The sequence below is a fragment of the Pholis gunnellus genome (genome assembly GCF_910591455.1).
Source record: "Pholis gunnellus genome assembly, chromosome: 14".
NCBI lineage: Eukaryota > Metazoa > Chordata > Actinopteri > Perciformes > Pholidae > Pholis > Pholis gunnellus.
The window spans coordinates 5,293,734-5,437,912 of NC_136541.1; the positions used below are offsets into that span (position 1 = coordinate 5,293,734).

General features: G+C 41.6%; 7 protein-coding genes across 11 annotated transcripts; 5 read left to right on the forward strand and 2 right to left on the reverse strand.

The window, feature by feature from the left end:
* Positions 1-7,733: 7,733 nt before the first annotated feature.
* On the reverse strand, positions 7,734-24,616 carry ccdc178 (coiled-coil domain containing 178; the record flags this gene model as incomplete). The annotated part of the gene is given in 20 exon segments (XM_079172937.1): positions 7,734-7,912; positions 7,915-7,960; positions 8,997-9,131; positions 12,143-12,292; positions 14,900-15,059; positions 15,644-15,789; positions 16,000-16,113; positions 16,248-16,376; positions 16,744-16,806; positions 16,925-17,108; positions 17,221-17,357; positions 17,602-17,697; positions 17,788-17,941; positions 19,693-19,835; positions 20,553-20,773; positions 20,881-21,084; positions 21,529-21,608; positions 21,702-21,760; positions 21,865-22,001; positions 24,559-24,616. Coding segments are annotated over 20 exon segments (2,595 nt in total).
* A 1,406-nt stretch (positions 24,617-26,022) lies between these two features.
* Positions 26,023-44,761, forward strand: dtna (dystrobrevin, alpha). Of its 2 annotated transcripts, none has more exons than XM_079173163.1 (23): positions 26,023-26,174; positions 30,129-30,196; positions 30,692-30,772; positions 30,865-31,078; positions 31,434-31,519; positions 32,019-32,173; positions 32,273-32,378; positions 32,843-33,009; positions 33,228-33,352; positions 34,377-34,460; positions 34,708-34,776; positions 37,123-37,218; positions 38,217-38,295; positions 38,640-38,734; positions 40,131-40,244; positions 40,451-40,547; positions 41,590-41,613; positions 42,186-42,345; positions 42,428-42,517; positions 42,603-42,702; positions 43,081-43,192; positions 43,312-43,350; positions 43,570-44,761. In XM_079173163.1, the coding sequence occupies exons 2-22, from the start codon at positions 30,130-30,132 to the stop codon at positions 43,327-43,329; spliced, it is 2,139 nt and encodes a 712-aa protein (XP_079029289.1). In that variant the 5' UTR covers positions 26,023-26,174; position 30,129; the 3' UTR covers positions 43,330-43,350; positions 43,570-44,761. The 2 variants fall into 2 exon arrangements, with proteins under 2 accessions (XP_079029289.1, XP_079029288.1); XM_079173162.1 differs by lacking the exon at positions 26,023-26,174 and adding an exon at positions 27,613-27,740.
* A 1,437-nt stretch (positions 44,762-46,198) lies between these two features.
* Positions 46,199-57,741, forward strand: mapre2 (microtubule-associated protein, RP/EB family, member 2). Of its 4 annotated transcripts, none has more exons than XM_079172817.1 (7): positions 46,199-46,252; positions 50,963-52,354; positions 52,964-53,109; positions 53,214-53,430; positions 53,702-53,850; positions 55,002-55,160; positions 56,343-57,741. In XM_079172817.1, the coding sequence occupies exons 2-7, from the start codon at positions 52,234-52,236 to the stop codon at positions 56,439-56,441; spliced, it is 891 nt and encodes a 296-aa protein (XP_079028943.1). In that variant the 5' UTR covers positions 46,199-46,252; positions 50,963-52,233; the 3' UTR covers positions 56,442-57,741. The 4 variants fall into 4 exon arrangements, with proteins under 4 accessions (XP_079028943.1, XP_079028944.1, XP_079028941.1 ...); XM_079172818.1 differs by having other exon boundaries at positions 46,221-46,252; positions 52,227-52,354; XM_079172815.1 differs by lacking the exon at positions 46,199-46,252 and adding an exon at positions 50,206-50,481 and having other exon boundaries at positions 52,227-52,354.
* A 973-nt stretch (positions 57,742-58,714) lies between these two features.
* Positions 58,715-86,374, forward strand: spidr (scaffold protein involved in DNA repair). Its single transcript, XM_079172867.1, has 20 exons — positions 58,715-58,852; positions 58,995-59,141; positions 59,253-59,307; positions 59,537-59,701; positions 60,508-60,650; positions 63,397-63,626; positions 64,301-64,404; positions 65,666-65,885; positions 70,202-70,406; positions 71,322-71,557; positions 77,331-77,489; positions 79,812-79,899; positions 80,187-80,327; positions 80,434-80,496; positions 80,988-81,180; positions 82,574-82,756; positions 83,930-84,023; positions 84,115-84,226; positions 85,218-85,274; positions 85,837-86,374. Exons 1-20 carry the CDS (start codon positions 58,838-58,840, stop codon positions 85,954-85,956), a joined length of 2,730 nt encoding a protein of 909 aa, XP_079028993.1. The 5' UTR covers positions 58,715-58,837; the 3' UTR covers positions 85,957-86,374.
* A 106-nt stretch (positions 86,375-86,480) lies between these two features.
* cebpd (CCAAT enhancer binding protein delta) lies at positions 86,481-87,921 on the reverse strand. Its single transcript, XM_079173738.1, has one exon. The coding sequence runs from the start codon at positions 87,742-87,744 to the stop codon at positions 86,806-86,808; it is 939 nt and encodes a 312-aa protein (XP_079029864.1). The 5' UTR covers positions 87,745-87,921; the 3' UTR covers positions 86,481-86,805.
* Positions 87,922-90,528: 2,607 nt separating this feature from the next.
* On the forward strand, positions 90,529-99,411 carry mcm4 (minichromosome maintenance complex component 4). Its single transcript, XM_079173485.1, has 17 exons — positions 90,529-90,561; positions 91,707-91,784; positions 91,911-92,069; positions 92,203-92,366; positions 92,462-92,563; positions 92,660-92,755; positions 93,505-93,600; positions 93,883-94,021; positions 94,177-94,397; positions 94,544-94,664; positions 95,296-95,555; positions 96,433-96,798; positions 96,889-97,016; positions 97,145-97,352; positions 97,468-97,696; positions 97,969-98,102; positions 98,233-99,411. Exons 2-17 carry the CDS (start codon positions 91,721-91,723, stop codon positions 98,326-98,328), a joined length of 2,583 nt encoding a protein of 860 aa, XP_079029611.1. The 5' UTR covers positions 90,529-90,561; positions 91,707-91,720; the 3' UTR covers positions 98,329-99,411.
* A 776-nt stretch (positions 99,412-100,187) lies between these two features.
* ube2v2 (ubiquitin-conjugating enzyme E2 variant 2) lies at positions 100,188-105,299 on the forward strand. Its single transcript, XM_079172962.1, has 4 exons — positions 100,188-100,241; positions 103,950-104,098; positions 104,187-104,312; positions 104,440-105,299. The coding sequence occupies exons 1-4, from the start codon at positions 100,226-100,228 to the stop codon at positions 104,584-104,586; spliced, it is 438 nt and encodes a 145-aa protein (XP_079029088.1). The 5' UTR covers positions 100,188-100,225; the 3' UTR covers positions 104,587-105,299.
* The last annotated feature ends 38,880 nt before the right edge of the window (positions 105,300-144,179 follow it).

Consider the following 144,179-nt stretch of genomic DNA (forward strand, 5'->3'; position numbering starts at 1 on the left):
ACAGTAGTTCACTGTATTTCACTTCAGAGTCGCATACTGTTATCGTTACCAGCGCTCAGTTGGCACTACATTACCCAAGTCTCGAGCGAGCTATTCTAACGCAATAAAATGACCATTTTCAACTCTTTCAGCTCTTTGTAGCAACTCAGTCTCCTGAGGCCACTGGTCTTCAGATTGCAGGGCGTTTATGGTTGTAAGTTGTTGCAGTGTGCAGAGGGAGGGAGGGAGGGAGGGAGGGAGGGGGGGGGGGGGGGGGGGGTCATCAGATAAGAGAAGAATTTCTAGACTAATTAAACCCTTTGAGACAAAGAATCACACCACAGTGATTTACAACTCTCTGTACCAGTTAACCCGACTCATATTTATCTGTCATATTACTCCGATACCATATCTACCTCTATGGGTAAGAAGTCTTCTTTTTGTCCTCAGCATTATGGATACAAGAGGGCAAGACAAAAGAGTAAATAACAACAGTTACATGAGATTGTCCAATACTGTTCACTCAAAGAGACAAATGCTAAAAAAAAAAAAAAAAAGGTACAGAAAGATCCCAGCTTCTTCGTACAGTTTAATGGTATAATAAGCTCCTTCATTTACCCTCAGCTACAACACAACTTCCTGTGTAATGCTCACAATAAAACATGGTTTCTCATTGTTTATAACATGGAAACGTAAACCTTAACAACACAAACTGCCGACATTTTTTTAAATCGCTAAAACTGAACATTTAATCTAATCAGTGCAATGAAACAAAACAAAAGGAGAAGCTCCAAAGTTGTGAATAGCAAAGTCTACCAGGCATAATTCCTTTTGCTGGCTGCTGCAGAGGGGTATGCTAAGATAGAAAGTATTATTTTCCTAAATGGAAGGTGTCAGATGGTCACGGAAATGTGATCGGCTGTTCAAGATCACTGCTTCCCATCTGCAATTTGTGACGTGTGAAAGATTCAGCCCAAATGTGCTCACCAAGCGTAAATCCTCAGCACTTTCTCTTATCGTGGAAAAGCAAGATAACCAGCTGTTTACAGATCAGAGAACATATCATATTAATATCATGGAGAGGGTGATATCATCTTGTTTGTAAAATATTTTGTTAACTAAGTGTGGTGTGGTATGGCAACCTATAAAGTGAGAGTTGTAATTCATGTGTTAGTGAAAGGTTGTCTTCTGATAAAAAAAAAATAAAAAATGAAACACTAAAAAACAGAAAATGCAGCATGCAGCCTCTTTAGAAAGACTGTAGTGAGACAAAATGAATGCAAACTGCAGGTTACAGTAAATACTGAATTATAAAGCCTTTCGCAGTAACATTTGAATTAAAGACTCTGCTTCAATTCCAGTTAACTCAACACAAATAGGCTTCTTTTGATTCCACATCCGCCTTATTGTATTATTATATTATTGTATATTCTTATATGATCTTTCACAGTTCACAGTTATGTGTTTAATGATATTATAATGTGATATGGACACATCTACTATACAGTATTTTCAGGGATTTTGATTGTGAGTCCCTGTTTCAGAGTCCCAGTAAACTGTAACTTAAACTGTCTGTGTGGCAGAGGTTGTTCCAATTTGTCATCTCCCGAGAGTAGCCTTGACACAAAAGGAACAAATGAGTTCACTCGCAGCATTAGTTTAATCTACAGAGGTGAGGAGAAAGTGAAAGGGTCAGCTAAAGTGCAACATTTCCTCTCAGCAGCTTCACTTCATCGTGATGAATTTGGACATTTCAACGGATGCAGACACGTATTTACTTGATTATGTGACTTTTTCTTCCTATATTGTGATACCGGGACTGATTAGCGCGTGCCTGTCATCTCAGATCAAAGTTAGTCAGAGATGATTCATAAAATGTCCACGGTGTAATAAATTGGAAGCACTTATATTTGCCATTCAGGGAGAATGGGAGGCCTGCTGTTTTAAACCCCCAGATCCCCACACATGGCGTAGCCACCACAGACACGGCTCAGAGAGTCAGCCGGCAGCCGGGAGGTGAGCAGAAAGGAACAGGCGGTGTCCTCTTCAGAGTGAGCACAGGATCGTGTGTGTGTGTGTGTGTGTGTGTGTGTGTGTCTGTACAGTTTGTGTGTGTGTGGCATTTCTCAAATGACAAAAGGATACCAGTTGTGCAGTTCAGGTGGGAGGAGACATGGAGGTGGTGTGGAGACTCACCTGAGGGAGAGTCCTGGCTGTCGGGACCGGGGCTGCAGTGGCGACCCGGACATGTCTGAGGCCCCGCAAGTGGCCACCGTGCTGTGGAGGAGGGTTTTTATGGGGGGGGGCTGGTGAGGGAGAGGGGGCTGCTGTTGCGCAGTTTCCCCAGCGTGATGCATCTACCTTCAGGGTGGCAGCAGGCGTGGAGTGGGGTGCGATGGAGCGAGCACGGGCTCAGTGGCGCGGTCACCTGGGGACGCTGAAGCCACTGTAGCAGGACTGATAGTTATTCCTTGGGAGAATTGCAAGATGAGCCCCATTGTATTAGCAGCCCCCTTCTACTGAAACTGTATCAATGTTCTCAAGCCTTTAAAGAAACAAGTTGGGGTGCAAAATATCTGACACTTACCTGGAAAGCACATGCAGCATGCTTTAAAGTTTTGTGTAACAGAATAAATATAATGTTGAAGGACCATGTATAATAATGTAACGTATAATAATAAAATGCAATAATAAACAAGGGTTCTCTAATTCAGCACTATACTCGTAGCTGTATGTTTCCCTGTGAATCTGAATTGCTGTTGTCTGAGTTAAACTTCAGTAAATTCCTTTGGCAACGGGAAGCCAGCAAATTATTCCATACTGATTTGAAAATTCTCAGACATTAAGCTTTCTCATTTCCGAGCCATACTTTTGTGTTGCAACCGTTTGAGTCATATGTTTAGAAATTCTCTGTGTCTAATATGGTCAGCACTCCCAATTATTCACTCCACTGACAAGTGAAACAAATGGGACCAACCAGTGCATTCTGTATTATCTACACCCCTTGGATTCCCTGACAATAATTAATACAATGGCAAGCTGCTGTTAGCAGCCCCGACGACATGAGCTCGACAACATAAGCTCTCCTTTTCCAACAGCTTTTTGAGAGGAAATTACATCCAGCGCTGAGGTCACATACATCGTGGCCACTAGCAGCCGGGTCATATCACGCTACTGTCTGAGAGCCGAGATCAGAAAAAGGTCCTATTGTAGGGCGCCGTTAACATCAGCAGGCTATTACTCACATCATTACACCATGAATGTAAGGTGCACGGAATATGTCCGGAATCATATGAATGTAGGACTGACGATAAAGATATACAGTACACCACCTTTAACAGCAATACGTATGTATCAGGGGAGTTCATTAATATGACACATGATCTTACCCAAGCAGCAGTGCTGACCGCTGCTACAGTACGGTCACACTCCGTTATGTAGTGACTTCATTGGCTCATAATACATATTAACGGAATCAAAACGTTGCTAATACATCACATAAAGAGCATGTACTGCATGTGCGCAGTATTGGTAATGTAGGTGTATGTTTTTGCAATTGAAAAAAATCATTAGTCTGATGATAAAACAAAATGAAATAAAGGAACTTTTTTTTTTTTTATATGTCCTTTTTAAAGAGTTGTCATGTAATCATAAGAACTCCTCTTATTTTAGCCTACGAGGATATTAAAAGGTTTTTTTTAATTATAGAGGAGCACATTCTCCTAACATCCATTAAAGGAATGCCATGCTAATTTTAAATCCTCGCAGCAGGCATTGGCATCAACAGAAGAAAAGTGGATGAGTTTCTCTTTAACAGCTGTAATTTGTGTTTTCCAATCACCATGCTGATTTCTGCTCATTATACTCCGGTTTCACACCGGTAAGTGAGCAAAGTTTGGATTGATTGACTCTAATTAACTAAAAAATGTTCCAAGCCACGGATTTATTATCATGCTAGCTAGCCACAAATGTCAGAGACTTTCACAAATTATTATCCTGTTAAGATAAATATCTTTGAAATCAAATGAGTGTGGCAACACAAGGAACATGTATTGTTATACTGATGAATTTGTTTGGCATGTTTTCGGCAGAGTTCCACATTAAAGACTCACCTGGGCAAACACACTGTTCCAGTGTATTGTTCAGCTGCACAGTATGACTGAATGACAGATGCTGTAGTTGCCTAAACTTTAAAGGAACACACTCCCTAATAACCCGCTGTACTGTATAAACACTGAAGGGAATGAACAGCAGACATGGTTTTAAAGTAGTTAGTCGAAATAAAACATTCTCCGTAAGATATTAAGATATGAAGTAGTGCAGATCTGCCTGGTCTACTCTACGTTGACAGAAGACCTATTTCCTCTTGTGTGCTCCAGAACTTGGCAGCATCTCCCTCATTGATATTTTAGACACAGTAGCACCTCTCAACACTCACATTCTTTCCTTGACTCCATCAGCTCCATGGCTCAACTCTCCACTTGCTCACGAACAGGAAGGGTTTTGAGTGGACACCTCAGGTTTTCTTTTTCCTGATTTTGAAAAGATCTCAAAACACAACTTTGGTTAGCTTGAGAAGACAGAACGTTGCTCTGATTCACTCGGCTTCACGTCAACGATCAGAAGCGATCGCTGGAGTGAATCCAGGCGAAACGGGCCCATCGTCTGCATGGTGGCGCCTGGGCTGAAATTGAGAATCATGCTGCCTGTAAATCAGATTTTGCCAACATGTCTCTTGCAAAATCTGCGTTTATACAAAACTGCCCAAAAAAAAAATGTATCCCAGAATACAACAACACAGTGAGGCTTGTGCTGTATAGTTCGTCCTCATCATACTGAAAAAGGCATCTAACATAGAAGAAAATACATCTCAGCTGTCAAGTAGCCCCATCAGTATTTCCACAGTCCACCCTCTTTAGAGTAGCAGCATTTAGGTGTGTGCACTTTGAGGCACGGCGGCAGATAAATGTGATGGCATCTAGTTGTGGCTCACTTTCATTTATTTGGGGGATTGATTAGATGCAAAGAGAGTAGACAAATGTGTTGGGGCGGCACTTTCATTTAAGATATTGCCATATCGTCAGCAAGGATTATGAGACGAACTGAACATTTTTCTCCTCAAGGTGCTTTTGGAGATCTAGTGGCACCAAGCGAGTCGTCTATATGAGATTCCACATCAATGTCATTGAGCATGCTGTTCTGTATGTTTAAAATGATATTGTGTATTTAAGTTAAAAGCTACAGAAGAAAACTTTATTAAAAATCAGAATTCAATTTTTGCAGGTAAAAGAGACGACATGTATGAACGTGTGAAAGTATTTCAAAATGTTCCAGTTTGACTCAATAATAATAATAATCATCGATTTGAGGTGAAACGCTATGGCCATGTTAAGACACTATAGACCGGTGTGCGTTGCAGTCAATTATGTCTCTCTAAGGTTGTTGTGTTCACACTGCCCCCTTCTGTCCCCACGAGTAAGAGAGGCATCCAGCGTATCAAGAAAACAACAGCATCTCTATCAACCAGACACAGACACAAGGAGAGGGCAACACTATTTCTAAAGGAGCCGTCTAAGAGCACCGACCTTGAGAAAATCCACAGCATGTGTGCTCTTTCTAGAAAGATATGACCATTATTATTTCTATTTTTTTTATGTAAATTAACAATATGTAATGAGTCAGACTATTCTTTATGCAGAAACATTCATAACTTTTAAAGTCCGCTGTATGTGGAGCAGGCGGCAGTGTTGTGTACCATTAGTATGTCATTGTTGAAACATGATGAAACAAAACACTATTTTCTATACGCGCTAAATGTGATTGGGTTAAGATTCCAAATTGAAAACAGCGTTTCCCCAGGGTTCTTTAGAAAGCCAGTGGATAGTGCGCACACAACATCCTTTCGTGCACACTATTTACCCCTGGATTGCTTCAGGCTAATGTCTCAATAATTTTCACTCCTTTCTCAGGTCCTTCCCACAAAGGACTTAACTAATGATCCATGGACAAAATGAAGCATTTAAATTTATTCATTAATCATTCATCTCCAGCTCATTGAAAATGCTAAACTTCCACAAAATTAAGATTGAATATTGAAAAGTGATTGAGGGAGACAGCTCTCAGAGAGTGAGGAGAGTGGAGGAGCGCGGAGGGAGCGTTAACAAAAACAGGGTCTTTTTAAGAGGCAGTGGTCTTCACACGGACACGGTCAAGGTGGCCACGGTGTGCTAAGTGCTAGTTAAGGTCACAGGGTTTCACTAGTTGTAATTAGATCTTGGAATCTGGAGAAGCGTAGAATTTCTGTCAACACTGCCTGTAATTATTCTCTTTTCCAATTAATGGTGACATAGATTAATTATCTGATGAGGCAAAGCCAATTGCAATCATTCACCCAGCTAAAATTAGATCAGTCCTGACAGCAGCATGAAAGTCACCTGTTTCATTGTTATGGATTCGCTGCAAGTAAAGAGGGGGGGGAATAGTGAAGCGTGCTAGGGTAAGTAAGTAAGTTGTCTGGTACAGGTGAATGTCCAATTACACTGCTATTTGAACTGAAGGCATCTACTCATTCGATCCTGGACTGGCTTGTTTGTTCACTCCGGCATCATCAGTGGTAGTAGAGTCATCTGTCAAGGATTGCAGGAACGCAGAGATGAGCTGACTTTCTGCTGACAACTCCTCCTGTTTGAATAACATAATAAATGGAAACAAGCTAATTAAGAAAGGCAATAACACAAACTGCTCGCTCTATCTGCATCCCACACACACACAGCTGATGGTGAGTCTACATTCGTGGAAGTAAAGTTACCATCTCGTTCTTATTTTTGTGAGGAAGGAGAACAAGAGGCTCCTGGTGAACCACGTCCAGGTTCAGTGCTCTTCTGTTTTAAAAACCTCAGCATCCAGTTTTTCTATTAAACTGCCTGGCACTGTCAACCAGCTTGGGAATCTGAACCGGCCTAGCCATGCAGAAATTCTCTGACTAACAATTATATCAGAAACAGGATCTTGGATTACAGTCCCCGGGGACTGGGGCAGTGGGCGTCTGCTCCAATCATTACTGGCCATTCAACAAGGCTCTGCACTGCTCTCCGCTGTTAGCCATTGTCAATTATGCCATCCCTAGTGTAAACTCGCAGAACACAAAGCTGAACTGCCAGTTCTGGCAGGAGTGTAACAGGATGACAGCCCGCCCCCCCCCCCCCCCCCTCCCTCCCGCCCCCTCCTCACAACTCCCACCACCGCCCGCCTCCCTCCCCACCCACTCCCACTCGCCCACCCTAGGGTTCCTAGGCCTTCCTCCCCTCAAGCTACTTTTGAACAAACTGCCATTTGGCTTCTGATTCAAGCACGCCTTAGCCGTGAAAGCGCTAACCTGACCCCTCTTACGTTCTGCTTGTGGGGTTAAGTGGACATGATGGATTAGTATAGGCCTCGTCGGGATTCAGCCTGGTTTAACTCCAGTCACAACCGGTATCAGTTCCTTTGATTTCTTCATTTCTTTCTCACAAAGTGCGTTGATAATGTATCATGCAATCGTGAATCTCTGTGTTTAGTAATGACATACTAAAATTCAACGTGTAATATGCATACTGTCTTTGTGATAGGCTCACATTAAAAGGTCTTAATATTTAAGCAATTATGCATATTGTGTGTTTATGCCTAATCGTTTTTTTTTTTTCTTTCTCTCTTCTCATATAGGTTGTACTTTTTGGAGGATAGACGCTGAGCTGGACTGCTCATGAGGAGCCTGTTTAAAGTGAGTGTTGCCTGCTCTGATGGACCCTGCGCTGAGCTGTGACGGGTGACGGTGTGGTGCGCTTGAATACACCAGCTCTTTTGTCCTTCACACTCTGCGGCTCTCTGATAGCTCCTCCCCCCTGTGCCCCACTCCCCTCCCTGCCTTGAGCTGTGATCTGCTGGGGCCTTTTGAGGCTGGGCCACTGAGACATGGCTGCTCCCTGTAATGTCTGGACCAGACCCATCAGAAAAACATGTCAGCAGCAGCAGGAGGAGGAGGAGGAACAGAGAAGGAAACCACTTAATAGTTATTTCCACTAGGTACTCCCCTGGAAAACGTCTAATCAAATCTGAGCATATTTGGACTCCAGCATATCTGATGAATTTTGGTGAAAAAAACTAAATAGGGATTTTCTTTTCAGCAACAACAACAGATTGCAACTGACAAAAATGGCCACTTAGGGGTCTGTGATGCCCTACGGAAGAAGCAAAAAGGGTGGAAGTAGTTCCATGGTATGGTTGCGTGCCACCTGGCTCTGCGGTAATGCTGGACAGGACATTTCATAAAGATTCATCACTGTCCCTCTGTCCGCTTTGCCCTCATCTCACATCACAGCACAGATTAGACACCGATTATCCTCTAATTGAAGATCCTTGCTTCTCAACCTTGTAAGAATATGTTGCTACTCTTCTGCAAGACGGACCGAAGGTTACTCTGCTCACAAAGAAGAAGCTGCTGATATCCTCCATGCGTTGTAATGAACTCACTCTGAATTAGCCGCAAAGTCAGAATAACACCCCTGCTAAACAGGAAACGGGCTCAAATGTTAATGCGATGTGACCAAACACAAAGTGCTGTGTGTATATAGAGTTATCTAGAGAGGCAGCCTCAGACACGGGGTCACTGCATAGGCACTGTAGCAGACACATCATCCATCACATCAGCCTGTGATCTGATGACTGAATGTATAGAATGTAATGTAACAGTGGCGCGGCGTCTTTAACTCCACCACAGCAGTGAGGCACAAAGCCTCGGTGGATGTTTGCCTGGCTGCCCTCGCTTGGCAAAGAAGACACAAGGCAACTGACTAGCCGGATGAGGCTCAAACAATGCCATGCATAACATGGAGTTACTGTAGTATGCAAAAGAATACGCTTCCCTCTGGTGGAATACCTAGACTTTGGATACAAAGTTGAATAGAAGGATTTACCATTTAAATGAATGGCGACGGTTTGTGCTGCTTTCCCGCCTGTTTTACATGTATATGTACAAATACCTGGGCTGTTTTTATTTTCTGGTCGGTCTCTTGAGAGAGAGCCTGGCACCGGTCCAGTTCAGCCTGGTTGTAGAGGCTGCGTTGTTTGAAGTATTTCACCAAAGCTCTGTGCATCCTCTTCTGCAACAAAGAGAGCTAGGGGGGGAGAAGGCAGAGAAAAGGAATTGGTAAGGCAGGAGAGGAAATTAATGGCAGTGTTCAAGAAGAATGATGGAGGGGAATAGAGAAAGCAGTCAATAGCCCATTCTGCAGTACACGGGCCTGACAGGAATTTCACAGTCTCTTGGTTTCTCTGCCCACTCGTGTGCACTCATCAGAATCCAGTCACATCTGGCTGCCAGGATGGGGGGTTAATTTTCTCTAAATGCTTCAGCAGTTTTGTTCTAGCCGAGGCAAACTCTGTGACTGCAAAGCTGATGAGTAAAATATTTCTACTTCACCCAGTTTAACTTTATACCAATCCCCTCAAGACATATTTTACACATACACACAGAGTCATGAACCCCCCACTGAAACCAGAAATTATTCCTAGTCTCTTGGAAAGACATGCTGCTTGCTTTATTATTTGAACACAGTTTCAAGCAAAGAGGTTTAAATTCTGATAGATGCCATTGCTTTTCTTCCCCCTCCATCTCTCTACTCTTGCTACAAAGCTTATCATTGCTTGGCAATGTGTTCCCCAGTGCATTGAAAACTAAAGCGAATTAGCTCAGTCATCAGCTCCTGAAGGAAAGACAATAACAAGAATGCTCTTTATGGTGTTCCCTGTTAAAAGCCAAGAGCTGAGAGCCTCTACATGAGCAAAGCAATGCTTACACGTACAAATCAAGAGGATTTCTATAAGCGTATAAGTGCTATCGGATGCTAATTAATCATTCATTTTTCATTTACAAATGAGAATTTTGCTTATTTTAATGTATTTACATTTGTTGAATTCTGATGGAGAAATATCCTAATGTTTTGCTAAATTCTCTCTTTTAAAAGAAAAACTTGTTTATAATATGTGATAAACTAGCTGACGTGTGTCTTGATTGGACAATTAATGAACAGGACACACTTCTTCCACTACAAACATACAAAGCCTTCACAAACCACAAAACATGCAACACTTGTGTGCTTGAATGAAACCGTTTAGTTGAGTAAAAATATCTGTATCTGAAATAGAAGCATTATTAAAGATGCAATCTGCATTTTTTTAAATGATACATTTTTTATATCTCATCTGTTATAATGATGATTGTTGTGTTGCATCTGACGTTGGTGACAATTGTAATAAACATAGAATAAATAACACACTACCATCAGTGGTGGACAAAGAGTCGAGATCCTTTACTGAAGTAAAAGTAGTACAATAGAAGTATTATTGACAAAGGATACTTAAAGTATCAAAAGTAAAAGTACTTTTGCAGAAAATGGCCCTGTGATTATTATATATATTATAATATTGGATTAAATGTAAGCAGCATTTTACTGTGGTGGAGCTAATTTGAACTACTTTATAAAAGGGTAGTTTCACCTTTAACATGAAAGAAGTACAACTACCTCAGATTTGTACATAAGTACAGTACTTCCTTATCCTCAAGATAACGTAACACGATTGACACGAGATGCTGCACATTAGTGTCAACCTGTGAAGAGTTAATAGTGTCAGCTTTAAAAGGTAGAACTATAACCTGCATTTAAAATGTGAATATTAACTATGGGTTATGTTGTGTTGGCTTAGAAAACTTTAAATCACAGCTATGAGTCCACTATGTTTTTCTAGTTTTAGACGCAAAAGCACACTGCAAGGAAATGCATGTATACTAGTAGAAACCTAACTGTACTTCATGCCAGTTTCTATTTAAGGTGTATATTGTATCTTAAATGAATAGTACGGGTGGGTTTTAAACTTGTCATTTGAATTATATGTCAGGAATGTCTGGTGTCAGGATTATCTTTCAAAGATACTTAAGAGAGACTCATTGTGTCCCTCACTTGAATATAATGAAAGAGATTATAGGCTCTACAAACACACAAATGTGAGACACACACACACACACACACACACTCTAATGCTCTGATCTCTCAAATGATCCTGACAATGTTAAATGCATTTACCTTGTTGCCTCCAGTGACAAACAAATGGTAATCACATTGTGTAATATATGTACTAACTGGGACATAAAATTCAAGCATTATAAGGATAATTGTAAATTTGAAAGAGGGGTGCTTGAATGTTCCTGTATAAATCAGATTAAATGTGATCTACATTTGAGAAACATTGTTGATTATAAGCTTGTTATAAAAAACTAAATTCAGGCATAAAACACTAGCCGAGAGGCTGTCGTTACAGAAGTGTGGAGTTGAAACAAACAAAAATGGTGAAGGCTGAATCCGGAGTAAAAGAAAATCAGGCTTTGATCATGAGCGTGGAAAATCCTGTCCACAGGATTTTATTTTTGCATGCATTTTTCACTTGATAACATTCATGCAGTTAGATGAGGAATTGCTCAAGTAGAGGTATTAGTCATTTTTGGAACAAATAACATGATTTTTTTCCCTTGCAGGAGCAGTGTGGCTTCTTCCTGTTGTTATGCTTGTCATGTGTAATTCTACTCCGGTTAAATAGTGTCAGAAACTATATAAATTAAACAGTGAAATGCTGCAGAGTTGTCTGCATCAACTAGTCAAGACCTCTCGTGCTTTTTTAGCGCTGAAGGCACATTCATTGTCTGATCCTAACCTGTGCTGTTGATCCCTAACCAATGGTGTGTGTGACTGTGGTGAGCAAAGGCAAATTTGTAATAAGAAACCGTTTCACCTCTGGCCGCTTTAGAAAAACTATAATCAAGAAAATGTGGAAGGTATAATATTTACATGTACCATCAACCTCTCTCTTTACTCCCCTTGGTGGCAAAACTACATAGCTATCATTACATTATGTCACATCCATCATCCTCCTCCACTCAAGTTATCTCATCATTATTAGATTGCTGCAGACACCTCCTCAACTGGGTGCCAAACTAAAACCCTCTGAGATATACGGCGCATGCAAAGAAGAGCTATCTGGTGCAAAGGAGAAGAGCATGGAAAAGAAGACAAGACAGCAGGGCCAGAAGAGAGGGGTGACAGTGAGCATAACAAAAAAGATATATAGACCGTACCTGTGTGTAAAAATGAAAAGATTTATGTGCGTGGTTTTTCTCGCTCAGTGCAGACACTGCCTCTTGTTTGGCCTCCATGAGGATCTTCTTAAGACCTTCGTACTCGGTTGCCAGCCGTTCGTTCTCCTTCAGTGCAATTCTTAGTGCGACCTACACAAACACATGAAAACAAAATGTTCAGGTAAGATGGTAAAGGTAAATAATGTGTTTACCGTTAAAGTTTAAGTTTATTAGCACAAAGGGAAGTGACAAGAAAAAAAGCAACAAAGGAAAGAAACCCTTAAGGCCTGTAGTAAAAGCTCCCCACTAGGTTTTACAGTGTATTTTAATACTGTTTGTTACTTTAACGTACAGAGAAATAAAAGAAAGACAAAAGAATATGTTGGTAGAAGTAGGAATAATAGTAACAAACATTTACACATAACACACATTCTGAGCACAATATCTATGGCACAGATTTTTTTTTATATCAAACTTAAATACTGGTGGCTATTATGAATAACCACCAAGACACAAGCAGGCACAGTGACATACATACTCTTCATTATCAGTGCTTATGCACTGATAGAACTTTTTGTCTCAAAATCCTGATTCTGATCAATTCAAAGCATCTGTCAATAGCTACTACTGATCCAATGCGTTGGAAAAGAAACCATATTTAATGCAATACCAGATCCAATTAATAAGGTCACAATCGGCCCTAAAAAACTATCTGGTGTGTCTGATCAATGCATCCCGAACTGTCACCAATATACTAAAAAAAGTAACAAGGATTGAATACAGGAGCCTCTCACACTTAAATAGAAATTTGGCAATGAGAGCAATCAGAATTAACAAATGGATTTGTGTTAGTATGATGATCATTTTATCAATATGTTTGTAGCAGAACACAGCTACACTGGCAGAAGAACAACTGCTGAGGCAACATTATGTTCATTAGAGATGTAAAATACATAATGAATGATCACGTAGATCAATGTTTTCATGACATGTACAACTGAAGAGTCAATATACAGTACCGAGCTTACTGTACAGTAACACACGCTGACCTCTAAGAAGATACTTTAGCTGTAAGATGTGTGTGTGTGTGTAAAATACAATACACGCCTTTTTTAAATTTATGCCGTTAATTAAGGCAATACAAGTACAATGGACGCTTTTCTGGGAAATCAAGCAAATAAATCACAGTGAGTTTGTGTCTCTCTGCATGTCCTCTTTTCCTTTGAACAATGTATGTGGCTGGTGAATACCTCAAGTCTACCTGCAGACATAATGAAGTGTGTCTCTGCAGTAAAACAGAACAGCACTAAAGTGATGAGTTTAACCCAGCAGAAAGAGGGGCTGTAAACATGACAAATGCCTGCTATTGATTTCAGGTTTAATTACTCCATGCAGCACTGACAAAGCCCATCTGATGCTGTTGTGAAGTGTAAATGGAACAAATTACACTTCATTGCCCATAAGAAACTGATAGCGTCGGCAGTTTGCATTGTTTACTTTGTGCTCGCCAAACGACGAGCCCTGATCAAATCAAGACACAGGTGCATGTATGGAAGACGCAACACTTTCAGATACTGTATGGGGTGAACTTATTTCCCCTTGATATCCCCTCTATGGGTATCTTAGAAATAACTACCTTGTATTTAATATAGCCACATGACCTGTATTCTATAGGAAAGAGGAGCTGTGACCCGCAGCAGCTTATGAGAGTATAGTACGAGGTCAGCAGTTTCAGAAGAAATCTCTTCGGTAAGAAATATCTAAAACAGTCTAACCATTCTGCTTCATGCACTGTGGTTTCTGAATGCACACTCTGCTTATTATGTTATGCTAATGCAGACATTATGTGTGCTTTATATTGGTCTCAATGATTAAAGTGACCAATTTCCTTCGCTCTTCAGGCTCTGATCTTTGTATTTGGTGAGGAGTATTGTTGTTCATCTTATTTCGTCAAGTGAAGAGACTAAACCCTTTTTTTTGCATGGCTAACTTTTATCTGGCTAATGGGAGTTGTGTCTATGAGGAAGACTTCTAATTCTTAAATTGTCTCACGCCAACAACTTCTTTAAAGTTGCTGCACTTGGATGCATGGCGGCTTAAGCTCCATTGCCTTTTCTTGTTTTGAACTAATGCATTCTTGATCACCGTTTAATGAAACTATATACCACATGGCGATTTCACATTAGATAAGCCATGTGAAACCCCCATCAGCAAAGAGGCTCTGGCTGGGGCTGATAATCCTGCAGATGAAAACCTTACAATAAATAGGGGTTTCTCTTACAAAGGAGTGTTCAAACACATGCCATTCTGTGCAGAGTGTCCCTACGTTCTTTCAAGAGCCTATTTCTGACACTGCTATATAAAAAAAAGCCCAGATCATATGCTTATTTGATATTGTGAACAATATGCTTGCATTGAAATTGCGATGGAAAATGTTGGCCTACAGGTAACAAAATAGGAGCAGCATCTCACCACGACACGCATCATCAAATTTGTCCAGACAAAAGACTATAACAACAGTGAGTTGTCATTTGTGGGAAAAGCACTTAAACAAGATTGACCATGGCTTGTAATTTTAATTGCACACAGCTCTTTTCTCTGCATCTTAAGGGAAGTATTGTGACAAGCAATGTGCTGACACTAATCCACAAACAAATAAACAATGAGATGGTTTTTTTCTTCAGCTTGTCTCACAGTATTTGACACAAAACAGAGTCGTGTATTTACAGAAAGTAATACTGAACAACATTGTGCTACCTTGTTGTCTTCCATTTCCTTCTTTCTCGCTGTAACGTGAGCAGTGTGAGTCTGCATGGATCGCTGTGTTCGTTGTTGGCAGTTATTAATATCAGACTGCAAGGTGCTCATTACGAGAGCAGCTGACTTGTTTTTGAATTCCACCACATCAAAAACGCTTCTGGAAGGTGAAATCAAAACACAAAAGGAGACTATTATTATTCTAAAATTAGTTTTGAATATCATGCACACATGATCACTGCATCAGTGGGGGAGCCTGTAGATTTATACTCAAAGCCAGGCATTTAATTAAGAAATACTTAACGTTATATATTATCACATATACTAAACATTTTTAGAGAAGAGGTTGATAATGAATGCCTTGTCTTTCAAAAAGGCTGATATTAAAGTATTGAGTATTCCCCAACAATAATATCCCATTTTTATTATAGGGGAGGCAGCTCTGTTCGTGTAGCACATTTCATATGCTGGGGCAAGTCAAAGTGCTTTACAGAACACTGAACATACAGTAAAGACAAAAGATTAACAATAAAAAGTACAGACAAGATATACAAAAGATAAGGACAAAACCTCACAAACCAGTTAAAATGAAGGCTATTTAAAAGCTAAGCTAAAAAAACATTTGAGTAGGAAGTGTTATAAAGAAAAGCTTTTAGCTTTAACTTAAGACAGCCAGTAGGCCAGGCACAGATGTCCCAATTAGGAACTATTATTTTGAGTGTTTGCTGTGTGTTACTAACTTACTCAAGTTCTGCTATGACTCCTGACATGATTTTGACTATTTCTTCCATTTTATCTGAAGCGTCCCGGTATTCTTCGTTCTTCTTCGTAAGGTGACTGATGCTGCCCAGGGTGTCGTCATATCTCTTGAACACGGCAGCGTTTAAATCCTGTAAACAAATAGTTGCATTTATGTTGAAACCGTATTTCCTTCAAAGTGTTTAGAGAGACAGAGACAGAGAGAGATTATTTTGTTCAACAAAAGAATGACATGATAAATAGCCGGGACTAGCTTTGTGCTCAATGAGCTTTACAGAGTAAAGCTGACTTAGCGACTGTTCTTTGACTCTTTATGCCACCATTTACTGTTCTTTTCTTACCTGAGCAGCTTTCAGGTGGTCACACTGGAGTTCTTTCTCTTTCTCAACGTTGACTAATGTGTTCCTGTGTTCAATCTGAGTCTTTTCCAAATGTTCTGTCAATTTATTGATTTTCTATACAAACAAAAGATTAGTCACAAATGCAGATGATTTATACTTTTTTTGTACATTCTGTTATAAATTGTTGCTTTTTATTAATGTACAATTATCCTCAGACTGAGATTATAATTACTAAACTGTATTGTTACCATAACGTGCGTCTCCAGTTCTTTTGTTGCTGTGGATGCATCTTCAAATTCTTTCTGAAGTTCCATGTTAGTCAGCTCTGAGCTCCTTTGATGTTGATACAGTACTTCCTTTGTATTTGCACACTGACCCTGATGCGATAGAAAAGACAAAGCAGAATGTCATTATCCGAGAGGCTTCAAACATTTACAGGAGGTAAAAGCAGTAACAGGAAATGTAAAGGGTGTGGGAATGTATAAAATGATGCAATTGAATACAGCCAGGCATTTAAAACTATCTTTATGGAACGTATAATGTTCAATTTTTATTGAGACTGTGCTTTGTGAAGCTTCACCTCTTCATATCTTTCATCATATACAATCAAAGTGTTCCACGGAAAAATGAAAAAGTCTGCAAAAATACAGGGATATATTTTGAAGATTTCAATTTAAATGTCCTTTGTTTGTGGCACAATTTTGTGATTGCATTTTTCTTCTCTGAAGAGCGTCCTGAATTTACCTTCAGCAGTTCCAGGGCGGTCATCTGACCTGTCAGAACTTTCCTCAGGTTTTCAATCTCATTCTGTAGAGCATAGAGAGAGACCCACATAACACCGAAGAAGACATTTGCTATCTCACATTTCCCTACAAACAGTGACCCGTGCAGTATACCTAGAAGATGTACATATGTTGTCACTGACCCTGGCCCTCTGTTCTTCCTTGAAGGTGAGCTGCTCCTGCTCTTCCAGTTTAGTCTGGATGACACTGTGCTGAGCTACAACCCGGGTCACTTCCTCCTTGGCCTTTTCCCACTCCTCGTCATTGTCAATGATTTTGTGGAGCATCTGCTTCCTCTCCTCCTGCATCTGCTTCACTGCCTCCTCGCTAACAAAAATCACACAGAAAAGCAATGGTAAACTCACAAACACTGTATATATAGTAATACCAAATAGGTGATGTTACATGTTCCTGCATTGTTTTGGCTTTGATATTGTACCTCTCTGAAGTTTTCATCTTGTAGTCTTCCACATTCTGTTCATGCTCCATGTTTTCTGTATGAAGAGCTGCAAAAGCATTACGTTTTGAAAGGAGCTGCTGTTCTGTGCAGGAAACCTCTGCTTCCCCGTGACGTCTCTGCGGATAACATAACATACAGTGTGCCACTGAGTGGATGCACGTATCCAAAACGCCTAACAGAGTCATGACTTCAAACATTATTAGCATGCATAGCTCCAGTGAGAGCCCAATCGTCGTCTGGCAGTTATGTGCCGCGCTCTACCCCAATGAACTATCAAGACACACATAGGTAGACAAAGCAGCACCGATGTTATGAAGAAATGTGTTTACATGATTTAAACACTTTTGTGACCATACTTACAGTTTTCTCAATGTTTTCTTGCAGCGCAATTACTTCATCTTTTAATTTCTTATTCTTTCGCATTTCATCCTCAATTTGAAGTTTGAATTGCAGAGTCTGTAATAAAGGAGACAAACATGAACTACTTTTGTAAACTGTTGAAAGCTACCTTTTTTTAGAAACAATATAATAGACAATATCCTTTACACGGTCTTTTTCAGTTTTCTCGAGCTCCATCATTTCAGAGAAACGTTGTGTTGTGGCTGCACACTTTTCTTCTGTAAGTGCAATCGTCTTTTCAGCATTCGTTATTACTGCGCATAGACCTTCCTCGAGCATCTTCAACTGGTGTGAATGTCCCCTGGAGAGGAAAAACACTTTGGTCTTAAAGTTGGTGGATTAAAGGCAGTTTTTGAAATCCAGAGTTCACTTAGGGTTGGGAATCACACATTATTATATATAATACATTATAATACAAGTTAAGCGATGGTATCACAACACAAGCGACTCATGATACTCGCTATATTGCGAAAGAATCATCTACAAACCAGGATGATAACTGGGTAACAATAAACTGAACAGGACAGACAAAACAAATGCATTTTACAAAAAAGGGACAGACTAGACTCTACTGTATATGCTGAGGAGACCCGGGTCATTTGGAGTGCAAGGAGCACTGGTGGCATCAGCCATCTTCTATGGAGTGGTCTGCTGAGGTAACAGCATCTCAACTGCTGATAGGAAGAGACTTTACAAACTGGTTAAGGGGGCTAGCTCGGTCCTGGGATCCCCCCTCAGTCCAGTGGAAGTGGTGGAGAAAGGAGAATAATGGCTAAACTATCATTTTCTGATAGAAAACATGTCCCAGCCCATGCAGGACACTCTTACAGCACTGGGCAGCTCCTTCAGGGACAGACTGCTTCAGCTGCTGCATGAGAAGGAGAGATACCGCAGCTCCTTCCTCCCGGCTGCTGTCAGACTGCTCAATCAACACTGCTCCCAATAGAGTGCACATACCAAAAACTGGCAAATTATTCAATCATGTGCAATATCAATATCAACGTATACCACTGTACAATATCAATATTCTGGGTACTATCAATATTCTGTGCAGTTTCAACATTCTATATTTCCTTTTTCGTATGTGCAATAATGTGAACTCAACCATTCAGGCCGTCTGTGGTTATATATATATTTTTTTACTCTTTACTTATTTATTATATGTTTACTGTTTGATTACTTATTTATTACACTCGTTTTAGCTTCTACTGATGCATCTTGTTGTTGCACTCTCCTTTTTACTCATGTCAAACTGCAGATTTCCCCGCCGTGGGACGAGGAAAGGATTATCTTAACTGAATAGGAAAATATACCCTTAATTAAGGTGTTGTTAAGGAATCAAACCTGTATTGATTGTTTCCCTTCAGAGAGTTTAAATCATCCATGACCTGGTTTTGACTTCAAAGAATCAGCATCAAAGAAGAAATATAAAAAGCCATTCATTTTCTATATCAAATTTGTATATTGAAATCATTTTTTAAAGTTTGTTAAATGAACGGTTCGGCCCGTTACAGCGAGGCTCGTCATCTGGTAATGCAGCATCAAGCAGAAGTATTGTTGCTATGGATACGTGCAGTTTAATATACCTTGCACACTGATTTATAGCAGCGGTTGACCGTGTCTTTGTTTGAGGGGTCCTTTATATGATTTTAGCAGACTCCTGACAGCCGCACTGAAACAAGTGTTCTCAGTGGCATAATCCGACATACAGAAATGCTTTAAGTAGCAATTACAAATGAAATGTTTAAGGACTGCGTGGTTATAAAAAAGTATGCAAAAGGGATAAATGCATTTGACTTCAGTTGTTTTCTGTAACTTGCTTTGTACTTTGACAGTGTACAGTGAATAAAACCTTCAAGAAATCACAGAATAAAAGCATTTGGAAACAACAAATCCACAAGAACAGATGGACAGAGGCCACTACCTTACACCTACTTGGTGTATACACTTTGTATACTCTCATTATGCATTAAACCTGTTTTATGACAGATGTCTCCTGTCTCAGCTGTACTACTTTGATGGTGTCTGTTTTCGCTGCAGTGAGATACTCACAATTTGTCATCCAGCTGATTCTTTGTCACCAACAGTAAAGAATCCAGTGACGTCTTTTCATTGTAGGCGTCCAGCTCCATCTTTTTTTTCTCCTTCTCAACCAGGAGGAGATCCATTTGTGTTTTGGGGTATTCTTCATCAGCCTGAAAAAAAGAAGGGGGGAGATCATGGTACTTATTTTCACAACAATTTCATCAAGGTTATGATATTAAAGACAATATATCAATATATATGAATCCCAAACTGCACCTATAAGCCAACAGTGAGTTGTTGTTACAACATTTCTTTGCTTAGCTTTGGCAAATATCTATTAAATTAAAGATAAACAATTGAATATCAAAGCCCAGGGTTACAGCCAATGACTTGATAAACACACATGTCATTTGTACTAATTGAGTCAGACCCTCCTCTCTATTGACACACTTTTATGGCATATTTGTAAGAAGGCATGCAACTCGAAGTACAGCGGAGCTGAATCCGGTCATTGGATTTTGATGCATCCTGACTCGAAAGGACAAAAGCTAAACGAAAAGTCAGGGAATTATTTAAGTTATTAGGATGCATCCTCTGGGGACCATGAATGTCTGTACCAAATTTCATGGCAATCCAGTCATTTGTTAAAATGGAATGATTTTACTCGACCAATGTGCTGGATAAAGACTGGACCAATAGACCAACAAACATTGCAATCCCTAGTGCCATGCCACTTGTGGATTTAAAATAGATTTAAAAAAGAGCGAGTGGGTGAGTGAGTGAGAAAGAGCTAGTGTGTGAGGAGGAAGCAAATCTGAAAATTGACCTTATTTGGTGCTTATTTCTCTGTGGTTACATACATAAGAATGAAATAAATGAGAGTTTACCTCAGCTTGTGCGGTGATGATTTGATTTATAATTACTCTCCGTCGCTCCAGGTTTTCTTTTACGATGGGAATTTGTTTTTTGGCAAAGTCGATGTCGTCGTGTAAACTCTGGTTCCACAACTCGGTTTGTGACAGTTTCTCCTGAGCATGGTCAAGTTTATCTCTTTCCAGGTTTAGCTGCCACTTCAGTTCAGCGATTTCTCGAATGCATGCCTCGTGCTCTGGAAAAAAAGCAATAGTGAGAAATGAATTCAAACATGTATTCATTGTTTTCATTGCATCATGATATTTTCATGAGGAAATGACAACAAACGTCTTAGTCGCAGACCTTTTTGGACTAAAAAAGAGTGCTCTTGGTGCTTCCAAAGTGAAATACTGTCGACTTGGTTCTCCAAAAATCTTTTTCTTCTCTTCTCTTTGTGGAGAGCTTCCTCTGCATACTGCCGATCAGCCTCCAGCCGTTCAATCAGATACACAACCTCTCCGAGGACATCATTTATTTTCTTCAATAGTGGCGATAAAGGACAACTTTCTAGAGGATTACAAACTTTAGAGGATTGGTGCATTGTATTGGACCGTGTAGCACTTTCAACCCAATAACAAAAGCAATAGCAAGTAAACTAGTATTTGCAAAGCTGTGTTGACATAATCTGACCAACTGCAAAGTGCACATGAACATAAACCCTAAAGATCTATGGTATTCTATTAGCAGAAGTGGATACTGGATGGTTTCTTTTTAATTATCATGTCGACAAAAGATGTGAACCAGTAACTGGGACTGGTAGGAATTACTGTCACACTGACTAGCCACAACTGCAAGAAACTAAACCTTGAGATTCTGCAAGGAAGTACCCACTACACACTTATGTGTTGCTCCTGTATCTACATTGGCTTTTGGGATAGTGCTTGCTTTTCTATTGCTTGACAAAAACTAAGACATTTTTTTTTTTTTGAAATGATAGAAGAAGGGGTTCACCTCTGGCACTAATTGCGATGCCTTCGACGAACAATTCCGTAGATGTCACCGACTCCGTATCGGAGTCTCTGGACTGAAATCTGTTAAAAAAGGAGTTCAACTCATGTTGTGTTTTTACATCCTACTGAATATAACACGAATATATAACAAATAAAAACATGAGAGGACTTCACCTTAAAGTTTTGCTGTATTGATGCTTGTCCTGATTGATCTTTGGCGGATATTTTCCAGACTGGTACGAGACAAAAAGGAAAGAAATACTTTTAAATAAGAGTTTTACTCCTATCGGATATTTGTTTTACAATCTCTCACGCGTCACATCTGACATCAGTTTACCTGTTGACACCAATTTTCCACCGTCATCTTCAGCTCTTGGATATGGTAAACAGCATTGTTGACACATGGCAAGGGACTGTTGAGCAAAGCACACGTGCGACGTCTACCAGAGCAGACGGCTTGAAGATCTGCTTGATCTTGAGAAACACAAAATATTAAGATCTCTTAATGCAACTTTGGTTTATCACATACAAAACAGTTGTTTTCAGAGAAGCAATTGAAAGCCAACCCTACCCACAGATGTCTTTTACATCATTCCACAAAGCCACAAATATTAAAACAACAGACCTTAGTTGGAACATTCACCCTACTTCAATAACTTTACTTTGAGAAACTTAAAATTGAGAAAGTTCTGGTTGCATAAAGCATCCGTGACGGAGCAGAGACGACTAATTCCAACATCTCAAGACAAACCCAAGGGCACAATTCTTAGTGGTGAAAGGACGCCATCTGGCTGACATAATGGGTAAAAAACAGTGCAGATCAACGTCTGAGAAATACTGACTTAGTCTTTTGTCTGTATTATCGTGCAAAGACATGTCATGCTCACTCACAACTAAAAGTTACTGCTGGGCAAAATATATACATAAAGATAGACATACATTTACTTACAGTAGTAAGTAGATATAACGATAAGCACAAATATATTTAGAAAAGCATGTTTTTAAAATAAAAGGGGAAATAACATACAATTGACAAAACTGTACAGAGATGTATATTACATTATGAATTCTCAATTCTTATCCACGATCGTATCAATCTTATACTGTAAGCTGCAGTGGAAGATAGCAGGTTAGGTGGAAGTAATGCATCTTTCTCACTGCAAGGCCCACAAGACAGAGGGGAAGAGAGATGTTCATAATAAGCAAGACATTTCAAATTGAATTAATTTAGCCAATTTTCCAGTAATTTATTTTGAGGGCCAACTTTTGTGTGCGTGCATGCGTGTGTGTGCGTGTGTGTGTGTGCGTGTGTGTGTGTGTGTGTGTGCTGAACTTAATAGGGTGAGGAGTGCCAGCCTTGGAGAAAAGGGTCCGCCCACAGATTCATAATGAACCTGAGTGTACGCCACCCAAAGGAGGACCAAACGTAGGCAAAACGCCCACAAGAGCATCATCGATTGTCACAAGCGGTGGTGAAACATGCACCACCAGGCCATCATACACCCACCTGGCCAAAAGGGATGTCTGGTGTTGCCTGGCAGTTGTCTAAAAGGACAGCATCACATGTTTGGGGTAGTTGATTGGCCCCTTTAAAACAGTTAAACGGGTAAATGACCACCGAGCAGATACAGCCAAAACTGTCAAGAACCTAAAGACAAACTACTCATGCTCAAATCAGTATGAAATAGGTCACAAACTGTGTGTGAGACTACTGAACCTTTCCCGCTTGAGATAACAGATATCTTGCAACGGTGATCCGTTAATTGAACAATGGCTAGAAGTGAGCTGACTCAGGCTCAGTGGAGGAAAAACTGTGGGGAGACCTGAAATAAAGACCATCTGTTGCTGAGCAGTTTAGATGAATAATACACAGAGAAAGAAGCGAGTGGGGTAGGAAGGTGGTGAGGCGATATGTCACCAGCGGGGTGAATAAGCTCTAAATCATATTGGCAGGGAGTATCATATTATATTATACAGTATATATATATATATATATATATATATATATATATATATATATATATATAGAGAGAGAGAGAGAGAGAGAGAGAGAGAGAGAGAGAAAGAGAGAGAGAGAGAGGGTATTATAGCCACAGAGCAGGCCCAAGTGAGTCTGATGGCCATGCAATAGTCTCACCTGCAATTTCACTAATGACATTAGATATTTAATGGTAATTATCATAAAACTGTATTCGCCTCCTTGATATAATTTCTGAGTCAGTCCAGTCTACAGGATGGACTTTGTGTGGGCAGCTTTCTTACTGTAATAACTGAATAATGTACACGTTAACTTCTGTCGTCCATATTTGTTTTGTATATATTTCCCCTATAGAGAGTATCTCCATCTGCTGTAACAGAGCATCTCCATCAGATTTCATGTTTGCTATCTTGTGGGCCTTGCAGTGAAAAACAACAACATTACTTCCACCTAACCCGTTATCTTCCACTGCAGCTTACCGTATAAGATTCATACGATCATTGATACGAATTGAGAATTCATAATGTAATATACATCTCTGTACAGTTTTGTCAATTGTACAGAATGTGAGTTATATTGTATGTTATTTCCCCTCTTATTTTAAAAACATGCTTTTCTAAATAGTCTATATACTTGTGCTTTTTTCCTGTCTTAATTACTACTGTAAGTAAATATATGTATATCGTACAGGTAACTTTTTGCCACCGACATCAACTTGGTCTTAAATAATCGTCACTATTTCGATTTTGCCCAGCAGTTACTTCTAGTTGTGAATGAGCGTCACATGTCTTTGCACGATAATATAATGAAAATTAAATTCCACCACAGCAATGCTGGTCAAAGGTAAACAAACAAAAAAGGGTAGTGAGAGTAGCAACAGGCACCTTATGGTACATACTCAGCCCAGACATCACCTGACACACCTGTGTTTGCTGTTTGGACTTTTAAAAACTCTTAGTAACAAATAAGATTAGTGTGTAACGTCACAGCTGATCTAACGTTATTTCACAAACTAAGAACATTTAATTAGTATTATTAACTCATTATTCTCACCTTGCTGACTTGGTCGTCCTTCCCTTGATGGGAATCTGAGTGGCTCCACGTCTGGCATCGCTCAAAGTCTTCTGATGAGGTTTATGCAAATACAAACGGTTTAATACCGTCCTGTCGTTGAGGTCCGCAACTGATACCTTCAGTCATCTCGCTCTCTAAACTGAGGTTAAGTTGACGCTTAATTAACTGAGCTAATTACATATTAATGAGCACGTGGGGGGTCGTTGTCATGGCACAGAAAGTGAGAGTCAACTATCAACTTACGTGTGTATTAATACACCTTTGAATATATATATATACCTTCTGTTCGCTAGCTAGAAGTGTGTTGTTCTTCTGCATGACAACGCTGCAGCTGACCAGTAAAAAAAAACAACAACCTGCCTTTCAATAAAGTTTTCTTGGTTGCTGCCAACCAAGTTGCTGTCAATCTTCTACTAGGGTTGCTTAGCAACAAGGGGCTGGATCTTGGAGAGGGTGAGTTGCGTTCAAGAGCAGCAGTGAAGGTTTGTGCTTTTAGTGAGTGTTTGCTGTGCTTCATGTGACGTAAGGCACATGTTATTGAGGAATAGAGAATAAGAATTTATTTTATTTTCATTTAGATCATTGTTGGCAATGACAGTAATGTCCTCTATCGTGTATATAGAACTGTGTGTATTTGTAATCCCCATTATAGGCTTACAATCCAAACTTTAAATCCAAAAAATATCTATTAATTTGATTGTCTTGGATTGTTTTTAGTGTGTTACATGTCAGATCCAGGCTTAAGCAGCCATTCACATTGGGGTGCAACAGCACTAGTACTACAAATTAATTAATCTGTACGTTAGAGAGAAAATGTGACTCAGCTCATGTGCAAAATCATACAACCCACGATGGATACATTTTCCTTTTTTGTATCTGTGCAAACACTCTGCAGACTATGATTTTTTTTAAATTTACTATTAGCAATGTGTTAGGGGTCATACCTCAAAAAATATTTAAGGTTGTATTCAATGGCTTTCAATCTAAATTCAACTACAGGAAGAAATCACAATAAATGAGCGAGTCTGTATCTATCTTCAATTTAAATTATAATGCAATGTAATATTTTTTTAATGAATATTCCTTCCATTCACAAATAGTTATTGAAAACCACTTATCTCGATGACGTCATCTTCCCAAAACAAAAGAAACCGCTTAAAAACCTGCGAATGAACGCACGTCTTTGCACGTCCAACTCCGTGCAAACACATAAGTAAACCAGCTTAACTTTATCTATTTCACACATTTTTCTTTTGTATCAAACTTCAACATTTGCAGCCGAAGCACACTTGACGCAAGTGGAGAGATTCCGCATTACGTCATCGCGAGGGCCACACACTGGAGGCAATGCTGCCTCTATTCTCCTCAGCCAGTAGGCTACGCTAACCGAAAATTTCCACACAACACAAGCGTTTTCTTTTTTTGCAGGAGAGCGGCACAGGATCGGCCGCTTCGTGCAGCGATGCAGCACCCGACACCAAAGAAACGCTGATCGCACCGCGGGACACGACCAACCGGCCGTCTGTCTGTCGGGGATTCCTGGATGGGAAAAAAAAACGGTGATGTTGCACGAGATGCCTTCGAAATAAATTGTGGTAAGTCTCGTGCAAAAGAAAGTGCGCTGCTGCAGCTGCTGGAGGAGCGACCTTAACCTACTTTGTCACTCTGGGGTGAAATGAGTTTCACTCGATCAAGTTTCAGCGATAAAAAAAACATCGAGATTAAAAATAAAAACAACATTAGAAAGTGTCGCGTAGTCGTTTATGCGGGAGGATGTTTCTGTAACAATGAGAGCTTTGTGTCGCGTATACACACAGGTGTCTCAGGCGTGACAGGTGATGTCTGAGCTGAGTACGTACCATACGGTGCCTGTTGCCATTATCACTACCCGTTGTTTACCTTTCAACCAGCATTGCTGTGGTGGAATTTAGCTTCCATTAATGTCCAGAGAGCAACGTGTCAATGCCCAGGAGTGCAGCTCTTTTTCAAGCTTGTGATCAAAATGCAAATGCGATTCTGTGTTTGTCACATCACACATTCAAATATAATGACTTCCAGTGATTCTACTATCTTTTGATACTTTAAAGAATTAACTTGTATGTTGTGCGCAAAGAGCTAAAAAAAAAAAAAGACAACGTTGTAAACAACTTGTAAAAATGTGTAGCTGCACTCTCATTTAACATCGGGGTGCTGAAGTTTTGGCCTTTTTGCAGCTGAAACCATGGTGATCATCAGCAGGCCCTCCAGCAGACATCACTGGCTGGTACCAGACAGGAAGAGAAAACTGTCTCACTACCTACACACGGCATTTACTTCAACACTAAAGCACAACATCTCTGAGCTTAACCTTAAGTCAATGGCACAGCTTTTTATTTTTTGTTATTCCTGTCAGGGGATGGGATTCGGATGCCAGTGTAGTTTATAGTCTTGTGATGTAAAAATAACTCCGGCCAATCAGCGGTAACAGCTGCGATGTACTGTACCGAGCCGGCCAAACACAGATTGCTCTATAACTCGAGTAAGTGCTTGTGTTTGGAAATGTTGCATGACAATCTGTTCCAACATCAAGGAGGATGTACATGAACAGCACTGTCCACTGTGGTTTTATTGAGCTGCCACAGAAATAGACTTGTGATGTAAATAACTGACTAACAAGGCGTTCTTGCGGTTGAATATTGTCCAAACAGAAGTCCGTGCAGCATTAAAATATAGAATGAGGCATTACTGTGAGACCCTTGGCTTGGTTTTGGCAGTGCTTGGCCCCACCAGACCACTCCGCAATGTTAATAGCATGCGATGATTTGCTCTTTTAAGGGCAGTTATTATTCTAATGCTGCCAGTGTGATAGTGCCACAGAGAAAGACTAATGTTTGCTGGGCACATGCCAGGAATGAGGGTTCGGGGTCTGCAACTAGAGAGCCGGTAAAGCTGTGCAAGAATGTGGAGCCTTCTCATTTGTAGTTAAAGATAGAGGCAGCACAGGCTGTATCCTGGCCGACAAGTTTCTAATTTCAGATATCCCCGCTCGTCCATTTGTGCTGCTTTTGTCGCAACGTGTCCTTGTTAGAGAGGAGTTTGTATTGCGAACAATTGTTTCTAGAAGGAGGACTTGGCTTTTGTAATAACTGGGAAAGGAATAGGACAATGGTGCTTTATGAGAGGTATGTTGATCATCTTTGCTTCCCCCTCACCATCGCACACTTTGTGTTGGCTGTGCTGCTTTAATATCTGCTCCTGCAATAGATTGTATCAATCTCAGTTATTTACGAGACTGAAAACAGACCACGGAAGGTCACATAACTGGCACTCAGGATGTGTTTTGCTTGTGATGTGGGAAAGGATACTAATGTTAATATATATAAAAATAGTGTATGTTTGTAAACTCTTTACATTCACTCACTGTGTAAGAGATGAATGGGTTCGCATATCCATTACTTTCAAGATAAGATGAAACATTCAGTTATTATTTGTGTTAATACACTCTTGTCATTTTAACGCAGGCGTTTTTAATTCTGATGTGGAGGGTCTGCTCTGGCTTGTATTATATATATATATATATATATATATATATATATTCTATAGCTTGCACTGCTATCTTTTGAAGTGATTTCCTGAAATACCGCACTTGATTCTGTACTTCCAGGTTAATCTATTAGTTTAATCTTTTCCCTCTTAATCTGGATTTCAAAGATTCCCCGAGCTCCATAATTGACTGCCTAAACTGACTGGAACCAGGTGGGGGGGGGGGGGTAACAAAAGTATGCTGTTGCTTGCTTTTCTTTTTTTTAAACACAAGGTGAACTCTAATTTCCATTGCAGCATGATATTTCAATTAATGTCGGAAGTAATTTGAAATGCCGCGCCTGAGTGACTGTCTTGCAGAAAGTGTTTTCGAGCCACTCGTCCAAGAAGTGCCACTGTGTTCTCAACTGAGCATTATCTCATAAAAGATATTTACGACTGAAAAACTTTTCTCTGCAAACTTTGCTTGTCTGCAGTGGGAGGTGTAGTGTGTTTGGCGGCGGCGGGTGGGTGGGGGGGGGGGGGGCTCTGGTGCTCTGCTAGTACTATGTTTTTATGAACAGAGTGGCTGGGATCTTTGCTGCTATGGCAACAAACCACATGACTAGGTGTATTAGATTGCCTCAGACAGTGTGCAGCGAGGCATGGTGTGAGCCTTCTCTCTGCTGCTCTACCCCTCTGAAAGTCTTGTCCTTGTCTTACTTGAGTTTTTCTTTGCCCCCCCCCTCCCTCCCCATCACATTTCTGATAGACACTGTAGTGTGCTACGTTCAATTTGTACATGTACTTTAAAAAAAACATACAGAAAAATTAAGGTCAGTGTGTGTTTACCACGGCCGGATTAAACTGCTATGGGGCCCTAGGGGTAAAATGAGAATTGGGCCCTTGTTGCCCCCCCATTAGTATTTAATAATCATTTTTTTGCAATTTAATTTAGCATGAAAATGCACAATATGCCTTAATATTTCAAGCTAGATTTTAATTGAGGGCCCCTGTATGAGGCAGGTCCATAAGGTAATTATGCAGGTGTTAAAACCCATATCATTTCAGTTCATGTTGAGCTTTAGATGCACCGCAACAAATGTGCAATTAATCAAATAACCACAAACTAAATTGCGAATTCAACTGATCACGGAACTCCAGCTTGTCCAATCATAGCTAAGCAACCAAAACTATGCACAGCAGGCCTGTCCACCTTTGGATTTGTTCACAAGGTGAAGTGATGTGTGAAGGAAATAGTAAAAGCATTTCATCCTTTATTGCATTCTTTATTGAAGGGTGGTGTCCTTATTTTTTAGCCAAAACACAAAATCGCAAGAGCAAAATGCATTAAACAGTCTTTATCTGCTGTAACTGCAATGGTTAGCACGTCTATTAGCATGTCAGCTAACTTTCAGGCTGACATTAATGACTCTGTCCTGCTCTTTAACACTCCAGCAACTGCAGCCGACATTACCTGAGATAGTGTTATGTTTATCTGTTACACACATAATGCTAGGGCTAACTAGCTCACCACTGTTATTGTCTTCTACTACATCTTCAGGTCATCAGCTGGTGAGGATGCTAACTTCTTACCCGGGGACATGCAGCTTTAGCCTTTAGTCTCTAAGCACAATATTAATTATTATGTTGCAATCAAGTGCACATTTCAAGTTTTAAGACCCCTTTTTTTTACAGAGTTCTCATTGTCATTCAACAAAAATGAGAAGAAGCTTTTATTCTGCCTCTGTCTGAAACGATGGACCCATTGTTTCTAAATGAATTTCCAAGGGGTAAAACTGGAGCCTTTGGGTGCCTTGAAGGGTCTAAGGCATTTAAAGTGAAATGATATAGCTATAAGTTGCGTCATGTCTAACGGGCATACTGTAATTATGTTTACAAAGTGGTAAGTGTTTTATAAATTCATTATACAGAATAAAGCTGAAAGCAATAGGAAGGAAGAGCATATTCAGTGATTGAGCAGTGCCCTAATTGGAAGCGTTTGTGGACACACGGGCTCTGACATCACTTTCTCTCCTCTTGACCAGAATGATTGAAGACTTCGAGCGGAGCGGTGACAACATGGCAGATAGAAGGCAACTGTTTGTGGAGATGAGTAAGTGCTCAGGGCCACAGCTCAGCATGATCTATGTCTGTCGACTGTTTAAAAATGGCATATTCCTCTCTGGAAGTGTCTCCACTCGTTTCAAGCCGATAGATTTTAAACCCACGTTGTTCAATATCAGATAAATAAATCAGACATTATGAAGTGAAAAATCACCAGAATATTTGAAATATCCAAAATATATAATCTAAACATGACATCACTATGACATTATTAAATAGTCCTATAGCATTATTTTTTTTAATTTTTTTTATATAATTCATGTTCATTGTATCTTATTTGATTCCAGTATTTCAAAATGTCCTTTTCCAAAGTATAATCTGTATTTGTTATTTATTTACATGATTACTAATTTCACAGTGTAATTTATTTACTTGATATTGAACACTTTGGGCCTCCGTACACTCTCCCTCCAGCGCTCCAAATGATCTATGAACCGGCATTGACGTTCCCGATGTTATTTGATAATGAGTAATTATTCCTCAGGGGCTCAAGATCTGGACTCCATACGATTATCGACATACAGAACAGCCTGCAAACTCAGATTTGTGCAGAAGAAATGCAATTGTGAGTATGATGCATTGCACTTTCAACCGCATCACTCTGCTCATAATTTCTTCCCATCAAAATGTTTACACTCTCAGTTTTTCTGTTTCCAGTGCATTTGGTTGACATCTGGAACGTCATCGAGGCTTTCCGAGAGAACGGCATCAACACCATGGACCTCAGCGAGGAGCTCTCTGTGGCTCGTCTAAAAGTGGTACTGTCCACAATTTTTTACCAGCTGAACAAGCGCATGCCCACCACACACCAGATCATCGTGGAACAGTCCATCAGCCTGCTGCTCAACTTCCTGCTGGCATCCTATGACCCGTGAGTAACACGTCACGTGACGCGTCGATGGCTGGTTGTGCACTTTCCCGTCTGAGGTTTGGACGTGAGCTAATGTGGTGTGAAATGTGACTCTGAAGTGTCTGCCAAAGTGGGGTGAAAATACAGACTATTGACTTTCACAATGTCACAACACGCTCGTGCAGAGTGTATATATTTAGAGATGCTAAAAGCTAAGCTAAACATTGTTTAAGCCGTTGCTCACTGTGATTCAAGTGGGCCTCGAGAGGTTTTCTCTTTTAGAAAACCAGTTGAGATCCTAGGACTCTAGACATCGACAGCGTCTTTTAAAAGAAACTATGAACATAATGTAAAATGTATTTGCTCCTTTTTTTAGGGAGGGCCAGGGCAAGATATCTGTCTTTGTTGTGAAGATGGCCCTGGCAACCATCTGTGGAGGGAAAATCCTGGATAAATTAAGATGTAAGCAACACAACAAATACTTATTTTCCTTTTTAATTGTGAAAAATGAAATTAAAATTACCCATTTTTAACTGTAATAAATCAGCAAATTTTCCTAATGCAGTTTCTAGTTTAAGTAATGTGCTGCTTTGGAATTCCTAATACAAACATTATTAATGTCTGCATTTGTTATATATCTCTGCTTAGCCTAGTGTTCCTAAAGGAAGAAGCAGCACTGGCCGAGCTCTTCGTGGCTGGAAGAAGTCATTACTCATTATCTGAAGGATAGGGTTTATTACATAATCTACAAAATCCGTGGGAGCAGTCGCAATGGCTCGTGAAGGGAAAAGAAGGAGGGCTATGTTGCTGGTGTATTATAACAATTGATTTGAATAACAGCTTTACTATGATTTGTTTTCACAAATAAGTGGGATAATTGTATTGTGTATGCTGTAATTAGCCGACTGTGGTGGCAATTAGTTTGATTCATTTGTGTAATGTCTGCCTGCGTTGTTCCCAGATATTTTTTCCCAGATATCCGATTCTGCTGGAATAATGGTCCACTCGCAGTTTGACCAATTTCTGAGGGAGGTGCTCAAATTACCCATGGCGGTCTTTGAGGGACCTTCTTTTGGCTACACCGAACAAGCTGCAAGAACGTGCTTCGCGCAGCAGGTGAGGGTTCATTAATTGTTTGAGCATTGACGTCGTGGAGGATTTCTTTCCAGCCCCCTGTCGAATCATCTCACTCTCCTCTGCACCCAACGTCAACAGAAAAAGGTCTCCCTCAATACATTCCTCGATACGTTGATGTCAGACCCGCCCCCTCAGTGTCTGGTGTGGTTACCGCTCATGCATCGGCTCACCAACGTGGAGAACGGTAAGACGCCGCACAGAATATTTATAAATGGGGGAAGCTGCATGGCGGGGCTTGGAGCATGTGAAGTTCTACTTTGCATCATAAGCTTGAGTCACCAGAAAAAAAACACCTCCATTGAGGATGACCCATAGAGACCTTACACCCTGTGCATGATTGTGTTTTGTGTGTGTGTGTTGTGTGAGAGTAATTGTCATGCACACATCATCACCACCTTGTGAGCAGAAGAAACAGTCACATACTTACACACATACACAGCATGCTGCCGTCGCACCGATTTTTGCGTATTCGGTCGAAATGAAATGTCAGCGGAACAGACTGAAGAGCACATCTGTCCTGTTCAAATTAATGAAAATGAATCCTCCTCTCTTTGCACTGTGCTAAACTATCTGGGTTTTACGATCACATCTGTTTGCGTGCATGTGTTTGTCCATCTGCGTGTCTGACCCCTCCTCTCCTCCCCGCAGTCTTCCACCCGGTCGAGTGCTCCTACTGCCACATTGAGAGTATGATGGGCTTCCGCTACCGCTGCCAGCAATGTCATAATTACCAGCTCTGTCAGGACTGCTTCTGGAGGGGGCATGCCAGCGGTCCCCATAGCAACCAGCACCAAATGAAGGAGTATACCTCATGGGTAAGGGAAGGAGACGAGGGAGGAGGAGAGAGCGGGGCGGGCTGAGGGAGGTGTGTCTGCGCTCGACCAGTCACTGTGGCTGTGTTCGTTTGCCTCACCGCGACGTAAGGGTGCTGAATGTTTCGGCGCAGGTGACGGCGATGATGTCATGTGTTTGGAAGATAAATCAGCGTCCTCACGTTCTCAGAATTTGCACGCCGCTTGTGTGTTTCTCCCAGAAATCCCCTGCTAAGAAGTTATCCCATGCCCTCAGTAAGTCACTGAGCTGTGCATCCAGCAGGGAGCCTCTTCACCCCATGTTTCCCGAAATGCCAGACCAACCTCTCAACCTAGCTCATATTGTGTAAGTTCAACGTCTTTCTTTTTCTAAACGTTTGAGTTCATCCCTCAGCTGATAATTGTCTTGTTGCTGCCTGGAAGTCTGAAGTGAATCCAGTCAATCTCTTGGGTCAGCTGATCAATGGGGCTTAATTATAGCCCTGGGAATGATTGTGATCTGCAACACTGCCGCTACCTTTCCCTTGACTTGTCTGATGTTCTGTGTTGTGTTATGAATAATGGAGCAGCCTCCACGAGCACTGGCTTAATACCAACCCGGTGCTGTTTAATAAAGGCCGGTATAGTTACATACAGTAAGGCTACTCCTGGAGCAAAAATCTGTTTCTGTGTTTATTCTTTCACCTTCACATTTAAATTGTTTGCAGTATTTTACAGTATAACCCTTAAACAGCCAAAAGGATTAAGATGATTGCTGTTTTGTACAACTGAATGTCGGTTTTAGAGCCCGACAATTACTGGATTTTTGAGGACAAAAGATCTCAGTATCTCAGTAAAAAAATAATGATTATGATATGTATTGGGGGATATAGTTTTTCACATAAACACATCAAAATATCTCTCTATAATTTCTACATTTAGCGTGGTCTTTGCACTGCTTGGCTGATTGTAATAAACTATTTTCATTCCTTTCCTTGTTCTGTACTTTCCTCAGAGATACGTGGTGAGTTTGTTTTGGATATTTAACACATCGTAAAATGTGTCTGTGACTGTAGATTTGAATCCTTTGTTTCGTGCTAATCATATCCCGTCCACACCAGAGTACTTAGAGTCAGTGTTTGTCGACTCACGGATTCATTCCCCCATTCATTGCATGTTTTTTATTGTTTACCACACACCCTGCATAACTAATCATCTCTGACTTTGTTGTGACATCCTGATGTATGCACAGAAAGTTCATCCATCAAAATGGAAATTCGGATCCAAATGAAGTTTATGTGGATCTGAATTTCTATTTTGGTAGATTCAAATACACACAAACTAAATGTTATGTTACTTTAACATTAAAAAAACATTTGTTTCCTGTTCAGGCCACCAAGACCAGTGAACATCACCAATGACTACTCGCTCTCCCACTCCATGCCTACATCAGGGAACCCTTACTCCACCAAAAAGTGAGTACAGTCCTAACAATGGATGTCCTGGATTTTCCAAGCAGATCTTTTCAGTCGCTGCACTCCCTGAAGGCCCATTCCCTGTAGACTCTGCAACCCACACTGTCTTTATTTTCTTGCCTTTATTTTCCAAAGTATGTGCATGTGAGAACATTTGTGTATCATCGTGCTTTTTTCTTTCTTTCTTTCTTTCTTTCTTTCTTTCTTTGTGGTTCTTTGTGCTGAATGTAAATGGCTTGCCTTACAGCAAGAATAATGATGTTAAGCAAAGAAAGCCTTTGACTCGGGCTGCTCCACATCTGTTTAAAGGGAGAGGGTAAGTGACACAGGTGTGCATATGAGAATGCCTTTGTAGCTCAAATGCGTGCGTGAACTAATATGGATAATAATCATAAGGCATAAACTAGAGTGCTTTAGGAACCAGTTTTCTTATACAGGGGTTTACATTGTTGTACTCGAGGGGCTATTTTTAAAATGCTGGCTGAAGCATCCACCATAAAGATCACTGGCAATTAGTTTGGAGTGTCTATTACAATCTTTATCATACACACAGAAATGGGAAATACTAACTGCTAGTTTCGAATATAAGCGTCTTTCAATGTTACTCTCAATCTCCTCTATGTTGAAGCTGTAGCAGTAAAACCGTTTAAATTCCCAGTAGTATTGCCAGGTATGTTAAAAAATGCACCTGTTTACATGAAATGGGATTATCTTGTTGTTTTCAGTTGCTATTGATGTTGTATTTTGTATTTTTGCTCGATCAGGATTTTTCTAGTGAAAGGCCACTGAGCTCCACTGCACCTGCACTTGATGGAGAAGGTGTTTCTTTAGGGAACACTAGTCCCTTTCATAGCTCAGGCTTATAGAAAGACATAGAAATGTGATGAGTGAGCGTTCTTTAGGTTATTCTTGATGTGCATATCAGAGCATCTGACATTGTGGTCGCTGTTTGCACAGACACCGTATAATGCAGGGCTTTCAGCTGATGTGCCCACTGAAGCTTGACAGGCTAACTTTAGCACAACAATGACTGAGAATACCTGATAACATCCCCAAACTTTATGACGAGAGTTTTGACTTTAGACAGCTGGAATATGCCGTTAAAGAGGCACTGCAGTGGTTTAGTGCACTTCCATAATGTTGTGAGACACATTTTAAAAACAAATTGATGCCCACGAATTCAGACTTTTAGTCTCTTCTGTTTTTGTCAAGCTCCAAAAACTTGGAGCTTACACTGCCCATAATGCAACACAATAAGCTCCCTATCCAGTTTGTAATGCAGTTGTGCTGATAAAGCTGCACTGACCAATATTTCTATCTTGACAATGGATTAACTGTGTCGGGGTCGCTCATAGTGGTAAAACCATAGATTATTATCAGCAGGTGACCTCAGCTCTGTGGAGCATTTTAGCATCTTTCAGCTCATTGTTTTGTTTCTTAAGGCCCACAAGGTTGTTGTTCTACTTTACATCATTCTCTCCACTTGTAGCAAGCAGCTGTTTTCAGTTCTGATAAACATCTACCTGGCCCGCAGCAAATACAAACAAACTAGGTTAGCTGATTAACATGTTGAAGCAGTTAGCTGCTAAAGAGGCAGATATTTCCTTCAGCAGTTGGTGGAGAAGCAAAACAGAGCTAAAAGTAGAGTGAGTGCTGGACTGTCGTATGCTAACGTTGCTGTGTCTCTGCTGGACGTGTAAATCAGCAACTGTTTGCTAACATGTTAGCCGTAACAACTTAAAAATGAACTTTATGTCAATGCTGTGTCAGCTTGTTCAGCTACACAGCTAAGTATAGAGTGTAACATTTATGGCGTTACCCTTTAATTTCTGACTTTGAGATCATTTTATTGAATAATGAGTTATTGTGGACATTCAACTACCAGCCCAAACTGCATACTAACCTCATAACGTCCTGCAGCTACATGTAAAAGAAAGTTTGTTTGTTTGTTAGGTAAATTGAATCTCTGCTGAACATTAGCTTGTTGCTAGCGTGTATTGTAGCTATTATGAGGTCAATATGCAGCAGCTGCAGGTTTTCTAATTGAATTAGCTGCTCATTAGAAGCAAATAATTAAAACAGTTGAGCCTAAAGTTACAATATGCACAATTTTTTATTTCTATTTGATTTTTTTCTGAATGGATTAACGATGCGGTTCTTTGTTGTTTTTGCTGTTATGAGACATTTTATGGTCACAGTTCTGCGTTGCGCCTCCATAATGGCAGTGGGGATGGTTCCTTTAGGAGTTTGGGATGCAGATGGGAAGCCTCTATAAATATAGCAGCTACATCAAAAAGCACGCTTGACATGTCTGGGTGGCAGATTGTTTGACTTAGAAATAATGACTTTCAGTGGTTTTAATAATAGAGCACTGAGTGATTGATGCTTGGAGAATGTAAACATGTAGCTTGTAGAGTCTTTTTTTTTTTGCTGGGCATGTCCTTAATCGTGCTCCTAGCCTTCATCACTGGAGTCTCTCTCAAACATAACATGGCCTTGTTTCCCTCTAGTCACCCGTGAATGGCTGCTTTTCAGCCACTCTCCTCCTCTTCTCCTTTGTTGTGTTTCGTCTCTCTGCTTCCTCCCCCCTCTCGTCCTTCCCCTGTATTGTCACCTGTATAATGTCATGTTTTATGTTTTGTGAAACCCTGCGCCGTTCCAGGTTGAACTACAACCTCGATGTTGCCGATAGACTTGCAGACGAACATGCTCTCATTGGCCTCTATGTGAATCTCCTCCAAAACAACCCCAAAACATGGTTAGTTTGGTGTGTCGCAGTGGAAACCGTATGCTCTGCTGGACTGCCACCGAGCAATCCTACCCCTGACCTAACCTCATTCTGAGTGTGTTACAGCCCTAATGCTGCATGCTGTCACTTTAACAGACCAGTCACCTCGACCTTTGACACTTCTGTCAACGCATTATTGCTATTCAGCAGCAATAATTGTTTGTCTGACTGTTTTGTATACAAATGGAGTTCATTTCTACCAAGAGATCTGTATTTATTTGATTGGATTTGTTTTCATATTCTAACCCTTATAAGACTTTGTAAGTATACACATAACAACATGACTACATAATATTACATTTCTCTCAGTCCTGAAATGTACATATTGTTGTCTCTGACTGAAATATGCAAAAGATAAAAGGGCAAAAGTCTAAAATTTGTCACATTAAAATTGTATAACTCCAAATGCTCAGGGCAGATTAGTCAGTTAGTTGGTACCAAATACTTTAAACACTTTTAGCTGATGTTTCCCTTAGATTTGACTGCCTCTTTAATCTCCAAAATCAGTAAATCTTGTTAAAAACAAAGCAAGACTGTTGTGTAAGCTGACTTAGTTTTTATTTTAACACATGTATTCTATCATGTTATCTGTATCTTCCTGTGTGAGTGCATTTGAGAGCTTTTAATGTGTGTGTGCTTGGAAATGCACACAACCATATTTGTTTTTACATTATCAGTAATCTGACTGTATAAGGAACCTTTCTGTTCTTTGGACACAAACGATAACTTCAGCTCCTCATTTATGTAATAACCCAACTTCATGTCTGCTTTTGTGGTTTTACATAAGTACCTTAGCATGATTATGCGGGACGCTGCTATAAAACTTTGTCTGCCAAAGAACTAATCTGACTTTTGAAGAAACTAAACTTTCTTGAATTTTTGCATTTATTTCCCCCCCTGCATGGTTTATATCTGCTTAGCTGTGTCATAACCGTGTCGTGTTGTGACTCTATTTTCCTCTTGATCAGTTTGCTGGAGAGTAACCATCAAGACGAAGAGCACAGCCTCATCGCCCGCTATGCTGCTAGACTGGCTGCTGATGCCGCGGTGAGATATATAAGATATTTATTGCTCACGATATCTGTGGCATCTTTCATCTGTGTCCACAGCCCAAAATCTGTCCTTGATGAGGGTTCAACGTACGCTGCTACTCTACTCTTTGAGGGTTTCACTCCTTTTTATTGTGAAGATGATGAAGGGATTTACAGGTGGTGATCATTTCTAACCAGACTTCTATGCCCGTTTATGTTCTGATCAGGTCTTGATAGATGGCCGGTGACTTGACTGTTTTATTACCCCCTCCCTGTGAGATATGAGATAAGGTAATGGATGACATCATCCACTGGTAAAGCCAGTTCACGTGACGTCTCCTGCCTTGGTTTCACCAACAGGCTCAGCAGCAGCGGATCCCCACGGACCTCCCCTGCTCTCTGGATGCCAACAAACAGCAGAGGCAACTCATCGCCGAGCTCGAGAGCAAAAACAGGTCAGGGACGACTGCTTTGGTGATGCTTTTCAGTCCTTTCCTGTTTGTCTCCTCTCTTCTTTTTTTTCCATCCCACAACAAGAGATTCACCCGGAGAATAAACAGCATCCTGGTCTGACAAAAGAAACAGACCTCAAAGCACAGACGTTACTGAAAACTGTAATTATTATTAGAAATGTAGGTATGATATTTCCCCACAGACCCTTAGCAAGTAACTAACTATGTATACAGTGTAGAATATAATTCAATGAATACTGGATCATGCAAGGTAATTATAGCCAATTTATTTATATAGCATATTTCATGCACAGTGGCAAATTCAAAATGTAATTTCTTAAAATGAATAAAAAAGAAAAGCAGTTAATAAGAGTTATCATTAGAAGTAACAGAAAGTTTAACATTAAAATGACAGCAGTAAGTAATAGTGAATAATGATACCAAAGTGGAGACAAAAGTTCAATTACAAGCAACAGTGAACAAGTGCATAGGCTGCAGCTGTAATTAATACTTTTATTTAATACAAACAATGGATCACATGACTATTTGTATATGACGGCGGTCACATGTGGTGAGGAACCTGCAGAGAATTATCACCGGACTCAGCAGTTACCCTCGGCTCGACAGAGCTTTATTGGCCCACGGTCACACTGCCGTGGCTTGAATAGAACGGAGCTGTGGTTTATGTTGTTAGTAACATTTGTGCTGTTCCTGCATGCAAAATATCTGTAGTGAAAAAAATCTTAAAGGAACAGTGGGATTTAGGGGGATATATTGGCAGAAATGGACAAATATATTCATGGGAACGTAACTCCAAAATGCCACTAAATCCCTTCACACTGCTCCTTTAAGTGTTTTTCGCTTCATTGTTTGGGTTTTAACACCTTTATTGTTTCACTTCTCTCTCATCGCTCTCATAGTGTTGTTTTTGCAACAGACAGCAGCTTTTTTAGCAACAAAAAAGAAGAAGCACTTAAAAACCTACTGTACACACTACCTGCTGAGCCCCAAACGGCAGACAGAGAAAGTTAGCGACGAGCTGGTGAACATAGCGGAGTATTTAGAAGCTAAAAAGCAAGATATTTCCCTCAGGAGTTCATGGAGTCCAAACACAGCTGAACGTGAGTGGATGTTGGACCTCATCAGGGGGATACAAACTAATATCTGCTATAACCAAGGTAATAAAATGTCCACAGCTTGTTTCAGGCACCCCCAAGTGGCCAAAAAAGAAACCAGTTATTGCAGGTTTAAGTTTTGATTTCAACATGGTCAGATATGGACAGTGTCCACAGTAAGATCATCAGTTGCAAAATGCAGCTTCCATTTATTTGTGTTGACCCGGGGTTCTTACGGAACAAACCATGTCTGACTTCTATAACCTGGTTTGTGCCTCTCACAGAGAAATCCTGCAGGAAATCCAGCGTCTGCGTGTTCAGCATGAGGAGGCCTCCCAGCTGCCACCTGACAGGGGTCAGCAGAACCCCACCCTTCTGGCTGAGCTTCGACTTCTCAGGTAACTCCGTTCAGTCCTGCACAATGCTGTGCGTTTTAGAACAGGCATTTTTTGCTTAGGCTGCAGCGGAACGTGCTTATTGTAATTGCCTATTTCCTAGACAAATAAACACCATATGTTGCAGTCTACAGATGCTCATACGCATTTGTTTTTTTTGACGTGACATTATTGTATCATCACCATGTACAACTTGTTTCCTCCGTTAGGCAACGCAAAGATGAGCTTGAACAAAGAATGTCTACTCTGCAGGAGAGTCGCAGGGAACTCATGGTGCAGCTGGAGCAACTAATGATGCTTCTCAAGGTATTAGAGACGTGCTTTTCATCTCTTTGACTTCACAGCACTCAAATACGGAACACAGACAAGGCGCCTTCGTGATCGCTGAACAAACACTCATTCTGTTTGCAGTGGGGGAGCAATAAGGTCGTGGTAATTTAGTTTCAGGTTTACCTTTTGGCCAGAATCAGCTCTGTAGAGGTTTGCATGTTCATATATACATGGACACGTGTACCGTATCTTGTGTTTTCTGTTTTTTATTTGGAGGCAGGTGGTAAGCAATATGGCCAGATGACGACGTTCACTTGTACGACAAATTCTCCCAGATGTAGGCGCTCACTCCCGCTAATGTAAAGCAAACACTGCACTTTTCAGACGAGGAAACACGTGAGCAACTACCCATCAAGTCCAATAGAGGGCGTACATCTTTAATAGGAGACCTATTATGTCAGTTATTGACTGTACAAATAAGAGGTTCAGCATTCACATATTTGAGATTTTGAGCTAAAGATATGATGTCTGCTTCGGGGTGTTTCTCCACCTAAAATGAAATCATATCGGCCTGTTAAACGAACCTTTAACCGCATCAGGAACATGTTTAATCTAGTTGGCGTCCAGACGACCAATATTGTGTTTTGGTCTTGTTACAAATGTTATTGATTATCAACAACTGCCCTCTGTCACGTACATTTGTTTAAATGATGTCCCTTTGCCTCTTATTAGCTTATGTTATCCAAGAGTCCAGAGAAATGGTTTAAGAACAGGGTGTTGAATTTGGGATTATGCTCCATCACACCTTACAAGGAGGATAACCTTTGGAGCGAGAATATCTTCCGCAGCCAACAAGACAGGAGTTCCTGAAAGCTGACATAAACTGCTCGCTATACTGGCTTAAGTGGGGAGGATATCAATCTAATTAGGCTAAAAGGATCAATGTTAATCCATTAAACTTGCATGCGGAAGCCACATGCTTGTCACGTCCTGGAGGAATTACTGATTGGATTTTCTTTTAGAAATACTCAATGTGATGTAGTCGTTGTTTCATGAGCCATAAAATATTGTTTTGCAGCTGGAGGAGGAACGGAAACAAGCTGTGAGTGTGAGAACTGTGGAGCAAAAAAAAAACAAGGCTAAAACTACGCTTGGATTCAAAATGATTGCATGTTTGAAGTAAATGCTAACTGCTGTTGTTGGGTGAAAACTTTGTCTGTGTCTGAATTTTGGAGATGCATGGTGTTCACCAGACATCACCAACGTGTAGTCTGGTCTGTGGGAATAGGTGGGATCGCTTTCAGAGAGAAAATCTGTTTTAACAGCATGTTGAGGTTCAGACAAATACAGACATAATGAAAAAAGCAGCTTAATGACTCCACATATTGTAGCATGTGTGTGATGTTTCTTACTCATAAAGCCATTGTGGTGTACTATTAAGACCAATGAGCTTCTCTATTGACTTAAAAAGAACTCTTGAACTGAATAGATTGTAGCTGTTTTTTGGCGTTTGATATTCTTTGCTGTGATTTGTTGCATTGCTCGTGGAAGGTTTGCTTTGATTAAAAAAAACCTTTTGATCCCGATTGTGTTTTGTTCTTCTTACAGTTTCTTTCTGTTTCTCTGTTAAGAATGCCGGTACAAGTAAACACTAAAACGGTGTCTGTGTTGCAGACTCAGGGCACCGGCTCTCCGCGCTCTTCCCCCAGCCACACCATCAGCCGGCAGATCCCCACACCTATCCACTCGGACTCTGCCGGCACGACCCCGACTCACACACCTCAGGACTCACTCATGGGCGTGGGAGGGGATGTTCAGGAGGCCTTCGCTCAGGGTAACACACAGAAAGGCATGCATTTGTTATGGACGCATGGGAGTATGGTTCTAATTTCTAGATACCTTTTGGTGTTTCAAAGGTCCAAGGAGAAATTTGAGAAATGACCTCCTCATTGCTGCTGACTCCATCACCAACACGATGTCATCGCTGGTTAAAGAACTCAATTCAGGTAAAAATGAATGAAAAACAGGTTGAATTTTGCTTTCTGGATTTTTTTATGCAACAGCTGTTATTAAAATGTCTTTTTCTCATAGAGGGTGGAAGTGAAACCGAGAGCACCGCGGATTCAGATTTTGGACGTGCCGACCTGTTGGCCACAACCTCTTCAGATCCCCTCTTCACATATAAACCAAGGTACGACAGTACCCAATACAGCAATAAATCATAAGTAATAATCAGTGTATTTTTAACCTGCTTATCCCGATAAACTGCTTCGACGCAGCATGCTGCTTCCCCAGTTTTCCCTGTAGTGTTGAATTGTTTCATTTGATGTGTGTGGAGAACTTCAAACATCAGGTCATCTCCTAGATTTCTAAAGATCACCGATGTGAATCAGATGTACTGGTTGTTGTAAGAGATTACAAGTTGGTGGCACATCAGCTCTGACCATTTTCTATCTTAGAAATGTGTAGCTTGATTCCTGTTGTTCTTGTCTTCTGCCACAAAACTTCCAGTCTTCAGGTACACCGCCGATCATGTGACTTGTTTTAAACTGCCTGTTGTCTGTCACAGGAGTGCCAGCGCTGCGGAGAGCTTCGAGAACGATCTGGAGCAGCAGCTGGAGGACGAGCTCAAGCTGGAGGAGCTAATAAAGCACAGGCAGGAACCAGACAAAGCGTGCATGGTGGGTTGTTGCTGTGCAGGACTGTAAATGGAAGGAGACGGTGGTGTATTGGGGTGTGTTTTTTTTTGTTTCAATACTTATTCTAACTCACTGTGTGTGTTTTTGGTGGTGTGGTGCAGGTGACGCTGCAGCAGTGACTGTGTTTGTCCAGGTGACTGGTAAGTGTCTGAAACTACAATACAATGCATCTTCCATGTTACCGGGGTCAGACTTTTACTTTCATTCTAGCATGTGGGTCATCATTACAGTGTTTTCAACATATTTTTAGTTTTTTTTTTTTTACTGACTAACTTCTCACTAAACCTGAACTGGAGGAAGCACTATGATGTTTAGCACTTGTATTGTGCTGTAAGTAACAAGTTCTGTGTCCTTCACAGATGAGCAATATGAAAAGCAACAATAGTAGAAGACACTGGACGAGGCGACACTGGGCCGACGGTACAGAGCACTGAAGACGTGAAGAATTTAAGTTGAATAAATGGCTGAATCCAACCATGGAATACATTTATGTAAAGATATATTTTTTAACCAACCACATATTTAAGGTAATACTGTGAGCTGATGTGAAGAGATTAATTAGTGAGCTGTCTATTACACCACAGGTGCCATAAAAACCACGTGACTTCGGGGAATTATTTCTTAATTTCTAGCCTTTTTATATGAGTTGTCAAGCAAATGTACAACTACACGGTTAGTTCAAATCTTGATTCTTTCAAATTTTCATGGTCCTGCAAACGGTGAACCAGGTTTTACGCGTTTGTTTGTCTTCTGATTTCAAATATAAACCTGCGTTGGAGTTGAAGTTATAGATGATACATTTTGCAATATTTAATAAATGTATAACTCCAGATTTAACCATTGGACCATAGATTTCTTACAGTTGCTGTCGAGTGGCTTTTGTGTTGTTTTTTGACTTATTTTTGGAGCGGGCCGATCAAATGTGCTTGTTTTATTTGATACCTTGGTGATAATAATGCACACATGCCTTAGCTGATTGGATGACCTCTCAATGGAGCTCATTCAAACTGTCAAATGCAGCATGTAGCCAACAACTAAACACGCCTGTTCAGCAGCAACGCCCGTTGTCTTCACTGGACAAATTAGGTTAAATTCATTAAATCTCATGCTGGGAAGTGATTTTGTCTGCAAACATGTACAATGTCTACATATATATTGTCAGTTACGTTACAGATGGATTGGTTCTGATATCTGGAAGTGTTTTAAGATACAGTGAAAATACGTAACACAGAGACTTCCAAATGGTTTACACTGGTGAGGGCGTTGAAGAAATTGTGTTTACTATCAATGTTTTATGAATTAAGGTTTGATCGTGTGCCATCGTTTCATTTGCTAGCGTCGCTGCTCTCGCACACAAATATCTGTGTACGACTCACACCAAACATGCACACTCCTGATGTATTTCCTGAGTGTGCGTGAAACTTTACTCAGTCACTTTGGGAAAAGTGGCAAGCCAATCTAAAATCATAAATGTGTGAAATATATCTAGTTTGATTTCTGAGCAAGTTCATAGCAGTGATTTTGCATGGTGGTGATGCATAGTAATAAAGTGTTGACACAATATCACAGTTTTTGTCTATGAACTCCTTCTGTCTTTTTCCATTCCAGACCGGCACACTTCAATTGGCTTGGTTTGGCAGTGCACATTTATTATCTGTCATAAATGCACTGTTGGCTGCCCTCAACCCATTGTCTATAATTCATCACATAGTCCCACCATCTGAGGTAACATAAAAGCAGCCATCCAGCACTGAATCTCACAGTCATGTGGATATTAGGAGGGAGAATTTTGCTCTCAGGCTCAGGCAGAATTATCAGCATATGAATGAACTGATATTAGTCTTCATTATTATTGTTCTTATAAGTATATTTCTTTAATAAAGACATCAACACAAGCCCGTTCTTTCCACAGACTGTATTCATAAGATAAATATAAAATCTATCAACAGGTCTTTACACAATTGAATGACCTCTTGGTACAATATTTGCTTTCTTTATCTGGTCTATGTTGTGTCTACTCTATCAGCAAAGCAGCTATAAGAGAGATTAATTTTAAAGCAAGCCGCCCTCCTCCTGATAGCTTAAGTCTTGTATCAAGTGCATGACTGCACCCTGGTGTTAAAACATGAGGAATGCAGTTGTGTCAGAGGCTGAACATCAGGTTTGTTTAATCACAGACGCCAACTTTGTGCACAGTATTTCCCTCTGTGGAAAATGTGCTCTTTGCCTGGAATTATATTTAGATGACAAATGAAGGAATGAGGCATTCTTTTATAGTCAATCTTTAACTTGCTGTCTCAGCAAGGTCCTTGAAATTCACATGGATATTTATCCCACAGGAATAGTGTACATATAATACAAGAGAGGAAAATAACATGTATTATCAATTCACATATTTTGTCAATTATAAAATGTCCACAACTAATAAAGGTATAGTAAAAATGTCCATCACAAATTAAAAAGGACCAAAATCCTCAGATATTCAATTTTAAGTTACATAAAATACAAACAAGAAGCACATTTGAGAAGCTGGAACTAGATGCTACATTATTATTATTATTATTATTAGTAGTAGTAGTAGTAGGAGTAGTAGTAGTAGTAGTATTTTTGCTAAATTAAACCACAAACAATAAGTCGACGAAGTAAATATATTCTCATTTTATTTGAAAATAAAATAATTTTACATTTTAAAACAATGGTGGATTGAGTCAACATGTCAGCCTTGTGTTCAATAAATATTTGGTTGTTTTAAAAATATTTGCGTTTCTGTGGGAAAAGTGACGTGACACGAAGCGACAGGACGGAAAGCTGTTGGACGTTCCGAATGATCAACGCATCAAGACGTGATTGGTCAAACTTACGACAGAGGTCTCTAGCGGACCAATCAGCTTCGACACCGATGACGCGCTGTCCAATCAACAGCCCTCTTTCAGCTCATCGCCTCGTGAGAATGGGCGTTTGAGAGGGTGGGGTGACTCAGCCGGAAAAAGGAGCATTTTTAAACACCTTTTGTAAACCTGCGGAACGGAGTTAAGCTAACTGGTAAGTCTAATTTTGCTTTCGCCGAACAATTCCAAATTATTTTGATTTGACTCGTCCAATAATGGCGTTTAAATGTTTAAAAGCGGAGCGTGTTTACGTGTGTGTCGGTGGTTTGTACGCTGACGTTAACGTCATATGTCTGCTGTCACTATTCTGAAGTGTTGAGTTAGCTTCATTCACCAGCTGCAGCTAACTTAGCTGCCTCGTTACGTAGCTAGTTGCTTTGAAACCTCACAAATTAGCATATATGTCCCATGTTTCCCCCACTTTAAGCTGTTTCTGAGCGTTGGTGTGCACAGGGGACATAAGAAGAAGAAGAAGAAGAGGGTGACGACCATGCGTGGACCTCCTTAATCTTTTGTCTGGGGTTCAAATTAGCTCTTTTTTTTCTATTGACAAAATCAAACTTTTGCTTACACTCATGTTGTATTTAATTGAATGGCTTAAGGATACCAATGATCAAAGATCAGTGCTCCCTCCTTCTCTGGTCCTCACCCTCCTTGTCCACATTTTTGTGGTTAGGTATGAGGTTCCCCTAAAAATGTTTGCACACACAAGTCTGGCTCTGTAAACCCTCATCTCTTTGTTAAGAATATTCTGCACCCTTTGATATTACTCTTTAGATACCTATTACAGATGAACCTGCTTAACCCGCAAATCAGGATATAACAATGACTTCCTTGCTATTATTTGAATGTTGAGGGTTGGGTCTGATGGGTGGAGCCTCTCCATCCCTCACACACACACACTCACTCACACACACACACACACACACACACTGTGGAGATATGAATGTAGAGAGCGACCACAGCTCTGCTTTTCCTCCAGTGGAATGAGTTTATGCACAGCGGCTCAATGATTTATTGTCTCTTAACATACAGCAGTAACAGAGACTGCAAAGCAAGCCACGTGTACATGCAAGCAAAACAAAGCAGCTGTTATAGCTGGATTATTTCTAGTCTTTTACCCACTTCAACACTTCAACACCCTCAATCGACTCACACAACGTTGGGCATTTGTGGTGTGTCTACAGCTTAAGTTTCAGGTCAACAGTCTTGAGACATTTGAGGCCACGTTCAGACGGACATCATCACAGCGTGAATAAAACGCTGCACCCTAATTTATTTCCGACACATTGGTTGTCCGGCAAAAAAGGTGGAAACTACCAGTAACTTGCTGCAACGTCGTCTGGCAATGCAACTGTGTGGGCCAGTTAAATATGTTGAAGCGCACATTCCCGGCAGATTACTTTTTCACCGTTTGTAAAATCCTTCCTCGTAGTGTTTTGGTATTAAATAGGCCTTTTACATTCACGACTCTATAACCCAAGCTGGACTTGGACCGTATTCATCGTCTCACTAGTACCAGGAGTCTGAAAGGCCGGGAGTACATTATTATTATTATTATTATTAAAGTACTTTATATCTGACAGATATGTCCTTTGTTTATCTTTTGTTGTTGTTTTTAAGAGCACCAAGGAAGACAACCCCTCTGCAGGTGAATCACAAACAGGCCCAGAGGGGATGCGCCGCTTTCGTTATGGTCCAATATTTACATATTTAATTGGTCTTCACAGTCTGAATGTTTATTTTAAACAAGACACGCATGCTTCACCTCTGTGGTGACACCTAAAGGCCTGTCAGACTGGCAAGTGTCACATTTACTTCAATGACAGCCTTGCGAACCTTAGCTTTGGCAAGTTGCTGTGTTTCATTCTTCTTCTTCTTCTTCTGCTGTTTGATGACACAAAGCGGACCTCTGTGCTCACTGTTCTGTGATTTGTAATGAGACCGATGCGCTGCAGTTGTCACTTCCAGTCCCAAAGAGCCTTTCAGCGTTGCTGTATCAGAAATGTAACTCTGCATGCTTTTGGCTCTTCGTGGAGGCATTTCTAGTGTCCACAGTTTGGTCATTTCATGAGATTAGCACTTGGTTGTGCCTTGTGTTTGGTTCTGTAATAGTTTATGTAAAGAGTAAAGTAAAGACCTGTTGGAGGCAGGGGATCCTGAAAATGTATCCTTCCAGAATAACCACTCGAGATGCATATCCTGTATTTCTACCACTGCCTTGATTTAGCTTGAATGCACATTTTAGTACAAAGGTGAAGTATTGCAGTCACAGTCAAAGAGGCAATCCGTGGCACATGCATCCTCTTTGCAGTCATGTGACTTTTAAAAGCTCCGGTGTGATTACTTTAAGCTGAATAACTGAGACTGATGATGTAAATTACGGCCATAATTTCACAGAGAAACACTGTTGGAATTTGAAAAAGGCAACTTCATAAAGCTGCCGCTGAAGTAAGAAGATTGAAAATCCCGTTGAAGTAGGTGATGTGAAAATTGGTTTAACTGTTAAAATAAGACGTGGATCTCAATATTGTTGGTTAACATTATTCAGACTTTATTTGTTGGACTTTTGTCTTTATTTAGTCAGATTTATCTGAGATCAAGAGTCGGTCGGTTCTGTGTAAAAGTTTGATTTGTAGGTTTAGATGTGACCTCATAGCTGGCCTGATGGTGGCACCAGAGGAGCTGTTTTGAGCGAGCACACTGACCCAGTGTTGCATCAAACATCCCTCACCCAACTTCAAAAGCAGTTTGAAATATTATTCACCATTTTGACAGATAATGTAGCTGCTGGCACTGCAGTTGGAGGTGGAAGTGTACACTGTAGAATCAAACCTTTGTTGATGAGTCCTGTTACAGGGTTTTAAAAGATGCTTCCTTTCCACTGAGGCAGGGCTTCCATGATTTCTTTTGGACTGAGGGTTGTGCAAGATCATTCGTTTGTATTGGTTTCTGTGTTTTATATTTTATATAAAAATGTAAAGGATTGTAATGGTAATGTGACCTTTCAGATAACGCAATGAAACACGTAGGAAAAAAAAATCAAGGCAGTAAAACAAGGTTAGAGTATCATAAAGACCGTGTGATTGGCTGGACATAGTTCTTCTTCATGCATAATATTCCTGCGGTTGTATTGGCTCAGTGCTGCTGTGATGGAGCTTTGTCACGTGATCAGTTGTTCCATCGTGCCCGTTGACCTGCTCGTCCACATACCGTCGCCTCTTATCACTGATTACTAACCATGTTCAGATATTTGAATAGTAGGGGTGTAATGATCACGTTTTCAATTTTAAATACTCAAAAGTAGGTTGTAGTACTTTTTTTTAATTTTTTAATTTTTAAAAAAAAATGTAGCACATGTATTGAATTTAGATCTTTGTATGAATCATACAGCGTATTGTTACCCTGGATGTTTAAACTCGTACACATTTTATAAATCAGTCGATTAATCAGTTTGTTGGTCGACAGAAAATATAACTGACAGAAATTTGGAAATGTATTCATTATTAATCGCTTTGGGACATGAGCATTTTTCACTATTTCATGACATTTTATAATAAAAAAGTGATGATAATCAGGATTAATAAGGATTATTTTCATTATCGATTGATCTACTTCTTATTTTATTATTAAAATGCCCCTCAGACTCTTTGTCCGACCAGCACTCTAGAACCCAGTTATCTATCATTAAAAAAAACAATAATATTCAAAACCAATAATATTCAAAACAATATATATATATATATTTTAATATTAATTATTGGTAATCCAAACATTTTTTCCACACCGCCTCACACCATGTGTTGCGTCATCATTTCATCAGCACCACTTCGATCTATTAGGATAAAAACATCTGTTTGGGTGTGTTTGCAATCGTCACGTGACGAGGTGAAACATGGCGGGCTGCAATAATCGCACTCATTCTTCCCAGTTGATTGAATCTCGTCTCTCGATCGTTTCGATGATCTGCAGCTTCAAAAGCCACATGCATTGATCGTTGCACGCGGCTGATCGATGTAAATTTCGGTGTGTGCTGAAATAGCCCACCCCGTCAGTCACGTGGTACAGGGTGCAGCTACGTCATCGGAGCTTTAGGTTTGTGGAGAATAAGCAGACAGAACGAGACCCGGAGGCGCGGCTCTCTCTCTCTCTCTTTTAGCGTTTTGCATCGTTCCTGTTGTAGTTTTTGTGTGTGTGTGTGTGTGTTTCCTAGCCAGAGAGAGAACAGAGTATCTGTTCAACATTTTTTAGAGACACCCAAATGCCCGGTCCCACCCAAGCCCTTTCCCCAAATGGAGAGAATAACAACGACATCGTCCCGGACAACGGAACCAACATCATTCCTTACAGGAAAAATACTGTGCGAGGAGAGCGCGCCTACAGGTAAATCTGTGCAATGATCCGCATAATATATATCTCTATCTCTCTATATATAATATATATCATGAAAGGACACACACTGCTGCAGACAGAGAGCTGCATTCCGGCCTGGTCCTCCTCCTCCGCGTCGCGTGTTTCTTGCTTTGCACCCATCCAGATCCGTCTTCCCCGGGTTGTCTCTCCTGTCTTTTTAGCTCTCGGCGTAAATCCCCCTGTTTTTTTGTTTTTTTTTAAGTTGGCTTAAACCCGCCTTCTGGTTGGTGTGCACACATAGCGGCCCAAAAATAAAGCAGGGCCCCCGGAGCAATGTTGTCATGCGTTGTGGTGCGTAATGGCACCGGTAGGTTTAGGAGCAGCGGATCGTTCAATGACAGGAATACACAAACTGCTCGTGGATCCTCATCGTGACATGACACTTCTCAGCTACCTGATAATCCCTCATATTACGATATATATTTATACGTGTGTGTGTGTATGTGTTTAGGCTGGTGCTTTAATGTGCAGGACCTGCTGCACAACCCTGATCCACCACTCCACACCCTGTTTGAATCCAGCCCTCAGCCCAGCCCCGGCTATCCCTGCCCGGCTAACAAAGCATGCTAGCAGCGCATACATCCGCTTTGTTGACATGAGATCGGCCCCGGTTTCCTCCCCTCGCTTCCCGGAGGATCGCTCAAACCGGAGGAGTCCGTTGCTGCGATCGATAGCCCGACTTTAACGGCCAGGAGTTTATTATTACCCTGCATATGTAGCCCGGTAGTCGGCTCGTGGTGGTGATGATTTAGCATGATGTGTGACACCATATCAGTCGCTGCCATAAACCAATGGAGAGGGGTGTGTTTTAATGCAGCTGCCCTCTTTTTAAATGTAATGGTTGTGCAGCAGTGTTCATTTCTGTTTTGGGAATTAAAGATGATTCCAGACTTGATTCATGTTTAAGATAAATATTACTGAGTACTACTTTATCTTATATATGTGCTAAAGTACAGACTGTAGTGTGCATGTACATTCGGTTACACAATGTGCTTTAAAGGACTGACTTCCACAAACATACGCTGTGTGTTTGCAATGCATTAAAAAGATTAAGACACACTGCATGTTGTCAGGTAAACTGCAAACAAGATTAATAATTAAATTGTCTGAGCAGGATCAATTGAATTGCTTATATTTGTTAAATAATGGGTTGAGATGCACCTCAGTGGTCTTTAATTACTTTGCTGGTCAGATAAACCCAACGTGTGAGAGTTCACACGTTTTATGCATTCATCCATTGTGCTGTGGCCATGCGGTGCAACTGCTTAATCTGTAGCTTTAAGGATCAAAGTTTGAGATCCTTCCAGGATGCTTTTTATTTATATTTTTGATGCTTTCTTTGTATACGAGCCTGAATATCCTCAGTGTAAATGGGACATGTGCCTTCAAAGCAAGAATGTAAAATTACATCTTTCTAATTCAGGCTTTCTGTTCAGCATGCAGGTAAAATCAGATTAAAGGATCCCAGGCACAAATTCAAAGATGGCCGACAAGGTCTTACGCAAACTCGGTGTTAATACAGCAAATGTGTACCGCCGTAACGGTGTGTTGTCACTGTGCACCATAAGTTTAGAGACTCTTTAGATCAGCCTGTGTCGCAAGAAATGCAGGAAACTAGAGCTGCAATTAGACGACCGGCAGAGAATTCATCAGAAAAGCTCTATTCTAGATGCGTTGCTTTTGTTTTTAAGTGTTGCTGTTTTTCTCTGTTGCAGTTGGGGGATGGCGGTCAACGTATATTCTACCTCAATAACCCAGGAGACTATGAGCAGGCATGACATCACGGCCTGGGTTAACGATCTCGTCTCTCTAAACTATACGAAGGTGGAGCAGCTCTCCTCAGGTGAGAACGGAAGCAAACACTCCTCTCTACTTGTTCCCTCTGTGGCAAAGAAGCCGTTTGAGTTGGGAAGTGTGTTTTTAGGAGATTACATCTTCGCCTGTAGAGCACCGGGGGGGGGGGGGGGTAAATTTAATTCTGTGTAAGCTGGCAGTTAAAGCAGCCTGTGGAAACATGCTCTCCCCTCTCTGGCTGAGACTTGTCTATAAATACACTTGCAGCTTGCCGTGTTGCCGTGTTCCCCGGCTGTAACCAAGTAATCCAATTTCTAAGCTACTTGTTTGATGTGGATTACCTGTGTGTGCTCTCTAGTTGGGTTTATGTGAGTTATCTGATGGCTGACACACTGCCAGGTTGAGTTGGTGCCCTCTCTGTAACATGGATACCGATCTAACAAGGCGTCGGTTAATATTAGCCACGTTACCAAGTATCTGCATTAATAGTTATCTTTTTAAGGAAACCGGGTCAATGATCTGCACTCCCTCTTTCTTATATTCCAGTGGATTTCTGTCGTGCAAAGTCATGTTAAATCCTGTCCTATATCTCTGCTCTAGTCTTCTACTTTTCAAGCGAGGGATTATGCACTCCACTAACATTTTGTTCCGTCTTTAGGAGCTGCGTATTGCCAGTTCATGGATCTGCTCTTCCCGGGCTGCATCAGTCTTAAGAAGGTCAAGTTTCAAGCTAAATTGGAGCACGAGTACATTCATAATTTCAAACTGTTGCAGGCGTCCTTCAAACGGATGAATGTGGACAAGGTGAGTCCCTTAACCGTACTTTAATCTGGTTCAGGGTATCTGAAATTTCATTTTAAACTGCATGAATTTATATTTGTATTCTCTTTTTCCCCCACTCAATTCAGATTATTCCTGTAGAGAAACTGGTTAAAGGCAGGTTTCAGGACAATCTCGATTTCATCCAGTGGTTTAAGAAGTTCTTTGATGCCAATTACGACGGTAAAGAGTACGACCCGGTTACAGCCAGACAGGGTCAGGATGCCATCCCCCCCCCCGACCCCGGTGAGCAGATCTTCAACCTGCCAAAGAAGTCCCACCATGCAGCCAGCTCCCCTACCGCAGGTACGCTTCAACATGAAGGCTGTGCTAGATGCAAACATCTCTTTTGCTTTCCAAAACTATGTGAAATGTTTGGAGACACAAGGAAATGTTTTCACATTGATGTACCAGAGCCGTGGTATTATTTTCACATCAACAGCTCAAGTGATTATTGAATTCTTTCAATCTCAGAAAACACACAAATTGTGTACTTTCCTTGTGGGAGAATAACTTAAGTTGGTGTAACGTTGCCAGTCGTCCGTCCCTGAGTAATAAACCTTATGTCTGGTCGTAGGAGCGTCACGGTCGAGCTCTACGACCCCCAAGATCTCAACACCGACATCCAGACCTTCGTCAGCCAAAAAGATCCCCGCTATCACGACACCGATTCCTGCCAAAGGGGAGAAGGAACTGGAAGCACAGGTCACACATCTTACCGAGCAGGTATGTTTAGGAAACGCTCAATTCTGACCACCAAACTCTGTATTTACTTCACATTTCTACACTGACTGTGTTCACTTGTAAACTGTAAACTGCACTGACGGTGGAATGGCTGCAGATAATGATTCTTTGGATTATTCAATTAATCGTTTTATCTTTAAAGTGTACGAAAATAGTCAAAAAAGCCCGTTGCCTGATGACATGACGTCGTCAAACTCTCCAAAACACAAATACATTCAGTTCAAAATAATCAAAAAAGGCGTTGATTATTTTCCACTGATGGTTTCAGCTCTAGATGTCTGTGACAGAGAGGAAGTGTGATTTCAGAGAAGAGACAAGAGAACTGCAACTAAACATTATTAACTGAACAACATTTCTGAACACGTTCACTCTTTGATACTCTTGCACAAAAGGAAATGCAGCAACGTGTAGAATCCTGATTCATTTGAAGTAGCCGGGTTATTAGTCTCTTATACCAAAGACTTCTGCAGCTTTTCAAGCCTTCACAACAACGACAGCAGCGTCTCTAAAAACATGTTGATTGATGCAGACCGAGCCACGTAGATAAAGGCTGCAATAGCTGCCTACCGTGCTTTTAAATATTTACTCAAAGTGGGCAAATAATAGTTTTTTTTACTTTTTATTGATCCGTGTCAAAGTCTTGTTTAAATCCACTGCGATGTAATGGTAGAAAAATACGACATGCAAAAGAACGACGTCTAAATAAGTGTATTTTGCACTGAACACGACGGAGTAGATGTAAGATGTAGAGCTGCACTTACACAGTCCAGTGAAACGGAAGCCGTGTAGAGATCCAACATGTTTCTGCAAACGTCGTTCTGAAAGTGAGCTGGAACTTGATTATGTGGTCAGCAGAATACCGCAAAGGATTGAATTTCAAATGAACCGAATGAAGAGACATTGTGGTAGTTTTAATTTGACAACTGACTAAACGGATCAATAGATTATCTGAACAATGAGTAGATCAAGACTACTCTGTGACTCATGCTTTAGATAACGACAACATCTGTTTGTCAAGTTGATTTTTTTGTGCTTATCTGTTGCCTTTTTGTCTTTAACCAAAGTCCATTGTGTGTTTTTCTATGTTTTGATGTTGATGCTAAACACAGTGTTGTGAATTCTCCGTCCTGTAGATGAACACATTAAAGTCGGCACTGGAAGGCGTGGAGAAGGAGAGGGACTACTACTTCAGCAAGCTGCGAGAGGTGGAGCTGCTGTGCCAGGATCAGGGAGAAGAAAGCGCCCTGTTTGTGGATCGGCTAATGGAGGTCCTGTACGCTTCAGACGAACAGGTCAGTCCGGGACCCTCCTTCGATCCGAGCAGGATTTGGGACAGTTGGAGGCTGTTTTGTTTCTTGTCTGAGATAAAATGTTCCCTCTGGAACTTATTGATCATTTTAAAGAGATTCAGTCTTCAGCGCTTCAGTCTTAGTGGGTAATCACATTTGTTTGTTTTGAAGCTTGAGCTACGATTGGCCCCAAAGAAATCATGCCTGTCATTAAGTAAACCTGCCTGACCCGAGTCTGAACCAAGGCAGCAGTCTTGGGCCCAAATATAAATATTTTACAAACTACTACAAGCTTAATTAAAGGAGCATTGTGTAGGATTCAGCAGGATTTATTGGCAGAAATTGAATATTCTATCTATGAAGGTGTTAGCGGAGTGTGTTCAGTTGGTTAGAATCCTACACACTCTTCCTGTAACTCACCTGAAACGCCGTTTCATATCGCGTCATAGTTCATACTGCAGCTGCCCTTACAAAGTATGAACTGCTGCATGCAGTGTGCATACAACTGGAACATACTGCTTCTTCATTGCACCTTGCTCTGTCATCAGTCTGCGATCTCTCAGTAGCTCACTCAATGTGACGTATCTTTTACTGCGCTGAGGATTGTGGGTCAGAACACCCAGAAAGTCACGCTGGCTTGCTCACTGCAAAATGTAACCAGATGCAGTGGTGCATCCTGGGATTTTTTTTTGTCATTCCTACCATGAATTGGGGCATACTAAATCTCTTTCTGGCATACTAAATACTGCGGTATTATGGGTATTGGAACGCACATTGAGTCTTTGCAGCCGGTAACAGACAGTTGTGACATGATCTGTGACGTAAGCCTTTTAATACCAAATGTTCAGCACAGCACAAAAACTGTCATATTTTTTATATATATATATATATATATATATATACACACGCACACACACGCATATATATTTTAAATAAAGGTTGTGTAACAATTCTCATTAATGAGGAGTCTGTGATTTGACAGTGACAGGTTAATGATGATGGCACCAAATTAAAAACAGAATAGTTAATAACTAAACACATAGGGCCTACCTTCATAGTTGGTGAGAACGTTGGTGAGAACCTGGGAGGATTTTGAGACCTTACAGCTGGGTTGGGGCAGAGAATCACAGCTCTACGTGGAGCATACTTCATTTGTATTAATTAGTATTTATCTATTTTTTTTAGGAGGGAGCAGAGCTGGCTGAGGGCGACGGACAGGAAGTGGACCAGGAAGCCCACGAGGAGGCGCCAGATGATCAGCAGGAGGAGCAGGATGAATACTGACCGCCCTCGCTGCAGTTACAACCCTCTTTTTAAATATGTGAGAACTGTTACAGGATTTTAATTTTTTCCTCATGGTTTATTTTTTTTTTTTGTTCTCTCTCCAAGACTGAGCACATGAAGCAACCTCCTGAATAGAAGCACCGTCACAGTTCTTTTTTTATTATTGTTATATTTTTTTGTATCCCTCTGCTCACTGTTCGATGTTTTTTGTGACTTTTGGTGAAACTGCTGCGGAGGGTTTGTGGAGACGACCTCCTCCAGCAGAACAAGCTCAGACCATCACAGAAGTTTCTAAAGGACTGTGTGTGTGTGTGTGTGTCTGCGTGTGTCTGCCTGCGTGCGTGCGTGCGTGTGTGGAAATACAAATCCTACAGTAGACGTGATGAACCGCTGAAGTTTAGACGGGTAACTGTTACCTGCCAGTGCAAGTGTTAACTTCCCAGCTTCTTTTCCTTTTTTATTTTTTTTTATTTTGCATATCAACAATAATAATCACGAGAATGCAATAAGCAAAGCCCTGAAAGGGCTCGTAGTAGCTCTTATTTAACCTCCTTCTCATGCGTTGCACTGACATTTGACTCTGTTTTGGACAATCTGTCCATAGACCCTCACCATATTTATTATTATTATTATTATTATTATTATTATTATTATTAAGCCTTAGGAATAGTGCGAGATTCTGCATTGCATCCTCATGAAGGAGGACAATACAGTCAGTGAATTGTGAATACGATGTCGTATAAAGCCAAGTTCTGACTGTTTCACTGTCCTCTCAAATTTTCAAGATAATCAACAATGTGTTGTTCACGGTTAACTCGGTATGCCATAAACGTAGGGAAGAAGAAACGTTATTGTGGACTAGTTTTAATTATGATGCAGCATTTTAAAGTTTTTAACCTCAGCTGAAACTTGTGGTCTGTTCAGATTTCAGATGTTTTTTTTAAACCACAGGTCTTAGGGAGTCGGTTCACTGATATATTCCAGTTAGTACATCCAGTATACCCTTTCTTAATATTGCATTTACTAATATTGAACTGGGCAGTGCACCATAATGCTTTAGTTATATATTATTGTGTAAATGAAAAAGAATGTAAACATGTACTGTCAATAATTAATGAATGGTAAATGTTTTTTGTTTTTTTTCACGTCCCACTCATTATGCATTCCCCAAAAAACGTGTTGCATGTTTGCATTTTATTTGTGAATAACTTGACCTGCTTTTTACATATTTAATAAAAAAAACCTAGTATGTTAAGTGAGCTTTTTGTATGTTTAACCTGCTATTTGGAAGATGTTGAGATTCGGATGGATTTGCTGTAATAAAATTACGTTTCGAGTCCCCGGGAGTGTTGTTGTGTCACTCCAACAGCAGCGACCAGCCCTGACCACAATTATAAGAACTAAGTTATCTGCTGCAGGTGAGGTGAGTTTAGATTCTATTTTTAAATTTAGGTAAATCCTTCATTAATTGGGTTGTGGCGTTATATAGTGACCAGTTGTGGGATTAACAATAATTATATTGCTAATTATTTGCCTTTTTAATTCAAAGGAGTAAACCAAGGCCTTTTGTCACCATATTTATTTATATTTGGAAGTAATTAACATCAATGTGAGGTCTAATGTAACAGAGCGTTCAGTAACCATTTAAATGCAGGACTTTCTTGTACGACTGCTGAAATGAAGTTACAGGCCATTATTTTGCAATTGTGAAAGAATCCAGATCTTTATGTTGGAATATAAATATACTTAAAGTACCAAAAGTAGAAGCAGTCAAAAGGGCAGAATGGCCATTTCCAGAATAATATACATAATATTACTAGCTAATAATAAACTGGTACAGGTAGAGCTAATTTAAAGTACTTTATATACTGCTGGTAACCTAATCCATAATAATACCTCATAATTTATTAGTTGATGGATAGATGGATACTTTAAAAATCCCACAAGGGGAAATGTTTTCACTACAGCACCATTTATGGTACAGATAAATCAAATAACAGTAAAAAATATAAAAATTTAAATGCACAATATATACAATGAAACTAACACACGTGGAAATACTCAAGTGAAGTACAAGTACTTCAAAATTGTACGGTTCTTGAGTAAGAGTACTAGTTACACCGATGTCAAGCTCACACACCCATGCACACACGCGTAAACACACACACCCACCCGGGCGGCCTCCGGGCCACGCTGTTGAATAATAAAACACACCCCTCTTCTCTTCAGATTGAGCAACAGCTGAACTCTGTGTTCTGCTCGTTAGTTTGCAAACTAGTGAGTTAAGCAACCGCCGCACCACGACGGGTCAACACAAGACATGTAATCATATAGCTTTTGTGTGGACACACGTGTAACTTACAGCTGTGGCTTAAACTCTATTTTATTCTGTCGCCATGTCTTCCAGAAAGGTAAGGAAACCAGCTAGCTAGCTAAACTGCTAGCCACTTTATGCTAACTTTTAAAGCTACAGGCTAGTTAGCTTTTGGCTAAATCTGCCTGTTTACCTGTCATGGCCTGTATTAACTGGTTTATTACTTTCCGCTTTTGTAGCGTAGAAGATGCTACAAGGACGTAAAGCGTGTCTTCTTCCCGGATGATGTCGTAAACAAAGTGGGGAGAGAAGCTCCATCACTTTCATCTGCGTCTAAGAGCTGGGAGACGTGTGGAGACAGTTTTGTGGACACTCCAGTGATACAGGTCGAGAACAATGAAATGCATATAATCATATAATACTCGCATTACCTTAAACTCTCATGCATTGTTCCTCCTGGTGCTCTGACATTGTTGTTGATGGTGTTTTTGTTGCAGAATCTCAAGACATCAGGGAGGAAACTGTCTGAGATAAGAAAGTCTCCTGCTTCAGGTAAGTTGTTTTAGTTATGTTGTCTAGTACATTTAGGGATGTGCAATGTGTTTATATTATTACTGTAAATAGATAGTAGTACAACATGTCAAATCTTGTTTACTTATTCTGTGAGTGTGGCTACTTGTGTCTGTGAGGTTTTATTTGTTAAAATGTAAAAACAGCTGCCTCATCTTTTCCCGACCATGGCGTGACGTTGTCCTCTTATGTCCTCTTTATATTTGCTCAGTGCAGACCAGTGCTGGTAAAGAGGACCCGGTGCACATTGCGTGGAGCTCCAGTGAGAGTGAACAGTCCCAGGAGCAGCAACAACCTCCTCAGAGACCATCAGGGAGACCCACGGCTCCCCTCCAGTCCTACACCAGAGCGCTGCGCATGCTCCGCACTGAACACGGTACACCGACTCTGTTGTGACTTGCCGAGTCCTGGCTGGAACGTATTGGATTGTTCTAACTGTGCAGTTCAGCTTTTCATGAGCTGACGTTTGTTTTGCCTCACACATCACAATTTAAATCACGAGACTTAAACACAGTTAAGTGGGACAACAGTTCACTCTTCTTGTCTGAGAGTGGAAACTATCTTATTTTACTCTGCAAGAGAGTGAAAAAGTGTGTTTCATAAAATGTTGAAGAGTGCTGCAGCTGCTCAACAGACTGAAATGACAATCAGTGGCTCAGATTGTTATTCTAAGTGTCTCTATTGAAAAAACCCTACAGAGAAACAAAACCTTTTTCTTTAGCTTCTTTCGTCAACATTGTGGAAATCCTCTGAATGTTCAACCGTGACACTGAAAAGCTTTGAAGGTGGCTCTGAGCTACGTTTCCTGTACTCCAACTCAACAAACTCTGACTACAGCAGCCCTGTGACTCTCACGCAAAGTTTACACCGTTGTCTTCCGGCAACACAAAAACATACAGACTGGAAAAAGCAAAAGGTAAAGAAAAACATTTCATGTCTCTGTAGGGTCCTTTCCATAAAGTTGACACTTGAAATAACAATAAAAAACGATGTTCTGAACCTTTTTAATGGCAAAAACAACTTTTATTGATGTAAATTGAGGTTGAGGAGTTGACCCAAGGGACTAAATTGTGTCTCTCCAATTAAAAAAATATTGTGGTCACTGCTGTGAGGAAAAGCTAGTCAGTGGAGCTCAAGTTCAGATTGTTTTCTTTTACTGATTTCTTTCGTTTCTTTCTTTAGATGACCTTCCTGCTATCGACACAGACAGCGATCTGGATGAATCCGAGGAAGATGCTGAAGAGGACAGCGGGCAACAAATCTCTGACTGTGAAACAGAGTCCTTTGATGAGAAGCAAGAAGATTTGTCTCTTCAACCAACAGATGTGAGTGAACTCATTCTGATACTTTCCGTTTCCTCCACGAGCTGCAGACGGCGGACGAGCTCATTTTCTCATGGTTTATGTGTTGTAATGAACACTAGATGGCGCCACACGACCACGTGACGCTCCATAACTCCAGTGTGTTTCTAATTAACAGCGTTAGGTTGACTGCCGGTGCATGCAGTTGTGTTAGAAGTAGTGCCGTAAGTGTCAGTACTTTTCCTAGAGTCCAGCGAGACACCAGATGATGTTCTTCTCTCTGAGATGAGCTTTACCTTCAGTTTTGGCCTTACATGGCATGAATGCATACCTCTCTGTATAATTTAAAAGAATACGTTTTTAAATCTTCACATCAGTATTGTTTTTACTCAGTTTCGTTTATTATTTGATGGTATGTTTAGCCGACGCACCACTAGGTGGAGTGTTGCAGGCTCGGCCTCATGTCCTGAAGGAGCCCGTCGGGCTCAAAGCAGCAAAACTCCAGCTTTAATTCATAATCCAATCTGTCAAAGTTCACAAGCTGAGGCAGCAATAAAGCCCTGAGTGTGTGTGTGGAGGGAGAAGCTGCCTCTTATCCACAAGCACATATTAAATAATAAGACAATAGATGCTTTTTATCATCTGAAACGCTGATGTGTAAAGAATTAAACCATTTCAATATCGTTATTCATGGAAACCAAAACACAGAAATGCAGAAATGCCAAATATTTGATTGTTCCAGCGACTTCAATCTTTGGATTTACTGCATTTTGTGTTTCAGTGATTTAAAAATGTATTTAGTTTTGACTGTTTTTCAATGATGTCAGCTTGGGCTCTGCCTCCATCTGAATATGAATCAAAGTAAACAGCAGATTAATCTATAAAGAAAACAACCCTGAGAAACGCAGTGTAACATGATGCACGCTACATTCTTCATGTTTCATTAGACAAATAGTTTAGTGTTATCATAGCAGTCCATCTGTGTGCTGTGGAGACTTTGGCTGCTCCTTCAGGATCAGTGTTTGTTGAAGGCAGAGCCGGCATTTACGGCATGTACAAGGAGTGGTGAAGGTGTTAAGACCGTACACGCCTACATCATGTATTTGACCCGCTAGACGCGGCCTCAGTACTGCGTTGCGATTTTGGAAAACATTCCCTGAACAGGATGGCGACGATTGAAGCCGCTAATCGATAGAATCGGCACAGCGTTTGTACAATAATGTGCCGGCTAATCGACAAACTCAAGGTGCAGTTAAGTCACAAGTATCTTGAGTTTTTTTTGCAGGCTGTGTGTCGAGAGGAAGCAGATTAACATCCCCCCCACAGACCCAGCTACTTCCTCCCGTCACAGTTTAATTTGCTGCTATCAGCTCTCTGGGGTCAAACCAGACTTCAGATCACCTCACTGGAGGCTTGTGGGCAGAGGCCTCTGAGAAGGCCTCCTTTTTTATTTTGGAAAAACATTCATTTTTACAAAATTTTGCACATTATTAGTATTACTGCAAGCAGGTTCTCGTAGCGTTGTGCACACTTTAAACCAAAAACGTTTTGCAGAACGTTCGATAACCCTTTACATCCTGTTTCCTCCCGTTCTTTCAGAGGCTTTCTTATAATAACTTTAATTATTTACAATGGGACCAGGATGCTTTCACCTTCTAGATTTTACAAAAAAGAAATGCATTAAGATTTTCCTGCCATTAAGGCACAAAAGGGTAATTAGCATTCTTTTTAAATAACGTTTCAGTACAAAATATGGTCATTTTTATGTAAATACAGCAGCCAAAAATACCAATTTGTATTTCCTTGCTGCCCGGAAAGCTTGCTTACACACTGCCACTTTTAAATCTAACCGGACCTAACAGGATACAGAAGAGAGCGTCCAAGTCAAAGTTTGTATTTCCAGATAAATGTTCGGCTGACTCACTCCACGTATGTCTGCCAGATTCCTCTGTTATTGTACTAGCGCTGAGAGTGGATAGGCGGAGCTGTGAGGGTGGTTTTGCATCTCAAGGCCGCTTCCCAGATGAAGCGTGTCCCGGTCCTCTGACACCGGCCGCTTGTAAACGGGTCAAGAACCTCGACCGCATCGGGGCTCTTTGCTCGATCAGGGCCGTTGTCGACAGAGCACCGCCATAAACATATGTTTTACTACTGTTTGTTCAGGGAAACATGCGAGTAGTGAGGCCGCAGCAGAGCTCTGTGTACTTACAATGCTTCTCGGTGCCGGGTGAAAACATTTTTGAGCGGCGGCCAGGAACATAGTGTTCCTTTCTCTCTGTAGCTGGTTGGAGTGTGACGTCTGCTGGCACGGCGCCCAGCAGGGTCAAGTTGATTCAAATGAGACGGCACGTTGGAGCCCGGTATGCTGGTCTTGTCTGCACATGACAGGAACTCAGGTTTCGCGTGAAGTTTTCCATGAGAACTTGAGTCCCTCAGGTGTAGTGAGCAGCTACGCAGCAAAAAAAAACAGCAACCTTCAAGCCCTATCTTGTGAACGTATCAGCCTGAAAGTGTAGCGTTGTACCAAATCCACCCACTGTATGATTTTAATTTATTGATTTAATTTAATCTTTGATGACTCATTATGAAATTACCGGAGGCTGAGGCCTTTTTTTAATATCTAATATCCTCCTGATATGAAGAGGTAATTTATCTGCAATTTAATACTGTAAGATGTTCAAATTAACTCAAGCGTGACATGTTTCAAAATTGGGTCAAACCATTGTTTTCTTTAAGGTAAATGAATACATAACCGTGCCTCTATCCCTAGATGACAGAGCTGGAGATCTCCGGCTACGTGTCTGACGGCGAGGACGTTGACATCACGACGACGTCGAGCAGACCGGACTCTCCTCCCCGAACTGGTGAGGGCAGCAAGAGGTCAGTGAGTGACTGGGTCAGATCTGCTCAGGCGATGCTGCAGACGCCTCGGAAACCGCAGTCGGCGAGGCAGTCCAAGACTCCAGAGGACTCCGCCAAGAAGAGGAGGAAATTTCAAAGGTTTGAATGTTGTTCTTGTTTTTTAAAAAGCCACATTAGGCGCGCACCAATTCAGCTCTTTGTACCGTGAATCTGACATCTGAACTATCTGCTGATTCCCAATCCGATAATTGTTTTCCCTTACCCCCCCCCCCCCCCCCCCCCCCCATTTAATCTGCTGACTACAGTGTGTGTAACTTCCTGTAACATGATGTTGTGTCAGCAGCTCGCTATAAAGGAATGAATGATTGCATAAACACAGGATTTTTGACATTACTATGGGTCTTGTTTAGCTGATAGTGGCTGATCTGGTAGATCTGATCAGAACAATCGTCCCTACCTGATGTTATATTATATATATATATGTATATATATGTATATATCAAGTGTATTGCCTCATAATAAGAGCACACAAAGTAACGAGACATATTGCTCGCTGCCAGACGTCAATGTTTCCACAGCAGGGCGGTGATGAAAGGGACACCTGGTGTCACGATGTGGGTGCTAAATGTCACCGCCATCTCCAAGCCCACCGAATCTGACAGATGGCTATCTGTAGCCGTCGACAGCTTGCGTTGTGCATCAGAAAATCACATTTCTTTTGAGATAAACAATTCTGCACGAGCTTTTGTTTGAACGCCGGGTGAGTTCATCAAGCGAACATCCTCTATTGTCTGTTTTGTTTGTTCGTACAGTGGAGGTCTCGCTGAGAGGCTGAATCGGCTCCAGTGCAGACAGAGGTCAGCCGTCAGCTTCTGGAGGCACCAGTCCATCTCTGACAGCTCAACAACGACGACAGGTGATTAACGCAAACCTAATGTGTCCCTCCACAGTTACACCGCACACATTCGCCTCTTGAATCACCATTCACATTTAACAATGAACTTTGATTTGTGAGTGGGACGAAGCCCGCCTCTCAGCAGTGTGATCGTATGGAGAGGCTGAGCGCTCTGGCCCTAAACCGTGAACTCGGTATGTAGGTGACAGGAAACTGCTTGCCTAGTTCTCTTCTTTTTTTTTCTTTCTTCTTCTTCCTTTTTGCGGTGTACCAAACCACTTCTGTTCTCTCGTTGTGAAGTGTGTCCTTATAATAGGACACAAGCAGCGGCTTACAGGTGACGGTTGATTGTGGAAAAACACACCCACCTGCTGCAACGTAGCGTTCGCGGGCAGTCGATGGGTTTATTAGCGTAAAGTGTGGAGGGTTATATGTTTTACATTGACGGCTAGCTCTGTTCATGTCGAGATAGTTTGTGTGTTATTTGTTTGTCTCACTGCGTGGTCAATTAAACAATGCTCTAACCAGATCATCATGCTGTTACATGACACCTGTTTATCTTTGTTGCTGTAATGTTCTCCGTGTGTTATGTAACACAGGCCGGGAGGATGACTCGAGGGCGATCTCAGGTTTGGCCGAATGCCTGTGGTTATTCTGATGATTTAGTAGTCTGGGACCGAAATGTACAGAGCACAAATGAAGAGCTTCGATTTCATGTTCGGACAAATGCACGTTAAGACGTAATCGCTCTCTAGCGGTCCCGTTTGATATGATTTTGTCTTATCCTAATAAAATTTCCCCTCCGGACACTTTCAGGGACTGTTAACGCACGTAGACGCTGAGCTGCAGCGACTGTGAGCGACTCCATGCTGCAGTTTTTACATTTCAACGCAATCAACTTCACACACAGAAATGTCGCTCTCTTATCGCAGTTTGATTTTTCAGCTTCGGGGCATTGTCTCCATTTGCTTTTCTTAATTATATCTGTCGACTGTATTGCTCGGGCCAAAAGAAGCAAAGTCAGCTCCATAGTGAAATTCCAAACATTTGCACACTCACCCGGTGGGATTGGCTGCGTTTCGTGTCCAGCTCAGGCTGAGTCAGTCACAGCTTCACAGTTATGCGGTGCGAATCGCTCTGATGTTAGAAGAGAATTACTCTCAGAGCGCATAATGAGTCCCACGGAGAGCGAGAGTCCGTGAGAGCGCGAGTACACTTTAGCGTACGCACACTGAAACACGCACACACTCAACATCTGTGTTGTTGTTGATCTGCTCTCCAGTGGACAGGCCTGGCGTGCTGGTGCTGGAGGTGCTGGAGGTTCAGGAGGAGTGCAGCGTGCAACTGGCGCACTGCGAGCACCGCCCGCCTCCCGGAGAGGGCCACCAGCACAGAAAGCCTCTCTCTGAGGGACCAGCTCGTGTGCTGGTGTTGTTCAACAGAGAGACCGCGGCCCAGCTGATGCCTGCACCCAGAGACATCGTGCACATATACCCGCCATGGTGAGAGGATGCAGTTCATGTTTTAAAGCCCCCCCCCCCCCTCCCCTCCACTCTTTTTGTCACTTTACCTGGGTGTTTGACCCTCACTGTGCAAAATAATGTGTGTGCAGAGTTCGAAGAAAAGCTTCTCTGTGCTCACCTTAAATCTGAGTTTAACACGTGAACATGTGAGCGGAGTTTCATGACATCACAACGAGTTTGGAGCCAATGCTGTGTCCAGTATGCAACTTACAAAAGTGTAATGAGGAAACTTAAAACCTCCTGTGGACATACGTTGAGACTGGACTTTTCAGTGAAGCGGAAAAGACATGATGTTGTGCAGCAGTGAGTCAAAAGGAGAAGATGTCATTTTACAAAATCTTAAGTTGTTAACTGACACTTTTTGTGGGAGAAACGTGTCTTTTCACATGTCTTGAGGTGGTGTTTAAATGAAAATCCCAGTTTGCTGCAGTTCTATTTGAATATTTGGGGCTGCGGGGCAGTTAGGGTCTGAAAGTGACGGCCGTTAAGCACCAGCTGCACAAGACTTTGACTGGGAGGTGAAGTAATGAGGACCATTTGTCACCTTCGGGGGTTCTCCTGCTTTTTAAGATGAATTGCAGGCTGTTTAAAGAATTAGTGTCACAAAATGATATGAGTTTCGCTTGAACCAATGACGGACACAATTCCTTAGTAATGAATCAATTATCGAAATATCTGCGGAAGAATTTTCTGTCTGTTGTTTTGGCGATAATAAGAACATATAAATGTAACTATATGGACGACGGGAGGAAGACACAAATCTGTGAGAAATGAATATTCTACTGATCAGTGTGACCTTTTCTTGCACTTCCCTGTTTTTGATTTTTAACGGCATCATGTCCTGCCAGGCGTTCAAAAAACTACACCAAAAAGACACAGTTACACAATTCAAGACTGACTCACGACGTGCAGGACAAAGAGTAACAAGACCTCATGAGATAATGCTGAGGAGGCACTCTGATGGACAGAATACAACACGTTAAGCATCGAAAAAAAACTTTTCTTTTGGGTTTTAAGTATGAAAATGTGCTGCTCTCAGCTCACAATAGTAAGCACCAAAGGCCCAGATGTGAAGGCAGGGCGGAGAGGCTAGGAGGGGTAGCGTGCGTGTGTGTGTGCGTGTGTGTGTGTTTTCAGGATTGTTTTGGAGCTGGAGCGAGGCAGCAGTTGCCTCCAGCTGTTGGGAGTTTAGGTTGAGTGTACTCTGGAATATCCAGGCTGGCGGAAGCGCAGGGGCCTCCTCAGCGCTCTGACGTCACCAACAGCTCCAGGGAATGCTTCACATTCCTCTTCCTGGCAGTAGTTAGGTCATTTCCAGCAAGCTGGGGGGAAAAAAACACAGTGGGATTATTTTCTGGAGCAGAGAGTGGAGGGAGCTAAAGGAATGAGATTGAAAACACATGGTGGCTTGAAAGTACCTCTGGCTTTAGCACCTCTCCTTTCCTGTTGTATTTCATTCCTGAAATCACCAGGAGGAGCAGAGCCCCCACCAAACTCTCCCATTTACTCTTTCAAAGAATCAGTTCTGCTCTGAACAAGCATCCTCAAATCCTCCTTTGTGTTCGTGTAAAGCAGTTACAGCATTTGGTCTACATTTTAAATCAATCAATATATAAAAAAAAAAAAAAAAAGTCCCTAAATCATCACTAATAAAAGTTGATGATGTGCTTCATATTCACTTGTCCAACTCTTAAAGTGACAGGACAGGCTGAAGTGGAAAATCCCGGAATTCAGTGCATCAGAGTGTCTGGTAGAATTCCAATTGGTTTCCTGTGTGACACTCAGCAGGGGTTAACTTCCTGCAGTGAGTAGGTTGGCTCCTCCCACCTCCCACGCCTTGCCGGGAGTGGGCCGCGGCCTGAGCGGAAATACCTGCAGGGATTATTCACTGTGACGCCAGCAGCCGGGGCCGCTCCTTAACTCGGCTACCTGTCTGATGATGATGATGATGATGATGATGCCGGCTGCCCACTCACCTGTTCACAATGGGGTCATGCTTCCTGTGCGCTCGTTGTACCTGTTCTCCTGTGAACAGGACGTTCTGCTCCACTAACATCGCTCTCTGGCTCTGGCTGACTAACTGATCTCTGATCAGACTGGTCATCAAGCGCACAAGTATTCGTTAAATCAGGACAGCAAACAACAGTTAACGAAGGGATAATGTCATATTATTGAATAATAATAACATAGTATTCATTATTATTGATTCACAGTACTTTACTGTTATAGGTGGTTTAAGTGGCGCTAATAATCCTGCTGCATGTATAACATGGCGTCATGTATTATGAACTGATCGTATGTTTTAAATTGATTCATAATCTAAGAGTAGTGAATAACTATGCTACTTACCACTACTAGTATCAACACTATCAAATGATGTATTAATCGTGAATGTATTAGGATAAAGTAGCATAGAATGCAAACACTCAAATTTAAGTACCTCAAAATTGTACTTAAGTACAGTACTTGATTAACTGACTAGGTTTAGGAATATGATTTATAGAAAGATGAGGATAGTTTAGAAGAGGAACCAGCTCACTTGATTAATGACTTAGTTTATTGACTGTCAGAACACCGGTGGATTGACTAATGGATGACTCATCAAAGTGTAAAGCACACAGTGCGTACTGTACATCGTGTGCGGTGCCCGTTTGTAGCGGAGCGACCGCTTGATCCTCCGGAAGAGCTCGTCGCCTCCAGGCAAGTGAAGAAGGAGTTCGGTTTAGTGACCTGCAGTCAATGAGCAGCGGAAGTAGAGCTCTTAAAACCCAGCGCCAACCGCTGCTCTGAGCGCCGTCGCTTGATTATTCAAAGTTTATTCATGTTGAACGTATCTCTTGTTCAAGAATGAACACACACACACACACACACACACACACACACACACACACACACACACACACACTAGTCATGCTTGACTGCACATAATCCAGGGGAGGAAAACAGTGCCATGAAGAGTTCAATGCAGTCAAGGACAAAAACCTGCAAAGAAAATACTGCCTTGTTAAAGATAAACTTTCTTTTAAATGTTTCATTTAGTTGTTGAACTAACTCTACTATGAGTGACGTACAGATGTTTTTGTAGTTGTGTCCACCCTCTTTCTACGTTATAATCACTTCTATCGTCAATTATGATTAATAATGATCTGCTTTGATATGTTAACGGACAAAGTATTTAAACTTTCCCATTTAAATCAATGAGGACGGACTGAATATGAGTTCCAGTCGGCCTAATGCGATACAATTCAACAGAACTACAACCTCTAAAACACACCTAAATAAAGACAGAAACTGAACTTCATAACTTTCAAGAAGTTTGCATTAGACTACATTTCGTTTCAGCTCGGTGTATACCGAGTGTAAATGATAATCACAACCAAACAGTATTGTTTTCCGCTTTGTCTTTGTTTTTTATTCCTCTGGTTCACGGAGACGAGCCGCGACATGTTCAGCAGTTCCAGTCACTCGGTGATCTTGGCTGTGAGTCAGTGATAAGCCATCATCACGCCATTATCCGTGTCACATGTGGAAGAAATTAAGTCGTAATTCAAACTTACCCTAAACAATCTGCCATATAATTATCTATCACTCAGGTTGTTTTATTCTCAGGCTTGTTGCCACTCAGGTGTGTTAGTCATGGTGAGTTGGTGAGTTGAAACACTTGACCGGAAATGTTGTTGTTAGATTTTATGGAGCTGTTCCGCCTCTCCTTCTTGGCACAAACGGTGAAATCTAAGCTGGTAAACGGTTACAAACGGGGTGGAATTAAACACGAGTGCACTTCAGGTCACATTTACGCAGTCTTTGCATTTGATTTGGTGTTTTTCTTCTCAACCCGTCTGGTCGTGACGTTCGTTGAAGTATTTCTTTCCGAAACGTGATGTCACATTTGGAAAGTGTTTTCATCGAGCTGTGCGGTGTTGTTGCCTTTTTAACAGCCTCACTTCTATGGAAAATGTATCTTTCACCTCCAGTAAACGAGGACGAAAAGCATCTGTTGTGTGTTTTCTCTTTGCCTCGGAGAACGTTTATTTGATCTTGTGCTCTGTGCTGGGTGGTACCTCGTGGAGGAACCTGCGGAGGTGGTGGGGAGCTTATCTGAGTTTGACATTCAGTCTCGAGCTCTCAGCCCCCCCCTCCCACGTTTGTGCAATAATCAACTCCATGTAATGTACTTTTAAAATCTCAGTCTTTACATCTGTTATCAACGCCATCACAACACAAACTGTTTTATCATTGCCCAACTATGTTTAATTTCATGGTGAATTCAAGGTCTCATACTATCTCTTTTGCAGGCAAAGTCTTTCTATCGAAGGCTTCCGCTGTGATATCATTCTGAACACGCACTTCAGCCAGAAAGTCTCCTCTGCAAACAAACTATCCGGCGTGTCGGCTCCTAGAGGCCTGCTCTCAGCAGAAAGATGCAACCCGTGTTCTTTGTGTCAGACGTTTGGACTCCTGGAGGAACGCAGGACCACAGCGGAGAGCGATGCCAAACAAGTACGTACGCTTTGACGTCACAATCACGTGCCTTACATTCAGTTCCCACTTCAAAATATACTGTATTTACTACAGTAACGTTAGTAAAGTAACTTTTATTAACCCTCGTAATGCATGAAGTCTGTAACTAACTCTCAGCTAGCACAGATGTCATCAGTTCAATAAGCTTCGGTACAAAAGGTTCTACTCAGGTTTAGTTGTTTACGTGCCAATGATCACACGCGAGGAGGCCTGTGTCAATAGTCTTCATAAAAAAAACATTTCACAACATGTTTTTACACAAAGATTAATAAATAGTCTCTGCGGTGCATTCAGTCTCTGAAAGGATATGAGTTTAATAAGTTTACAAGCATGTTTTGATTTCTTAAATCTGAATCTGTGTTTGCTTTGAACACATGCAAATATGTTTTGGCAGCGATCGAGTGATTGATTAACTTCTGAAAGATGTGGCACCATCGGCCACGCCCTCCTTTTCAAAGCAGCTTTGTGATGCAGCATAAAGAAGAGGCGATTCTTATTAACACTGCTCACCACCATGATGTGTGTTCACGACAAACAGAACACAAATGACTGTGTGGCATGAAGGGAAATGACTTCATGTTGCACACAGAAACACAGAGCACGGGGCTGCAACTGAAGATGACTTTTATTATAAGTAGATTCATCGTTGGGTCTATATCACTGATTTACAAATCCAAGTTCACATCTTGAAAGGTATTGTTTCGTCCAACCAACAGGCCGTAACTTTTATTAAACTGTTGCAATTATTCATATTTAATAAGCTGAAACAGGCTTTTTTCCTTAAAAATCCAATTACTTGCAGGTTAGTTTTCTGCCAATCAACTGACTGATAACTTATCGAACCATTGCCGCCCTAAGGTGTAAGTGTAAGGTCTCTTTCCCTCTTCTCCTCAGGTTGCTGCCTCCGGCTCTCTCACTTCAGGACTTTTAGCGAGACATTGCGTTTCTCTCCTGGAAGCTATCGAGGGGCTCGGCCAGGCTGGTTCTGTGGGGCAGGACGTGGAGGTGGTGGTCCAGAGAGTTTACTCCATCCCTGTGCCTGACTGCTCTCCCGTGTCCATCCTCAAGCCCAGACTTCCCTCAAGGTCCTCCTCAGCTCCTCCTCCTCCTCCAGAAAAAGGCAAAACCAGGTACTGTTGGACCAGCTGTTAATTAGCGGCCAAGTGAGGCTTTTAGTTTGTCACTTAATGCCAAAAAGAGAATCACATTTCATCTTCTGTGCATGCTTCACTCCCACAGTATAAATTACGCTTTTTGTATTGTGTTGGATTGTCATGCTGGTTTCCTCGGTCTCAGCCTTGCATGCTTCTCCTTGGTGGCACAATGTGTGTTAAGCGGTCGAGCTATGGTTCACAGCGCCAGCAGGCCCCACGAAGCGCTCGCACTGTCTCCAGCCATATGGCATTGCTTGACAAAGGACACAAACATTTCTAATTGAATGCAGCCCCCTTTTGTGAGCAGCTCTGTCCAATTTTCGGGAAAGACAGCGTGATGTGTTCACAATCTCGTGCACCAGCAAGCCGGAGTTGAATTGGTGCCCATTTGTTCTCCGCTGGGTGTAACAGGTTTGCAACAGCTTTTATTACCTTTATGCTATTCAGAATTCCACAAGTATATTTCATGTGGGGTGTAAAAGTGTCACGCCGCGCAAGTCTTAGCGGTGCAGAAACGGTTCAGTTGAGTGCAATGGTTTCTTTATCTGAAGGTGGAGCCTAAACATTATATTAATATTCATTGAAAGAAATAAATCATAGTGCTTGAGGGATTGCATGATTAATGAGTTGCTGATTGTGAACTGTTTTTTTAAATGTTAAAGAATTGCGTTTCCAGTCCCTCAAATGTGCGGATTTTAGGCTGTTCTTCGTCATACATGATAGCAAACGGAATATATTTTGGGTTTTGACTGTTGGTCGGACACAATAAGACATTTGAAGACATCAACTTGGGCTGTAGAAAATTGTAGCGGGCATTTCATAACATTTGACTCATCGGTTAATCCCGAGTTCAATATTCAGTCTCTGATAGCTCTGTTTTTGGTCTCCACCACCTCCGGCTAAATGCTGCATTGTGTTTGCTGTTTGGTTTGAATGAGCACACTTTCAAACCCCCAAACCAGGACTCTGAAGTGTACCACCAATGAGGCGCTTATGCACGCATCATAGGCATGCTATCATTTATTACTGGCCGTAAGAAGACCCACTTTATTGAAAACTGGGACCTTTTTTTTAGTGTTTTTCAGATATTTGTCGAGATTCTGGACACTCAGTTAGAAACTGGGACGTTACCGCTACGTCTGATCACCGTATGTTTGATTTTTTTCGGGCCTTTTTTCAGCAACAGCTGCCTGATGTGATTGGAAATGTTGATGGTGAGATGTTGTGGGCTGTAAAACCAAAACAATAAGCTGAAAGACACTGAAACGCTCCAGAGTATAGTAAAGTAGACTCGTGTGTGGATCCACAGTGGGTTTGTCACTATCTGTGACTTTTTCCATCACGTTATTTTTCTCATTGTTGATACAAAAATATAGACTTCTGACTGCAGCTTTAAGAATGTCTTATTTTAATGATACAAGCGATATTTCTGTCCAGTGACGTGGAGTCTGATCACCTTTCTACAAATCGGTTTTAACTCTTGTTTAAACGACTTGCAGTGCGAGCTCTTCAAAGCTCCCCGTGTTATTGAAACGAGGTTTACTCAAGTGCTCTTATTATTGTTCCTGACTCAGAGAACGTCCTATTTGAAGCGACCTTTAGTTGCCTGGCCCTCCCCGGGCTTGTTGTTGTAGTTCTTTGCTGAGTAATAAAGGGGAAGCTTTGGTTCCTCTGAGTGGAGCGAGGGGCACTCTGTGTTGAAAGGAGAGCCCCAGTCAGCTGACAGGCCAACTGACTAAACGGCTGTAATATGACACCCGCTCCTGCCATGCTGCTTCTGCTGGCTGGTAAACAAACGCGCCTCTGACCGGAAGCACTCCTTCACTGTCCTCCCCCGTTTCTCTCATTACTCAACCAGATCCAACAGGCTCGGCTTGAAGTGACAGGATGGAGGTTAGGAGGCGACCACGAGGGCCTCCATTCAAAAGATGTGGATGACTCTTCCTCAATCCCTGCAAGGGATGTTCTTTTAAAAAAAGAAATGTCTATAGTACAATAAGTTGTTTAAGTACACTTTCATACCTCTTTATACGAGGTTTGAACAACAACTCCTTGGTATATTTTACTGCTTGTAGTACTTTTCCAGGACGCAGTGGGTCGTTTACTGCCCTGTTCTGTATAAAGACGAGCACAGTGTGTACCCCTCGTGTTGTGTCCCCAGCCTCTATGACTCACTCCCCTGGTCAGCATGCTTATTTGATCCTTTTGTTGTTTAGCCTCTATGTTAACACACACACACACACACACACACAGACACACACACATGGGAGGGAGGCCAGTGTGATATTTATGCCTGAAGAAGATGTTAAGTTCCCGTAAATCCAGAATAGAATAAACAAAAAGATTAACTGTTTGCAGGATGAGAGGAGAGGAGAGTTGTTTCTTTCTTTTTTTTTTCCTTCTCTCTGTGGAGAAGGAACACAATGTGCTGCGAGGATCCTGTTACAACCGTGTTTATCACTCCGCCTGCACTGATTGGTGGACAACACGTAGGAAGGAATCCCGCCTGTCCGCCTCCCCCCCACCAATGAGGCCTCTCTGCTGTGTTCTTAATGCGTGGGTCACTTACTTGTGCGTTGCCAAGTAATGTGCATGCACACACAGCGTGTCTGTGTGTGTGTGTGTGTGTGTGTGTGTGTGTGTGTGTGTGTGTGTGTGTGTGTGTGTGTGTGTGTGTGTGTGTGTGTGTGTGCGTGTGTGCATGTGTCCGCACAGGCTCCGTGAATCGTAGTTCCTGGAAGAAAACCGTAGTTGCTGAGAATTGTGTGAGCGCTCACAATAACAAATTCCTGAAAACTGCCTGAAAAGAACCGCTGGCCAATGGCAGGGGCTTTCTCGTGGAGTGAGGGGCGACTGTTTGAGGAAGTCGGGCTGTTAACGGGCAAAAGGAGGGGACAGAGTGAGGAGGCGGTTGTTTATGTCAAGCTGGCACCACTAAGAGTCTCATCTCGTTTCTTTTCTGTCTGTCAAGTGTCATATCAGGTTTTCGTGTGAAGTTTTTACAAGTTCAGACAAGCTGCTCTTGAAGTGAAAGTGTATTTATATTCCCACCAAATGTGACTGAAGCAGCTGTACTCGGCGTCCTATTGATTGATTTATTGGCTTAGCCTGGTTTGATTTTATAACATGAAAGTGTTCATGTGCCTGTGTTAATCGTATACGTCTGGTGTTTTATGGCCTATAGTTTTGTTTTTGTCAACAAATCCCATGAACAACAGGAAACCCACAAAGAACTGATCCCGCTCACGAATATTTCCACTATAGCTAAAGTCTGATATATCGTGTTCCTCCGTGCACTAATCATACCTAAACTTTCCACCTTTGTTGTCCAAAAACGATTACCAACACATCAGTGAGCCTCACAGTCGATCTATTAAACACCATCGCGTTGTTGTCGGTGCTTTCTAGAACACCTAATGTGTATTAATCTGCAGCTGAACATAGTTAAATATCCTCCAGTTTGAGTTTGTTAAAAACAATCGTTCCCAGATGTTTTAAGGAACTCTTAAAGCCTTTAAGAACAATCTAACTATGTATTTATGGAACACTTTATTAACGTCTTCAGTAGGAAACGGTGAGTGTTTGTTTCTACAGAACATCGCCAGACTCATTTGTTAAGATATTGCATCCATTAAAAGTTTATCCATTTGCATTAATAATCTTGATATACTGCAGTTTCCAAAAACGTTGGGTTATTAATAAACCGCTCCTAATTGGCTGGTGAAACGATTAGTCCAGAAACTGTTCAGTCAATTATCAGATTAAGAGACTTGCTACTCAAATGTAGATATTTGCTGCTTTCCTCTGTTTTACGTCATTTTTCACTTTTAACGTTTTATAGACAAAACGCTAAATCAAAAGTCAGATCAATACATAATGAGGACTAGTGTTGGTGGGAGCCTGTTGGTTCCTTTTTTCATGACTTTTTTCATTTTTCTCCTCAACTGTAGCAAATATTCTTTTTGTGTTTTGAAAGAACGTGAACGTTTTAGGCACTTGCTTTTGATCCTGAGGCATTTTCTTCTCAGACTTGACAAAGTGTCCCAACATGTCAACAAGGGATTTAAATGAGCTTTACTTCACCTTTAAACTTCATACACTGCTGTGTGCATCTCCGGAAAAGATTCTTTGTCTCAGTATTTGCATTTTCCCAGCTATAGCTCTGATTTTTGGATTGTGAACGGAGCAAACAACTGAGAATAATCTTGGTGAAAAACATTGGCCGACACCACCAGAAGTCATGGCAGGAATGTTATTGAGATATCTATTTCCAGGTCCCTGAAAACAAACACAGACAGACCCCATGTTTACCAACAGAGGACGTTTATAGGCCTAATCAGACGGTTGAAAACAGCCTCAAAACTTTCCAAGTGTCTGCGATGTGCGCATGCATGCACATGCGTTATGGGCACGCTGACAGTCCTCCTCCTCCTCTTCCTCCCTGACTGTTGCTCGTCTAAGGGGATATGAACTCTACTGTTTACTCTCGGGGCTGGTACCGGGCCGTGTCTGGGCTTGACTGGCTGAGATACTGGAGCCCTACAGCAGTTCCAGTTCCCCCGTCACTGGGAGCAGCAGAGTGCAGGCCTCACAACTTTGTGGGCCAAAGGTCTTTCCTGTCAGCAGCAGCCTGTCAAACCGGCCAGCAGCAGTAACACTTCCAAACGTCAGAACTAAGCCTTGTCAGCGTGTCACTCTTAATGTATAATTGTGTTAATGACTCGTTATTCTTCGTACAACAAAGACTGATTTGATTTAAAAGAAACATGTTGGGAATTGTCAAAATGTGATTATTATAATCGCATCTTCAATGCAAGTACTTAGTTGATTCATTCATGTAGCCCAGTAGGACTAAAGCAGCACACAAAAGAAACCGAAATGTACTCTGCACACCAAGTATTGGCAAGTTCCCGAAAAATCGTTGAGTCAAGTCACAACTCAAAATCTCAATTTACTAGTTCGTTCCATTCGAGTTTGCCCAGTTGCTTTATTACGCTAAAACTTTCAACTTTCAGTCATTCTGAGAACTTTTAGGGAGTTCTTGTTCATGCTGGCGTCAAGAACTTGAAGCCGCAAATTCACAACGAATGGATCGCGGCTGCTGAAGGCCGCATGAATTGCTCATCACTTGCAACTTCCATCTGCACCGTCTCACGGTGTGAGTCAACAAAGATATTGCGATAATGTTATTACAGCGCGAACACGCCCGTGAAGTTTTGCAGCTGAGTGCTCCATGTTTTGCATTTGATTGCAATGATCCATGAGGATTAGTAGAAGAGTTGGCAGAACAATGAGAGAAAGATAAAGAGGAAAATAAGATGTTCAGATCTGCACGTAGCGACAGCAGCCGATGGAAACACAAACGGAGCATGTAGGTGTCCTTAAAATACTTCTACATAAATTTAAAGATGCCATGTGGAAGTTTTGACCACTAGTAGCGCTAAGGAGCAATGATTTTACAAGTGTTCTCCAGTTTTGTTGTTGTTATTGTGCGCGTCACACGTAATGACGGGATACAGACCCGCTGCTTGTGTCACAATATTCTGCTGATCAACAGTTGATGATGTGCAAAGAAGCATAGCAATACACCAGGAAAAGCCAAGAAGAAGAAGGCTGCTAGCAAGTAAACATGGGTGTAAACAATACGCATATTGTGTGTTTTGGTGAGAGAATATAAACAAATGGTTTCCTACTCCCTAGGACACGTATTCATAAGTGTATCAAACCGGTCTAATTCTGTCTTTCCCAGGCTCTGTGTGCTCGTCCAGGACAGCTACGGGACGTTCAGCGTGGTCCAGCTCCACTTCCTGCCCCGCCAGGACGACCTCCACCACTACTGCCACAAGTGGCGGGGCAGGACCTGCCTGCTGAGAGGCATTAAAGTGGTGCAGCGGGTGACTCGAGAAAGGTCAGATCCACACACTGTACCCGCACCCTCAAAACCCTGGGTAGCTTTTCACCTGACTTCAACTTCAACCCGAGACCAACACCAATCTGTGATATGGATTTCTGCTCTGTGTGAGGTTATCTAATCTCGCTCCTGAGCCATCTGGAACAACAACCCTGGGTCAATGCCTCAGGGCCCTTGTGCTATAAAGGCACTGAGCCTCAAGCTCAACCATTGTCTCATGTGTGAATCTCCAGTAGTTTATCTTTACGCTTCTGCAACACCCCCGCCCACATTTGCGATACGATGCCAGTTTCATGTTGTGCTGCTTCATATGAACCTGACGATGCTGTCCTACCGGCGGTGCAACTGTGTTTACATGTAAAGTGATACCGAGGTGCACGGCACGCTCTGAGTCCCTCGTGAGTTTCCATAGTCAGGGTCCCAGATTAGCAGCAGTTAGAAGAACTGACATGGGAACATTTAGAGACCGGCTGGGGGTATGTTTACATCCTCGGTATTTTCAGTGCCACCGCAGCCTATAATGTCTCTGGAGGTTTCCTGTGGTCGGCCCGTGATGGATGGGCCATCTCCACTGCTCACACATGGGCTATCGTACTAGCTCAAGCGGAAAAGCACGCTGGTCTGGTCGGGGTAAATAAGGCATTCATCTCCCTCCCCCCCACCCAGTTTCTTAGAACCAGTAAATATACGGAAATCTAAGCCCATCACACAATGTAAACCGTGTTGAAATAGTTTTCTTGGGAATGCGCTTGTTTGCCTTTTTTCCAAGAGGTAGATGAGAACATTGATACCACTCTCATGTCTGTATGGTAAACAAGAAGCTACAGCCAGGAGACCATTAGCTTAGCATAAAGATTTGAAAGCATGGGAGTCAGCTAGCCTGGCTGTGTCCAAAGCTAACACCACAACTCTGCTTTTCTTACTCTTTGGTTTTTAATCTGACTTAAACAAACGAGATATAACATGGAAATTAGTTTTTACTTTTGGTCAGAGCCGTGCTAGCTGTTTGCCCCGTTTCCAGTCTTTATTTTATGCTAAGCTAACCAGCCTCTGGCTGAACTTTCGCCTTTACCTCACAGACACTACAGTGGTGTCTTATCTTCTCATCTAAAAAAAGAAAAAAGGTGAGTAATTTAAGATGTGAAACTACTTCTTTTAAGAATATCAGTCTTCTGAGGGGTGTGTGGTTTCTAAACAAACAATCAGAGGCCGCCCTGGAACCTGTGTGAGCAGTGCGTCGTGTCAATATTGCCCCGACGGTAAAGACGTTATTTTCACAGAAAGGTTACCTATTCTTGGACGTCTGTTGACCAAAGAGAAAAGAAAAAAAATGAAAAGCCGTACTTGAAACTTACTCCAAGCAAACAAAGAAGTATGCTCAGTGTGAAAATCAGAGTGAGTTGAATGCGTTCTGTTAGTCTGTCGTTACTCATCCCTGAGCAGGCCTCGCTGGACTTGAATGGGCTGCAGAACCAGTTCCACACAAAGGAACCCTGTGATTACGGGCTGACTAACAGGTTGTTTAACCGCTGGCTGATATGACGGCACACACTCATGGTTGACTTACTAAACTTTGACCGGCCACCCTGAGCTCAACATGTTCTTCTGAGGAAAGAGACAGCGCATCAAAAGATTGGCGTGTCCTGTCGTCGCTTACTTACTTATTCAGTCCTTCCAGTATGAGCTGGCTGGAAATGAGACGTCACACAAGCACATCGAGTGTGATCTAAATTCCATCTGTCGTTACTGAGATTAACAATGAAAGAAGACAAACGTCACTAATTGAGCACTTAAATCTTTAACCGTTAAAAATCACTTGTCATTGTTTTTCTAAACCTTGTTATTTTTGCACCACAATGATAGTGTGATTTACATATACGGTTGGAATGTTTTCCCACCCTTCAGTTTCTCAAAACCTGCTTGGTGTGTGTGTGTGTGTGTGTGTGTGTGTGTGTGTGTGTGTGTGTGTGTGTGTGTGTGTGTGTGTGTGTGTGTGTGTGTGTGTGTGTGTGTGTGTGTGTGTGTGTGTGTGTGTGTGTGTGTGTGTGTGTGTGTGTGTGTGTGTGTGTGTGTGTGTGTGTGTGTGTGTGTGCTCTGCCAGCCCAAGCATGCTCTCTGCCAATTTGTTAGAACAAGCTCCGTCTTAACAGAGCTGCGTTTCAGTGGAAGTGAAACTGGCTGTTAAAGCTCTTTATCTTCCTGTTAAAGTCCCTTATTCACCAGTTTCTCCTGCTCCCCCCCCTCACACACACACCCTTTTCAGTGCTTTACTCTTTTTTTTTTTTTTCCTTCTCCATTTTTTTTGTGTCTCACTCTCAGGAGCACCAGGCTTTTCAGCTTGATAGACAGTCTGTGGCCCCCAGTGATGCCTCTTAAAGATCATGGAAACACACCGAGTATGTGCAGTGTAAGTTTTCACCTGTCATGCACGCTCATCATGCTTCTGGTTGAGGGAATATATTCTCATTTTTATAATAGGAATTTGGGGCTGCAACTAATGATTGCTTTCATGATGATGTCCTTGCTAAACCGTAATACTGAAACCATTGTTGCACACATCCAGAGATGAACCAAATGAAAACTACGGTGGCCCTGAGAGCCTTAGGCTACATCCACACTACTACTTTTGCATTTTACACACACAACACGTATTTAGGAATCAGTATATTTTCTTTTTTTTAATTTTTTTTATAGGGGTCTAGATCTGCAGGTGCGGCTCCGAGCTTCTGCTACCTGCTGTCTGGTCAGGAGAGCTCAGTGGAACCTGCTGAGGCGCAAACAGTGTTGCCGCTCTACCTCCCTCCCACTAAACAAACCTTACAAGACATACTGCAGGTGAATGTTTTCTCACACACACACACACATGCAGAACATTTTCTAGAATTTGCTGCAGACCGTGATGACTAATCTTCTTTTTTTTCTTTTTTCTTTCTTTTTTCAGAGTGAGCGTCAAACCTGTCGCTGCAGTTTTGTCGCCACTGTTCTGCACAAGAGAAACATGCAGGTACTTTTGTTTTTTTATCTTATTCATGAAAAATACCGATTTTCAATTTGACTTCGGAAGAACACGATGAACTGTGTGTCTTCTGGAGCGCCTCAGTCCTCCTCTTGAGATCATTTGAACCAACAAACTGATAAGATTGAGCTCTGACATAGAGTGCAGCGTTCATATCGCCGCGTTTGTGTGGTCGTTCTTTTTACCATTGATTGGTGAGACCTTTAAACTTTGACCAAGATGAGATAACATCTCAGAACAAAGTGGACTTTGCCTCACGCTCACACCACTGAAACACAGATACACTGTTGTAATGTTGTTGTTCTGGTAATCAGCACTGGGGTGTGTAGCTTCTTGAGCGAATAATCTCCTCAAAGACGTTTTCAGGTGATACAATTTGCATCTAACTTGTGCTTTTTAAGTAACGTTTCCTTGTAAAACTGTTTCTTTCTAGGTCATTCTGTTTGAGCAGTTCTCCGTCTGTTCCTTTTGTGTTTCAGAGCAGTGATGTAGGCCAGGGTGAGGTTTGGCTGGTGCTGACAGACCCCAGTCTTCAGGAGCCCGAGAGGCCCCGCAGGCGAACGGTGGCCCTGTGTGTCAGCACTTCCTGTGTGCTCACTTCCTGTGTCCTCAAAGCACTAAATTCCCCCGCCGCCTGTCGCATGTCATTCACAGATGCCATCAGAGAACACGGTTAGAGTTTCAACGTGACATGACATGACATGCCATTCAACCGCTATATGTCATGAGCCGTGCACATGTCACCCAAACAGCAGTGAATACACGTATTGACCTTTCCACCCCAAGTACAACACAGAGATTATTGTACTTCACTTTCAGTATTTTATACTTTCAGTATTTCAGTTTATACTTCTAATTTAATAAATCTCTGAGGAAAATATTATAGTTTATACTCCACTACATTTATCTGACAGCTAAAGTCATTAGTTACTTGCAGTGGTGGAAGAAGTACTTAGTACAACAATGTAAATGTACTCTATTACTAAAGTCCTAAAGTCAAGCAGCATTTTGGGCTGTGTGTACTTAATGTAACAAAAGCAGAAGAAGTGGCCGTGCAGTAATATGTCACCTGTGTCTTAATTTATTATTATGTATAGAAATGTTAGATTATATCAAATAACAATGTGACAAAGTTAGTAAAACAGTAAAACGCTACTTTAACACTGATATGTCAGTACTGACAATCTAATGTCGTATATATTACATGAGTACTTCTGATACTTTAAAGGTGTAATATGCAGCATTTTACAAAACAACTAACAGGCTGGTACAAAAGTAATCCCGCATCACTTTTGACCCACGAGAAATTAGTGGTGGTGATTGTGTCTACAGAGACTCTGTTTTCTCTTTTCTTCTAATTTTTCTGTGTTCGGGACGTTTGTGAGCTTCCGCAAAGAACATGTTGGCACCACGCGGGGGGGGTGACGTAACCCTCAGCCAATACCAACGCCAAAAGGCCTTGCGGCCCGTTCTCATCCCTCACCCTTTAGCGTCTCTGCTACAAAGTGGCGGTGTTTGACGAGCAACGGGGGTTGTGATGTCGTTTGTGTGTTTTTATGTTCGTCAGTGTTTCCCCTGTTCTTCGTCTCTGTCTTCTGCTGCTATCGGTGTTTGACCGAGCGGAGACACAATCACTGATAGTGATCGCCACAGTGTGCGATTCTGCTGCATGTATTCAAAATCCCGCACTGCGGCACCTTTCCTGTAGCGATGTGCAGAGATGTAGGTTTGTTTGTGCCGCTCCCTCTCTTCATTCACTGTTGAGCTCGCTCACTGCTGCGCTCTCTGGCTGGTTGAGCCGAGCAGGAAGCAAACTTTGAATACTGTGTGTTTACAAACAACAACTGACAAAGCTACATAGTATATAAAGGGAAACTCCAACAAGTCTGTTGACGTGTGCGATAATAGGTCGTGTAAAACCTTTTGTGGTTCCAGAGAGCTTCTTCCACCTCTGCACCAGAACTAGTCTGCTGGTTTGGTGGATGAACACAGTCGGAGATGTAGTTTTGATGCGTATTTCACATCCATATTGTGTAGTAATATTTCCAAATTTCCCAAAATCCAGGTGTTCTCTTGTGTGTGGAGCAGTCGGTGGTTGAGATGTGCTCCGTGGACCCTGATCTCACGTCCTCATCCAGACCAGAGTCTCCTTCGCTGCCTGAGCCTCGGGCGGAGACCCCGCCCCGACCTGTGAGACTGGATCCCCTGAGTCCTGAGATCACACCCAACTCCGTCTGCTCTCTCTCGGGTCAGCTTCCTCCCTCTCTCGCCGACTCCTGTGGTTTTCATGCGATTCCTGCAGAACATGCCCCGATGGGTTGTTTTCTCAGGGGAAGAAAACCGCTTGTTTTTCTCATACGCGAGTTTACAGCTCAGCGAGAGGCCTTGATGTGGCTTCAAGGCATCGCTGTTTGTTATTCAGTGTCCTCAGGCTGTCATTGTTTGGGACTTTAGGAAACAAAAACACATGGAATTTAGTTGGATTCCAATCAATTCCCACGTCATTTTGTCAGTGAAATCAACATGTCTGCTCCCCAGAAGGCTTTCAATTTCAGATGAGGGTGCAGTGATCCACTGGAAATGAGTTACAGATTGAAGGAACATTGTTTCCTCTAAACCTCTATCGCATACACTCGGTGTGCATTTTTCTTTATTAAGTTTTGTCTTAACATCAAATATGTTGAGAAAACTTTTTGCAACAAAATTAAAACCTAGAAGTCCTTCTGTGCTGTTTTTATCAACCTTGGTTGAATTAGTCCTTTTGTGAAATATTGCTTTACTTTCTTTAAGTCTTTCCAATTATGTAAATGTGGTGCAGAAAGAAGAAAACCAGCGTGAAACAGATAACAATCTGCATCTGTCGACTCGGTGTCACAGTCGAGGGCAAAGATCAAACTGAGCCCTCTTGGTTCTGGCCCCTCCGGCCCAACGTGTTTGGTCAGGTGGCTGAAAAAACAGAAAGCAAACTTATTATCTTTTGCACTCCATCTTCTGGAAATTACAAGTGGAAAAAGGCTCAGACCGCAACGTGCAACAGCAATTTATCAGCGTTAAACTCGGTATCTCGTTTATGTTTGTGGAGCAGCAGCTCTGGTTGTTAAGTGAGATGGTGTTCGTGGAGGGAGCGCTCTGCTGCGTTTATCACTGCCATCTCAGATAAAAATGAAAGGGATGTGTTTATCTCTTCCACCCTGTCACAAACGTACACACACTCTGAAACCTGTGTAGATCATTTATCAGTTTCTTCTAGTTAGGCGTCAGTGTTTTTCCTTGAAAATAAATTAAAATGTAAATAACATTGATGATAAAAGATAAGCTTGAAAAAAAAAGTAAACTAAAGCCAAAGTACAGTGTGTGACTGTTTCCCAAGATTTAATGCGTGTAAATATTAACATTTTAACACTTTATTTTCTGCCTGCAGGGGTGATAGTTGGTGTGGATGAGACCACTGCTTATTCCTGGCCGGCCTGCAACCACTGTGGAAGTGACAACTTGGAGATGTTACCTGAAAGACCGTAAAGTTCTCACGTTTTAATCAAAACGACTGTTAATGTTCATGCAAACAAACACCACGGCAAATAAACACGTTTGTGTTCTTTTCCGCAGTTCAAATTTCCGCTGTGTTTCTTGTGAGTCGTCGGTGGACAAGCCGGACACGAGGATCCAGCTGGACGTGTTCCTGAGTTCTTCATTAACTAATTGCACTTTAAAAGTGAAGGTGAGAACAAAGTCGTTGGGTTTTTTAAGTTTGCAATGGAACGTCCACTGTTTGGTGATTCAATGCTTCAGAAATGAAAATGCTTGAGGGCTGATCCAGTGTGATTTTTACACAGCATAGCTCTCAAGAATTTAAAGGAGTAGTCTCTTTCGTGCCAAGTGAGATCAGAAGCTTGATAACGTGCCTGTTAATATGAAGCTACATCCAGCAGCCTTTAGCTTAGCTTAAGACAAAACCTGGCTCCGTCCAAAGATGGAAATACGCCTCTAAAGCTCAATAATTAACACGTTATATATCATTTGTTTAATCTGTACAAAAGCCGATGTGTCAAAGCGGCGACTTGCCGTTTTATGGGAGGTTATGGGTCAGACTATTTCTTGGTCGGGACAAATAACTTCCTGGAGTCTTCCACTTTGCTTCTTGGAATTTCTAGCAGGCTTTCTTGGTCGGCAGATTTTGTTACCTTCTGACAGGAGCCATGCTAGCCGTTTCCAGTCTTTGTGCTAAGCTAACCGACTGCTTCATATTTACGCTGCAGACATGTGAGCGGTATTGAACTTCTCATCTAATTCTTGGCAAGAAAACATTGAACTATGGCTTGAATAAAAAAAAAAAAAGCTTAAGCAGCAAGAAAATTATAAAACAAATATCAGAAGATTGACAGTACAAAGAGCATCCGACTTGAAGTGTCCTAGAGCAGGACACTTAATCCTTCCTCTGAGATTCCCGCACATTAAAGAGGCTTAATAAATAAAACCCGTCTCTCCGTCTGCATGACAGCGTCTTTTATGATGTAAAACCTGCTGTGACTTTATCAGGAAGCTAAGAGAGCCAAACTGATAAAGTGAGCAGCGGTCTTCTTATCAGCCGGCTGATGTTTCAGCCCCTTCTATCAATCTGTTACTCGCCAGCATTTGTTTTTCATTTGCAACATCAAGGCGATAATTAAAAGGACGTTAATGGCTCCGAATCGTTTCATCTCTCCCGACAGCTGCAGCAGAAGACGATCACGTCGATCCTGAACACGGCAGCGCTGGAGGGTCAGGAGGTGAGTTTGCTTTTTACCGACTGTGACATAACTCTGGGCTGCATTGATCTTCTGTCAATATGTCCCGAAAACACTGTCGTCTGTTCATGTCAAGGTGATAAAGCCTGTTCTCTACTGAACACACACACACACAAAAAAAAAACCTGAGTCATGCTCGTCACTTAAACAGTTAAAAGGAATTTGCCGCCAAAATACTGACGTAGTCTCCCCACCCACCTGTTGTATTTAGGGATTGTTTTTTTGCATGCAGTTTTTACGCTATATTTTGATGAAGTTCCTACATAACTTATAGGTGGTGGCGCAGTTCATAATCTTGCAAATAGTTATTTGCATTGTAAGCATTAATGATGTTTACCAGGGGAATGCATTCTTAGATCAACAGAAACGCTGCTGACCCAATGTGGAGGGTTGCATAGGTCAGGGCCTGGCGTGCACTCAGATATTCTTGCAACTTCAGCAGATTTGAAAAAAATATATATATATATATTTAAGAAATCGTGTGCAGTTAGTGTGGGGAATGTTTTAAAGGCAGCATTATGGTTTTAAATAAAGTGTGTTTCAGTTCCCAGGTTACGATGTGGAGAATGTCCTGGGAAGAGAGGTGGGCCCCCTCGCCGCTTACGTCCGAGTCGTCACCAGGAAACCGGCCCTCTGGATCGGCCTGGAAGAAATCTGCCTCTGAGGCTGTCAGGGGGAGAAGCTAATGATATCAATCCTCAGGCTTCAGTCGGCTCCAAGGATCTGCGCAAGAGGCCTCGCTCTGAGCCAGTTCAGCCTTCTCTCTCACTCACTCACTCCCCCCCCTCCTCCCTTCTGAAGGCCTCCCTGACAGCTTGAGGCTGAAGGGAACGGGCTGGAAGAAGACAAGGTCTTGTTTGTGTTAGCGATATGTGATCCTGTGGACCAGGACTTGACAGCCCAAGGGTAGACCAGTGGCATGCAGTCTGTCAGAGCAGCCCACGCGGTTCAACAACTGGGACTTTTGGCTGTGAACACTTTCTTTAAGTGGTTTAAAAAAACCTATGTCCCCCCCCCCCAACTCATCTACCTCTGTATTTAAGATTACTTGCACTGTGTCAATAAAGTTGTATTTTTGCTGACTTTACTTTCCACTTCCTGTTGCACTCTCACTTCTTCTGAGAACATGCTCCAGCTGTTCCCTCCACATGTAGTGTACCAAAGACTACTCAGACCAGGAGATTTCTGCACCTTTTCAGCAATTTTATTATAGATTCCATAAACAAAATGTTTTCAAGGGTTTCATACAAACTATATAAAAGATCATGCTCTGGCTCTTATACAAAGTTTGGAATTATATAATCTACCATATCAGGTATATCATCATGTAAATGCAGTGGTAAAATAATTTAATACAGAGAAAAATCCCACAAAAAAATATGGCAGCAACATCATATATATATTTTTTCCAGTGCCATTATGGTAAGCTTAAAATACATCTGGTACAGATGGTAAAAAACGAAATGTCTGAGGTATGACTCCTAAAAGCTCAGTCCAAAGGTTCGTGAGTCCGTCACCGGCTCGCGGAGCCCGCAAAGGAAGAGCTGGGCATCTGCTTGAAGAAATCTCTGAGCCCGGAGAGCTCTCTGGTTAGCTGCTCGATCGTTTTATGAAGCTTGTCGTTGTCGGAGCCCAGTTCGAGCAGCTTGTGCTGCATGTCCACGTTGCGCCTCTTGGCTTTGTCCCTGCTTTTTCTCACCGCGACGTTGTTCCTCTCTCGCCTCTGTCGATACTCCACGCTGTACCTGTCCACCCGCTTCCCCTTCTCCCTGCCGACCTTCCGCGGGGAGGATCTGTCCGAGCTGCCGCTGGAGAGGGGCTCCGGGGTGGTGGGGGGAGTCGGCTGCCCCGTCGGGAGGCTGACGGAAGTTTGCGCGCAGCTCTTGATCTGCGAGGGCAGGGACGAGGACATGTCGCTGTCACTCCAGTCGGACTCCTGCTTGATGGGCGCACAAAACGCCCCTTTATCCAGCCCGACGTCCGCCTTCCTCTCCGCTGCTGCGTACGCGGCTGACAGCTGCTGGTGCTGGTGCTGCTGGAGGTGCTGCTGGAGGTGCTGCTGGTGCTGCTGGTGGTGGTGGTGGTGGTGCATGTCGCCCGGCGGCGCGGGGCTCTGCATGTTGTAGAAATCCAGCTTCTCCTGCTTCACGGTGTTGTTGAACAGGTCGAGGAAGAGCTCGTCGTTGCACAGCTCCAGGTTCGGCACGGCGGTCATGGACTCGATGTACTGGCTGAAGTCGATGGCGCTCTCGTCGTCGTACATGGCCGCGGTGGCGGTGCTGAGCTCCACCATGGTGCCGTCCTCCTCGCTCCTGCTGCCCGGCTTGCAGACGCCGAGCTGCGGGGCGCCCCCCAGCTTGGTGCTCTCGTAGAAGTTAGCAGGCTCCATCGCCCAACTCATGTTGCATCGTGGAGACACGCAGTGAGAGTCCAGGCTGTATATGTCACACATGAACACTGCTGACTTCTTCCCACGTGGTTTTTAGGAAGTTTATATAAACTTGTTGTAAAATAAAGTGACCCACAGGTGTGACAACGCAGTAAACCTGCAGTGGATTTCACTCTCCGTGCACGCGCCTTAATCACTTTTAAAAATTAAAAATAAAAAGGTAATCTTCATCTGACAGCATTTGACACTTCTCTGAAGCGTCGTACTTTCGCGCAGTGTTTTTGTATCGTTGCCCCACCGACGTCACACGTACCCGCCCTCTCACGAGCCAGTCAAGGCAAAAAGGAGGGCACGTGGTGTCCGTTGACTTCCCATTTGAGGAGCGAGGGGCGTGTTGCTCGTGCCACCCACTTTTTACTACGATAGCATGAATGGTTCACAGTTGTTTACATACTGAGGGTTTGGGATTTAGTTTAATTGGTCTCCAGAACTATAAATGATTCAAAGTATTCAGACAGACATTTTACTGAAGTAAAAGTAGTAATATCACTGTAAAAACACTCCTTTACTAGTATTTAAGATGTTAAAGTACAGAGTATTATCAGAAAGGTGTACTTAAAGTATCCAAACTAAAATGACTCAGGATGCAGGATGAGTTGGTGTTTTACTGAATCGTTATTACTGAAGCGTGAACATATAAGCGATACTTTAATGTTGTCACTGGTCGAAGTGTAGCTCATCGTTACTACTTTATGTAGTAATATTTTATAGACTGATCACATGTTTGTTTTTTAAAAGCTTATTATGAAAAGTACATGTAGTGGAGAAAAAAAAAGTACAATATGTCCATCTGAAATGTAGTGGAGTATAAGTGTAAAGAATGCTGAGAATGAAAATACTCAAGTAAAGTACCTCACAAATGTACTTAAGTATATACTTGAGTGCATGAAGCCTGCTCTGCACACACTGGTCTTAGGAAGTGTTTCAGTGGAAGGAACTTACAAAAGTACTTTTGTGTGTGTGCCATAGCAATACAAGGCAGTATGCATTATCTATTAGACTTGCACTAACCACGTACAGCATATTACTGTAATAACGTGTATTAAGAGTTAAGTACTAGTTTCTACTTTAGTTTTATTTCGTTATTTTAGTAATACTTGTTTTATATTACTGCATTTCTTATTAACCTTTCTGAGGTTCCTCATGTTGGTCATGTGTGATTTGGGATCAAGTTTAATTTACCCAAAAGTCGAATATACAAAATAGTATGTGATAAAAGTGATGCTGTGAAGGGAAAACAACCAGAAAATGATTGACAGCTTAATCAATGATAATACAAATAGATCAAATAAAAAACAAGTCCTAGTCAACACATGCAGGGGATTTGAGTATACCGTTGTTTGTCTTTACATAGCGAAAGCAAATTTACAGAAGGATAGAAAACCGGAAAAACACCTCAACAAAGATTACAAGCTCAACAAATAAGAACCTATAAAAATATACATATGTTTATGTTACCAAAACTCTTGTTTACCTTGTAATTACAAGTGTTATTACTGTTATTAAAGTCATTACACTTCATTATTATACAATGACATTTCATTACAAGTAGATACATACATACATACATACATACTTATATTCATACAAACATACATACATACTTATATTCATACAAACATACAAACATAGTTATATACAAGCACATACTTATATACATACATACAAACATACTTTTATACATACATACATACTTATATACATGCATACTTACATACTGACATACTTAAATACACACATACACACTGACATACTTAAATACACACACACATACTTATATACATGCATACATACTGACACACGTACATACTGACATACTTAAATACACACATACATACTGACATGCTTAGAGACTGACTCATGTTGACAGGGCACATTTAGGGGACATGATGAATGGAGCGGGGTGGATCGTACCACCTTGGGGGACGCATGTTCTGACACTTCTCGGAAACGCTCCTGTGTTCCCCCCTCAGGAAGTGTGCTGTACTTTTCCTCTGTCGGTAGCTTTAGAAATGGAAACGGCGTCACCTGTTGGTCAATGAACGCACCTGCAGGATAAAGTCACATTTGAACGAGTACTAATAGCAAAATAAATGCATCATTATAAAGAACGATGATAAGATTCATTTTAAGTTGATATTTCTTCAGACTGCTGATATTGTGACAAAAACGAGGATTTGATCCACTTCCTCTTAAATATTCACACTCTGAGTAGACTGGATATTTTTCTCTCTTAATTTCAGTTTACAATTAGTTTCCTCGTAGAAAAGCAATTTAAATATCTATGTTTTGGTTAAAATGATACGCACTATGATGAGATAAGTAACCCGTAATATATTATTTGTCCTTAATTTTACATTTTAGTGACATAAGTACAAACGATTTTATTTGCTTATTTATTTATCCTCAGTTTTATTTGTATATTTTTTTGCCACTGTTTAATTGTTTTACATTATTTTATTATCAACTTTTTCAGTAAAGAATACGCTTTATTGTTGGACCAAACCAAATCAAGTTCAGGGTATAAAGCAGCAAAATGCCACGCGCACGAAACGCCGATCGTTTTTTTTAAATATAATATAGAAAAACTAATGTTTCAGTTTTTCTAAGCTATTTATATTATTGATCAATACATTTCAGTGTGTTTAATTAAAGTCGCAACGACTGAAACTAATCAGGAACCCCCCTCTACAGTGAAGGAATCGACCGGAAAGAAAACGTGGATCCTGGCTTGCTATTGGTCCAAACTTCCCCGCGAAAAATACGTCACTCGCAATTTCGCGCCAGATCTGCAGCTCTCGGACGTACACACAAGAAGAGGTAAGAAAAGACTTAATTTGATGGACTTATTCCTTATGAATCTACTGGACGTGTTGATTGGGTCAAACTGTCTGTTGTTACACTTGTTTGTTTGATTGTGCGTCAACGAACGAGCTCACGTTTAAGAGTTAAATCAGTTCAAACAGAGAAGTACGTTCCAGCTCATTGTTTGCTCTGCAGCCACATGTCAAATGGTGGAAACGTTATTGTCAACTTTTACAAAGCTTCCAATAAAAGTAGCAAAAGCACAACATAATTTAACATGAACGTTACATATAAAGATAAAGCAGCATGTGGTGCTCAAGTATATAAAACATGTAAATAAAGTTAAGCTATTATTAAGAATTAGGAGTTAACTTATTGTTGCATAAACATGTGAAGAAAGGCAGTATATAACTTTGACAGTTAGCTGAGTGATACTAGATAACTGTTTTAATTAGACTTTTATGTAGTTCAATGTAGCTTTAAATCATATTTTGAGTTAATTTCATGTTTTGTCTGTAAAGTGTTATTCTGCAGAGTGGATTCAAATAAATTCAGTAAAATATGACAAAACAGAAGCATTAAACCACAGTACTAGCCAATGCAAATCCTACAATCTACAAATAAATGAGAAACAATTATGAACAATGAAACAAACACCAAAGTATTGAGGACTGAGTGAAGGGAATATAGATTTTGGTCTAACTTTGAGGATTGTATTCAGCAGGAATTGTGGCATGAAAGTGGAACAATAAAGAGACAAACAAAATGTCCATAAAGCTCTTTTTATCTACTGTCCAATCAGACGCTCAGCAGACTAATCTGAACAAAACAATAACCAAGTAAACAAAACAACATGGAGAGCAGGAAAACCTCTTTAAAATGATCAAATACAGTTTTCTACAAACTCAGGAGATCAGTGGGTTGTGTGAAATGTTGAGGCTGCACAAACCTGACTCATTCTAAAGTGAATATATTGTCGTCTGTGGTCTGCAACAGAAAACAAACAACCCGACTTTCATTAGTCAGTCTGCAGGTCGTTGAAATCCATCCGCAAGATGTTCTTCTGGAAACACTACCAGAGATCCTGCAGTTTATGTAAACACTTTGACAGCCGTTCTTTTATCTAAAAAACAAGTGACTTGAATCCATTTGATCTTCAGATATTCCAGCAACTATGTCTTCTCCAACATCGACTCCCGGTGGCCGCAAACGAGGAAGGAACACCAACCCATCCACCCGTGAGTTCACGCGTCCTCCATCAAATGAGACCCTCAGCAGTCACAAGCTCCACTGAGGAGACCACGTGCTTGTAGGTCTGTTTGTGTGTTTGTGTGGTGCTCATAACTTGTCTTGTGTGTCCTCAGCCAGCAGCGAGGGCCCCATCTCGCCCCCCTCTCAGCGGCGCAGAGGCCAGGACTCGTCCGCCCTGGACCTGATGCCGATGCCCACCTCCCCGGCAACCGACATGCTCAGTCCAGCGGCACCTCAGGACACTTCCCTGTTCTCCAGCCCCCGGCCCTCAGGTGCCCGACCACACACACACACACACACACAGTTTATTCATGGTTTTAGCTTTATCCAATGGAAGTGCAGGGATGTTTTAATCTTCTCTGTTGTGGCACACTTGAGTTAACTCCAGTGTCTCTTTTCTAACAGTCCCGCCCAACGAGGTGGACATGAGCTCCCCTCTGATGTACGGGACCCCCAGCTCCAGGGTGGAAGGGACCCCTCGCAGTGGAGTGCGCGGCACCCCGGCCAGACAGCGTCCCGATCTGGGGTCTGTCAGGAAGGCTCCACAAGTCGATCTTCAGTCTGAGCCGGTCAGTGGAGGAGCTGAGAGGATTTGTTTGTGTACATTTAATAAGGAAGACGAGCTTGAAACCGCAGTAGTTGACGCTTCTTTTTCTTTTTGCAGCCGAGTGCTGACGGTGCCGTAGCCAGCGAGCCAAACGCAGGTCAGCGTCTGGTGATCTGGGGGACTGATGTCAATGTTGGGACCTGCAAGGACAAGTTTCAGGTATGAAATGTTACATCTCAGCCCTCCATAAGATGTTCTCCGCTCTTACTACAGAGAAGTTAACTGTCTGCATGCTTCGCATCCCTTTGCTCTCAGAGGTTCCTGCAGAGGTTCATTGACCTAACCTCCACTGAAGACGAGAACGCCGGTTTGGACCTGAACGAGCCTTTATACATGCAGAAGCTGGAGGAGGTAGCGTACTTTCTTTTATCTGGTTATCGTGCTCTGTTGCTCTGTTTGGTGGTACAGTTTGGGCCGATCTATTCTTTGGTTTAAACCAGACTAGATGTTTTTTATATTGTCTTCGTTAGTAGCTTGTGTACAGCAAAGCGCCTTTTTTCCCCAGCTGAAAACACCAGACTCTCGTTGAAGAACTGCCAGCTGGGAGCGCTTGAGAGGCCGAGTGCTTTTTTTTAGCTGAGGGCCCTGGTTGCTCTGATACGGAATATCAGCGGAAGTATAAGACCTGCTGGTCTAAGTGGCTAACGAGGTTTTGTGGGCGAGGACCATCGCGTTACTCTGATTCAGGTCCGCTTTATTATCCAACACGGGGAAATGCATCCACCGCTCCAGCCATGAGGACACCATGAAGTCCACAGTAATAACAAACGATATCATAACATGCATAATAAGACACATTTGCTCCCGTCTTTGTGGTCGGCTTTTTGTCCCGCCACTCCTGCACTGTGATTGGACGGCCCGGTAAAAAGTGACAGTGAGGAGTGCAGCGTTTTACCCCAAGTTGACTCTCTGCAACCAGAAAAAACAGCAAAAGTGCAGCACTCGACGCAGAATAGATGCTACATACCTCGTCACGCTGCTGGTGTTTCCCATTGGACATTATTAAAACATTTGCTGGCCTAAAAAATGAGGGGGAGAAAAGGATGATTGAGTCTGAACTTAGGTCTTAAATATGAATATTTCTCTTTTTCCCCCCACAGATCAGTGTTGTTGGTGATCCAGTGCTGAATGTGAATTGTCTGCATGTGAAGTCCTTTGATGCAGAACTTTACAGGCAGCTCATCTGCTACCCACAGGTACTGTCCTGTAGTTTTAGAATTACATTATTACCTCAAGTGCATTACAAAGACACTTACAAAATGAAGTGATTCATGAATCTTCATGTCGGTCTTTGGCCGGGTGTATTACGCCGTCTCATAATACGAAAATGAGAGATTTCATGAATCTACTACAAAGTCCTGAGTGCAGTGTGAACAGACTAATGGGATTATTATTGTATTTTATCTACAGTATGTTGTAAGCACACTTTATTTCTAGTCTCTGACAGCCTGCTGATGAGTGATTTGTTCGGTTTGCAGGAAGTCATCCCGACCTTCGACATGGCAGTCAACGAGCTTTTCTTCGAGCGTTTCCCAGACTCCATCCTGGAGTTCCAGATCCAAGTCCGCCCCTACAACGCCCTGAAAACCAGAAACATGAGGAGCCTGAACCCAGAAGGTGTGTGTATTCATTAACCCAGCCCGTGTGAAGTGAAATCACACTTTTATTAGGACTAGCGATATTTCATCCCATATTTCGTGTGGGATTTTCGTGAATAGAGTTCATTGCTAAAGCGTCTGTGTGCCTTATGTGTCCCCCCCCCTTTCCCACAGACATCGATCAGCTGATCACCATCGGAGGCATGGTGATCCGCACCTCACAGCTCATCCCCGAGATGCAGGAGGCGTTCTTCCAGTGCCAGGTGTGCGCCTTCAGCACCCGCGTGGAGGTGGATCGCGGGCGCATCGCTGAGCCGGCTGTGTGCCGCCACTGCAACACCACCCACAGCCTGGCGCTCGTTCACAATCGCTCGGTCTTCTCAGACAAACAGATGGTGAGGGTTCAGCGGGGTTGATGATGGGGGCAGATTGCTTACAGTCGGCGGTGACACCTAATCTCAGAATATGTCGAGTGTTAATTAAATGAGGTGTGGCTGTCGAGGTCACGACATCTGTTCGTTTATCGATCTTTGTTTTTCAGATTAAAATTCAGGAGTCCCCCGAAGACATGCCGGCCGGTCAGACGCCTCACACCACTATCGTGTACGGTCATAATGACCTGGTGGACAAGGTGCAGCCAGGAGACCGCATAAACATCACCGGTAAGATACTGCTAGGGCTGCAGCTAATGGCTGGTTTTATTAGAATTGTTCTTTTATTGTTTGATCAATAAAATGCCACGAAATTGACCAACATTTTCCAGAGCTGAAGTTGATGTCTTCAGACTGCTGTCACGTCCAAACAACTGCCCAAAACCCAGAAATATTCAGTGTTCGGTGATTTTAAAAAACAACAAAAAACAAATCCTTAAAAATAAGAAGCAGAAACTAAAGAATATTTCAAATTATTTGCTTAAAAGGGGACTTAAAGCGATGGATTATGTTATTAGAATAGTTGCATATTGACGTTCTGGCTACAGAACTGTTGTTTAAGCTCTAATACTTTATAAAATTTGGTAAAATTATGACACATTTTTAAAAGCGAGGCGTATTCTGGCAGATGACTGCCATCCTCTTTTCAGCCAGTTTAGTCCCTTATTCCAGGTGCCATCAATATCATATAACTCATCAAAGTAGCTGTAGATCTAAGCCACAGACATGAACTGTTTTTAATAAACAAAGACTTGTGGTATTATGATGTTAAACACTCGTATCTAACCCTAAGACGACACCTTCATAGCTCTGGTTTAGTCAGTCCTGGACTCCGTAACATCTTCTCATTTTGTCCCTACAGGTGTCTACAGAGCTGTCCCCATGCGAGCGAACCCCCGCATGAGCAACGTGAAGTCCGTGTACAAGACCCACATCGACGCCATCCACTTCCGCAAGACGGACGAGAAGCGCCTGCACGGTTTGGACGAGGACTCCGAACAGAAGCTCTTCACCGAAGACCGAGTGCAGACCCTGAAGGAGCTGGCAGCCAAGCCAGACGTCTACGAACGCCTCTCCTCCGCCCTCGCGCCGAGCATCTACGAGCACGAGGACATCAAAAAGGTGTGTGAATGGACGCGAGCCAGAACACGAGTGTTAACCTGTACGAGCACCCTGCTGGAAGAGTAAGCGGTACACAAACTCTCACTTTGATTTGCCAATAACGCTCCGGTTGTTGCATCTAATTCCCGACATGGAATTTAAGGAGAGCCAACAGAAATCTGAGACGGTTAATAACATGATTCGCTCCATTAATGCAGTTTCGGGGCTCTGATGATCTCTCACCGGGACACTCGATGTTAGCGAAACAAGTCTAAATTTCTATTTAATGTCACTGGAGTCATCAATCATCACTAATATTATAAGTCACAGCTGTGTGTTTCCTGCTGTGACAAGTCAAATTATAGTGTACACCCAAATTAAGATAATGTGATAACGTAAGTATAACGATGTATCGGAGCGCATGCACTCTTCAGACTCAAATACCATAATTTTAATGGTCACAGAAAAGGATTTATGTTATATTTATATTTATTTTATGAGTTTTAAAACCTTTTTATGTTGTCTTTGTTCTGAAATCACTTGTTTTACCGAGACAAAGTCTGGAAAAGGCAGCAAAAAAAAAAGCTAAAGAATCACGTCGTGTTTTGATCTACTTTTTCAAATAACACGTCACGCAAACGACAAGAAAACATTTCTACCTGTTCGCCTGTGAGAATATAAGTCAGAAAGAGGAAATAGGATCAATTTCAATAAGCAGACACGATGAGATCAAACTAAGAAGATAGAGTGAGAAAAGTTGTCAATGTTATTAGTTCCACGTAGAATTTCCCTGCAGCCTTTACTGCAGCCTTGCGTTATGTTAGGATTGTTATTGAATTTGTCTAAACAGTAACACGATTAGACTTTTTTTTGAGTATTTATTTATTGTTGGTTCCAGGGCATTCTGCTGCAGCTGTTTGGCGGCACCCGCAAGGACTTCAGTCAGACCGGCCGAGGAAACTTCCGCGCGGACGTGAACATCCTGCTCTGCGGAGACCCCGGCACCAGCAAGTCCCAGCTGCTGCAGTACGTCTTCCACCTGGTGCCCCGGGGCCAGTACACGTCGGGGAAGGGCTCCAGCGCCGTGGGCCTCACCGCCTACGTGACCAAGGACCCGGAGACCAGGCAGCTGGTCCTGCAGACCGGCGCCCTGGTGCTGAGCGACAACGGCATCTGCTGCATCGACGAGTTCGACAAGATGAGCGACAGCACGCGGTCCGTGCTGCACGAGGTCATGGAGCAGCAGACCCTGTCCATTGCCAAGGTGTGTTTGACACCTTTTTAAACGATTAAATGCTTTTAAGTTGCAAAAGGACAGTTCTAACTTCTTTTTTTCTCCATTGTCTGTCTGCAGGCTGGAATTATTTGCCAGCTGAACGCTCGGACGTCTGTGTTGGCCGCCGCCAACCCCATCGAGTCTCAGTGGAACCCCAAAAAAACCACGATCGAGAACATTCAGCTGCCTCACACACTACTGTCCAGGTGATCACCGCCAGTCGGCACGATCGCACCGGAAACACCTGATAGAAAAATGTAGTTGTGTTTCCATGGTTTATTGTCTCACTTGTCACCTTCCTGGTTTTTAACGCTGCATTACGGCGCTCCGTCAGATTCGACCTCATCTTCCTGATGCTGGATCCCCAGGACGAGGCGTACGACCGCAGGCTGGCCCACCACCTGGTGTCGCTGTACTACCAGAGCGAGGAGCAGATCGAGGAAGAGTTCCTCGACATGGCAGTGTTGAGGGACTACATCGCATACGCACGGACGTACATCCAGCCAAGGCTGAGTGAGGAGGCCAGCCAGGCGCTCATCGAGGTTTGTTTATCTACCTTTTTTTTAATGTTGAATATACGCCGAACAACATTGGTCTTAAAGTCCTATTAATTAAGACATCAGCCCTCAACTGACCGTATGCATGTTGGTCCTCCAGGCTTATGTCGACATGAGGAAGATCGGCAGTGGTCGCGGGATGGTGTCCGCCTACCCCCGGCAGCTGGAGTCCCTGATCCGCCTGGCGGAGGCCCACTCCAAGGTGCGCTTCTCCGAGAAGGTGGAGACCATCGACGTGGAGGAGGCCAAGCGGCTGCACAGAGAGGCCCTCAAACAGTCGGCCACGGACCCCAGAACAGGATTCGTTGACATCTCTATTCTCACGACAGGTACGCAGCGCAGTCAATATCAACTGCTTGTTGTGGCTGCATTTACAGCTACGGGGGCAATGTGGGACATGAGTGGGTTAGAATTAAAAGTCAAAATGTTGCTGTTATTATATACTGATGTCAGTCATTTGTTTTCAAGCTATAGAAAGCTAATTTGAAGATGTCACCTTGGATGTTTTTACTATTTTCTGACATTTTAGAGAGCAGCTGCATAATCAAAAATATAAACTGTAGATAAATCGAATCAACAGTGTGTTAATTTGCGTCTCCAGGTATGAGCGCCACCGCGCGCAAGCGCAGGGAGGACATCGCCCAAGTCCTGAAGAAACTGATCCAGACCAAAGGAAAGACGCCCGCCATGAAATACCAGCTGCTGCTTGACGATCTCAGAGGACAGTCTGAAACTGTAAATATCTTTTTTTTTAAATATTTGATCGATAAGCTGTGAGAACATTGTGCTCCTTGTTTCCGAATTGGCAGAGTTCTTTCATTTCTATATATATTGATAACTTCCCTCTTTGTCACTTTGTTTCCAGGCAATCACGAAGGAGCTGTTTGACGAGGCGCTCCGAGCCCTCGCTGACGAGGATTACTTGACGGTTACTGGGAAGACCATCCGTCTCCTCGCCTGAGGCACACCCTGCAATTATGTACAGTCCCTTCATTTATAAATCCTAGCTTTTTCTTGTGCTGTAAAAAATATTTTGTATGATCGAACCACCATATGTTTTGCGGGTGTGTTTAGATGTTTGAATACCCTTGCAGTTTAGAGACGTCTGCTTGACTCATTCAAACTTTGGTGTCCTGGTGTTGGGGGAAGAAAAGAGAAACACAAATAATAGAGCTAATATTTAAATGTGCTTGTATTCCATTTGTTTACCTATTTTCAAGTAATGTTCTTGATATTTTGTGTTCTGGTAAAAAAGGCTCTTTAGTTCCAACTTGTACATTGTGATGACTCTGGGTTGTCACTTCTTTCCACAGATGAATTATCCCTGTAGCATTGACTACTTATTAAGAGGAGCAATAAAATGTTGCTCACTGAAAATGCTTTGAAAGTTGTGTTTTTTTCTTCCAGTTGTGGTAATATTATATTGAGTATATTTTATAAATTGACATCAAATTAATCTGCACTCTGTATCATCAAAACATTATATTGTACACAAGGTTGTTCCAGCTTTTCTCTGAAGCTACAGACGCTGAATATTCAGTTTGTTTTTATCAAATTTAATTATAATAGAAGTGCTTTGATTTTATACACATTACCTCGGAATTCAGATGGCATGTTGATGGTATATTTGGAAATGTTTGGTTCTGCAGAAGAACTTGATGTTCCGAGGGTTGCAACAACATCAGTTTATACGGAACAAACCAGTGGGGTTGAAGTCATTTATCGTCTACTAAAAGCCTTGATAAACCTTCTCGGCTCCTCTGGGGGGCCTCCGTCTTTCATGTTTATTTGTTCAAACCCACAAAACTTTCAAGTGGAAAAGTTTCTACTGTCACCAGCAGTTGGTTTAATTTGAACACTATGTTCAACCACCCACACCACATCCATACGTCATTCTTATGTGACCAAGCAAATTCCTCAGGCAACACATGAAGAAGTACTTTGTGTTGCGACTTGTCTAACCGGAAGGTACTTCTTCCTGTTAAGTATTGTCAGCTAACTAATTGGACAACTAGCTAGTTTGCTCTGAATTTTGTTTCCTTGTTACTGCTGATTCATTTGACAACGAATTGTGGCAAACTATTGGTCTGACAATAAAGGTGTTTTTTGTGGCTTTTTTCTCTTGTCCATGTTCCATAGAAGTAGGGGAAGATGTCTGAAAACCAACCTTACTCTGCTTTGTGGTTGTGATTTGTCAATTTAGCTTTTATGCTAAGCTATATATTTAACACTAAGCTAGCCAATACTATCTCTGGCTAATGTGATTAGCAGCAGTTATCCAACAAGAGTGGCTTTTTAACGTTTGGGCTAATGTATTCTCATTTAATTACCTTTTTAAACTAGGGATTAATAGGCCTAATGTTGATTTTTACTTTTCTTCCGGTTATGTATCTCGCAAATCCAGTTTCCTTGTTACTGCTAGTGTTCATTATTTTTACAACACCTTCAGTCAAATTATTGTTTAAGATATGTTTGTTTTCATTATCATTGGATTTGTTGAGCAACCATTATTGGAAGAGTTTAAACCGTCAGACTGAAATGTCCATCTCATGAAATAGTGCGGCCATTAAAAAAAAAGACAGATCGATGAAGTGATGTAAAAACCAGATAGTGAATTGAATGCGTCATAAAAAATACAGCCAGGGAAACTTAATGGTACGTTAAGTTGGTTCAAGATGCCAGTGATATAATTACTGTCCTTCATACTAACACTGCCATTGACCAGTAAAACTGTTCAAACCAGTTTGAGTGAACGCAGCAGCTTGTGCAGTGCAGCGATCAGCCGTTGAGATATCAACGGTCGGGTTTAACAGCTGTGACGTCACAGTTCTGTGTGCTTCTGGACTCGACTGAAGAAGATGGCGGCCTCCTCAGGTTTGTGTGCCTTCAAAACTAAACATATATACAGCGACACACAAAGTGTGGGCGAACCCACTTGGTCGCGATGTCATCTCGGCCACCAAACGTGGCAACTTGCTAAGGTTGATCAAAATTGCTCTCAATGGTCTTTTATCCGTTAATATCTCCCAACGCTCTTCACGGGAGCCGTCTATCTCCCGGAGTAACTGTGTTGGCTAACCTAGCTTACACGAGCTAGTAGCTTGCTCCGTGAGTTAGCTAAAAATAGCTCACGGTGTTAGAAATAAGCGTCTGTTTTGCAAGTATTTGCCTTCTGTGTGTCAAAGAAAACTACCATAGATTTTAAAGTGCGTTATAAAAGTTGAATATGGGTGTATAAATAGCTGTTAATATTAAGGGTTGTAAACAACCGCAGATTGTGCTAGCTTAGCTAACCTAACTACTAGAATATTCCAGTACCGCGAGGCAGTGAGAGTGTTGTGTCCGGGTAGCTACTAATTTCATCGGAATAACCGTAACGTTACTATTAATTATTTTTTATTGATTATCCAGGCCTATTGTGTAGCCTAATAGTCATTACGCTGTAAAAAAATCAAGTGACACGTGTGTTTTTTATACCGTCTGTTTTTTTATACCTTCTCTGTGACACACCTTACATTGCAACACCATCACGGTAACGTTATTGAAATGAAGGGTCCAGTCCGGCTACTTCTATGATCAACACTTCACTTTCTAACATTTTTTAACAAGATTGCTACTGTGAGACTCTAGGAATAGATGCAGGAAGTAAATATGTCGTTGTTGGGTGGGGAGTATAGAAACGCAGCGGTAGTTGGCGCACGTCGTTTCAGCAAGTAGTCGGAGCCCATGCTTTCGGTAAGGGCTAAGCAGGAAGCTTGGTTGTCAAATTTACAAAGCAAAAGTCTTTGAGAATTACAGAAAAATAAAATAAAAACAATGTTCAATGTAGTTTCTTTGGTGTCAGTTTAGCTACACACCATGGGGATACTATTTAAAAACTGGATAAACCGGAAGTAACTTCATAATCGAAACTGCAAGTTTGCGAGACCTGCTGAATCATTTTTAACCCCACAAGTTATTAGTGACAGAAATATACCTAAAATATCATTTTATCTGCTCACGTCATCAGTCTTTAACCAGGATTAAATCGTATGATCCAAACAACTAATTATAGTTCTTGAATGAGTGGCCATTTATATTTTAACTTAAATCACGGATTTGACCTACACCTTAATGCTTTTAGTCAATCAGTAATCTAATATACCTGACGTAGCCCAAAATGTGTGCCTCTTGTGTATTAATATGGTAACAATTAAAATTTGTTCCCAACGTAATTTGACAAATGTTTGAGGAAAATATACAATAGGGGGAAATCAAATCACACTAAAAAAATACGAGACACACAAACTGAGGCTGAGGATATTTTATGTTTTATCATGTAGGATAGTCGTGGCCTCTACCAAGACATTTACACATTAACTGATATACACTAGATCAGCAACTCAACTCTTGAGTTATTAATATCCTCAAAATGTGCATCTACTTTGCTTTATACTTAATACCAATATAGATATGTATAAGTTTAAAATGTCTGATAAGAATATGAAACATTACTAAATAACTTTTCATAAGGCGCCAATAAAATTGGTTGTTAAAGAGATGTGACCACGACCATATACTGAGCGGGACGTTTTATAGTCAAATAAACGATCACGTTAATCATTGTAGGTTTTTTAGCACTGAAGCTCAATTGATGATCAGTCAATTGTCAAAAAATGAATTTGCTAATATTTTTAGTTTGATTAAATATTCACTTAAGGCATTTTTAAAGCAAAAACTGTGGACTCGTATTTCCTTTGTCTTATATCACAGTAAACCAATTCATCTTAAGGTTTCGGCCAAAAACGCCTTTTGATGAAGTAATTTTGGCCTTGTTTTACCGTGTTATAGGCCAAACAATTATCCAATTAAATGAGAAAATAATCGTCAGGCTAATTGATTTGTTGATGGATTATTGATAAATGTGAGTTACAGCCCTCGTAGTTGAAGCATTTCTCAACAGCACTTTTGTGTTCCTTATTAGCTGACATACGCTGATACCAGTGGTGCTGTGGTGCATTACAATTCGCCGCTAACATTCCTCTCTTTACCAGTGTTTTAGTGTCGAATAAAGGACTGAAATCTAAATCAGCTTCTCGTGAGCAAATACCTTTCAAGGAAATGTTCGAGCCACTTAAGACTCAATCCTTCATTGTGGCCACCGCACACCAGATGTGAATTATTGATTTAAAAAAGTGCTGTGATGGCTTACTATGATAAATGTCTGAGATCAGAGGAGGTGAAATGAACCGTTTGATGGCGGAAGGGAATATTTGAGTGTTTTCACCGTGTCCTCTGCCTCAGTCAGAGGCCTTTTTAAAGAAACAATTTGTCTTCAAGATCCTGATTATAAAAAGTAGCAGTTAGAGTTACCTTGATTATTGTCTCAACCTCCACCAATCCTCCAATCATGAACTGTAAGTGGTTCATCCCCCCCGTAGGTTAAGTGCCAACATCTGAGTTGTCCTCTGAGAACATTTCCCCGGTAACTGAACGCTTTGATTGACTAGTTTCTAATGATTTTATTATCAAGTCAGCTGTTACAACTCTCGGTCATAAGATGACTGGATGTTACCCTGAAACATTCACGAACAATCAGCAGGAAAGGCCCGTGTGCTCCGGATCTCATGACTGTTTACAAACTGCAGCTTTTTATTCCGCTTCGATGTTCAGCAGCATCAGATATCTTTCATGATAGATATCTTGTGAACGAGGTATCACATTACATGCAGCTCCACAGCAGGTAGACCAGGATGCTTGTGCAACATGTGCGTAGCGTACGGCATCATTTGATATCGAGTCATCTCTCGTATCAACCAGTCACGTGTTTATCAATCTTACTCGTTTTAATGCATTACTTTTCTATGATTTAGAAAGATGAATGTGTGTCTGCATTAGTTGGAGCGCCAACAGTGACTAAACACTTTATCACAGTTCTATTTCAGAGGGAAACTGTCAATTCAGAACCATTTTAGGACTCAAGTAACATCTGTTTACAGTTAGATCTGGAACTATCCTCATTGATTAATCTATCGATATATATATTTTTAAATAGATTAGATTCAAAACGTAGGGGAATCGTAAAAAACGTGCCTCAGCTAACTTCTCAATCTGTCACAATTTCATTTAAACATAATTTTGTCTGAATCGTAAAGATATTTAGCATAAAATACAAAGATGTGACGAAGAAAAAAGGCGGAAAGTCTCACGTCTGACGAGCAGTAAGCAGAGAATATTTGACATGTTTCCTTTATAGTTGAATGGAAGAATTAACCGATTGTGAAAGTAGTTGCAGATTCTACCAATCAACTAATCGTTTCAGCTCTATTCGCTAAATTGATTAATCAATTAACCTTTTGGTCTATTAAACATAACAAAATAGTAAAAAAGGGACATTTTAAAAGTCCACTTATGCTCACTGATATGTTTTTAATAGTTTCTGGCACAGAGTAATAAGTTACATTAAACCAGGTTGTGACTACACAGATGGTACTGATTGGTGGGGTCAATTCTTTGTTGGTTTTTGGTCTTTTAATGGAATTTGTTAACGGTCGAAAAAAAGAGACGTATGCATTAAATTTGGCTCTATTTTTGTTATTTTAGGAGTTAAAGTTCCACGCAATTTCCGCTTGTTGGAGGAGCTTGAAGAAGGGCAGAAGGGCGAAGGCGATGGCACCGTCAGCTGGGGCCTGGAGAACGACGACGACATGACTCTCACGTGGTGGACGGGCATGATCATTGGACCAGCAAGAGTAAGAGCCGACTCAGCATGTGGACTCATTCCAATGCAGATACTATCAACTGTTACTGATACCTATATGTCTTCTTTCTGTCTCCCAGACCAATTATGAGAACAGAATATACAGTCTCAGAGTGGTGTGTGGATCTAGATACCCGGAGGTGTCCCCGACTGTTAAATTTGTAACAAAATTAAGCATGAATGGGGTAGATAATTCCAACGGGGTGGTAAGTGTCTTCACAAATCTGACATGGTTATATACGAGTGTTGCTCTGTCTTATCAAACATTGTTTTCTCATTGCCCGCCTGTCCCAATGACTGATTTTTGTTTTTTGCTTTTGTCTCGTCTCACAGGTGGATTCAAGTAGCGTACCAGTTTTAGCAAAATGGCAGCATTCTTATAGCATTAAAATTATTCTTCAAGAGTTAAGGCGTCTAATGATGTCCAAAGATAATATGAAGCTTCCACAGCCACCAGAAGGACAAAGCTACAGCACTTAATCGCAAATGGATTGTTTGACCCTCTGTCTTAAACCTTTACTCTTAGAAATATCGTGTAAAACCATCAAGAGGCTCACTTCACACATCAACAATATCGTCTGCAAGACCAAGATTGGACTTTGTTATTACATAGCTCATTGAAAAGGAAAATGTCCCCGCAGTTAAGCACCGAGTAGTTAAAAGACTTCAAGACCACAGTTATCCGCCTTTAAAAGAAAACTTACTTTGACAATGACTTTTATGTTCAACGTGTTCCGTTGTTTGAAGAGGGAAGCATGACGCCACGCAGAGGATGAACCAGAGTCCCAGTAGTTTTAAGTTCAAGCGACTGACGACTGAAGTAAACAGCGAGATGTGTGTGTGACGGCATGTTGTGTAACTAATACCTAGTCCAAGAGAAGCCACACTTTTCAGTTTGTTAGTCAAAAGTTATTAGCAGGTTCATTAAAATGTCATGCAGATTGCTAAATATTGAACTGTGGCTGTAGTCTCAAAGTAGTGTCACAAGATAAGAAAGATACATATATATGCATATATGTATATATGTATGTATGTATGTATATATATGTATTTGACACGATACCAGTATGTTTCTGTTCTGCAGCTCTTTGACATGTAACAGACGTTGAAGCCTGTTCTGTTCTGAAACTCTTGCATTTAACTTCCAGTGAAAATGGCAGGTGTATGAACTTGTGGTTTTCTGATATTAAAATCACTGTCTGCAAAAAAAAAAAAGAATCAATCCGAAGCGTGACGTTTTATTTGACTCCCCAGCTGCACCAGTTCACCAGTTCACCCACAAGAGGGCCTCAGCTGACCAGTAGACTTCTGTCTGCAGCGTCATGCATTCATGCGTTATTGTGAGTTAGCCAAGTAATGGAAACCCTGTAGTCATTAGACAAACATAATCAAAATGCTATTTATTATACACTACAGTTCTCATTTGGTGAGATATTTATTAAATAGACAAACCTGTTTCTTTATGATTGATAGTCCATCCAAACCGTGTGAAGTTGTCACCTCATTCTTCTTTTTTGTCCATAAAAAGTATTTTCCAGTAGATAACCAGCCCTGAAAAACAAGGATGCTGCTCCCTCTGTGACCTTTTTAGTTGCTTTTCAGCGGTTTGATTATTCACAAAGTTTAATTAAGCAAATGGGCATTTAAAGGGAATTCACTGCAGATGGCGTAATCTTCTGTCTTTAGTATACGCTCAGTTTGTTTATCTGTTTAGAATGATTGTGCATTGCTAAACATTAAGTTGGTGAAGCATCTTGGAATTGAAATGTTTAAACCTTATTGACCAGGAAAATTGAGCAGGACCACAGTCTTTGTTCCAGTAATGGTCTGAGAGAGTACTCGGCCTGTGAGAGAGGGTTAATGGTGTATTTTAGGGGATTTCTGGCAATTTACATTCCATTATCCACTGGCACAGACCTTATTTTGGAAGGATTAGTATTTGATGGTCCAGTCGCAAAACACTGATGTACCATCAATCAAATCAGTCGACTGACATTTCATTTTCTTCTGAATACCCTTTTATGAATGGTTGCTGAATTTTGACAGCCACTGGGCCCTTTTTATGTAAGCGCAGCCCACCCCAGTGTGTCTGTGTGAGCCATCTAAAGATGATGAACTGTGGTGGCTTCCACATGATGCCTGAGTGACTTCCTGCTCATATATCTCTCTGGCTGCAGCAGAGCCTGACTCCAGGCAGCTTGTCTTGTCTTGAGGCTGAAATGAGCAAACGTCTGCTGTCGCACTTGTCACTGCGTTATGGTGAGAGCTGTCCGTTGTTGATGATTCAAAAAACGCCCCCTGAAAAACAAAACTAGACTTTTACCGGGGTCATGAAATTTGTGTTTAATCTCAAAACCGCTGACTTGCATAAAGATGAGTAGAACCGCAAAGGCGTCTTGTCTCAGAGTGCTTTGCTTAAAGATGAATAAGAAATACACATTTGCATGAGGAAAAAAGCAACATAAACAGAAAGAAAACACGCCTGGATTGTGAATTTGTGCAGAATTTGCATTTCAAAAGTCACCCATGTTAACTATTTCTACATTTGCATAGGGTGAACTTTGATGTGTGGCTGCACCGGTATCCGCTTCACTGCCTCTCATGTGCGACCTGGCTCAGAGCTCTGGCCCCTAGAGGGCGCTCCACACTCATGCATGTCCTTGGCAGGGTTTCTGTGAAGGAGCTTCTGTTTTAGAGGACATGTCGGCCCCAGTGATGCTTCCGGGCTCCATTTGTGCACGCTGTCATTATTCCTTAAAAAGTGACGTGTTTTGCAGTTTGCTGCAGGGAGCAACATCCCGGCTGTGCGGAGGCTACTGCTCCGAAAGGCTCTTAGCTGGTGTCCCCGAGTGTCCTTATGGGGCTGTTGAGGCTGCTGTGCACGTTTGCTGGATAACCGAGGCAGCGTTTTGTACTGTGCTAGCCATTAGACCCCTTCGTGCAAGCAAGATTTCTTATTTCAATTTGTGTGCATGCGCGTGGGTGTGAGATGAGCCGGCGCTCGCTGCGGAGGATGACCTCACTCTTTCTCAGTCTGAGCGAGATGAGATTTGACTTTCTGGATGTGACAGTTAGTATATGGGCCTAACTTCCATCAGCTATACTCTGCTTTGCTTGCTTGTTGTTTTTGTCACCCCCTCTCCCTCCCCACCACCCTCTCCCTCCCCCTCCCAATCCTCTCGGAAGTCATGAATATGAAATCAGAAGTGGCTTATGTTGCAGCCAGTTCACTCAGCAGCACAGTCATCCCCAAATATGAAAGACACAGCCCCAGGTTACACAGGCTTATTCCTTTATTCACCATATGTATTTCCAGAGCAGACTTCTCTGAATCTTTTTCTCATGGTGACTAGTCGTTTTCTTCTTCTTCTGAGAATCTCATTTAAATGGAAGTAGGAAATCCTTCCATGACTATTTAACCTCCAGCCCCATCAGACTCATTTGAATTTCAAACATGCACCTGCACAAAAGCACTAGCTGAAGCTATTACACTTGTACCACCCGGGTTATTTTGGTCTCTTTATAAGGTGCCATCCGGGTGAACATAAAGAGTTATATTGCTTTGGGTTGGAAGGGGATGAAGGCAGCAAGCCGGAGAGAGCTGTTCGGTGATCTAAGATGGGAAGGAATGTGGTGAGGAGGACATACGTCTCGTCTGCCGCCAGACTGCTGGAACCAGGCCTCCGCTCCCAGAGCGCTCACCTTTTGCCCCAACGGGCCATAAGGTCGCGTCTTGCGTCTGTTGATACTGTAAAAAGCTTTGTCTTCTTTATGGCCACTGAAGGGAGAATGTGTCTGTCTCTCTTAGAAACCACATGTGCTACCATTCTTTAAAGCCTTGTCATAACTTACATTCAGAGCTTTACGTAGAGGAGAGCTCATATAGTCAGTGGCGTCTGATTAAAAACCAGATATGACAAAAGGTCTAGTTTAGTTGACGTGAGAGGGAGGACATTAAATCACACAGAACTTAAAAAATGTAAAGGATGACGCAATAAATTACAAGTTTCCATATTGGAAGTTAATGTAAAGATGGCAAAGATGCAGGAGTTTAGGTGACTAGACATCAATAATATTACGCAAAGATAAAAAACGACATAACTTGGAAGTTTCCCATAAGACAGGATTTGACATTCCTTTTATAATGGTGGTGCAAAGGTTGCGTAATCCAATTCCTAGCAACACAGAACCTAAAGGAACGAGGACCCATGTTGGTATTCAACCTTGGCAACACAAGTCAGCAGCTCCACTTCTGTAGTGGTCTTTGAGAGGCTCAGGGTTGAATTGAATGTTATGCAGCCTTCAGCGCTGAATCTATCCTCAACCCAGGTGCCAGAAAAACAAAATGTTGGCTTGATACATTTCTGCAAAACACGCATACGTTAAATGTTGATCTTCCTGAAACTAAAAATACGTTTAATGATTGTTTTATATCAGCCTTGCACCACAATGCCACGTGATTCACGTTGTGAAACGTTGGTTCAGTTTAGGCAACAAAACTAACGTTACTTGTTTAAGGTTTGAGAAAAAAGATCATGGTTTGTGTTAAGAAAATTAATAACGTAACTAGCATAAATAAATAATCGACATTAGCAAACTTTCTTACGTAGAGCGTATAACAGCGTTACGTAACTAGCTTAAAGAAATGCTGACGCAAAGGGATCTCCTGGGTGTAAGTGTCTGTTTGACCCGTGTTACCAAACGCACACATCCAGTAGACATGGAGCAACATTAGCACTCATTTGGAGACGTGGTGAATCCAACATGCACTCTCTTTTAGCTCTGTTTTGTTCTCAACCAACTCCTGAGGGAAACGTCAACAAACAAGCCACGACATTCACCAGCTAGCTGCTAACTGTGTCTGTCTGCCGTTTGGGACTGAGAAGGAAGTACACAGTGGGTTCATCAGAGCTTTTCTAGCTGAAAACAGCGGTTTACTGCAGCTTGAACCAAAACAGTTAAGTTGGGGCGGCATAGAACCAAAACAATGAGCTGAAATATGCTAAAATGTGAACAGCTTTACTGTTAAGTCGGGAGCTTCTTCTCTGTGGCCTCATCACAGTGAGTGACCCCATATTACATCACATTTAGTATTTATTAATATAAAAGTGTTGATTAGCGCAGCCTAATATGTTTTTCCTGTTACCCTTCAATCACAAACAAGTACTCAAAGACAGAAAATTGGCCACAAGTTGAATTCAATTTAGATTTTCTGAGCCAAAAATATGATTGATGTTGTTCACCTTCCCAAGAGTCTTTAGTGCCATTCTGTCTACGCCCAGATTACTCTCTATCTAACATTCTAGATAAACTTACTTTGGTGCAGGACAGTGCTGGTACTCCTTAGTATTTTATTCATGTATTATATAAAAAGATAATCTAACAATAACACTGTTTACTTAAGCTAATTACCCACATGGACAGTGTTCTTGGGGGAGACTTGGAAAACGGTGTGTCTGTTTTAAGTGCTGTATTTACAGTGAGATAAATGAACGGCCTCCTCTCTCTCGCTGTGAGAAAAGAGACAGATTGGAACCACATGTCTGTTGCGCTGCCGGCTCTCTGGGCTATTGACATGCACTTCACAGAACCATCCACATTCGGATACGCTGCGGCAGCGAGCACTTGAGGTCATTTTTATGCTCACTGATGTTAGACTGCAAGACGAGGAGAATGACAGTCTCAAGTTATAGGGAAGCTTTGATTTGATTCCGCTGTCGCCGTTTGATGTATGGATCACGCTATCATGGAACATGAATTCAACAGTCAGCGTGTCGCTTGTAACGGCTCAACCTCGTCTCGGGTCAAAGCGACACAGAACAGGGCTTCTTACAAAATGTTGCAAAAAAGCAGGAAGAGAGAGAGAGAGGAAAAAAAAAAAAAAGCAAATCGTCTGTGTACTCACTGCATTCCAGGTTATTTATACAGAGTGAAAAAACTGTGTAGACTTCATGTCTCTACTTGGTGAGAACTATTAAATTACTGGTGGATGTTTTTAATTACTTCACATAAATGTTGGAACATAACACTTCTCCAGTGTTTGGAGGAGGAGGAGGAGGAGTGGGGGGGCCTATAATGTCTCACATGTTTAGGGAAGCACTGGCTTGCACTTAATCATGGTGGTCCCTGTGTGATTCTGGCGTTGGAAATGTGGCTTTGTGAGAGAAAAGTGAGCATTCCTTCTGCTGGCGCAAGGGAGAGGAAATGGGTAATAAAACCAGGAGTGAAAAAAAAAAAAAAAAAGAAGCCTCGGCGGCGTGCTGGAGCCAGTGATTCTGGGATCCAGTTAATTGCTCTTAAATGAAAAAGATTTTTGGCTTCCCATTTGCTGTGTTTAAAGAAAAGTCAAGTCAAATCCCACATGTATACCAGCCAAGCGGTGACTTCTCATTCAGCAGTATGAGCACTAATCCCTCTCTTTCAGTGGTGCCATCGGTAATATTATTATTAATATTGAGAAAGCTGCTAGTCGCCGTCAGCAAACGCCGGAGGAGGCAGAGATTCTGCTCTTAAGCTCATTTACTGAGGCCAGAGAAGTCTCTTGGGGAAAGAGGGTATCAATACTAGTTTGTTGAATGTTTTATCTCTGTGGTTGTTTTCAGACTTCTTCCTGACAAATAAGTCCACCATAGCTGTCTTTGCTTTGACATTTGCAATGGTAATTATTTGTTTTTTCACAATATTTTGGACGACTTTGCTGTTTTATCAAAGGCAGTTGCAGTAAATGTCCTTACAACGACAGCTAGCCACAAGCTTTGGGGGAAGAAGTCTTCAGATTTGACTTAAAAATAAAAATAAAATGATATTGGATAATGCAGTATTCTCTGTTGTAGCTGGTTGAATGTATACTACTTTTTACATTGGTGTGCAGTTTTTGTAGAATCTTAAGTAACAACAATAACTGTCAAATACACATATTGGACTAAAAGGTACAAAAGAAATGGAGTGGAGTGGAATGAAATGGAAATACTCAAGTAAAGTACAACATCAAAATTGTAGTGACGTACAGTACTTGTACAGTACTCCCCCCATGTTTTCATCTTATTGCATAATTTCTCCAAGTGCGTGACCTCTTGTTGAATAATACATTCCAGCATGTCCTCTCCGTGTCGCCATCATTGGCCATTTTTGTGTGCGAGTGTGACGGCCGGGTGTGAAGATGCCACTCAGCGAGCCATTAAGGCCTGCAGTGCCACGCTAAGCTGTCATGTCGTGTCATCCGCTTCTTTTGTACGCATTAATTGTAGAGAGAAGTGTGTCACATCCTGTCAGGCTGACTACTGGCGTCCCTCTGGTCACCCCTCGGTGCCCGGTGCCCGCTGATGCTATTGTGGCAGCGATGGCCGCAGAGGACAGGAGAGCCGGGCCCTGCAGGATGTGAGACAATGCTGGGAAGGAAGAGGAGGGAATCCCGGAGCTGTGTGCAGAAGGCCCGGTCAGCCGAGTGTCTCTAAGAGCACTCCCCCATGACTTCTCCCCCCTCTTCCCCCGAGGATAGACTTTGTCATCCTCTCACCTTGTGTGTGTGTGTGTGTGTGTGTGAGGGGAATGAGGATGAAGGCTCTAGCCTCTTCACAGGTTTTAAGAAGTGATATCTTCATTTGGTTTGCTTCAGTGGAATTTAGAGTAGCACTTTATTTGAACCCTTTTAAGAGCATTAATAGGCAGTATATATGAACTATTTATAACACACATGTAGTTCTAAGGAGATGTGAGGACATTAGATCAGGGGTGGAAGAATACTTGTATGTAAAAATACTACAGTGTAGAAACGTTCCGTTACAAGTAAAATACATACTTGTATTTAGGATTTCTACTAGAACATGTTTTCATGCTTTAATGTTTAGAAACAGTGTATTCTAATGAGCTCGCATGTGACTTGTTAAATTACATGTTTTCTGATCTCGGCTGCCTACAAATAAAATGTCTGGGTCGTCTTATTTCACAGTTTGTGGGTTGTGAGGCACTCCAGATACCTTAATGTATGTGCACAAGCACCAAAACAGTGAGAAAGAGTTTTTCATGTCTTATTGAAGCTACAGTACTGTTAGCCACCAAGCTAGCTGTAAATAAGACTAATTATATATTTGTCTGTCACATAATTTAACTCAAAGTGTAAATGTATCAGTATGGAGATAACACTTTTTCCAAAGTATAAAATATGCATTTTTATATATTATATTGTAAAATTGTCTTGCAGTGTAAATAGGTTGTGTACTAGATGAGTGGTGAAGAGAATCACAGTTGGATGTTGTCAGTATATACCGGACACAAATAAACTACTAGTTCTAAGGAAGGACATTTTGAAGTATTCATCACTTGATGGATGCATGGAACGAACAAATTAACGAATTAATGCATTTAAATTTCATGAGAATCCATCCAATAGTGAAGCTAAGGGTAAAGTCGAGATCACCAAAGTCAGTAGGATTCATCCTCTGGGCACCGTGAATGTAACAACGCATCCAATATTTGTTGAGATGTTTCAGTCTGGACCAAAGTGGTGGAGCGACCGACTAATAGACTTACGTTGCCATTTCTGAAGTTAAATCTGCTCACAACTACATTCTGTTGTTATAAACCATTCGTAAATCATTTATACCCCACTGAATGCCAACCAGGGGTGCGATAATTCACCTGCTGCCAGTTAAAACACCTCTTAAGAGATGAAATATTATCCAAATGAAAGCCTTTCTGTGAACTCAGTAAGGAAAAACAATGACACAAGATTTTCCTCATGTTTCCACGGGCAGTTTCACCACATGTATCACCGCTTCATCAAACCAGCAGCGGCCATTCCTGCCTGACTGAAAACAGGCCGTTACAGTGGCCGTGCCATTATGGACCTCTGCGCATTAATCAATGCTCGAGCAGCGATAGACCGCATGGCACGGATGGAGAATTGATGAAGAAGAATCTGTGGGATGCGGTCGCAATTTGCTCCTGCTGAGTAGCTGAAATGCAGTGACACAATAAAAAAATATATATATAAAAAAAAAATGCTAGACCCGACCTTTTAAGGTTCTGCCTCTGGCCGCTGGAAAACGTGTCTCTCGACCACAAAAGATGATGCACTGGATTGCACTACAGACAAGCGGGGGAGCAAAATACATGTCCAAATATTTCCATGGCTCCTGTGGCCTTCTGCTTGCATAGTCCTGGCATGAGCTCATCGGCGTGCGGCTAGTTTGTGCTCCCTCAGCACTGTTCTTTCCCAGTCTGTAAGTATCAATGTCGAAGCTAAGTAGGCATTGACAAAGTCCTCTGAGCCCCCTTTCCCACTATTCACCAGACTCTGGCTCCACTTGGTATTGAGGGTAGAGGTTTTCATAAATGCAGATTACATCTTTGTGTCACCTAACACTGAAGCAGTGCAGGTCATTCTCTCAGGTTGGACTTAATATCTGGAACACTTACAGTGGTCATTCTCGGCCAGGAGTCTGGATGATAGCGCCGTTGATCATCAGTTGCAATAAGGTATCCATTCTTTGTGGTCTGTAATGTCTTTTTAAGTGAGCTCACTGTATGAAACAGTTATTTCGTTAATTCCCCCCTAGCAGTTATTTTTGTAAGCTCTGATCCAAATGGAAAAAAGGAATCAGAAAGCGTCGAGAAGACCCTCCTTTGGGGGATAAGCATTCTATTCAACTGCAGTTCAAATCTCCCAAAGAGTGACTCTTTTGTGGTATTTAACCAACGAATAAATTGACATGAAATGTATTCCCGATAATGCAAACATCGGGAACAGAGGAGCCAGAAATAACTCTCCCAGGCAAGATGTGGAAGAGATTAAGGCTGAACCAACGAAATAAGCGAGTGGAGGCGGGAGGTTGGAAAATGAGATGTGGGGGGGGGGGAGGTAAGAGGAGGTGAGGAGATGGTGTCTGCGGGGGTGAGTGTGAGTATGTGTGTGGTGTGGTGTGTGTGTGGGGGGGGGGGGACCCAGTCCGTAGAGGGTTTGCAGAGTGAGTCGACAGGCGAGAGCTGAGTCTGAGAGGGGGGTGGCCCTGTGAAAAGGAACTCATAAAAGTCACATTTGTTGGTGATGCATGAGGAAGTGAAGCCAGCTTTGGCACATGTGTCTGTGGTGCTAAATTAACTGTTAACACAAATAATCAAAGTGCAGGGCCCATTGAGCGCTGGCGCCAGTGAAATGAGGGGGAGAGGCTGGCTCGCTTCTCTCTGAGAAGTTGCCGCAGACTTGCAGCGAGCTCTAGCAGGTGGAGGTCTACCGGGGGGCTTTCACAGGATGGAAGTGCTTACAAAACAGGCCCGGCCAGCCCTCTGACAGAGGAAAGCACCGCCGCACTCCTGCTTTCCAGCTATTGTGTGGAAGCGTGCTTCTCTTTTTAGATCTTTCTTTGTAAATCCTGACAACTCAGAGCACTGACGGCATGGCACCAGCAATTACCTCTTTGACTGGCTGATGGTGATTAAATGCCACTATTGTGACCTTGGGATTGGTGTTTTTTTTTTATATCCCGGGCTGCACACAGGAGGTCCAAACAACCGGACTTCCGCTCTACACAACGACGTGGCCGCAGAGCTGCTCTCTGAGCTGAGATTAATCTCCTCACAGCTGATACCGGCAAGCTTTTACGAGAGTCAACGTCCCTATTGATTTATTAAAGGGAAATAAAATATCCTCTTACTCCTGTTGGAACAAGCTGTGACAGTCTGTTTGGTTGGTGTCAAACAATATGAGCAGTACTCTTGTGTTTGTGCACATAGTTATCGGCTCCACTTAACATTGCATTGTTGGTCCCAGCCCTTGCGGCTTGGGATCCCTTAAAGGAATAGTTTAACATTTTAGAACACAAGCTTATTTGCTTTTTTTGTCATGAGAAGATTGATACTACTCATGTCTGTTTGTTCACTATGAGGTGGAGGCCAGCAGCCGGTTAGCTTAGCATAGTTTAGCACAACGACTGGAAACAGGTGGAAGCAGCTAACACATTTTAAACAGCAAGTTGTTGTTATTACACTTCGGTTTTTGTGCTGATTATTAAACAAACAATATATAATTGGTGAGCTTAAGAGTTAGACCTATTTTGTTACCTTCAGACGGAGCCAAATTAGCTGTTTCCACCTGTTTCCAGTCTTAATGCTAAGCTAATGTAAATACTCTATTTTACTTATTGCTCCATAATCGACATCCCATGTTCCATATCCACTTTTTACTCACTTACTACATTGTGCATACCTTTGCTTTTCCACTTTCATGTTTCTTTTGCCTGCATTTCCTCTTTTAAAATGTTCCCGCTTTTCAATGTTTGTGTTTTTCCAGCATTTCACTTAATTTTCCCTGTGCACAGCATAAAGAGATGGTAATTAGGCATTTCACTGCACACTGCACTGTGTACGACTGTGACAAAATAAATATTTGACTCTTGAAGTATGAAAGCACGAGCTTTGAGATAAAACTGCATTATTAAATAATAATCAGTGAGGGAAGAAAAGTAAATGAACTAAATGGATTTGAACTGATATTTCTCAGCCCCATGAACCAAATAATGCCGAACTGAGTTAAAAGTAAAATAGATCAAGATGTTTTCAGAGCTCAATTCAAACATGATATAAACATGACCATTTCAGCTCCAGCCCCCCCCCCCCCCCCCCCCCCCCCCCCCCCCTGCCAAAACAGTCACGTCGTGAGGGGAAAATAAATACAACAATTTGGAAAAAGTAATACCCTGCAGCTTTGTGACATCAGCACAAAAGAAGCATGGCCCCTGATGCTCTCCACTTCCCATGCAGCCCACAACTGGGCTGTAGACCGAGGTTGCCTGGCGCCACAGTCATCATGTATGTCAGTCACTTGCAAAACTCACTGTTTTCCTTAGAGGATGAGCTAAGCTCCTCCTTTAGCCCTAACGATTTATTTTAGACTCCAGCGTCCAGAGACCCCCTTTCTTGAAATCCCAGTTTATCTTGGCCATGTTGTTTCAATATGAACCAATCAGCTTAGCCTCCAGTGGAATGTCCCCTGAGACTCGCCTTTGGTTTCCCAATAGGCCCATTCATTTTGAGGACACAAGTTTAACATCTGGTTTGTATTAACGCTCCCTACAATAGCTCTCATCTTGGGCTCAGTCGCACAGGAGGAACTAGAGGGCAATCACTCCCAGCAGAAACATTATTTCATACTAACACATATGAAGAAAGTTGACTATGAGATACAATTGCTGAAAGAAATAATTTGATATCTTAAGAAATGTGCATAATCTTTCTTTCTTGCCCAGAGTTTGATAAGAAGCTCGATACCACTCTCACTTCTGTACGGTAAATATGTAAGCGGTGACAGAGGCCGGTTAGCTTAGCTTAGCATAAAGTACTTCAAACACATTAGGCTACATTTCATTTGTTTCATCTGTATTAACATGTTATCGACTGTGTTTCGCAGGTAAGCAGATTGTTTTACCTTTGGACAGAGCCATGCTAGCTGTTTCCAGTCCTTATGCTAAGCTAAGCTAAGCTAACAGGTACCTGAGCTCAATATCTGCCAACATGAGATGTCATCTAACTCTCTGAAAGAAAGGGAGCAAACCTATTTCCCAAAATGTTGAACTGTGTGATTTATTTGTGTAAAAACTGCAATTATTCACACAACCAGCAGATTTACTGCTTTTGGCCAAGAAACAGTCCGGCCCATAAATTGTTGTTTCCTCACTTTGGTGATTGTAGAGATTAAACAAACATGATATTTGGCGTTAATTAATGAGCCTTAGAGATGCTGGTAGGTGGATTTTGTTACTTTTAGACAGAACCAGGCTAGCTGTTTCCCCCTGTTTTCAGTCATTATGCTAAGCTAAGCTAACCAGCTCCAGCAGCATATTCGACAAAAAAGGGAATATGCATCTTTCCCCAAAATGTTAAACTCTAGTGATAAAGAGTTATTCTCATGTATGAATGTATCTCTCCATATAGTGTCTCATTGCACATGTAGCTGGATGTCTTGTCGTTGGTTTGCTTGACCTCCAAATGTGTGAAAATTAGGCTTTGTGCCACTGCAGAGTGCTGTGCGGACAAATCTCCGTGATATCAGACAAGAACACTTTAATGCTCCAGTAATTGGCCTCCCTATTCCAAGTGTATCCAGATGTATCATTGTGGGGGGTTCGTCCTTCGTGAGAGCACACTGAGCCAGCAGGTGCACGTCTCAGGTAAAGGCTGCTGCTCTCAGCTCCCGATAACGGACCACTCCCCCCCCCCCTTCCCTCTCTGTCCTTGTCCCTTTATCGTTTGTAACACCCTGGAGTGCAGTGCATTGAGGGGCCTGCCAAAACGCATGCCAAATGAAGAGCAAGAAGGGGAAGCAGGCAAGGGTGCTCTAAGTCTCTTATCTGGCTGTTGAAAAATTCTCTAAAAAAATAAATCATTTGAAGTATCCTTCTATTAGGCCGTGCTCAGAAAAATTTAATCTTTTGACCACAGTGTTAAGTCCCCTTTCACTGATCTGCCTTATCATATTAGTATCTCAGGTGGAAAAAAAACTAAACTATAGTGCTTTGAATTTACATTGTTCTCTCAACAAACGGTATCTCTGTCTGGTGGAGTTCCTCTTAAACTTAATGGAGCCTTGAAATTCATGATAACGAATTAGAAGCTTGTTATCTATTGTTTTTTACTGGCCAAATTACTTTCTCTGTATTCATAAAACAACTCAGGCATATTGTTTATGTCTGCTTCATGAGTATTTACACTGCTGCTGTCTGTTGTCACTCTGCAATGAACTAGAAGGTCCTCGTTGTTACTGGATTGTAGTGGTATGTATGATAACCGCCTCAGAAAATACCACGGTTTCCCGGTATTACACCAGTTTATTATTGTTATTATTATGATGACAGACACAATGACCCTTAGTGGAATGAAAACTGACTTATAATAGTAAACAGTGAGTATAAACTTGATAAAAACATGTAACTATAACATGTTATATAACTAAAGCATGTTATTTTACATGTTAGCAGCACTATAGGATGTTTAATCAACTACCAGATGAAAAATAACTTTGCTTTGAAAATATTGTCCTATGAATATTAACAATAAACATAAACTGTAGGTGCGCAACAGTGCAGCCAGACTGCTCCTGTCTGTACCTTTAACTCACTGATGTCAGGTATTTTTAGTACTGCAGATAACACATGTACTCAGTATGATAGCCGTCATTTTTAACACAGCGGTTCACTGTTACAACCCGGTTTTAAGCAGAAACTATTTCATCAAAGGTTTTATATATGACATCAGCAAAATCCAATCGACCTCTTTTAAATGTGTTATTGACTCATTGACTATTCATGCAATCAAATAAATTGCTTTTCACCCTATCGTGTCTGAAAGCAGCACCGCTCACCGTGCAGCCTCACAGATCACCATGACACACTTGATCCAGTCTGTTTGAAGAGCGTTGAAACAAGCGCACACCCCACAGATGAGACACATTTCCACACTACTGATGTCATATAATGTTCATTCATCTGGCGTCACCGCTCCGACTTTCCTCTTACTCATCCGAACAAATGTATCATCGGGTTTTACGAGTTACAAAATCAAACCATTTCTGTCAAAAGGAAAAGACTCTTATATTCACCTGTTAATAATTATTATTGAGTCTAAGTTTATTTGCTAAGTTGTTAATTTCCTGTGTGTTTACTTACATAATGATGTTTCTTTTTGTATATAATATGTTCAACATCAGCTTTTTTACTCTATACTTTGTATTTTTTTTCTTTGTTTAATTAGCCTAATCACAATAAAACATTAGGTCTATACATGAATTAAAACAAATTAAAAGAAATAAGCAAGAAGCATCCTCCCATCCCTCAATGACAAAATAAATAAAACAATGACATCAAAGTTTAGTTGTGAGGAAGAGAAAGATGTGAAGATGAAGAAAAACAGTAGCTGTTTGAGCGTTGCTCTGTATTATACAGTGAATGAGGGTGAATGTTAAGGTCACTGATTCACAGGCAGTAACTTTGTGTCAGACTTCATATTAAATCCTGGCCATGCTCAGCCTATGGCGTCTCTCTGAAGCCCAAACATTTTGACCTCTGACCTCCCGGGAGGTTTGGTTTACAGCCGGAGTTAACAGTGCTGATAGCATGCTGAGAACCTGCCCATTTGATCCAGGAGACAGCTCGCTCTGGACTCTTTTACAACCGGTGTCATCCAGTATTATCAAAGAAAAGCTCAAAGATAACCACGCGCGTGCTTTGTTCCCCATTTCCATTAATCCATATTGTTATCCAGCCCGAAATAGAGATTACAGGTACACAACCACATGAACTCAATTCAAGAATTGATATATAAACTAGGTATTTTATGGTCCCAGGGTCAAGACTGTAGTAAAGTGTGGAAGGTAATGTCATCTAGCAATTATGGGACAGCACTCTTGGACAGACCAGAGAGGATGTATAAACACGACAAGTCACTTTCTGTGTTTTACACAAAGCAGGACAGAGTCTGTACTGTGTGATGTACTCATAAAAGACTCTCTGGGACTTCTCAGTGGGGGAGGGACTGGTGGGGTCTTCCTTTGTGTGTGGGTGACCATGAGGGGTGGAAAAGAGCGTCACAATTTATTGTTAAAAAAGGACAACAGTAAGAACCTTTTATATTGGGTTTCTAAGTAGTAACTAATGTTTTTAATGATGTTTAATGTATTACTTTTTAATGCTTTATACGTCAGTTACAAGCCGTTAAAAAGCAACTTTTCTGCCTATTTTTTCAGTTTGGTAATAATGCAGTATGTTGGTATTAAATCAATGTTCTCATCTTCAATAATGCCATCGGGTCTACAGTTGGAAATAAAATATTATTAAATGTTTTTACAATAATCCATCCTGTCTGCAGTCGGACATGTTGTGAAGTTACTGAATACAAAGTGCCGCATTAGAAGGTGATAAAAGGGGAGATGCCCACTAAAGGGATTTTAATCAATCTTAACTCAAGGTCCTCTAAGTAGTTTCAACTACATCTCAAAGTCTTCATCAGCAGAGAGTTTTCCTTTCTGCCAGGGACGTTGTCATCATATGACCTAAATACAGACCTTTAGTGAATAATAAGTGGTTAAACATGGGGAGCGCTTTGTTTGTTTCCAGTTATTCAGCTCAATATGGAACTCAACTGAGGTCATACGTGACAGTGAGCAACATGTATTTGTCAGGGTTATGTTATTTTTGTGTTGCAGTGAAGATTCTCAAATCAATATCAGAGGCAAATGTGATGTTGTGAAGAGGATAATATGCATTTGGAAGCTACTTTCATCACAACGTTTGTTGTAGGTCACAGCCTCCCAACAGGACATGAACACACACAACACATCCTGTGCTTACTATTATATTACATGCAACACTTTCACAACACCGACAATAAAAAGAAAGCAAACTGAATGTTGACTTTGGTAGATTAAGGTTAGAATACAATATTCTGAACTTGATTTGGCTCATGAAAACAGAAAATTCCTTATTTATTATAGAGCACTTTCCAATTAAGACAAGTGTGATATGCTGATATTATTCAGGTTTTTGGAGCATTCTTTGGACATGTATACGGCGCATTAAGAATATGCATCTCAATCAAGGTTTTTCCGTCAGTTTTTGCACGGCCTCGTTCCTGTTTACGACCAGCTCTGTTCTTTGTGCACATGGTTGTACACAAACCAACTAGCTAACACTTTGCAGAGATGCATGCCCAAAACAAAAGCTAAAGTTTCTGGTCCGAAGGAGAAACACCTCTACTTTTAAAAATAATGAAGGACTTGGATATGAACAGGTTTTTGGACACGTGCATAAATGGCAACGACGACTTTTTCAAGAAGGTTGTTGAAGGAATGAAGCTGTGTTCGCACGGTCGAACAAGTCCGCCACCAATTACGTTAATCGGAGTATGCAAGGCTGCATGTAAACGGGGAATATTAGTAGAATTTTTATTTTCACTAGCCATGTAAGCAGCTTAGTAGGAATATTGTCTTTTCGGAATATCGTCAAAACAGGAATATTTCCCGGGAATGTCGCCACAGACTCGGAGCTATAGATAGTGACTTAACTGACATTTATTTATTAAAATCTTCTAGATCATAACTTCAATTCGCAGATCTCTTCAAGTTGATTGATCATTAACAATAGCATTAATACACTCAAAAATCTACTTTTTAAAGTGGTCAGCAGAATGAAAAGTCTATGGGACTTGCAGTGAACTGGTAAAATTATGCAAAACCCCCAGTGTGACCTTTTTGAGTAAAACGAAGAGGCAGCTTATTAAGAATGTAAAAGGTCAGTAAGTTAAAGGTCAGTAAGTTATATATGAACTTTCTCCTGCGGTGAGAAAAGGAGCGGGACACGCTGTCTGGTGTGTTAAACATGTTGTAACATACAAGATAGACCTTCAAAAAATAGAAGATTACGAAAACTAATGTCGTCGTTACTTAAAGAAGCTTCTTGCATTCACGGGTAATGACCGTAATCTAATCAGTATATTCAGGCCCCAGTATTATTAGAGCCACTGATGCAACAACTGATTTGAAACACAAGACGTTTGTCATCTTGGCAGCCAAAAGCTCTTTTTAAAACATGCAATGAATTTGTGGCTGCAACAACATGGCATAACTTTCTGTTGAAGAATGAATGGGAGTAAACGGGAATTCATCTTATCAGCTACTGAAACAACACCATATTTGGTGATGGGCCAGCTCTGGCATCCTTCCTACCCCACAGAGTTTTAAACTCATCCCTGCACAGTCAACGCTTGATTTCAATTTTCTTTCGGGATCGTTTCGGGTCCCTTAATTGCGAGAGAAAACTATGTTGTGCCAGACTAAAACCAATGTAGCAGGAGTCTCGCTTCATAGACCATCTGTCTTATTGAGGGCTCAAAATATCTGAGCTGTCGATTTGATGTCACAAACTTTAAATCGAGGGCACAACAGATAGGTGCTATTTCATAAAGATATATTGCCTCCAAAATGGTGGCAATTGGTTTTTTATTTTCTTTCACATATGGGACAGCTATTTCTAGGTCAAGATCCCTTCTGGGTCAAACTGGAAACTTTTTATATTGAAAATACCTGAACCTGAAGCTATAAATCATTTGACCTCAAAATGATTTCATGTGTGGTGCTGGATTGAAAACAGCGATAGGGTGAATATTTGCAGTTATTTAATCATTTAACTGAATATTGCCCATCCATGCAGCTGTTCCTTTTCTGGGGCAGAGTCACAGATGGATGGGTGGACGAATCTGTGCCTTGAGATATTTCACAGATTTAGAAAACAAAGGAGTGCTCCTTCATGAAGGATCCAAGAAGAGGTGCTCTTTAGATCCAAAGACATATCATGAGGCTAAAAAAAAAGTCATAACTGAAACACAAAAAAGATAAACCAGTGTTGGAGTCAGCTGCCAGGTAATCAACAATCAGGGGCACACTGGATAATTGACACAGGTGCAGTCAAGCAGGTAGATGTGAACATAATTACGTCAACTCCATCAAGTCTTTAAGGTAAGAAAGCTCATCATAAATAATCAATAGAGGTTTTCTTGTGAATTGGACCTTAACCTCATACGACGTGAATGTCAAAGTCAACACTTCTTAATTGGTTTGAGAGCATTTTCAACCTAAAGCTCACTTTTCACCAAATATCAACTCTACAAACGGACTACATGACGGTAGCAAATTATTTTTACTGCTGGAAAACAATACAGTCATTTACAACACAAGTGCCCAACAGCAGCACATAATTAAAGTTTTTAGACTGCTTTTCCCAGGAGCACTGGTATGTATTCCAGTTTAAAGTGTTTGTAGCACAATCATTTTAAGCTTGTTTTGATAAACGAGCTCTAACAATCGGTCTTTGAGTCTTTAACAGTCCACAAAATATCACACGAAGCCATTGCTGATATGCACCGTGGCCGTCTGGTCTCTTGTGATTGTAGTGAATGGTCCATATCCACAGACCGTTAATGAAATATGCTTTTGTATGCATGGCATGAAATTGCCAAGATGATTGAAGTGATATTAAGAAGCAGCAACATTGCATAACGTCTTTGATTCTGACTTTTGGTGGCGCCAAACAAAACAATCAGTGTATTTCAAGAAAAACACTAAATCTAATGCAACGCCATAAAGAGAAAATAGAGGAGTCTTTCTAATCAAACAATGCTTTGTGAGACTGAAGCTAATAAGCTCTAAGTGTCCATTACGAGGGTTCCACATTAACTACCTCATCTCAGACTCTTTTACCACACGTTTATTTCCCAATTAGCAGTAATCCTCTGAATGGCTGGCAGAGGATCTTGCTAGCTCCTCTGAAATAGGCCACAATTAGACGCATTGTATTGAATTAGCATTGTGGAGCCTGAAGTCGCGCTCCTGTGAGGGCTAGTGTTTTATTTGTCACCTGGGAGCACTGCTCTGAGGCCAGGTCACAGCTCCGCACAGCAGGGACCCTGTAAATCGCCTGTTGCTGCCGCCTAGGCTGACCTGCAACAGGGCCGCCATTCAACCATCTTGTGAGGAATGTCCCCTGCACCAGTGGGGGGGTTGAACGGAAGTTAGATGTGGTTTAAAGGGAACAGACGGATGAACCGTGCGCGGACAGTGTTTCCTTTGAAAAGCCATTCAAAGAATCCTTTGACAGCGACTGTGTCAGCTGATTACTGAAGTCCTTTAACTCTTCTCTAGTATCTGATGTGCTGAAACACTCCAACCACTGACACTGCAATATTATACTCTATAGTATTATACTTTAGTACATTTCAGAAGAAGATATTGTGCTATTTATGTGAGATTTTACATACAAATATAATCTACCGCTAAAATGTGGTGATTTTTATAGATTAAACTACCGTTATATGATTAAAACCTCGATCGGCTTTGACTTTAATGCTGCCTACATGTTGCATAAGTAATAATAATCCAATAATATCATATCTATAATTATATTACATATTATATTACATTCTAATAGGAGACATTGAACATAGTACTAATACATAGTACTTTTAATTTGATTTTGTACATTTACTTTTATAATTTTGAATGCAGGACTTTCACAGAGTATTATGGGGCTGTTGTGTTACTACTTTTATTTAACCAGATGTGAATGCTTCTTCCACCACTGTGTGCTGTGTATGCTGGGAAATATCTGTTATTCATATTTATTCAGTTCAAAACATTTGAACAAAATCTGATCCAGAAACATATGGTTTAGTCAATGGGATGACATGCATCGTTCTAATGAGACATCATCATTTATTAGTTTATTTATTTTTTGTATTAATAATCAATATCTGCAAAGGAGCTAGTAGTTAAAGCTATTGAATAAATTACGTTGAGTGAAAAAAGTACCTCAAAATTGTACTTAAGTACAGTACTTGAGTACATGCACTTAGTTACTTTCCACCACTGGTCAGGTGTTGACTCATAGATAATGTTTTATGTCTAATAATGTCTCATTTGTAAAAGTCTTCTGACTCAAAGCACTTTAAAATACACGTCAACATTCACACATACACACTCATACACTGCCAGCAGAGTCCGCCGTGAAGGTGCCAAACTGCCCAACTAATAGGATCTAATCTAATTATTCACACACACGGCCGCCCCATTATGATGACACATCATTACTGTAGTGTTTTCTCATTATAGATGTTCAGGAGGCCACAGGAGTCAAAACAAGCAACATTTTCGAGTGACTAAAGGGGTCATTTGGGATTTCTGGCTGAAGATGGAAAAATGGCGTGAAGCACACAAACCCAGGCTCTCTGCAGCCAAACGCACCGCGACTGGTGCGTCATCAAATTACCATGAGTGTTGCCAGTCTCAATTGTAGGGTAACATAATGAGCGTGCTTTGCCGTAATAACGAATAATTGCGATTCTAATGGCACGGCATATTTGTCTGCAGCTCTGCGTAGTTTCATCATGCCTCTTATATATATTTATATATATATATATATATTGTTATTCTTTCTGTTGATTCCAGTTTATCAGGATCCAGAGACATTCATGTATTCACATGAGACAGTAAGTGTCATGAAACATTACAGTGGCTGTATGAGCCTGTGATTACATTCATCCCTCTGCAGAACCACTATCATCAGCCGATTCTCCATTGTTCAAGCGCAAATGATGAGCGAGACACTTGAGCAAGAGTTTGTCAGTTGATACTTGCCTCCAGCTAGCTGTGACAGTGAATCGCCCATGACTGGAGCACAATTAGCTGCAGCAGCAGGGCGCCGATCTTAACAATGCTGTTGTTTTCCTCCTGCTGTTGCGGTTCAGTTTTATGGCCGTGCAGAGTGCACGTTTTCACCTCTTGTTCTGCATTTACAAGGTACGGAGTTGGTGAAGGCGTGATGTAAGGAGTGAAGAGAGGCTATTAAATATTTAGCACATTTATTATTTAGTGTAGTTTGGCTTTTGGCAGCGTGCGTCACCTTCTGGAAGACAAAATGAACTATATGATGAACTTCATCGTATGCTTTCAAAGTCAGGTGTCGGGTTCATGAATGCAACGAGGCTGCAGACAACTGACATGAGCAGCTAGGGGAGGAAATGAAATGGCATGCTGAGGTGACCTGTGCCAGCTTGTGGTTGGACCTGTGAGTGCGTGTGTTGCCGGGTAGAATCGGCGCACTCAGGGCCGAGAGTTGAAAGGGCGAGGGAGGTGGTGGCAGGAGTGCGGCGCGGAGCAGTCAAGGATAGACCTCCAGTGTTTGTTGAGGGAGGGAGGCCGGCCAGCTCGGGTTCTGGGGGGACTGTGGGGCTCGTGGGCTGGCTCGAGGAGGGGGGGGGGGGGGGGGGGGGGGGGGGTGGGGGTGGTGGTGGCGGTGGCGGGCAGGAGGGTTTTCTAACCAGGAGACTGTAACTCATTGTAGCCTGACTCCACTGGCTTGGGTGGCAAAGATCGTGAAGTCCTGGACATTCATCAACCTGCCGAGGAGGGCCGACTGACTGGAGCCAGGGTCTGTTTTCTTCCCCCCTTCTTCTACCTCTCACCGTGTCAATGGGATCCAGTGCGACTGTGCCGAGGCAGCCGCCCTGAGGAGACAGACCCGGGTCAGTGCAAATAATCAGCCCTCTGACGCCTTGCCTCGTTACTGGGCGGGGGGGGGGGGGGGACCCAGAGTTGAGTGTGGGGGATCCCAAAGGAAACCAGCGACTGGGGTCGGGGCAGTGGGTCTTTCCAAGAGGAAAAGGTCACGGTATGGGCATGCCAACGGAGGGACAACAGACATTACGATACACATCCAGTATGGTTTTTGTTGGACTGGATGCATGTACATGTAAAAAAGCGATTCAAAACATGACTACATGGCCAAGAAATCTAAATCTAGCTGGGGAAACAGGATAATTCTCCACTGAAATGATGTCCACCGGGTTTCCCATATACATGACGTTCAAGAAATCAGGTTACTGCATAAAGCTGCCTGTAGTTGTACCTATACACTATATGCAATAGAAACAATCGTCTTGCACTGTGCTAGATGGCTCTAATAAAACTTGGCCACAATCTGTATCCGACTGTTCGATTAGAAAGCTTTGTAGCGTTGGTACTTCTATGCACCAAAAAAAACAACCGAAAGGAGGGCAACATGACATGCCAATTCTGCAAAGTAATTTCGATATTTATCAGTAGCATGATGCTAGCTTGTCAGTGCAAAATGTGGCCAGATTGGGTGGCTTGAGTAACTTTTGTTTAGTTAGTTGGGCAAAAATAAAATCCGGCTACTTTTTGAATCCTTTAGGTGATTTTCTCCAAAGAAAATACTATTATAATTGGGCTACTAGCAGTGTAATCTCGTATTCTGATTTGTTTTCACAGCGGTCACATTGTGAGATCTAAATTTCGAACTCAACTTTGACAACTTTGTGCCAACAACATTAATTTAATCTGGATTAGTCCTAATCAGAGTTTAGCAAAACTAGATTTAAAATGAATAAAGTTAATACTAAATCACTGGAGTTTAAAGTGTTGGTGCAACAGAATTAAATCTAGGCTTAGAGTAAAAAGTTTAGCTTTATTCTTACTTCATTTTAAACTAGTATTAAAGTTTGGTGCAACATGATTCAGAGTTAAACCATGATCGGCACTACAGATGCAAATGAGCTTCTAGCTAGATCTGGTGCAATTAGTTTTAATTGTGAGCTGCAAAAATAACAGTTTTAAAAATGAATCCTTGTTTTTGTAACCTAAATCAACTGTTGGTGAACTCGTCTTGCAGAATGATCAGAGATCTTGTTTCTGATTGACGACCGAAGACTTCATCACGTTTCTCTCACAGTTGTCAACACCCGCAATTGTGAAAAGGCCTAAACCCAGTCATTTGAGTGCATGTAAACATGCTGCTTGTCGTAATAAAGCTTTTAACCAGGTGACAGTTAAAACAGAAAGTGATCAGTCACCCACTTTCGTTATCGGTGGCTTTCTCGTTCCTCGGGCTGCTCAGTGTGACAGAAACCTGGCTGACCTTCAGTAACATCAGATGGGCGGAAACCACAGCGAGGATGGAGCTCAAACATCAGTCTGGACATGAGGGCTTCACTCTGTAAGTCATCAGCAGCTTTCCTATGACTTGTTCCCAGTGATAATGGCGCTGAGTCAGGGCCTGAGCTCTGAGCATGGGAAAATGTAAAAGGAGGAATGTGCGGGGGAAACACTGTCTGCCCTGATGGCACTCCAGAGTCTGCTCTGTGTCCTCTCCGAAAAGAGCTTTGTCTCTATTATGACTCAGGCCTCGTGTATTTACATTAATGGAGCGATGTTGTATTAATACTTTGAACATTTTCACATTTTGGTTTTGGCACTTCTGTCTTCTCATGGTCACCAGAATTAACTCATTTTAAAGAGACACACACGGCTCTTGAATCATCTTTTTGTGTTTTATTTCAAGCCTTGTTGAATCGCCTTATTTGATGAACTCGCAACTTTTCATCAACTTTCTGGATGATTTAATTTTGAGCATGTTGAAATACTCCGACTGTGTCCTGCTTCCACACTCTGGTCTCCCTTTTCAGCAGAGGATAAATTTCCCTGCGAAAGTCATCATTTATTCTACTCTTCTGCTCATTTAGCCAGCTGAGCTCATTATCCCCTTGGACGAGAACATTCAGACATTTGTTGGACCTTTTCATGCTTGTTAACAGCCTCTGTCCCTCGCAACTCATCAGTTTCAGTTTTGAGTTCTCACTTCCAAATATCCTCCTCTGCTGCCCCCTCTTTTTTTTTTTTCCTCTCCCCTGCAACACCACCCACCTCCACCTCCCCCAAGGCCTCATGGGAGCTCAGCAGTACAAATTTCCGTTTATACCAGTGGCTGGGGCTGACGACACCGCAGCGCTCTACCCCACAGATTGACGAGCCCTCAGATGCCGATTTACTGTACATGGCAGCCACTCTGGAGCCGCCGCACATCTGGAGTGGAGTACGCTTACTGAAAAACAGGGGCCAACCTTGGCCCAAACAAGTGTAGCAGAGCAAAACCGATGAAAGGCAGGCTCCCCCCCCCCCCCCCCCCGCCCCCCCACCCCTCCACACACACACATCCTCAAACCCCCCTCTTCTCCAGAGCCCAGATCTCTCAAGCTATTACAAAGACCTTGGAAGGACTGGATTCTGTAAACAAAAACTTGAGAGAGGCATTAAGAGACATGCTGGAGCTAATGATGTGATTGTTGTGGAGCTGCTGAAATCTCCACTTTGAGAGTGTGACTGTGTGCGTATGTGTGTGTCGCAGCGAGCACAGTCGATTCTTGGAAAAGCAGTGAACCTTCAGCTTTGACAGTTTGCAACAGGAAATCTTTTAAGAAGAAAATGAAATGAAAATGCGAAGGAGCGATTTGAAATATACACGGATTATGTGTGACACGTTTATTTACTTTACATTTCCTGGGAATTCATTTTAGTTTGCTTTTGGGCTTCACACTAAAAATACAGAATTACAGAAAACATAAATAATAAGATGCCTCGGAGGCTCAGAATTATTTCACAAGCTGACGTGGCATTCAAAAACAAGAAAGCAGTTTGGCTTCCTGCAGGAAACCTGGTGTTTTGTAATTTCGTCTTTTGCAATTCACATATGACATTGTTCCCCACAAGAAGGAAAGGTTTCATGAAGCATGGGACCACGCCAAGTCAGGAAAAAGCCACTTTAAAGTGTCAAAAAATCTTCTTTTTTTAGGATTCTATAAATAATTGTACTTTTGTGTCACAAAACAAGTTTCAAATTCGTTAAATCTCAAAAATTCAAAACCCAAACAGTAAATTCTATATCGTTGCTATATTATATTCTCATGTGTAAAACCTTCAAACAGGCTCTGTTCAGCGCTCAGAATGTGCTCTACATCCTGCCCGGATTACTCTCAGATCTGGTTGTTGCCGAGCTGAAACCACAGAGACGGCGTCAGGAGTCTCTCCTGCTCACCATATTGAAAGTGTGTTACTGTGTGTTTTTCAGAGAGTGTCGGCGCGTCTGCGAGTGTGTGCGAGGTAAAAAGTGTCAAGGAATTCATTGTCTGTTCTCCACCTGTTATTATTCTGGTCCCAATCAACCTGCTAGCCAGTCTGGAGCCAGTGGCCATCTGGAAACACTGCTCTGTTTATAAACTTGGCAAGGATCAGCACTCCGGGGCTCTGACCTCCCACACAAATCTGGAAACAATTAGAGCAAGACAGTCTGGCTGATTACTGCAGAAAGGGCCCAGCGTGGATCCCACTGACGGCTGCGGGGACGCCAGACCCTTGTTAGAGAAAATGCAAACTCAGTACTACACAGAAACCCTGGCACAATTATCGCACAAACACTTACGATTTCAGGCTTGTGTAGCCTTTTCATCTAGTGTCTCTATTTTTGTATTTATGACCTTTTTTTGTTTGTTTGTTTGTTCTCTCAGACGGATGGAGCGACTCAACCACCCACAAACAAACACAATTTATTGATCTTTTTGCATTGTTCATGGTACGACTGGCACCTCGCTTTTATTTAAGGAAACGGGCTCCCATAACCTCTGTACACATGTTGACTCATGCAAACTGCCGACGTAAAATCTAAAATTAGAAAAACGCCTTTAATAAAAAGAACAATGAGAGGAAAAGAAGTCGGATGATGTTTAGTTTCTTTTAGATCACGATTCGCCTTTTATATTTTGTTCCCATAAATAACCTTAATAAATCTTAAATTAATTATACACATGCCCTAACAGTGCCTGTGTAATACCAACATGCTTCAGAGCCCGGGATTCAAAGGCAGCTCATTTTGATGACAGCTCAGTAAAGGGGTTTCCCTTGCGAATAAGCAGGGAGGGACATGGAGGTCACTTTAGATCATGGCGTTATTGATTAGACGTCTGCTTCGCCTCGATCCCTCCAGCCTTCACAAAATCAGCTCACAGTCTGTCCTGACGTGCACTTGCGACTCATAATTGACAAGACAAGCGCTTGAGTTAATGCAAACATTTTATTAAATTCTATTTAAATTGATTCTATTTATTAGCGTAATTTACCATGCAATGTATTAAAGTGATTTAAAATGTGTGCAAAGAGTTAGAGGAGTCAGTATTGCCTGATATAATGTCATTTTAAGTCATTATGTGCCATGACAACATACTTTGTGTCTCAGTGGAGCGGAGCGAGTTAATAGAGAATATAAAAATAAAAAAAAGAACTAGCCTACAATGCCATGCGATATTGAGAATTCATGCCGTATATGTTATATTCATTTGTTGATGAAGGGGGTCGTATCAAACTCCAAAGGCGGGAAAGAGAGGCCATCAATCGAACGATTCAGAGATGTTGGGGTAATTCTCCAATACAGACCCGCCGTCTATTCTGGGAGGATTCGTCCTCTATTTGGACCTCCATTAGCGCGAGTAACAGAGAAATAACAATCACTATTTGCTCAAGTACCAAAGGGGCAAGTTGGTGGATGATGAGATTCCTCCTGAGTGTGCCAGAATGCAAAATAAACCATCTCCACTTTAAATAAACGGCTTGAAAGCAAAGTGCTGATCGGATTTCAAAGTAATCAGGACTTTTAATCGATTTAGAACAGCCTCGATATCGGCGTCAGTGTAGCGATCTCCGTGGCTTGACAACGGTGTTCGTCCCGCCCACGGCATTGATTGGCTAATTGTTAGTGAGCTGCTCATTGGCTCGATTACTTTTTAATCGACGGAACCGTTTCATGTCACGATGCCAGACGAATCCGTCGATTTATGAGCTTCATGTTTTTAGAATTGTTTACATAATTACATTTTTTGTGTGTATTAAGTGGAGAAAACCTGCAATACAGCATTTCTTTGCGGGGATGTCGCCACAGACACCTAGTTTGTAATACTGTAAATATATAAATACTTTTAACAGTGGGGCATAGGCTCAATCACCAGTGTGTTACGTCACTGTTACTGAACAGACATTTATCTAAAGAAAAATGCCTCTTTAATTAAAGCTAACAAAAATGGTTAAATATATCTTTTTTAAGTATTCCCTCATAGTGATGTTGTTAATTGATATCTGTGCAGTGATCCAGGGTCGATATTAATAAAAATACCCCAAAAAATTAATTAACAGCGCACATTTGTCCTGCTAGAAAGGTCTTAATCCTTTCTCACGCTGTATTCAAACCAACAGAAACGCCTCCAAAAAGCCTGATTGTGCAGGGATCTGGTTATTAATACCCAGCACGCATTCATCACCAGCAAATATCAAAGCCATACATCAATTAAAACTTACATGATTTACTTTTAGTTGATGGTGTTTGTCCAGCAGTTTGTCTCACTGATTACCAGAAAATGATTAACAACTTACATTTTGCCATTAAAACGAGCCCCATAAATGAAGAAGCATGTGGAGTATTGAGCCTAAGATATTGTCCTCTCTCTTGCTAATGATTAGGAGGATAATGAATCAAGAAGGTAATGTAACGCTAGTTACTTTTAGTATTAAGTATAAACTTGATATTTACTGAATTAAAACTACTTTCAGGACATGTTGGTAACATATTACTAAACCATTACATTACGGGTGCACCATGTTGGAACATATTACAACCATTAATCTAATGATGCAAATTATCCCAATAAAGATGAGAAACACAAGATAATTACAAAATAAATCTTCACAAAAATAAATCTTACAGTAATAATAATGGTGAATAATTGCTCTGCTCTCTCTCTCTCTCTCTCTCTCTCTCTCTCTCTCTCATCTTCTGCCTCTTGGCCTCCTTGCTTTTCTTTCTCTCACACATTCGGTCTTTTACAAGGATTTATGGTATTCTGCAGCGCAGAGCATGTGAGTAAAGCAGGAGGGGCTGCTTTTAATTAGCAAAGATTATAGGAAACGGGCCCAAAGCCCAATAGAACATTTCCAGCTGGAAGTCCAGCCTCTGAGCTCAGCAGCAGTGCAGCTCAGCAGCTATAGTTAAACAAGGAGGGAGACGGAGATTGAATGCAGATACTACATTACATGGTACTTTCCCATTGCTGTTTCATTACTTATGTTGTTGGCCGAGCTGCTCCTTTTCTCCCGAGGGTGGAAGAAGTATTCAGATTGTTCACTGCAGTTAAAGTACCAATACGTTAAGTGAAAGGTACTTAAAGTATCAAAGTGCTTGTGCTGCATTAAAGTGGCTCCTGTAACTGATATGTTACATCTTTCATTATTCCTCTTTATACTGGATCAATGTAGACGCAGGTGTTTACTGTTGTAGCTGGTTGAGGTGGAGAGAGTGCTTCATATACAGGTAGTTTAGTCCACTGGTGCCCAACATACACTATAAATAAAGGTGCTAACTAGAACCATATAGGGAACTACGGCGTGTCCCCATATAGGAGAACCCGTTTTAGTTCCTGCTAGAACCTTTTATAAATGAGGTTGAACCTGAACCCTTCAGGAAGAGGAGTGTAGGGATCCAGCTCCTCCAAAGGGTTACAAAAGAAATCTGAGGGAGGATTAATGTAGACTTTTTTCTGACTTTTCTCTGATCTTTCTGGAGTTGGGGATGATTTGACTTTTTTGGCTTTTGAGTAGTTGTTTGAATGCAGCTTATTTTGAAGGGGAAATGTCTCTTTGGTGTAACTGCGAACAACTCTAAGACATCTAGTCACAGTCTGGCTCTGTGCACTCTGACGTTTTATTAAGACTGGACTGTGTTGCATCTTCAGAAGATGATCAGCAGCTTAATTGAGAATTTTGTGTCTTCTGTCTTCTGTTTTTCCTTGATCATGTTATTCCTTCATGTTTCCTGTTTTATTATGGTACTCACTCCTGCCTTCGTGTGTTTCCCACCTCCTTGGTTATCTACACCTGCCCTCAATTACTCACCTACCCCTGATTTTGCCATCAGTCTCTCTGTTCTTCTGCTAGATTCTCTTTAGTCTACCTCTTGCGCTCATCACTTTCCACTCTAGTGCTGTGCTGTGGTTTCTGAACTTTGCTTTTGGGTTTTACCTTTCCCCTGTCTGGATTTGTTTTTCTCTTCTTGGACTGATTACCTGTATGTGATTATTTCAACTTACCTTGTGTCCTGTGTTTGCTTATTGAGTCTCTGTTCAACCCAGGACTGTTATCAGACACGTGACAGGAGGCCTCAACTGTTTTCTTGTGAGGGCTCAAAAGCCAAACAGATTAGAAACACTTGTTTGATCCTGAACAATGCTGTGTATTTTATTTGTGAAACCTTAACCTGAAAAGTACTGTCTTTGTGAAAAAAAGTTCTTATCTTGTAGTTATGACTTCTGAGGTCAACTAACCGGTGATACACTGTATTCTGTCACCTGATTAGGAATTTCAACAATATTGCCGCTCCAAATATTAATCATATTTCACTGCATGCTTTATTTGTATCAAACAAAAGAGCTCAACTCAAAATGTCATAGTATTTTTTTTAATGGCCGCCGACCCGCAAATCACGCTGTAGAAAATGAACGTCACCAGTCAGCACTCTCCTGTGATTCAGCCCAAAGATTTACTCAGCATTTCTGAATATCATGCTTTTATTTTTTTACTAAAGCTTGGCAGTATTATATGCAATGTTGACGTATAACAACGTTACACTCAGAGACTTATCTCAAACCTAGGAGGAAATAAAGGCATCTGCAATATGCTCCTCAAATGTGGTGGTGAGGAACGACACACAAACATAAAATGGTAATACTAATAGTACAGTACCAGAGTAAATGTATTTCCTGAATCCTATACACACAGATTAAACACATCAGCTACAGCACTACAGTCTATACACACAGCATATCCCAACGTAAAATGTCATAAACATTTTTCAAAAGCAGTTTTAATGTCAAGTGACTTATGAATCACTGCCTCTTTGCTATTGTGACATAGATTCAGAAGTTGGTTTTAGCTCGGTGAGTCATCTCAGCGCTGCAGTAATCACTTCCTCCGACAACCAACCTTTCAAACCCCTAAATATCTACAGAGTCTGCAGTGTGATCAGCGATCAGTTATTCCCACTTGGTCATATGCCTCCTCTAAAATTAGACACCATGCTCCTGCTTAGGAAATTAAAGCCGCCTTGAGAGCGGCAGCCACGTTTGGTCTCATGGTGCAGCGGAGGGCTTGTGCCGTGTCATGCCAACCTTCTCCTTTTTGGAAACTATGAGTGTGGAACAGAAGAAAAAAAAAAAAAAAAAAAGAGTGAAAACAGGATCCTGACCGGGCAGCGCATGGAGCTGGTGTATTTTTGAGGTAGCAGAGGAAGAGCGAGGGCAGTGTCCTTCCTGGTGTTCTACAGCTTCCTGTACAAACTGGAATTTGATTCAGAGCAGCATGTTACATTCACACCCAATGCCATTGTTTCTCTGACCAATTTCTCTTTGGAGATTTGCCTCTGCTGACAACACAACACTCCTCAATAGTGGTGAAATGTAACCTAATGCATTCACTCATGTATTTCCATGTTATGCGACTTTATCCTTGTACTCCATTGCATTTCAGAGGGGATTATGCATTTCACTCCGCTACATTTGTTTAACAGCTACAGTTGCTCATTTATTTGCAGATTAAAGGCTCTGCACGGCCACACAGGTGTTTTCAAGGACTCTGGCTGATTAGGCCTCTGGTCAGGTGTAATGCTGCGTTTCTCTTACCTTGGAGGTCTTTGCCGGTAATGATGTCACACTTGAGTTGACTGCGTTCCAGTACAACAAGTCGGAAAGCTTAATGGGGTTTACTCCAGCCAGGTTAGCCATTGTAATACCTGGCGATACCAGTTGACAGCACTTTACGCCAGTATTTTGTGCACACAAACACACAAACACTGAAGCAACATGCCCACAGATAAGACGCTGGACAGTACTGTATCTATGACTGATTTAATTTAATTAAAAACATTTTTTTGCTGTTGCTGTAACCACCTTGGATTTTGAGGTTGTGGTTGGTAATGTTCGTTTGACTTCCAAGTCGTAAGTCATTAGTTGGGTTAAGCCATTATTGGAATAACGTGACATCACCAAGCTATAGGGATGATAACAGGATAAATTATCCTTCTTAAAGAGGAACTCCATCCATTTTACACATCAAAGTCTGTTTACAGGTTGTGGGAAGTATGTGACTAAAATTGCAAGCCTTTTTGTGTCTCCAGTTATGTCGGTTGTTGTTAAAGACTACAAGGTTGAAAATGAAATCTGGGGATGTTGAGTTGGAAAGAAGAGAGGTTACCAGACCTCCGTAGCTCCTCATCTCTGCTGGAGGCTAGCAGCTGGAGGCTACATGAACCGCAATTAGCATAACACATCTGAATCTCTGACCCAGGCACCTGATTTTGAACAAGGAAGATGACTGTGTGCAATAAAAAATAGACGATATCTCTGGTTCTGTTGCATACATTTTAATTAATCATTTTGTTAAACTGTCAGACAGTGTGAAAGGAGTGAAATGCTAAATCAGTGGAGTAGGTACAACAAAACCAAAAGAAGGGTGAGCAAGATGTCAATCAAGAGCAGCTGCACACGCCCACGCTGCCCTGGGAGGAGGTCTAATTAGGCAAGTGAAAACACCTGTGTGAATGGACTTAAGGTAAAGTCACTAATAAACTTCTGTTTCACGGATATTCACTCAGTTTCCCCTTTCATTAATAATGAAACCCAAAGACGGACAAATTCAGGCCCGTTTCCTGTTTCGCTGTGATCTCCCGCCGGCTCTGACGGACCCACAGGTCAGTGTTTACCGATATTAAACTTTGACCGAGCGGATGTGCTCTGGCAGCCAACAGCGAGGCTGATACACAATGTAAGTACATTATTATTACATTGGATCTGGCTACTTCCTCCACCAGTGTTTCTGACTAATCCTCCTCCTCTTCAGATAATCACCATCACTAACAACCATGTGAATCATTGCGCGTGGCACTCGTGCACTCGTACACCACATGCAGCAGCGTGAGGACAGATCTGTCAGGTTCCATGTGACATGTCATCAGTAAGCTGCCACGCTCATCAGTATCACACAGAGTCGCTAAACACATCACAGCCGTGGTTGTGGGGGGATAGCGCTTAATTAAAATGCTTGTTTTCGTCTCTAATAAGCAAACCTCTGCAGAATTCAGACAAGTTTCCCACATCAATTTTACCTTTTTTCTCACTAACATGCCGCTCTGACCAACCAAATATCTCTGTGTGTGTGTGTGTGTGTATAAACAACACATGCTCATTAGAGTGAATGAACACACCTGTCTATTTGGGGTTCAAGCCTTCCCTGCAGGTGATGATGCACTGCTGCTCTGCTCCAGCTGGTGGCAACAGGCCCTTATTTCATCAGGTGCAACAACCACCTTGAGACTCCTACGCCCTGCAGGTCTATCTGGAAAGCTATTTAGTTGGCTATAGGTAATATGATAAACACCTATAACCCAACAAGTCGAGATAAAAACGTTAAATGTCTCTTTGTGCATACGTTTTGGGCATTTCATCGGCTTCAAGCTGTTTGGCTCTGAAAAAAGGCCCTGCATTAGGTTACTGTAATAAGGTCGATTCATTTATTTAACCACAGTTTAGTGAGATGAAAGAGCCTCACTACAGCAATTCTGCACACACTGTCTGATCAAAGATGTTTAATTCTGGCATTGGCGCATTTTAAATTTAGTTTTTTGTTAAACTTACTGCCTTTTTTGTTCAACAAACAATTCAATTTTTAACAGGCAATCTTAGTGAATGCGTCACTACTGGGCTTGGACTTAAATGACACCCGTCTGCAAACAATTGCTGAAATTCGTCCAGTCACTTCACGTTTGAAGCAGGTCTGACGTTCTGCTGGAAATCCTCCACTCAGTGGGTTTGCGTCATTCGGATTGGACAAGCTGCAGCAGCTTTGTTTGACGTGCAGCATCCAGGATTTTCACTGTGAACAGACTGAAAGGATTTATTCCTCCAATTCATCCATTAAATACTAGTTCTGCTGAAAGTACTTATTTGCAACACAGCATGCAGAGCATTATTTTGATGCTGGTTTTAAAATTCTGTATATGAAACACAGTGTTACTACAAATGTTTCCTCAAATAATGCACTAATGAAGAGAAATATTCTTTATATTATACTTTATCTTAAAACCTCTATCCCACGTTATTCTTCCAAAACAATGCACTTTTTCACTCCTACACATCCACCTGACAGCTGTACTGGTTACTTTGAAGATGAACATTTTATGTACAAAATATCCGATCACTTTGAATGGATGTCATTTATTTTTCGATGCCCAACAGTAGAGAGAATTTCTAACACGAGCGATCAGTGTGCCCGTAGAAGCCCCTGTGGTGTTTAGGCAACAAAACTACTTGGTTAGATTTAGGTAGATTAACAAATGTGGTTTGAGTTTAAATAAAAACAGAATGTGGTGTCAACAACACATTCTAAATCCAACTCGTCACATACTGACGCTTTGGTAGAAGCTGTTGTAACGCACTGGCCCAGCACACAGTCGCAGTAAATATAACGTTAACGTTGTGAATCGTCTAAAACCCGAATACATTTACTTCACTATCATATATGACAGAGAAAAGCTGGAACTAAATATTTGGCATAAAAAATGGCTTGAATGATCATTCAGTTACTTATTGATAAATTGACTAATTGTCTCAGCTCTATAACTTCATAAAATGTTTGGTATCCTAATCTATAACAAAGCATTGTAGTTTATGAGATCAGCATATGTGTTGCATGTACAATCCTAAAGGTCTTATACTGTAAAAAGTGAGATTTTCTTGTTATAAAGCAGGTCTATAGGTGCTATAAGAATAATGTGAAGGTAACGAAATAATCAATCCATGGAGAGAATACAAGCAGCCCTTTGTGATATTACCACTGTACCATAATTCGACCATTTCACAGTTTGAAACGTGAACATTCTGTCTCAGCTTATTTCTGGTTGCGGTGTGTGTGTGTGAATGACATCAGGACAGGAAGTAAACATGGATCCAAGTTGTTGCCTAGCAACACAATTCCATTGAAAGGCTCTACAACTGAGGCTTTCAGACAGAGGGTGAAAACAGGTGTGAGGAAAATAAAAAGATTTAAATCATTTAAACATGTTCTAGAAGAAAATTAAAGTGTGAACCTGGTATGTGACCTTTTTTTTAAATCTATTATTAGTATAAAGCAACTCGTAACACTAGCTGTCAATTAAATGTAGTGGTACAAAGTACAATGTTTCCTTCTGAAATGTAGAGTAGTAGAAGTGTAATGTGGCATCAAATGGAAATACTGAAATTTGTTCTTAACTAGTAGAGTAAATGTACACCACTGCCAATGATGTATAAGACTCTGATGAAGGTCCTTCTGTCTAATTATCACTTGTGATGCTTTAGTGTATTGAGCTATTACTACTTCTGTGCCTCTACTTAAGTACAATTATGCAGGACTTTTGCTTGTGATGGAGTATTTTGTGGTATTGCTGCTTTTACTTAAAATCTCAATACTTCTTCCACCACAGTTGAAAGAAACTGATCAAATTAGAAGCTGCCGTCTGGATCGAGGGGAGAAAAAAAGAAAAGGGGGGCAAAAGAATCACCCGCTCTTCTGCCTGCATGTCATGTGAGGATGTGAAAAGTGGACAAATGAACCAGAGGCATCGGGCAGGATTGTATTCAACAGAGCGGCTCAAAAGTGTTGCAATACGGCAGTGAATTACAATGAGAAAAGCAGCGAGGCAGAGTGAGCAGGACAAGAGCAGCCAAATACGCTTGTTATCAAGTCAAGGCGAAAGGATTCGGCAGAGCATGCTGGCCAGAGTTATGCCGACTGGAGATGCACTCTGTTATGTCTGGTAGAAACCTGTAGGTGGAGTGGATCCTCCTTCCTGTTATGTTCCCACCAAGCACGAGCATCAGACCGCCATCTAAATCACACATACCTGTAATCACCAGTCCTCCTCTTTTATTGCCTGGGAATATTGAGCGCCATACACGGTCAGACTAGCAAGTCTGTTTGATTAACGTTTCAATTAAAGGAAAGGAAAGAGGGAAAAGGTGACTGAGTAGTTGCAGGGAGTGGGTATTATTATTGGGAACATGTTCTATTTGATTATGTTGGATGGGAGTTCAGGAAAGTTCCTCTCACAGCTCAAGCAACCCCTGGTCAGCTGGAATGAGAGTGGGCAAAAAAAAAAGAGAGCATGGTTTAAAGAGAGGGAGATAAATCTTAGAAAAGTGGGGTATAAACAGGAGCTATGAAATATTCTCGTGAACGTTTATGGGATTAAATGTTTAAACTCAGATGGGGGAAAGAGATGGTTCTGGTCTGAGTTAGTATTTTTTTTACGGCTATTTTAGGGCTTTCTGCAGTGAGCCAGCTGGCGGTGAAAGCTGCGGAGGAAGCAGGTGTTTCAGATTTGAGTGGCAGGTGGTGATCTACGCAGATCTTTGCAGCCAGAGTGAACCACAGGATAAATCCATAATTCCCCATTACAGTATGCAAGAATCCAATGAGACCCACTTCTGTATTGTAAGTTGTTGTTTTTTATAGCACATGCAAATACACATTTATGTTACAAATATGAGTCATTACACATAGAAATAGTGCAGTCATGCTGGTACACTTAATTTTTGGTTAAAGGAATAGTAAATAGTAATAATTAGAAATAGGCTTATTTGTTTTCTTGCAGAGTCTTTTCTTTTTCTTTTACAGATTATTTTTTTAGGGCTTTTATTGCCTTTTGCAGCTGGAGAATGACCGCCGCCAAGGACTCTGAAAGTCTGATAATGTGTGTCTTGAGCTGTTTTTAAAGGTGTCCACATGAGAGAGAGCGAGAGTACACAGCCTCCTTTCGAGACAGTAATCTTGTCCATGTTTTACCCTCCTGTGTCTTCTTCAAGACTGGGAATAAATGTGACATTATCCAATCTGCTGCTACCTTCTCTCGCCTCACGACGATGGCGCACAGAGAGCAGAGACAACACAGATTGCCCTCTGACATATCTGGAGGACGGTGACCTGTAAAGTGGATTACCTGTCCGGGAAGGAGACGCAGTGTTAGCAAGTCAGCTTAATGCCTGCAGCGACTTCAAAGTCTGTCAGAACAATCATGTCAGTGCAAACGCACGCTCACACATAATGAAGATTTCCCAAAGAAGTGCATTTAAATGCAAACAATGTAAACATTTCTTTTAGTCGCTGTCCACACCTTTCTGTCGAAGGACGAAGCTATTTTTGGTCAGGGGTGTAAAGTTGCAGGAGCTGGAGAGAAGGCAATGTTTCTTTCCCCGAACATCTAAAAAAGATAAGCTGTCATTCAAGGCGAGGATGTAAAAGTCTACATTTTGCGCAGAGCAGCGTGCCTCTCCCCTCAAACTGATTGGGATCACTTTCTGTGCCGTAACAAGAATCCTCTCCCCTCTCCTTTTCATCTCATAGTCTCATTGATCATTGGAGCCTCTCAGATACAGAGGTGTGAGCATCATTCTAATGCATCTTCTGTGTGTGTGTAGGATTGTGTGCAGTATTTTTGTGGCTGCTAACATTTAGATCATACATCATACATTCAGACCACACTCTGGTGTGGTCTGAAAGTATGAATGAATGTTGACACAACAACCATACTCATCCATAATTTATTTCAGCTCAAAACACTTTCCAGGGCTTTTTGAATGTTGATTTTCTCCGTTTATCATAATATCATGTTATAGCGCTCAAACTGGGCTGAATCTTGCATTCCAAAGACGTACCAATGCAATACCTTGCAGTATTTGTGTACACATATTTACGTATGTGTGCATGTGCGTGCATTCATGTATATATGTGTGTGTGTGTGTGTTTGTATCAACTCTGGCATAATGACAGTGGGAGCGACAGCTTCACCCCAAGCAAAAATAAAAGCTCTACATTCCTGGGCTGCGAAGCTGTGAATCTGAGCACAGATTACAAGTTAAAACCTGCAGCCAGGAGCCACCACTGTTTTAGTAAATACTTTCAGAGCTAGTGTTTGGAGATCATAGCTTAAGGACAAGGGTGGGATTGATTTCCCAAACAAGGACTGTGTGTGTTGCGGTTGTCCGGTTTTATTGAAGGACGGAAACGGAAAATTGATTTCACCTGCTGAGAAAAGGGACTAGATATTCTCCAAGGTTTATTGATGCTTTAAAGAAATAGATTAATATTTGGGGAGATGCTTTTTCGAGTTCTTGCTGAGAAAATGAATGCCGCTCTCATAGCTGCTAAATGTGAAGCTACAGTCAGAACTTACACATTGTTTTCACACTTCAGATTGCACCAGTAGTCGGTTCTGTTAGCTGAGCTCAAAGAGTTGAAGCAGGTGGAAATAGCCATTTTAAAAAACACAAACCATCGTTTTAAGGCCGTTTCTCAACAACTCTCTGCGTCCGGTGCGAAAGATCCAATTTTATCAAATGTAAAACCGGTTTAAAATACCTTCGTATGGAGCCGAGGCCAGCTGAGTCCAGTTGTTGGGCTAAACTAACTACACAGCTGTTGATTGTAAACTCAATGAAGCCAAATAACTTTCCTCCTAAGCCTGTGTCCACTCCACACAACAAAAAAAGGGGCTAACGTTACCTACAAATTACTAATCCGATGCTAATGCTAGCTGTAATTAACTTACCACTAATTACCCAGTTCTATCAGTTTGTTTAAGCTAGTAATTAATAGATTGGCTTCGTCAATAGCTGTTACTTCTTATACCCTTGAGCAGCAGCGTAACGGTGACATTATGTCTCTCAAATAAGCCATATTTAGAAGTGCTGGTGAAATAGTTTGTTTCTGTGTTTGGTATGAATAGTATATACTTTCATCTATTTAACATATGAGTGCCCACAGTACACTAGAGAATCAGACAGGAAGTGAGATCGCCATACAGATATTAATGTATCTGTTATCTGTTTCATATTTTTATAGATATAGCATGGACCAGTGCCACATACCACAACATTTAGAGCCTAGTTTGCAATCCTCATCCCAGAGATGGGCTTTTATACAAAAATACAAAACAGCACAAAACACAAGCAATGACATCAATTTACCATAAAACTCACTGAAAAGATTGATCCCTCTATGTTGTGCAATAGATATTATTATTTATGTCAAAATAAATCAATTCTTATTCATATATTCACAAAGTCAGACATAGGCCGATCTCATTTTTCAACATTTGACATTATTAAATCAAATTGTGCTATACAGCTGTGTGCCCTCTTCCTCTTTTTGTAAAGTCGTTGCACAATATGTTTCTCCATTTGAACAAATAAATACTTTTTGTTTTGCAAGGAGACTACTTTAGAGATTTTGTGAGCGATGAACTCTTAACCTCTTGCCTTTGGGCTCTTCACAGAGGAACTTCCTGTTGTTTTCTTTGTTACAGGGATTGAGAACTCTGAATGGGTTTCGAAAAGCCGTATTTTACTCTCAGCCGTGGGCTGTGATCATAAAATAACGATAGCTGAAGGCAATGTGAGGATACATTTTAAGAATAGAGCCACTTGAACCTGTCCGCTTCAAGGCTAAACATCCAGTATGTCTAGTATGTAAAAGACGTGGACATTTATATGTATAAGAGAATTCCTGTCTGCAGCTCTAGAATGGATCCTTCGTTGAATGCATTAAAAACGTACAATGCATGCGGATTGCTGTCTGACGGGAAAATTGGTGTGCAGATTTATATACCTTGACAAATGCCTTGTATTTTATTTTTTGGCAGCTCATTTTGGGTTTAACTTCCTCTATTTGTTCAGGTATATTTCCCAGTAGTGAGAGCTCCATGCAAGTACATGTCTCAGGAGATTGAGTGACATCCCCTGCTTTTAAGAGGATTTTATTTTCTGAAGCCAGGGAGACGGACCGTGGTGCTAATCTGTTCTGACACTGCCATGCTGGTGGATCTGCTATTCATTCAGGCAAAGCAAACAGAGGAGGGAGGGCAGATCATCTCGCTTCCTCTGCCCCCATTGTTAAAAATCCTCCACTCCTTCAGGTGTCTGTGGACGTAATTGCGGCTAAACTTTGTGTTTTTAGACTTTATTTCATCGCATTTGTTCCACTAGCTGGTGAGAATAACATAAAAATTGCAAAAGCAGCATGTAGTGTAGGGCCACACTGAAATTACCTGCTGATAAAATGCTCCAGGCTTAGACGGCTTAAAGAGCTTCAAGAGGTGTATTTAAATTCCTGTGACTCCAAGTCGTTGGGCATTGATGTGATTTTTGATTTTCAAAACCAGCATGAGGGCTAAAAATCTTTCATATCATCTCACTTGTGTTTTTTTTTTCCCAACACAGGCTGCAACAGGCTCTGGATTGACAAGTTCGTGTTAAACACAACCACAACGAAGACGCTCTCTCTCTCTCTCTTTCTCTCTCGCTCCCTCTCTCTCTCTCTCTCTCTCTCTCTCTCTCTGCAGTATTTCAGAAATAGGTTTTCATGGAATTTTTTAACCTAAAAAATGATTGCTCTGGGCCTTTCATCGCCATTCCTACAATAAGAAAATGTTGTGTGATCCATGGTGAGTCACGTCTTCTTCAGAAGATCTTTCTTCGCATTTTGCACACTGAACCTTTTCATTCGGACCCTTCTGTGCAGATGATTACTGTTGCGCTGTGATGACAGGAATCCCATGACATGG

Coding starts and splice junctions, on each gene's coding strand:
- dtna (XM_079173162.1), top strand. Junction 30,197..30,691: donor GCAACTGTTTGTGGAGATGA/GTAAGTGCTCAG, acceptor ATTATTCCTCAG/GGGCTCAAGATCTGGACTCC. Junction 40,245..40,450: donor GCTGAGCTTCGACTTCTCAG/GTAACTCCGTTC, acceptor TTCCTCCGTTAG/GCAACGCAAAGATGAGCTTG.
- mapre2 (XM_079172815.1), top strand. CDS start 50,360: ATGCCCGGTCCCACCCAAGCCCTTTCCCCAAATGGAGAGAATAACAAC. Junction 53,110..53,213: donor AACGGATGAATGTGGACAAG/GTGAGTCCCTTA, acceptor CACTCAATTCAG/ATTATTCCTGTAGAGAAACT. Junction 53,431..53,701: donor AGCCAGCTCCCCTACCGCAG/GTACGCTTCAAC, acceptor GTCTGGTCGTAG/GAGCGTCACGGTCGAGCTCT.
- spidr (XM_079172867.1), top strand. Junction 65,886..70,201: donor GTGCACATATACCCGCCATG/GTGAGAGGATGC, acceptor TCTCTTTTGCAG/GCAAAGTCTTTCTATCGAAG. Junction 82,757..83,929: donor CTCCGTCTGCTCTCTCTCGG/GTCAGCTTCCTC, acceptor TTCTGCCTGCAG/GGGTGATAGTTGGTGTGGAT.
- cebpd (XM_079173738.1), bottom strand. CDS start 87,744: ATGTGTGACATATACAGCCTGGACTCTCACTGCGTGTCTCCACGATGC.
- mcm4 (XM_079173485.1), top strand. CDS start 91,721: ATGTCTTCTCCAACATCGACTCCCGGTGGCCGCAAACGAGGAAGGAAC. Junction 92,564..92,659: donor CCTGCAAGGACAAGTTTCAG/GTATGAAATGTT, acceptor CTTTGCTCTCAG/AGGTTCCTGCAGAGGTTCAT. Junction 97,697..97,968: donor CATCTCTATTCTCACGACAG/GTACGCAGCGCA, acceptor TTGCGTCTCCAG/GTATGAGCGCCACCGCGCGC.
- ube2v2 (XM_079172962.1), top strand. Junction 104,099..104,186: donor TGATCATTGGACCAGCAAGA/GTAAGAGCCGAC, acceptor TCTGTCTCCCAG/ACCAATTATGAGAACAGAAT. Junction 104,313..104,439: donor TAGATAATTCCAACGGGGTG/GTAAGTGTCTTC, acceptor CTCGTCTCACAG/GTGGATTCAAGTAGCGTACC.